This window comes from Anomaloglossus baeobatrachus, chromosome 3 (assembly GCF_048569485.1).
Source record: "Anomaloglossus baeobatrachus isolate aAnoBae1 chromosome 3, aAnoBae1.hap1, whole genome shotgun sequence".
Classification (NCBI taxonomy): domain Eukaryota; kingdom Metazoa; phylum Chordata; class Amphibia; order Anura; family Aromobatidae; genus Anomaloglossus; species Anomaloglossus baeobatrachus.
In genome coordinates, this window is record NC_134355.1 from 19,539,096 (window position 1) to 19,683,274 (window position 144,179).

At 52.0% G+C, this 144,179-nt stretch overlaps 2 protein-coding genes across 4 annotated transcripts in view; one reads left to right on the forward strand and one right to left on the reverse strand.

The window, feature by feature from the left end:
- The first annotated feature begins 13,415 nt into the window (after positions 1–13,415).
- On the forward strand, positions 13,416–85,282 carry CLIP4 (CAP-Gly domain containing linker protein family member 4). Of its 2 annotated transcripts, XM_075339041.1 has the most exons (16): positions 13,416–13,518; positions 22,615–22,768; positions 23,434–23,573; positions 33,625–33,718; positions 40,324–40,485; positions 41,596–41,714; positions 41,970–42,206; positions 55,651–55,786; positions 55,880–56,020; positions 57,005–57,082; positions 62,166–62,315; positions 62,642–62,779; positions 66,121–66,244; positions 66,334–66,398; positions 66,951–67,026; positions 83,726–85,282. In XM_075339041.1, the coding sequence occupies exons 2-16, from the start codon at positions 22,630–22,632 to the stop codon at positions 84,048–84,050; spliced, it is 2,124 nt and encodes a 707-aa protein (XP_075195156.1). In that variant the 5' UTR covers positions 13,416–13,518; positions 22,615–22,629; the 3' UTR covers positions 84,051–85,282. The 2 variants fall into 2 exon arrangements, with proteins under 2 accessions (XP_075195156.1, XP_075195155.1); XM_075339040.1 differs by lacking the exon at positions 62,166–62,315.
- Positions 85,283–109,685: 24,403 nt separating this feature from the next.
- Positions 109,686–144,179, reverse strand: part of ALK (ALK receptor tyrosine kinase) — a 946,570-nt gene continuing 912,076 nt past the window's right edge. For both annotated transcript variants that reach the window (XM_075339043.1, XM_075339042.1), the window contains 5 exons: positions 139,674–139,766; positions 131,594–131,695; positions 131,283–131,417; positions 126,285–126,375; positions 109,686–115,686 (listed from right to left, as the gene is read on the reverse strand). In XM_075339043.1, coding sequence (XP_075195158.1) covers positions 114,994–115,686; positions 126,285–126,375; positions 131,283–131,417; positions 131,594–131,695; positions 139,674–139,766 — 1,114 coding nt within the window. In that variant the 3' untranslated portion in view covers positions 109,686–114,993. The remainder of the gene's footprint in view (positions 115,687–126,284; positions 126,376–131,282; positions 131,418–131,593; positions 131,696–139,673; positions 139,767–144,179) is intronic.

Below are 144,179 nucleotides of genomic sequence, written 5' to 3' on the forward strand. Positions count from 1 at the left end.
GTGTACTTACAAGACCTCATGTTGTGACACGGCTTTCTGACGATTCTACTGCCATCTGGTGGGCTTGACTAGTATTACCTCTGCTAGGGAATTCCCTGCTCATACGTTTCCTCCACTTTTACGCCCCCTAGTGGTTTACCAGCTAACTACCTTCTCAGAGAGTTTCAGGAATCCTCTCAGTCCCACATTACTGCGCTGTACTGCTATTGTACATCTTAGAGTACAGCGTGACAGACCCGCCGCCAAGACACCCCATTCTGTGACCTCTTCGTTGTTGCGTCACTGCAGTGTCACCCCTGCAGCCCGTTGGCAGATCAATGACACCCGCCGCTGCAACACTCCACAACCCACCAGCAGATCAATGGCGCCCGCTGCTGCAACACCCCGACGGCAGATCAATGGCGTCCGCCGCCACTGCGATACCACGAGTCCGCAGTATCGCCAGCCCCCCTGAGCTGCAACACCCCCTCCTCTGAGTCTGCAGCATCGCCCTGTCTTCTGTGACCTTCCAGAATCAGTCCACCACCGCTCCCCCCTGGTGAGTTATTATAAGACACAGGATTATAAGAAGTACCCTCATTACATAAACAAACATAAAGCAAAATCTACAATGGAATGGTTCACAAATAACCGTATCCAGGTGTTAGAATGGCCAAGTCACAGTCCAGACCTGAACCCAATCGAGAATCTGTGGAAAGAGCTGAAAACTGCTGGTCACAAACGCCTCCATCCAACCTCACTCAGCTCCGGCTGTTAACAAAGGAAGAATGGGCGAGAATTTCAGGCTCTCCATGTGCAAAACTGATAGACACATACCCCAAGCAACTGCAGCTGTTATCGCAGCAAAAGGGGGCGCTACAAAGGATTAACTTAAAGGGGCTGAATAATATTGCATGCCCCAATTTTCGGTTTATTATTTTTTACAAAAATTTAAAATAAGCAATAAATTTTGTTCAACTTCACAATTGTGTCCACTTGATGTTGATTCTTCACCATAAAATTTTAAATTTTTATCTTTATGTCTGAAGCCTGAAATGTGGGAAAAGGTTTAAAAATCCAAGGGGCTGAATACTTTCGCAAGGCACTGTACAGGTCGGCATTGTGCTTAGTGATGTACGGCTGCAGCTGTTCTGCCATAAAGCTTCTGGTGGGCGCAGTGTTTGTGCTGATGTTACCAGAGGAGGTCTGGACTTTGCAGTTATGGGGTCAGCAGAGCGGTGGGGACTATACACGGGGGGGGCGAGGGACCGGAGGTTACACATGGGGGGGGTCATAGGCCTGGAGGTTATACACTGGGGGCAGTGAAGCCGAAGGTTATACACTGGGGGTGAGGGGCCGAAGGTTACACATGGGGGGGTGAGGGGCCGGAGGTTATACACTGGGGGCAGTGAAGCCGGATGTTATACACTGGGGGGGTGAGGGGCTGGATGTTATACACTGGGGGTGATGGGCCAGAGGTTATACACTGGGGGTGAGGGGCCAGAGGTTATACACTGAGGGGTGAGGGGCTGGATGTTATACACTGGGGGGTGAGCGGCCGGATGTTATATACTGGGGGGTGAGGGGCCGGAGGTTATACACTGGTGGGTGAGGGGCTGGATGTTATACACTGGGGGTGATGGGCCAGAGGTTATACACTGGGGGTGAGGGGCCGGAGGTTATACACTGAGGGGTGAGGGGCCGGATGTTATACACTGGGGGGTGAGGGGCCGGAGGTTATACACTGGTGGGTGAGGGGCTGGATGTTATACACTGAGGGGTGAGGGGCTGGATGTTATACACTGGGGGGTGATGGGCCCGAGGTTATACACTGGGGGTGAGGGGCCAGAGGTTATACACTGGGGGTGAGGGGCCAGAGGTTATACACTGAGGGGTGAGGGGCCGGATGTTATACACTGGGGGGTGAGCGGCCGGATGTTATATACTGGGGGGTGAGGGGCCGGAGGTTATACACTGGGGGGTGAGGGGCCGGAGGTTATACACTGGGGGTGAGGGGCCGGATGTTATACACCGGGGGGTGAGCGGCCGGATGTTATATACTGGGGGGTGAGGGGCCGGATGTTATATACTGGGGGGTGAGGGGCCGGATGTTATACACGGGGGGGTGAGCGGCCGGATGTTATATACTGGGGGGTGAGGGGCCGGATGTTATATACTGGGGGGTGAGGGGCCGGATGTTATACACCGGGGGGTGAGCGGCCGGATGTTATATACTGGGGGGTGAGGGACTGGATGTTATACACTGGGGGTAAGGGGCTGGATGTTATACACCGGGGGGGGGGCAAGGGGCCGTAGGTTATACACTGGGGGACAGGGGGACGGAGGCTATACACTGGGGGGAGCTGGGTCGGAGGTTATACACGGGGGGGGGGCGAGGGACCGGAGGTTACACATGGGGGGGGTCATAGGCCTGGAGGTTATACACTGGGAGCAGTGAAGCCGGAGGTTATACACTGGGGGTGAGGGGCCGAAGGTTACACATGGGGGGGTGAGGGGCTGGAGGTTATACACTGGGGGCAGTGAAGCCGGATGTTATACACTGGGGGGGGTGAGGGGCTGGATGTTATACACTGGGGGTGATGGGCCAGAAGTTATACACTGGGGGTGAGGGGCCGGAGGTTATACACTGAGGGGTGAGGGGCCGGATGTTATACACTGGGGGGTGAGCGGCCGGATGTTATATACTGGGGGGTGAGGGGCCGGAGGTTATACACTGGTGGGTGAGGGGCTGGATGTTATATATTGGGGGTGATGGGCCAGAGGTTATACACTGGGGGTGAGGGGCCGGAGGTTATACACTGAGGGGTGAGGGGCCGGATGTTATACACTGGGGGGTGAGCGGCTGGATGTTATATACTGGGGGGTGAGGGGCCGGAGGTTATACACTGGGGGGTGAGGGGCCGGAGGTTATACACTGGGGGTGAGGGGCCGGATGTTATACACCGGGGGGTGAGCGGCCGGATGTTATATACTGGGGGGTGAGGGGCCGGATGTTATATACTGGGGGGTGAGGGGCCGGATGTTATACACGGGGGGTGAGCGGCCGGATGTTATATACTGGGGGGTGAGGGGCCGGATGTTATACACCGGGGGGTGAGCGGCCGGATGTTATATACTGGGGGATGAGGGGCCGGATGTTATATACTGGGGGGTGAGCGGCCGGATGTTATATACTGGGGGGTGAGGGGCCGGATGTTATACACCGGGGGGTGAGCGGCCGGATGTTATATACTGGGGGATGAGGGGCCGGATGTTATATACTGGGGGGTGAGGGGCTGGATGTTATACACTGGAGGTAAGGGGCTGGATGTTATACACTGGGGGGTGAGGGGCCGGATGTTATACACTGGGGGTAAGGGGCTGGATGTTATACACTGGGGGTAAGGGGCTGGATGTTATACACTGGGGCGTGAAGGGCCGGATGTTATACACTGGGGGTGAGGGGACGGATGTGTGTCGCCCTGGGCAAGCCAGGGGTCACAGGTCACAACACCACCACACCCCACATCCCAGGTAGGCACATCACAGCTAACCAGAAATCCTTGTTGCCTTCCTCCAGGAGTCTGATGATGCACACCAGGGGGTGGGCCAGGCGGTTGGCTCCGCCCACCAAGGAGCTCACAGCTCTGGAGGCAGGAAGTGTCAGGCAGATTAGCCCAGGGAGGGCAAGTGTAAACAACCAAGTGAGAGTAAAGAGAGAGAAGTGGTAAAGGAGGAAAGCAAGTGAGGTGACAAGAGGGAAGGAAAGCCTGAAGGGTCCAGCTTTGTGTAGGGCCAGAACAGCAAGGTCAGCGACGGCGGTGACTGTCCGGAGGGGGACCGTTTGGAAGTTCCTGGAAGGACCCCGTTGGCTGTGTGCCCGGTGGTCTGGAGCAGTGTTCCGAAGGACAGTCAGCACCAGGGCAGGGGCCTCTCGGACCCCGGCAAGGCTAGGAGTCGCCAAATTTGCCGAATCCGTCAGTGAAGGGGACGTAGATTCCCCCAACAACCAAGTCCCGATTGAAGGCAACAGTCCAACCTGTACAACAGAGGCACCGCCACCGCCAGGGCACCAGTCTCTGAGGGCCAGCGCCTGCGGGCAAAGTGTAGTGCTCCTCCGGCCCAGCTTGAAGCCGGGGAGCGGGTTACCGGTGGGGACCCATCGCAACCATCCGTACATACAGGTGCAAGGAAGAGGGACATCACCGTCACCTGCCGGGAAAGCAAAGCAGCCGTCTGTGGGACCGTCCTACCAGCCGTTGGTTCACCGTACAAACTGTGTCCGTGTCTCAGGCTGAGTGAGTACCACAGTGCCGCAAGGCACAGCGCTGCCCCCCGCGTCCCTGCGCCCACCAGGCCCTGCACCTCACAAGCCATCACCGGGTCCCGGGATCACCAACCCCTACCCACGGAGGGGCAACACAACACCTGGCTGCTCCCCATCACCATCCCCGGGATCCCCGCATAGAGCAGCGGTGGTGCTACACATCACCACAACCGTGGGTGGCGTCACGGACATTATCCCAACATCCCAAAACCCCCCTTTCACTCACGGGCGAGGAGTGTCGCTCGAGAAACCCCGGGATCCGGCCCACCGCTCGAGCCACCACTGAGCAGCTGCCGGACCCGAGCAGAAGGGGTGAGCGCGGTGTGCTGACACCCTCCTCCCCGCCCGCTACAACTTGGCGTCACGAACAGGATCTTACCGCTCTGCCGTCTGGTAGAGGTGCGCCTTGTTACCGCCGGAGGTATCCGGCAGAAAAATTGCAGAAGCCGCCATCTTTGGCGCGAAAAGTTCCCGCTCGAGCGTCTTCTCGAGCAGTAGAGGCGCGAAGGCCAGAATCCCGCCCCGAGAGAGGAGGGGCCGGAAAGAGCTAAGGGGGACGCGATGGCGGCTGGCCGCATGTAGCTGCGGCTGTAAAAGCAGGGACGCCAGGACTCTGCAGCGATATTGGGTTCCTGGAAAAACCTCGTTACCAAGATGCAAGATCCAACTCGCAACGAGGAAGCCCCCCGCGCCCGGCACGGCGACGTGGTTGAGGGACCGGACCGTCCCGCTGAGTAACCGTCTGCAGGCTCAGATGAAACTCCTCCTGGAGGAGTGGGAGACCGACATGGCGGACGTCGTGGCTGCTATGTGGAGACGCAAGGCAGAAGAGGATTTGGAGGAGCGGGTAAGCGACCCACGCCCCTGTATTCCTGAGGGATCGGCCGTTGGAGCTGAGGGGCCCGGCCGGCTTCCGCTCACCCTGCCTCTCTCCCCGCTACCCGCGATAGTTGCTGCCGCCCCGCCATTAGGCCCGCTACCAGCCCAACCGGTAGCGATACCCTGCCCAGCCGCTCCGGCGGACCAGCCGGCAGCACACGTCCAAGACGGTCCTGAAGTACACCGGGGGGAACCGCTGGAACCGCGGCCCCTTAACAGCATGGTGGCAGAAGTCCCAGCAGTGACTGTGCCAGACCCGGAGCCTGGAACCGTAGCCTGGATGAAGGCCCGGGTGATGCAATTCCACCAACGACAGCAGGATCAGATCTTCCGGATGATGGAGCAGTGGACCAACGAGATGGAGGAGCTGATTACAACTGCCCCGATGTGCGAAAGGGGAATAGATGTAGCAGAACCGACTGGTGACCCACGTCCCTATGTCCTACCTGGACCGGCCGCTGCGGCTGAGGGGCCCGGCCTAGTTTCGGCCTATGCATCGCCCTTGCCGTCACTGATGGGGCGCCTCCACCTAAGCTCGCCTACTCTGCTGCTCCATGTTACCGCAGATGGGGATGAAGTGTCGGATGCTGGAGACCAGGAGGCTGCGGCAGCTGGCGGCAACCCGCCTGACGCAGGAACAAGAAATGACGACTCCTGCCCCAGCTCCGGGCCCGTTGTTACGGCTGAAGGAGCAATTGAGCGTTCCCGCTATGTGGGGGGCCCTGTGGTTTATCATACTCCGCGTACCGGTGGAAATGGGTACCGGGTACCTCTGTCGCAGCAGGCATGTCAGTGCATGTTTGATGTGTTGGTGGCAGAGGATGGGTCCGCCTTAGTAGAGGAACTGGAGTAGGGCAATGGAGGCCCGCAGCACCGTCCCCGTTGGGACCACCTGTTTGTTTGCAAAGTTTTGAAAGTTTACAGAAAATGATAAGTGAAAATGATTACCGAGTGTTCACCTGATTCACCGTGTGATTTGCAACCGGCTGGAGCCGGCACCGTTGTCCCCGTGGGGACCGTTTAAAAATGCATGGGAACTATCCATGGACAAGCCCGTGAACTTTGCAGGGCAACCACAAACGTTAGTGGCTTGTAAATATGTTGGGTACCGTTACCGTTTCCGCAGGCCGCCTCCTGAGAGGCAGGTTGGAGGGAGGGCCCTCAGCAGAGCAGGCTGGGGCCCAGCCACCAAAGGAACCGGTGGCTACCCTCTGGAGGGAAGGACAGATCCCGCTCGGGTACCGTGTGCTGGACTGTGGGTCAAGGGGTGCTGCCTGGGTTTTAGGGGCAGCATCAGGGCCAGGTTACTTGGGTGGGAGAGAGCGGAAACCGTGACCGTATACCGTTGAAACGTTAAAAGTAAAATGTGCCTCCCGTCTTGGGAAGAATTTATTAAAAATGTTATGCATGTTGTTTAACCCTGTTATCCCCTTTTTACAGAAAAATAAAACCGGTGTAGGACGGCAGCCCGCGGACGGTCTGCGTTTTGCTAAGGGGGAATGTGTCGCCCTGGGCAAGCCAGGGGTCACAGGTCACAACACCACCACACCCCACATCCCAGGTAGGCACACCTAAGCTGAACCAAAAATCCTTGTTGCCTTCCTCCAGGAGTCTGATGATGCACACCAGGGGGTGGGCCAGGCGGTTGGCTCCGCCCACCAAGGAGCTCACAGCTCTGGAGGCAGGAAGTGTCAGGCAGATTGGCCCAGGGAGGGCAAGTGTAAACAACCAAGTGAGAGTAAAGAGAGAGAAGTGGTAAAGGAGGAAAGCAAGTGAGGTGACAAGAGGGAAGGAAAGCCTGAAGGGTCCAGCTTTGTGTAGGGCCAGAACAGCAAGGTCAGCGACGGCGGTGACTGTCCGGAGGGGGACCGTTTGGAAGTTCCTGGAAGGACCCCGTTGGCTGTGTGCCCGGTGGTCTGGAGCAGTGTTCCGAAGGACAGTCAGCACCAGGGCAGGGGCCTCTCGGACCCCGGCAAGGCTAGGAGTCGCCAAATTTGCCGAATCCGTCAGTGAAGGGGACGTAGATTCCCCCAACAACCAAGTCCCGATTGAAGGCAACAGTCCAACCTGTACAACAGAGGCACCGCCACCGCCAGGGCACCAGTCTCTGAGGGCCAGCGCCTGCGGGCAAAGTGTAGTGCTCCTCCGGCCCAGCTTGAAGCCGGGGAGCGGGTTACCGGTGGGGACCCATCGCAACCATCCGTACATACAGGTGCAAGGAAGAGGGACATCACCGTCACCTGCCGGGAAAGCAAAGCAGCCGTCTGTGGGACCGTCCTACCAGCCGTTGGTTTACCGTACAAACTGTGTCCGTGTCTCAGGCTGAGTGAGTACCACAGTGCCGCAAGGCACAGCGCTGCCCCCCGCGTCCCTGCGCCCACCAGGCCCTGCACCTCACAAGCCATCACCGGGTCCCGGGATCACCAACCCCTACCCACGGAGGGGCAACACAACACCTGGCTGCTCCCCATCACCATCCCCGGGATCCCCGCATAGAGCAGCGGTGGTGCTACACATCACCACAACCGTGGGTGGCGTCACGGACATTATCCCAACATCCCAAAACCCCCCTTTCACTCACGGGCGAGGAGTGTCGCTCGAGAAACCCCGGGATCCGGCCCACCGCTCGAGCCACCACTGAGCAGCTGCCGGACCCGAGCAGAAGGGGTGAGCGCGGTGTGCTGACACCCTCCTCCCCGCCCGCGACAACTTGGGCTGGATGTTATACACTGGGGGTGAGGGGCTGGATGTTATACACTGGGGAGTGAGGGGCTGGATGTTATACACTGGGGGTGAGGGGCTGGATGTTATACACTGGGGATGAGGGGCCGGATGTTATACACTGGGGGGTGAGGGGCCCGATGTTATACACTGGGGGTAAGGGGCTAGATGTTATACACTGGAGGTAATGGGGCCAGATGTTATACACTGGGGGTAAGGGGGCCCGATGTTATATACTGGGGGTAAGGGGCTAGATGTTATACACTGGGGCGTGAGGAGCTGGATGTTATACACTGGGGGGTGAGTGGCCGGAGGTTATACACTGGGGGGGCTGAGGAATCGGAGGTTATACACTGGGGGTGAGGGGCCGGAGGTTATACACTGGGGGGGCTGAGGAATCGGAGGTTATACACTGGGGGTGAGGGGCCGGAGGTTATACACTGGGGGGGCTGAGGGGCCAGAGGTTATACACTGGGGGGTGAGGGGCCGGATGTTATACACTGGGGGTGAAGGGACGGATGTTATACACTAGGGGGTGAGGGGCAGGATGTTATACACTGGGGGGTGAGGGGCCGGAGTTTACACATGGGGGGGGTGAGGGGCCGGATGTTATACACTCGGGGGTGGGACCCATCCATCCAGCCGAGTGTTTTACCGAGAACTGTGTCCTCATCATTGGCTGAGTGAGTACCACCGTGCCGTGCGGCGCAGCGCTGCCCCCGCGACCCTGCACCTCGCCAGGCCCCGTAACCCGCCTGCCATCCATGCCTACCCCATCACCGGACCCCGGGACAACCAACCCCCTACCCACGGAGGAGAGAACTAACATCCAGGCTGCTCCCTGTCATCGCTCCCGGGATCCCCGTCCAGAGCAGCGGTGGTGTCACCAATATCACCACAACCGTGGGTGGCGTCACGGACAATATCCAATCCCCACCCTTTTCACTTACGGGCGAGGAGCGCCGCTCGAGTCCCCGGGATCCGGCCCACCGCTCGAGCCACCACCGAGCAGCAGCAGCCGCAGCAGCAGCGGCCGGACCCTAGCAGTGGGAGAGCGCAGCCTCCCCTCCTCCGCCCGCGACATTTGTATATCTGCAGATACCAGTGTCACAGATTACACCGGACTCCCAGGAGCCGCACTGGTCCGTATTTCATCAGAACTGTGTGCGGTTTTCCAGCAAAACTTCTCTGAATATTTTGTTTTTTTGAAGCTGAAATCGTTGGAGAAAAACACAATTCAGCCCTGCTGCTCGTGCCCGTGTCTCTGCTGCTCGTGCCCGTGTCTCTGCTGCTCGTGCCCGTGTCTCTGCTGCTCGTGCCCGTGTCTCTCCTGCTCGTGCCCGTGTCTCTGCTGCTCTTGCCCGTGTCTCTGCTGCTCGTGCCCGTGTCTCTGCTGCTCGTGCCCGTGTCTCTGCTGCTCGTGCCCGTGTCTCTGCTGCTCGTGCCCGTGTCTCTGCTGCCCGTGCCCGTGTCTCTGCTGCTCGTGCCCGTGTCTCTGCTGCCCGTGACCGTGTATCTGCTGCTCGTGTCCGTGTCTCTGCTGCTCGTGTCCGTGTCTCTGCTGCCAGTGCTAGTGTCTCTGCTGCTCGTGCCCGTGTCTCTGCTGCTCGTGTCCGTGTCTCTGCTGCTCGTGCCCGTGTCTCTGCTGCTCGTGCCCGTGTCTCTGCTGCTCGTGTCTCTGCTGCTCGTGCCCGTGTCTCTGCTGCCCGTGTCTCTGCTGCCCGTGCCCGTGTCTCTGCTGCCCATGTCTCTGCTGCTCGTGTCCGTGTCTCTGCTGCCAGTGCCCGTATCTCTGCTGCCCATGCCCGTGTCTCTGCTGCTCGTGCCCGTGTCTCTGCTGCTTGTGCCCGTGCCTCTGCTGCTCGTGCCCGTGTCTCTGCTGCCCGTGCCTCTGTTGCCCGTGTCTCTGCTGCTCGTGTCCGTGTCTCTGCTGCCAGTGCCCGTATCTCTGCTGCCCGTGCCCGTGTCTCTGCTGCTCGTGCCTGTTGCTCGTGTCTCTGCTGCTCGTGCCCGTGTCTCTGCTGCCAAGTCTCTGTTGCTCTTGCCCGTGTCTCTGCTGCTCGCGCCCATGTCTCTGCTTCCCGTGCCCGTGTCTCTGCTGCTCGCGCCCATGTCTCTGCTGCCCGTGCCCGTGTCTCTGCTGCTCGTGCCCGTGTCTCTGCTGCTCGTGCCCGTGTCTCTGCTGCTCGTGCCCCTGCTGCCAGTGCCCGTGTCTCTGCTGCTCGTGCCCGTGTCTTTGCTGCTCGTGCCCGTGTCTCTGCTGCTCTTGCCCGTGTCTCTGCTGCTCTTGCCCGTGTCTCTGCTGCTCTTGCCCGTGTCTCTGCTGCTCGTGCCCGTGTCTCTGCTGCTCGTGCCCGTGTCTCTGCTGCTCGTGTCCGTGTCTCTGCTGCTCGTGCCCGTGTCTCTGCTGCCCGTGCCCGTGTCTCTGCTGCTCGTGCCCGTGTCTCTGCTGCCCGTGCCCGTGTCTCTGCTGCTCGTGCCCGTGTCTCTGCTGCCCGTGACCGTGTCTCTGCTGCTCGTGCCCGTGTCTCTGCTGCTCGTGCCCGTGTCTCTGCTGCTCGTGCCCGTGTCTCTGCTGCTCGTGTCCGTGTCTCTGCTGCTCGTGTCCGTGTCTCTGCTGCTCGTGCCCGTGTCTCTGCTGCCCGTGCCCGTGTCTCTGCTGCTCGTGCCCGTGTCTCTGCTGCCCGTGACCGTGTATCTGCTGCTCGTGCCCGTGTCTCTGCTGCTCGTGACCGTGTCTCTGCTGCTCGTGACCGTGTCTCTGCTGCTCGTGCCCGTGTCTCTGCTGCTCGTGCCCGTGTCTCTGCTGCCCGTGCCCGTGTCTCTGCTGCCCATGTCTCTGCTGCTCGTGTCCGTGTCTCTGCTGCCAGTGCCCGTATCTCTGCTGCCCGTGCCCGTGTCTCTGCTGCTCGTGCCCGTGTCTCTGCTGCTTGTGCCCGTGCCTCTGCTGCTCGTGCCCGTGTCTCTGCTGCCCGTGCACGTGTCTCTGCTGCCCGTGTCTCTGTTGCCCGTGTCTCTGCTGCTCGTGTCCGTGTCTCTGCTGCCAGTGCCCGTATCTCTGCTGCCCGTGCCCGTGTCTCTGCTGCTCGTGCCTGTTGCTCGTGTCTCTGCTGCTCGTGCCCGTGTCTCTGCTGCCAAGTCTCTGTTGCTCTTGCCCGTGTCTCTGCTGCTCGCGCCCATGTCTCTGCTGCCCGTGCCCGTGTCTCTGCTGCCCGTGTCTCTGCTGCTCGCGCCCATGTCTCTGCTGCCCGTGCCCGTGTCTCTGCTGCTCGTGCCCGTGTCTCTGCTGCTCGTGCCCGTGTCCCTGCTGCCAGTGCCCGTGTCTCTGCTGCTCGTGCCCGTGTCTGCGGCTCGTGCCCGTGTCTCTGCTGCTCTTGCCCGTGTCTCTGCTGCTCTTGCCCGTGTCTCTGCTGCTCGTGCCCGTATCTCTGCTGCTCGTGCCCGTGTCTCTGCTGCTCGTGTCCGTGTCTCTGCTGCTTGTGCCCGTGTCTCTGCTGCCCTTGCCCGTGTCTCTGCTGCTCGTGTCTCTGCTGCCCGTGACCGTGTATCTGCTGCTCGTGACCGTGTCTCTGCTGCTCGTGTCCGTGTCTCTGCTGCCAGTGCTCGTGTCTCTGCTGCTCGTGCCCGTGTCTCTGCTGCTCGTGACCGTGTCTCTGCTGCTCGTGCCCGTGTCTCTGCTGCTCGTGTCTCTGCTGCTCGTGCCCGTGTCTCTGCTGCCCGTGCCCGTGTCTCTGCTGCCCGTGCCTCTACTGCCCGTGCCTCTGCTGCTCGTGCCCGTGTCTCTGCTGCCCGTGCCCATGTCTCTGCTGCCCGTGCCCGTGTCTCTGCTGCCCGTGTCTCTGCTGCTCGTGTCCGTGTCTCTGCTGCCAGTGCCCGTGTCTCTGCTGCTCGTGCCCGTGTCTCTGCTGCTTGTGCCCGTGCCTCTGCTGCTCGTGCCCGTGTCTCTGCTGCCCGTGCCCGTGTCTCTGCTGCTCGTGTCTCTGTTGCCCGTGTCTCTGCTGCTCGTGTCCGTGTCTCTGCTGCCAGTGCCCGTATCTCTGCTGCCCGTGTCTCTGCTGCTCGTGCCTGTTGCTCGTGTCTGCTGCTCGTGCCCGTGTCTCTGCTGCCAAGTCTCTGTTGCTCTTGCCCGTGTCTCTGCTGCTCGCGCCCATGTCTCTGCTGCCCGTGCCTGTGTCTCTGCTGCTCGCGCCCATGTCTCTGCTGCTCGTGCCCATGTCTCTGCTGCTCGTGCCCGTGTCTGCTGCTCGTGCCCGTGTCCCTGCTGCCAGTGCCCGTGTCTCTGCTGCCCGTGTCTCTGCTGCTCGTGCCCGTGTCTGCGGCTCGTGCCCGTGTCTCTGCTGCCCGTGTCTCTGCTGCCCGTGCCCGTGTCTGCGGCTCGTGCCCGTGTCTCTGCTGCTCATGCCCGTGTCTCTGCTGCCCGTGCCCGTGTCTCTGCTGCCCGTGTCTCTGCTGCTCGTGCCCGTGTCTCTGCTGCTCGTGTCTCTGCTGCTCGTGCCCGTGTCTCTGCTGCCAAGTCTCTGTTGCTCTTGCCCGTGTCTCTGCTGCTCACGCCCATGTCTCTGCTGCTCGTGCCCGTGTCTCTGCTGCTCGCGCCCATGTCTCTGCTGCTCTTGCCCGTGTCTCTGCTGCCCGTGCCCGTGTCTCTGCTGCTCGTGCCCGTGTCTCTGCTGCCCGTGTCTCTGCTGCCCGTGCCCGTGTCTCTGCTGCTCGTGCCCGTGTCTCTGCTGCTCGTGCCCGTGTCTCTGCTGCCCGTGCCCGTGTCTCTGCTGCCCGTGCCTCTGCTGCTCTTGCCCGTGTCTCTGCTGCCCGTGCCCGTGTCTCTGCTGCCAGTGCTCGTGTCTCTGCTGCTCGTGCCTCTGCTGCCAGTGCCAGTGTCTCTGCTGCTCGCGCCCATGCCTCTGCTGCCAGTGCCCGTGTCTCTGCTGCTCGCGCCCATGCCTCTGCTGCTCGTGCCCGTGTCTCTGCTGCCCGTGCCCGTGTCTCTGCTGCTCGTGCCCGTGTCTCTGCTGCTCGTGCCCGTGTCTCTGCTGCTCGCGCCCATGCCTCTGCTGCTCGTGCCCGTGTCTCTGCTGCCCGTGCCCGTGTCTCTGCTGCTCGCGCCCATGTCTCTGCTGCCCGTGCCCGTGTCTCTGCTGCTCGTGCCCGTGTCCCTGCTGCCAGTGCCCGTGTCTCTGCTGCTCGTGTCTGCGGCTCGTGCCCGTGTCTCTGCTGCCCGTGTCCCTGCTGCTCGTGCCTGTCTCTCTGCTGCTCGTGCCCGTGTCTGCGGCTCGTGCCCGTGTCTCTGCTGCCCGTGTCTCTGCTGCTCGTGCCCGTGTCTCTGCTGCTCGTGCCCATGCCTCTGCTGCTCGTGCCCGTGTCCCTGCTGCTCGTGCCTGTCTCTCTGCTGCTCGTGCTCGTGTCTCTCTGCTGCTCGTGCCCGTGTCTCTGCCTCCGCCTCACATAACTTTCCCGCCCATTCTTCTCACTGACACTGACAGTCTGACAGAAAGGCCGTCTGCTGACGTCACGACGTTCGCGCCTCCCGAGTGACGTAATACAGGGGGCGGGGTCGCAGATCGCAGCGCTGATCGCTGGATGGATGGAAAGAAGCTGATGAGGGTCATCGTATGACGGTAACGAGGGGAGAGGGAGCGACACCGGGGGATACACCGGGTAACGAGGGGAGAGGGGGCGACACCGGGGGATACACCGGGTAATGAGGGGAGAGGGGGCGACACCGGGGGATACACCGGGTAATGAGGGGAGAGGGGGCGACACCGGGGGATACACCGGGTAATGAGGGGAGAGGGGGCGACACCGGGGGATACACCGGGTAATGAGGGGAGAGGGGGCGACACCGGGGGATACACCGGGTAATGAGGGGAGAGGGGGCGACACCGGGGGATACACCGGGTAATGAGGGGAGAGGGGGCGACACCGGGGGATACACCGGGTAATGAGGGGAGAGGGGGCGACACCGGGGGATACACCGGGTAAGGAGGGGAGAGGGGGCGACACCGGGGGATACACCGGGTAAGGAGGGGAGAGGGGGCGACACCGGGGGATACACCGGGTAACGAGGGGAGAGGGGGCGACACCGGGGGATACACCGGGTAACGAGGGGAGAGGGGGCGACACCGGGGGATACACCGGGTAACGAGGGGAGAGGGGGCGACACCGGGGGATACACCGGGTAACGAGGGGAGAGGGGGCGACACCGGGGGATACACCGGGTAACGAGGGGAGAGGGGGCGACACCGGGGGATACACCGGGTAACGAGGGGAGAGGGGGCGACACCGGGGGATACACCGGGTAACGAGGGGAGAGGGGGCGACACCGGGGGATACACCGGGTAACGAGGGGAGAGGGGGCGACACCGGGGGATACAACGAGTAATGAAGAGAGAGAGGGGGCGACACCGGGGGATACACCGGGTAATGAGGAGAGAGGGGGCGCCACCGGGGATATACACCGGGTAACGAGGGGAGAGGAGGCGACACTGGGGGATACACCGGGTAAGGAGGAGAGAGGGGGTGACACCGGGGGATACACCGGGTAACGAGGAGGGAGAGAGGGCAACACCGGTGAGGGGGAAGAGAAGGGAAGACACCAGGGAAAGCTAGGCAGCGACACTGAGGAAGGAGAGGTAGGGCGAGAGGGGGAGACACCGAGGGAAGAGAGAAGAGGGGGGGATACACCGGGTAAAGAGGAGAGAGAGGGGGCGACATCGGGGGGATACACCGGGTAAGGAGGAGAGAGAGGGGGCGACATCGGGGGGATACACCGGGTAAGGAGGAGAGAGAGGGGGCGACATCGGGGGGATACACCGGGTAAGGAGGAGAGAGAGGGGGCGACATCGGGGGGATACACTGGGTAAGGAGGAGAGAGAGGGGGCGACTCCGGGGAATATACCGGGTAAGGAGGAGAGAGAGGGGGAGACACCAGGGAATACACCGGGGGATACACCGGGTAACGAGGAGAGAGAGGGAGACACCGGGGAAATACACCGGGTAAGGAGGAGAGAGAGAGGGGGCAACACCGGTGAGGGGAAAGAGAAGGGGAGACACCAGGGGAAGCTAGGCAGCGACATTGAGGAAGGAGAGGTAGGGAGAGAGGGGGAGACACCAAGGGAAGATAGAGGAGGGGGGGTGACATCAGAGCAGGACACCGGGGAGAGAGGGGGTGACGCTGAGGAGAGGGGTAGGGAGAAGGGGGGACATGGGGGAGAGAGTTAGGTATGACAAGGGGGGACACGGGGGGGAGAGGTAGAAATTACAGGGGGGGGGCACGGGGGAGAGAGGTAGGTATGACAGGGGGGCCACGGGGGAGAGAGGTAGGTATGACGGGCGGCCACGGGGGAGAGAGTTGGGTATGACGGGGTGCACGGGGAGAGAGGTAGGTATGACAGGGGAGGACACTGGGAGAAAGATAGGTATGACGGGGGACACGGGGTGAGAGGTAGGTATGACAGGGGGTACATGGGGGAGAGAGGTAGGTATGACGGGGTACAATGGGGAGAGAAGTAGGTATGACAAGGGGGGTGAAAAGGGGTAGAGAGGTAGGTATGACAAGGGGGGGATATGGGGGAGAGAGGTAGGTATGACAAGGGGGAGAGAGGTAGGTATGACAAGGGGGGACATGGGGGAGAGAGCTAGGTATGAAGGAGGGTACACGAGGGAAAGAAGTAGGTATGACAGGGGGGGCATGGGGAGAGAGGTAGGTATGACAGGGGGGACACGGGGGAGAGAGGTAGGTATGACGGGGGATACGGGGGAGAGAGGTAGGTATGATAGGGGGGACACGGGGGAGAGAGGTAATTATGATAGGGGGACACGGGGGAGATAGGTAGGTATGACGGGGGGACACGGGGGAGAGAGGTAGGTATGACAGGGGGGACACGGGGGAGAGAGGTAGGTATGACAGGGGGGACACTGGAGAGGTAGGTAGGTATGACAGGGGGGACACTGGGGAGAGAGGTAGGTATGACAGGTGGGAGAGAGGTAGGTATGACAGGGGGGACACGGGGGAGATAGGTAGGTATGACAGGGGGGACACGGGGGAGAGAGGTAGGTATGACAGGGGGGACACGGGGGAGAGTGGTAGGTATGACAGGGGGGCACTGGGGAGAGAGGTAGGTATGATGGGGGGACACTGGGGAGAGAGGTAGGTATGACAGGGGGGACACGGGGGAGAGGTAGGTATGACAGGGGGGGACACGGGGGAGAGGTAGGTATGACAGGGGGGGACACGGTGGAGAGGTAGGTATGACAGGGGGGACACGGGAGAGGTAGGTAGGTATGACAGGGGGGACACGGGGGAGAGAGGTAGGTATGACTGGGAGAGACAGGAAAGAGAGGAGGGAATAAGTAGGTGACAAGGCGGGAAGAGGGCGTGACACTGGGGAGAGAAAGGGCAACACGGGGGAGACATTAGGGAATAAGAGGAGGGAGGGAGGGGGTGGAGAGAGGAGGAGGAGAGATGGGGAAAGACAGGGTGATATTGGGGGGGAGACACTGGGGAATGAGTGGGGGGGGAGACGGGGCGACACTTGGGAGTGAGGGGGGGGACAAAGCGACACTTGGGAGTGAGGGGGGGGACAAAGAGACACTGGGGAGAGAGGGGGGAAGACGGGGGTGACACTGGGGAGAGGGGGGAAGACGGGGCGACACTGGGGAGAGGGTGGAAGATGGGGCGACACTGGGGAGAGGGGGGAAGACGGGGCGACACTGGGGAGAGGGGGGAAGGCGGGGCGACACTGGGGAGAGGGGGAAGACGGGGCAACATCAGGAGTGAGGGTGGAGCTGTCACATTGAAGGGGAAGCTGTCGCTGACAGTTGGGGTGTAACAGATGAGGTGGTGCTGACTCTGACCCCCGATTGATTGATATGACCCCCTGGTGACTCTGATCTGTGTATTTTGTTTGCCCCGGGGAGATCTGATGGTCCGGACTGTGCGGCGCCTCCTCGGTGGTTCCGGATTATCAGCCTGTCCTTTCTCTGTATTATTTGTGGTCCGTCTGAGGTCTCCACTTGGGAAATGCACTTTGGATGTAATGCTGATCTGGGACCTTATCCCAAGAGCGCCTCTTACTGACACAGCGGGGAATTGCATTCCAGGAGCGGCCATTATCGGGGGGCTTGTATTCTTGCTCGGACCTGGCCCCCATTCACTTGACCATCTTCTATTAATATCGGTCACAGGGAATTTGATTTTCTCATTTAACTAAATCCTGCAGTGCACGGGTAAATAAAAAAAAAAAAAAGAATTCTCTTTATTTCTGCAGCAAAAATCAGAGCCTGATTCTTGGATTGCTGCCGCTGTTTTGTAGCTGATCTGTACCAGGATTGGCCCCTCAATTAATAGGGAGACCCCTGACTTTATTGTCACACCGACCCATTTCAGTAACTGTCTGCTTGTTCTCGCGGTAGGGAAAGCTCGGTGTGGAAGCGTTGAGTGCGGATTATCAGCGGAGGGACTTGCATTTCAGCGGGAAATCTGCTCCAAAATTTGTATCTAATCCACATGGTAGAGAAATGCTGCAGATTTTCCCGAGAAAATTCCACGACGGATTATTGAAGTCCGCTGAGAGGATTAAAGTCGTAACATCCGTCATCTGCCACTTGCAGATTCTCTTTCACCCTTTCTATGTATTGGCTGCCCCAGGTGTTAAAGATTTTGCTGTGAATTTGCGCCAAAATCTGAATGAGGATTTATCCCCATCTCGACAGAAAAAATCAAATGTAGAAATTTTTGCAAATTTATTAAACAAGAAAAACTGATCTTTCCCATGGTCATAAGTATTCAGCCCCTTTGCTCAGTATTGAGTAGACGCCCCCTCCCTTTTGAGCTAGTACAGCCATGAGTCTTCTTGGGATCCTGGATTTGGGGATCCTCGGCCATTCTTCCTTGCAGATCCCCTCCAGTTCCGTCAGGTTGGATGGTGAACGTTGGTGGACGCCATTTTCAGGTCTCTCCGGAGATGCTCAATTGGGTTTAGGTCAGGGCTCTGGTTGGGTCGGTCAAGAATGGTCACAGAGTTGTTCTGAAGCTGCTCCTTTGTTATTTTAGCTGTGTGCTTAGGGTCATTGTCTTGTTGGAAGGTGAACCTTCGGCCAAGTCTGAGTTCCAGAGCATCTGGAGGAGGTTTTTTTCCAGGATATCTCTGTACTTGGCCGCATTCATCTTTCCTTCAATTGCAACCAGTCGTCCTGTTCCTGCCCCCATAGCATGATGCTGCCTCCACCATGTCTCACTGTGGGGATTGTATTGGGCAGGTGATGAGCAGTGTCTGGCTTTCTCCACACATACCACTTAGAATTATCACCAAAAAGTTCTATCTTCATCTCCTCAGACCAGAGAATCTTATTTCTCATAGTCTGGAGTCCTTCATGTGTTTTTTGCAAACTCTATGCGGCTTTCATATGTCTTGCACTGAGGAGAGGCTTCCGTCGGGTCACTGCCATAAAGGCCTGACTGGTGGAGGCTGCAGTGATAGGAGACTTTGTGGAACTTTCTCCCATCCCCCTACTGCATCTCTGGAGCTAAGCTACAGTGATCTTGGGGTTCTTCTTTACCTCTCACCAAGGCTCTTCTCCCACAATTGCTCAGTCTGTATGAGTGACATGTGCCTTGTTCTCTGCCTCTTGTTCTGGCTGCAGAGCGTTGCGCCCGCAGTCCTGACACTTGTTCTGGCTGCAGAGCGTTGCGCCCGCAGTCCTGACACTTGTTCTGGCTGCAGAGCGTTGCGCCCGCAGTCCTGACACTTGTTCTGGCTGCAGAGCGTTGCGCCCGCAGTCCTGACACTTGTTCTGGCTGCAGAGCGTTGCGCCCGCAGTCCTGACACTTGTTCTGGCTGCAGAGCGTTGCGCCCGCCGTCCTGACACTTGTTCTGGCTGCAGAGCGTCGCGCCCCCAGTCCTCTGCCTCTTGTTCTGGCTGCAGAGCGTCGCGCCCCCAGTCCTCTGCCTCTTGTTCTGGCTGCAGAGCGTCGCGCCCCCAGTCCTCTGCCTCTTGTTCTGGCTGCAGAGCGTCGCGCCCCCAGTCCTCTGCCTCTTGTTCTGGCTGCAGAGCGTCGCGCCCCCAGTCCTCTGCCTCTTGTTCTGGCTGCAGAGCGTCGCGCCCCCAGTCCTCTGCCTCTTGTTCTGGCTGCAGAGCATCGCGCCCCCAGTCCTCTGCCTCTTGTTCTAGCAGCAGAGCGTCGCGCCCTCAGTCTTCCGCCTCTTGTTCTGGAAGCAGAGCGTCGCGCCCGCAGTCCTCTGCCGCTTGTTGTGGCTGCAGAGCGTCGCGCCCCCAGTCCTCTGCCTCTTGTTGTGGCTGCAGAGCATCGTGCCCTCAGTCTTCCGCCTCTTGTTGTGGCTGCATAGCGTCGCGCCCGCAGTCCTCCGCCGGCTGATGCTGTAATATGCTATATCAGGCCGGTGATTAATCTTCCCGCCCTCCACTAAGATGATCTCACTGCAGAATCCCATTATCACCCATCTGTTGTGCACTTGCTGCGCGGAGTCCTTATGAAATTTTAATTAAGGGGCGACCCTCCGTTCATGCAATGTCGGGGGTCACGGGGGGCTGCGCTGCAGGAAACTTGTTAGGTTCATTTCTGGTTCTCGGTCCCTCCGGACACATCTGTGGGGGTCCCAGAGTCCAGACCCCCACCAATCATGAAGTGGTTACATGCCCTTACGTTATGTAGGGAATGCCCCTTTTGCAGCCATATTGCTCAAAAATACCTGCGGATCGGAGCTTTTACGTTGCAGTGGACCATAGATTCCTGCACTGGTTCCACATAGGAGGCTTTGCCTCTGCCTGCACCGATACATTGTAACAAACAGGTGACAGATCTGTGATGCCCATGTGTCCAAGAATGGATGCAACAGATTGGGGTCATTGATTGCCAAGGTCCACCTCAGTATTATCCTCTCTCATACTTCGCCCCAGTTCAGGACGCTCTAGTCTGCAGAGCTGACACTTGTTTACAATAAACTATGGATGGACGTCTGCTCCCTCTGGTGGTCAGACTGTGTAATTGCACTTAATATTGTGAACACATGGGTTTGTTGGGGGGGGGGGAGCAGGGGGATCGCAGTAGATTTGCTCCATCCAAAATGGCCCAAACCTGCGTAGGGCAGCACATATACAAGGACAGGAGAGAGAGGGATATGTGCGGGGAGCAATGAGCATAGCCATATTGCTCTCCTATCACTGGGATTGGTGGAGGTCCCATTAACATTGAGGGGGGGAAAAAGGGCCGTAGAGTTGATTTAGTGCTTTACTGCACAGCATTAATTCTGCTCAGCAGCCCCTTATTTTTAGGGTCAATGGCGATCCAAGAGGTTCGCCCCCCCCCCCCCCATTCCCAATCCATTCTTACTATTGGAATAAACTAGGGACATGTCTTAAGACGGGAGTTGCCTAGAAGGAAGTTACCAGGAGGAGAGCTGAAAAGCTGTGACATAGCCCAGCTAAGCCCTACAGACATGTTGTACCACGCTGCGGATGGTTCTAGGAATTCATGGTGGATCCCGGCCAGGTACATCGGGCGGAGACTCGTGAAATGTTCAGTTCACACGCCATCAGATTAATAGTGCCGGAGTCACACCACGTCAGGACCCAGCAGACCCCCATTATGAGTCCACGCCAGGACCCAGGAGACCCCCATTATGAGTCCACGTCAGGACCCAGGAGACCCCCATTATTAGTCCACGTCACAGGCTGTCGGTGCTGTCGGCCGCCGGTGTCCCTCTCTGTAAATAGTGATACAATAGTGGTATATTGCAGTAAGCGTGCAGCACATGATAGCAGCGTCAGACTACACAGGGTGTGTTTGTAGTCTGTTACCATGGAGACACATAGCTTTGCATAACCACTGTACGCACAAAATGAAAACCGAGACCTGCAGAATCCCCCTCCCGACCTGTGAGTGGGGGGGTCATAGAGCTTTGTTTTTCTGGTCCCCGGCCTCCCTCTTTGTAGGGAGCTGCATCTCGTCCTATCGCAGTGAATGAAGAATGAACATATATGTCAGTTTGGTCTACTTTGTCACGATTGCTGCAGGTCGCAAAGGTCGCATCACTCCAAGTTTATTGCATGTTGAGCTACAGTGCTTCTCTATCGATGTCACCCTGGCGGGCCTCTGATAACACTGCAGGGCTTGTCTGTCCCTGGCGGGCCTCTGATAACACTGCAGGGCTGGTCGGTCCCTGGCGTGCCTCTGATAACACTGCAGGGCTTGTCTGTCCCTGGCGTGCCTCTGATAACACTGCAGGGCTTGTCTGTCCCTGGCGTGCCTCTGATAACACTGCAGGGCTTGTCTGTCCCTGGCTTGCCTCTGATAACACTGCAGGGCTTGTCTGTCCCTGGCGTGCCTCTGATAACACTGCAGGGCTTGTCTGTCCCTGGCGTGCCTCTGATAACACTGCAGGGCTTGTCTGTCCCTGGCGTGCCTCTGATAACACTGCAGGGCTTGTCTGTCCCTGGCGTGCCTCTGATAACACTGCAGGGCTTGTCTGTCCCTGGCGTGCCTCTGATAACACTGCAGGGCTTGTCTGTCCCTGGCGTGCCTCTGATAACACTGCAGGGCTTGTCTGTCCCTGGCGTGCCTCTGATAACACTGCAGGGCTTGTCTGTCCCTGGCGTGCCTCTGATAACACTGCAGGGCTTGTCTGTCCCTGGCGTGCCTCTGATAACACTGCAGGGCTTGTCTGTCCCTGGCGTGTCTCTGATAACACTGCAGGGCTTGTCTGTCCCTGGCGTGCCTGTGATAACACTGCAGGGCTGGTTGGTCCCTGGCGTGCCTGTGATAACACTGCAGGGCTGGTTGGTCCCTGGCGTGCCTGTGATAACACTGCAGGGCTGGTTGGTCCCTGGCGTGCCTGTGATAACACTGCAGGGCTGGTTGGTCCCTGGCGTGCCTGTGATAACACTGCAGGGCTGGTTGGTCCCTGGCGTGCCTGTGATAACACTGCAGGGCTGGTTGGTCCCTGGCGTGCCTGTGATAACACTGCAGGGCTGGTTGGTCCCTGGCGTGCCTGTGATAACACTGCAGGGCTGGTTGGTCCCTGGCGTGCCTGTGATAACACTGCAGAGCTGGTTGGTCCCTGGCGTGTCTGTGATAACACTGCAGAGCTGGTTGGTCCCTGGCGTGTCTGTGATAACACTGCAGGGCTGGTCGGTCCCTGGCGGGCCTGTGATAACACTGCAGGGCTGGTCGGTCCCTGGCGGGCCTGTGATAACACTGCAGGGCTGGTCGGCCCCTGGCGTGCCTGTGATAGCACTGCATGGCTGGTCGACCCCTGGCGTGCCCCTGACAGCACTGCATGGCTGGTTGGCCACTGGCGTGCCTCTGATAACACTGCATGGCTGGTTGGCCCCTGGCATGCCTGTGATAACACTGCATGGCTGGTCGGCCCCCTGGCGTGCCTCTGATAACACTGCAGGGCTGGTCGGCCCCTGGCGTGCCTCTGATAACACTGCAGGGCTTTGCTTGGAATGTTCCATCCTGGACTTAGGATAATGGAGTGAAGAATGTACTGAGGCTGGTGAAAAGGAAGGACGGGGTCAGGCAGCCTCTGAAATATAATGCATCTGATGACAAGCGGGCGGCACAGCTGCGGCCGGGGTCCGGGGGGGCTCTGTTGTGAGAGGTTTATTCCTGGCACTTGTTATTGGATTGTCCGCTCATTTGTGGCTTTTCTCTAATGTCCTCCCTCCTTTTTATTTTCCTAATCCCTTAGGTGGTTCTCTAGAAAATGACCATTGAGGACCTGACTGTCGGGTACCTCGAAGGACACGCTCTGTCCGATTTCCTCCGCTTCCAGCCGTGCTATCCCGACTCCTGCCAACCGGTCACCTTCTCCATTGCTGCAGCTCCGATGCCGTCTGACTGTGGTGAGTACGAGCCGTACCATCCTATGCAGGGATCAGGTACGCCGAGTGTCCCAAGGTGCGCCCCATATCCGGCAGGATGCAGGCAGTGACCCCCTGTGTCCTGGTGTGGTGCCACCGATGGCAATGGTGTCCTGTGCTCTGAAACTGAGTGTTTGCTTCAGTAGGGATACATTAGAGGATTGATCTCCTGATTATATAAGTACTTTGCCGTCTGGTATCCTCTGGCACACAAGCTCTGAGGTTTGCGCCGGCGTCTTCCGGCACACAAGCTCTGAGGTTTGCGCCGGCGTCTTCCGGCACACAAGCTCTGAGGTTTGCGCCGGCGTCTTCCGGCACACAACCTCTGAGGTTTGCGCCGGCGTCTTCCGGCACACAAGCTCTGAGGTTTGCGCCGGCGTCTTCCCACACACGAGCTCTGAGGTTTGCGCTGGGGTCTTCCGGCACACGAGCTCTGAGGTTTGCGCCGGGGTCTTCCGGCACACGAGCTCTGAGGTTTGCGCCGGGGTCTTCCGGCACACGAGCTCTGAGGTTTGCGCCGGGGTCTTCCGGCACACGAGCTCTGAGGTTTGCGCCGGGGTCTTCCGGCACACGAGCTCTGAGGTTTGCGCCGGGATCCTTCAGATTTAGGCTTCTCCCTGTATAATTACAATTTACTTTTATTGCAGAATTCTCCTTTTTTGACCCCAACGACGCCTCCTGTCAAGATATTCTCTTTGATCCGGACACCTCGGTTTCTGAGCTATTTGCTATCCTAAGACAATGGGTCCCACAAGTCCAGCAGAACATAGACGTCATCGGGAACGAGGTGGGTTCATGTATGGACTGAACAAAGAGGGGGGACGATGGCTTGTCCTGGCTAATGCACGTAATGGGGCGGCCACATTCATTATGTCCTTCATATAAGCCCCTGCTCAACTAAAACTGAATATACAGGGGTGTGAAAAAGTATTCGCCCCCTTCCCACTTCTTATTCTTTTTCACACTTGTCACACTTACTGTATTTTTCGCTTTATAAGACGCACTTTTCCTCCCAAAAATTTGGGAGGAAAATGGGGAGTGCGTCTTATAATCAGAATATAGCGGTACCTGGGTGTCCTGTCTGTGCGGCGATCGGGCGGCCGTGTGCCTGTGTCTGCGTGTAAGCGGCCGGGTACCTGTGCTTGCGTGCGGTGGCAGCCGGGTACCCGTGGCTGTGTGCGGGCGGCAGCCGGGTGCTGTGTGCGGGCGGCAGCCGGGTGCTGTGTGCGGGCGGCAGCCGGGTGCCGTGTGCGGGCGGCAGCCGGGTGCTGTGTGCGGGCGGCAGCCGGGTGCTGTGTGCGGGCATCAGCCGGCTGCCACCCTCACACGGGCACCCGCACGCAAGCACAGGTACCCGGCCGCTTGCACGCAGGGTGGGCGGGCAGCCAGCTGGCTGCCACTCTGTGCGTACGGGGCGGGTGGTCGTGCACTGCAGCAAGTTACCCAATTTGTTCGCAGTCCCAGTTTCAAATGATGGTGCCGGGAGAGAGCGCGTGCGCAGATGGAGCTCTTGGATGAGCGCTCCATCGGCGCATGTGCCGCTCCAGGCGCCATCATTTGACACTGGGGCCTGCTGCACGTCTCACCCGCCACCGCTGCTGCCGCCGCCACCACCACGGACCCCACGGCTCCTGCCACCACTGTGTCTCGCGGCTCCTGCCACCCCGGATGCCACCGCGCCTACCACCACCGCACCTGCAACCACGGACGCCACCGCACCTTCCACCACGGACCCCGCTGCCACTGATCCGCCGCGCCTGCCAGCACAACCTCTGCCTCCTGTGACCCCGCTTCACCACCGCTGCCCCCCTCCGGTAAGAGAACACCGGAGTATAAGACGGACCCCATTTTTCTTTTTTTTACCTTTTTTATGTCTAAATTTGGGGTGCGTCTTATAATCCGGTGCGTCTTATAAAGCGAAAAATACGGGAAATGTTTCAGATCACCAAACAAATGTAAATATTAGACAAAGATAACACAAGTAACACAAAATGCAGTTTATAAATGAAGGTCTTTATTATTAAGGGAAAAAGAAATCCAAAGCTACAGGACCCTGTGTGAAAAAGTGATTTCTTTTTCGCTCCTAAATGGGAGACCCAGACAATTGGGTGTATAGCTATTGCCTCCGGAGGCCACACAAAGTATTACACTTAAAAGTGTAAGGCCCCTCCCCTTCTGGCTATACACCCCCAGTGGGATCACTGGCTCACCAGTTTTGTGCTTTGTGCGAAGGAGGCAACACATCCACGCATAGCTCCACTGTTTAGTCAGCAGCAGCTGCTGACTATGTCGGATGGAAGAAAAGAGGGCCCATACGAGGGCCCCCAGCATGCTCCCTTCTCACCCCACTTCATGTCGGAGGTGTTTGTTAAGGTTGAGGTACCCATTGCGGGTACGGAGGCTGGAGCCCACATGCTGCTTCCTTCCCCATCCCTTTTTACAGGGCTCTGGGTGAAGTGGGATTCTATCGGTCTCCAGGCACTGAGGCCGTGCTCCATCCACAGCCCCTGGTATCTGCTGGACATGGAGCGGAGTATCTTCAGGGACATGGCCCTGCTACATGGAGGTACTCTGTGTCCCTGTGGGGACCGCGCAGACACACGGCAGCACTGCTGGGTGTGTTAGTGCGCCAGGGACAGCGGCGCTGTCCGCACTAGTGCCATCGCACACCACAGCGTTGCTGGGTGTGTTAGTGTATTGGGTGACTACCGCGCTAACCGCCGCTGCCATTTTTATTTAAGGCGCCGCTGGGATTTGTGGTGCGCCGGGGACTTCCGCGCCGGCCAGCACTGATATGCCGGCCGCGCTTATTAACTCGAGTCCCCGGCTTCTGGGCCTAGTCTCCCTTCGTTACCGCCCACAGGCCTGACAGTCAGGGTAGGGGCGTGACGCTGCATAGCACAGCAGCGCTGAGAGCTGGAGTATGTTTTGCATACTCCACCCCTCTCACTGTGTGCACTGTGAAACCGGATTCCCGCACTTTCTCAGGCACGCCCACGGCTTCCTTCTCTATACAGGACGCCGGCAGCCATTAGTGTCAGTTTCTGTACGAACAGAGACAAGTGTGGAAGACCCTGGCATTCTGATAGTCACACAATCGCTGCAACAGGCGTTAAGCAGCACCTGTGGTGCTAACCCCACTAGTGCAGAAGTGCACTTATAGATATGCTTCTACTATATACATTGCACTGTTTGGTCGCACGTTGTATATACCCTCCTGGATTGTGCGGAGGAGTTATCAGCATATTCTCTGTGTAAAACAAAGGTGCAGAACCACATGTTTTTCTGTGCAGCCGGTACAGCATGTACGGCTATACGGCCGGCAGGTTACATAGACCCCCATTGTATCCAACTCAGCCGGAGTCTCTGCTAATGGCCAGAGGATGAGGACGGTGTCTGCAGTATTTACTGACAGATTTTCTGAGACTATGGCTATGATACTAGAAGCCTAGCAGTCCGGACATGTCTCTCACAACATGGGCACTGTTGAATCATTGATCCATGGCCCCCCTCAGTGTGAACAACTAACAGCTCCGGGAATGTCACACGCATCCCAGAGTCACGGCTCTGCACAGACGTCAGTCCCAGACAGCCTAAGCGGGCTCACTATGAGCGGCCCTCGGTTTCATCAGGGTCCTAGCAGAAGGACTCTCTGTGTAATGAGGCGGAAGTAGCGGCTCAGGATTCTGATCCTGAGACCGCTCTCAATCTGGATACACCTAATGGTGACGCCATAGTGAATAATCTTATAGCGTCCATCTATAGAATGTTGGTTATTTCTCACCCAGCTCCTCCAGTGGAGGAGTCAGCTTCACGTATTTTTCTGGACCACTCTGCCTTCAGAGAGGCAGTCCAGGAACACCACACTTATCCAGATATGCGCTTCTCCAAACGGCTTAGGATACACGTTATCCCTGCCCCCTGACTTGGTCAAGGACTGGACCCAGTGTCCCAAGCGGCATCCTCCAATCTCCGGGCTTGTAGCTAGATCCATAGTTGCAGTGGGAGATGGAGCTGCACTTAAAGATGCCACTGACAGACAGATTGATCTCTGGTCTAAATCCATCTATGAGACTGTCGGCGCACCGTTGGCTCCAGCATTCTCACCCTTGGGGCACTCCAAGCTATTTCAGCTTGTCTTACACAGATTGACACGGTTACACGTACATCTGTGCCGCAGGTGGCATCCTTAACCTCTCAAATGTCTGCATTTGTTTCTTACGCGATTCAGGTTGCCCTAGACTCTGCGAACCGTGCGGCAGTAGCCTCCGCTACTCCGTGTTTTTAAGCAGAGCCTGGTCTGCTCGTTAAGTGAATGGAAGGCAGATTCTGCTTCCAAAAAAGGGTGCTTAACCAGTTGCTTTTTTCTGCTGACCGACTGTTTGATGAGCGTTTGGAGGTAACCATTAAACAGTCCAGGGGTAAGGATTCATCCTTTCCTCAGCCCGGACACATCAAACCCCAACAGAGCAAGAGGCAGTCGGGGTTTCGGTCTTTTCGAGGCTCGGGCAGGTCCCATTTTTCCTCGTCCAATGTGGACTCAAAAGGATCAGAGGAGCTCAGATTCTTGGCGGGCTCAGTCACGCCCAAAAAAGAGACAGTCTGAAAACCCGCTTCCAAGGCGGCTTCCTCATGACTTGCGGCCTCCTCTCTCCGCATCCTCGGTCGGTAGCAGGCTCTCCCGCCTTGGCGATATTTAGCTGCCATAGGTCAATGACCGTTGGGTGTGAGACATTCTGTCTCACGGGTTCAGGATAGAGCTCACTTCTCGTCCTCCAACTCGATTCTTCAGAACGTCTCCACCTCCCGGCCGAGCCGCTGCTCTTCTGCAAACAGGGTGCACTCTATAGGCAGAAAGAGTGATGACCCCCGTTCCTCTTCAGGAACAAGGTCACGGTTTTTACCCCAAATTATTTGCGGTGCCTATAAGAACGGGCCGTTCCGTCCCGTTCTGGGTCTAAAACTGCTCAGCAAGCTCGTGGACACCAGGCGGTTCCGGATGGAATCCCTCCGCCATGTCATCGCCTCAATGTCCCAAGGAGATTTCCTAGCATCATTACGCATCAAGGATGCTTATCCACACGTGCCGATTGATCCAGAGCACTAGCGTTTCTACGCTTCGTTATAGGAGTCGAACACCTTCTGTTCGTAGCTCTACCTTCCGGCTAGCGACAGTCCCACTGGTCTTCGCCAAGGTCAGGGCAGCAGTAGTCACAGTCCTGCACTCTCAGGGTCACTCTGTGATCCCATATTTAGACGATCTACTTGTCAAGGCACTCTCTTAGGAAACATGCCGACACTGCCCGAACGTTGCGCTGGAGACTCTCTAGAGTTTTGGGTGGATCATCAACTTTTTAAAGTCAGATCCGACCCCGACCCTATCGCTAACATATCTAGGCATGGAGTTTCATACTCTCTCAGCAATAGTGAAGCTTCCGCTAGACAAACAGCAGTCACTACGGGCTGCAATCTCTTCTTTAAGAACCAGTCACACACATTGAGACGCCTCATGCACTTCCTACGTAAGATGGTAGCAATGGAGGCAGTTCTTTTCGCGCAGTTTTCATCTGCGTCCACTACAATGTGACATTCTCCGCCAATGGGACGGGGAGTCGACCTCCCTCAACAGAGTCGTCTTTCTTTCTCAGGCGGCCAAGGAATCTCTACGGTGGTGGCTTCTTCCCACCTCATGGTCAAAAAGAAGGTCCTTCCTATCCCCATCCTGGGCGATAGTTACGACAGACGCGAGTCTATCAGGGTGGGGAGCAGTTTTTCTCCACCACAGCGCTCAGGGTACGTGGACTCAGCAAGAGTCCACCCTTCAGATCAATGTTCTTGAACACAGAGCAGTGTATCTTGCCCTACAAACCTTCCAACAGCAGCTGGAAAGCAAGCAAATCCGACTTCAGTCGGACAACTCCACAGCGGTGCCATACATCAACCACCAAGGAAGAACGCGCAACCGGCAAGCCTTCCAGGAAGTCCGGCAGGTTCTGATGTGGGTGGAAGACACGGCATCCACCATATCCACAGTTCACATCCCAGGCGTGGAAAACTAGGAAGCTGACTTCCTAAGTCGCCGGGGTGTGGCCGACAGGGTATGGTCTCTTCACCCGGACGGGTTTCAGGAGATCTGGCGCCGCTGACAGAGGCCGGACGTCGATCTAATGGCGTCACGGCACAACAACAATGTGCCAGCTTCATGGCACGGTTTCACAATCATCGAGCTCTGGCGGCAGACGCCTTAGTTCAGCATTGGTCGCAGTTCCAGCTACCTTATGTGCCACCTCTGGCATTGTTGCCCAGAGTGCTGCGTTAGATCAGGACCGACTGCGGCCGCGCCATCCTCGTCGCTACAGATTGGCCGAGAATGTTGTGGTTCCCGGTTCTGTGGTGCCTCACCGTAGGCTAACCGGGGGCACTACCAGACCAATCAGACTGGCTGTCTCAAGGGCCATTCTTCCATTTGAATTCTACGGCCCTCAACCTGATGGTGTGGCATTGAGTCCTGGAACCTAGTGTCGTCAGGACTACCTCAGGACGTGGTTGCCACCATGAGACAGGCTACCATACCAACGTCCGCCAAGATTGACCACAGGACGTGGAAGATATTCTTATCTCGGTGCTCGGCGCAGGGTGTTTCTCCCTGGCCGGTTGCATCGTCTATGTTTCCTTCCTTCCTGCAATCTAGGTTGGAAAAAGGGTTGTCGCTCAGTTCCCTTTAGGGACAAGTCTCAGCGCTATCTGTATTTTTTCAGAAACGACTTCCTCAGGTACGCACGTTCCTACGGGGAGTTTGTCTTCTCAGCACTCCGTACAGGCGGCCGTTAGAGCCCTGGGATCTGAACAAGGTTCTAATTGCTCTCCAGATGCCGCCTTTCGAGCCTTTGAAAGAGGTCTCCCTTCCCGCTTTTCTCGGGAAGTGGCCTTCTAGTAACGGTCTCGTCTCTTAGGAGAGTTTCCGAGCTAGCAACGCTCTCATACAAATCTCCCTTCCTGGTCCTTCACCAGGACAGGGTAGTTCTGCGTCCGATTCCGGAATTTCTCCCTAAGGTGGTATCCCACTTTCATATCAATCAGGATATCACCTCACCTTCTTTGTGTCCTCGTCCAGTCCATCAATTTCAGAAGGATTTGCATCTGTTGGTTCTGGTGAGAGCACTCAGGTTCTACTTCCCGCATGGCGCTCCTGCGCCACCCGGATGCACTCTTTGTCTTTGTAGCTGGTCGGCGTAAACAGTCGCAAGCTTCTGAATCCACCCTGGCTCGGGGGATCGAGGAACCAATTCTTGAAACCTACAGTTCTACTGGGCTTCTGGTTCTCTCAAGGCTGAAGGCCCATTCTACCAGAGCCGTGGGTGCATCCTGGGCATTACGGCACCAGGCTACGGCTCAGCAGGTGTGTCAGGCACCTACCTGATTGAGTCTGCATACTTGTACCAAGCATTTTCAGGTGCATACCTACGCTTCGGCAGACGCCAGCCTAGGTAGATAAGTCCTTCAGGCGGCGATTGCCCACCTGTAGGAAAGGGCTGTTTGACGGCCCTATCACGAGGTATTCTTTTACCCACCCAGGGACTGCTTTTGGACGTCCCAATTGTCTGGGTCTCCCAATTAGGAGCGAAAAAGAAGAAGGGAATTTTGTTTACTTACCGTAAATTCCTTTTCTTCTAGCTCCAATTGGGAGACCCAGCACCCGCCCTGTTTTCTCGGGGTTTTTCTGTTTTTTCGGGTACACATGTTGTTCATGTGGTATGGTTCAGTTCTCCGATGTTTCCTCGGATTGAATTGGTCTTTAAACCAGTTATTGGCTTTCCTCCTTCTTGCTTTGGCACTAAAACTGGTGAGCCAGTGATCCCACTGGGGGTGTATAGCCAGAAGGGGAGGGGCCTTACACTTTTAAGTGTAATACTTTGTGTGGCCTCCGGAGGCAATAGCTATACACCCAATTGTCTGGGTCTCCCAATTGGAGCTAGAAGAAAAGGAATTTACGGTAAGTAAACAAAATTCCCTTCTTCCCCTTCCCTTAAAATAGAAATAACTGTGGTCTATCACCTCTTTGGGAGCGGAGTTCTATTTCCCAGACCTGATTACTGCCACACCTATTTTCAGTCAAGAAATCACTTAAATAGGACCTGCCTGACAAAGTGAAGTAGACCAAAAAATCCTCAAAAGCTGAAGAAATTCAGGAAGAAATGAGAAACAAAGCAATTGAGATCTATCGGTCTGGAAAAGGATATAAAGCCATGTCTAAAGCTTTGGGACTCCAGCGAACCAGTGAGAGTCATTATCCACAAATGGTGACAATATGGAATAGTGGTGACCCTTCTCAGGAGGGGCCGGCCGACCAACATTACCCCAAGAGAGAGGCAACGACTCATCAAAGAGGTCATAAAAGACCCCACAACAGCCTCCAAAGAACTGCAGGCCTCACTTGCCTCAGAAAGAAAGAGAGCGGGCAAAAATACCAGGCATGGCAGAGATGAAAGATGAACACCACTGCTGAGCAAAAAGAACATAAAGGCTCCTCTCAGTTTTGCCAGAAAAGGTCTTGATGATCCCCAAAACTTTTTGGCTCATACTCTGTGGACTGACGAGACATAAGTCTGGTTTGGCTTTTATCCTAAGTCATATGACCAGGCTTGTTTAAAAGATTTGATATTGACTTTTAGGATTGTTGCTTCCAAAGTTCTTTGTCTTCTTTTCTGAAGAGGCAAATGCGTATTCAATTTTCCAGAGGAGCAGTGCATGGCCTATAAGTCTCCTTACACTGACCATACCAGGCATTTCACTCTCCTTACACCTTAGATCCCAGTCTTAGCGTCTCACCAAACCAAATCAGGTCTCATACTTTGCATTGACAATAGGCATTCTATAAGGGTGCACGTTACCCCCTGACACCCCCCACGCCCCCTGCAACACCCTCAAAAATACCTTTTCTAAAATCTCCCGCCCTGTATGTAAATTGTCCGGTCCGATGGGCGTCCTAATCTGCGCCTCCTGTCCCCCCTTTCACCCGCCTCCGGTGCTGATTGACTTGGATGACTCCTCAGATGCCATCCCTGTAGGCAGGCAAAGTCTCCATATTCCCGGCTCGCACAGTCGCTCTACACTCTTCCTTGTTGCGGGCATAACAGAAAACATAGTTACGCCTATGAGAACCGGGTAATTCTCGCGCCTGTGCAGGGAACTCGCTGTTTTGCGCAGGCGCACCTATGTTTTTGTGTAGGCCCACACCAAATCTCGATTATTTTAACAACCAATGCAGTCTTATAGGAGACTGAACCCCTATAACATTCATCCTTATAGTGCACGTTCATTCATTTTCTTCCTTTTGCAAATGAAGGTGCTCCGCAGCAGTCTTGGCCTGGTGACGGGCTCAGCGCACCGCTCCTAATGTTGGTTGACTGTATGATCACTGCACAGGTTGCATGCTGACACCGCACGATCCCAGCGAGCCCCTGCATACATTGTCATACTCCCATCCATATGTTTGCAGTAGATGCTTGCTACACTGGTATATCAGTGCTCGCTCCATACTGGACAGGATCTGGCTGTAGTACACAGCTGGCATCTGCCCGTATGAGCTGTGATTGCTGCTGATATCAGCATTTAAATAGCACAATCACCTGATGCCCCCTCAGCCCGGATCGATGGGTTACAGCAAGGAGCCAGCTCAAGACCCCCGGTTGCTGCCATCATGGTACTTCTCTGAAACTCAGCTACAGCCTTAACTGCAAAAGACATTGCAATTTATACAATACTAGCTGTACTACCCGGGTTAATAACTGTTGTTAACAAAATAGAATGTATTAATATTCCCGGGATAGAATGTATAAATAGAATGTATTAACGCACGGGATAGTAACTGTCTCTCTGTTTCTCTCCCATTCGCTGTGTGTCTCCCCCTCTGTATATATCTCTGTCTATCTCTTTGTCTGTCTCTTTCCCTGTCTGTCTCTGACTGTCTGTCTCTTTCTCCATCTGTCTCAATCTCTTTCCCTGTCTGTCTATCTCTGTCTCTTTCCCTGTGTCTGTCTCTTTCCCTGTGTCTGTCTCTTTCCCTGTGTCTGTCTCTTTCCCTGTGTCTGTCTCTTTCCCTGTGTCTGTCTCTTTCCCTGTGTCTGTCTCTTTCCCTGTCTGTGTCTGTCTCTTTCCCTGTCTGTGTCTGTCTCTTTCCCTGTCTGTGTCTGTCTCTTTCCCTGTCTGTGTCTGTCTCTTTCCCTGTCTGTGTCTGTCTCTTTCCCTGTCTGTGTCTGTCTCTTTCCCTGTCTGTGTCTGCCTCTTTCCCTGTCTGTGTCTGTCTCTTTCCCTGGCTGCATTGTGACACGCCAACATTCCATATAAGGGCGTGGCTGCGCATTCTTCTGAAGTTCTGGCTGCATTGTGGCTACCAGCTCCATTCGCTTTAATGGAGGCAGGTTTTTTGGTGAATAACTGCAAAGCGCGGGGTTAAAATTTCCCCTCAAAACATAGCCTATGACGCTCTCTGGGTCCAGAAGTGTGAGTGTGCAAAAGTTTGTGGCTGTAGCTGTGACGGTGCGGATGCCAATCCCGGACACACACACACACACACACACACACACACACACACACACACACACACACACACACACACACACACTATTGTGATACTGCAGTATAAGTGATCTCAGGTAAAATCCCGGGACCTCCCCAGATGGGCGCATGAGACCCCTTGACTTCCGTCAACAAACCTCCATGGCAGACCCTATAGGTTACCGCCTCACGTGTTGTCCGTGTTGGACCCCTGTGTGGATGAAGCTATCGCCGGCCTCCGAACGCAGGTTTTAATTTCCAGATCGCTTTTGTTTTTGCAGATTTTGAAGCGAGGATGTAACGTCAATGACCGGGACGGACTGACGGACATGACGCTGCTGCATTACACCTGTAAATCCGGAGCGCAGGGCATCGGTGAGTCCAGATGTCTGTGACACCGCTGACTTTCGTGTTGGAGGTGAGCGGTGACGTCACGACCCCTCATCCGTGGTGGCGAGATGCGTTCCTGATCCGCAGGTATCGTGCTTGTCCTATTCATTAGATTTGGACACGTGCACAGTAGCCGCCATTGTGGGGGACGTAACATTCGCACCGCCTGCCTCCGATGTGGAAATACTGATATGATTTTTCTTCAGCGCTCTATTGGGAGACCCAGACGATTGGGGTATAGCTACTGCCCTCTGGAGGCCACACAAAGCACTACATTAAAAGTGCAAGGCCCCTCCCCCTCTGGCTATACCCCCCCGTGGTATCACGGGTTCTCCAGTTTTAGCTTTGTGTGCGAAGGAGGTCAGACATTCCATGCATAGCTCCACAGATTTTAGTCAGCAGTAGCTGCTGACTATTTCGGATGGAAGAAAAGAGGACACATATAGTGTCCCCAGCATGCTCCCTTCTCACCCCTGGATGGTGTTGTAAGGTTGAGGTACCTATTGCTGGTACAGGGCTGGAGCCTGACATGCTGTTTTCCTTCCACATCCCCTGGTAGGGCTCTGTAGAAGTGGGATCCTGCCGGCCTCTCAGCTCTGACGCCGGGCTCCATCCACAGACCCATTAGAACCTGATGGAGACGGAGCAGGAGTACGATCAGGGACAGGCCCTGCATCATACAGGTACTCTGTGTCCCCGGCAGGCACAGACACACTCCGGGCTGGCTGGGTGTTGTAGTGCGCCGGGGACCGCAACGTGGAGTTGGTGTCCCTACAGATTACTGGGGGACTTTTTGTGTATGGGAACGCAGCGCCGACCCCCTCTGGACCGGGCGGCGCTGCTGTGACTTGTGGTGCGCCGGGGATCCGCCGTCCGCGCTTTTACGGCGGCGGCGGTTATAAATTTAGTCCCCGGCTTTTTGGGCCTAGGACGCCGGCAGCTCCGATTCGTTCCCGCCCCCACCCTGTCAATCAGGGTAGGGGAGAGACGCTGTTCGCTAGCAGCGACGAGGGCTGGAGCCTGATTTACACGCTCCAGCCCTCATACTAAGCACAGAGGGAAGCAGGCTTCCCGCTCTTGGCCAGGAACGCCCAGGGCCCGCCCCCCTTCCTCTCTCGGGATGCCGGCAGCCATTACATGCATGCCTGGCTGGAGGAAGGACGCAAGGCTCTGGGAGACCTGGACTAGGGGCTATCTGGCGACCACACACCCGCTTTTTTAAGCGGGCGGTAAGCGATTTTTCTGTGCTGGTCCCTCTAGTGCCTCACTGTGTATCGGTGTACTGTGTACAGATATATAGATATTGTATTTCTTGCACTGTGAGGTCGCTTCTGGCTGCATATCCCAGATCCCTCTGTGGAAGCAGCAACATGTCATCCTCAAAACGCAAGGCGGCCAAGGCAAAAAGGGCTGTGTATACTGCGTGTGCTGCATGTGGGGCTAATCTACCAGCAGGCTCCGATGACCCCCATTGTGTGCAATGCTCCGACCTGGTGCTGCTTCGCCAGCCGGAGTCCGGAGAGGTAGCGACCCAGGCTGAGACGCTTGTAGGTTCTGCCCCGGTGACAGGGACAGACTTTGCAGTGTTTGCAGATAATATGTCTGTGTCTATGGCAAAAATCCTTGAAACCTTGCAATCTATGCATGGGGCTCAGTCTTTGGGCACGGCGAGGCCTCTGTCCTCAGGTCCCCCTTACTTGGAATGTATCCAGCCCACAGGGGGGTCCCCGGCTTCACAGGCCGAGGTTTATGACTCAGATGATAGCCCCAGCCACCCTAAGCGAGCTCGCTGGGAAAGACCCTCGACGTCTTCACACTGCTCAGGGTCTCAGCGCAATCAGTCTCCCTGTGATGTGTCTGATGAGAGTGATCAGGAATCCACTCCTGGAACTCCTCTCAACCTGGATACCCCTGATGGGGATGCCATGGTAGACGACCTTATCTCAGCCATCAATAGGCTGTTGGATATTTCTCCCCCAGCCCCTTCAGCAGAAGAGGCGGCTGCGGAGCAGGAGAAGTTTCGTTTCCTTTATCCCAAGCGTAAATTGAGTGCTTTCTTGGATCACTCTGACTTCAGAGAATCAATCCAGAAGCACGACGCTCACCCAGAAAGGCGTTTCTCTAAACGATCTAAAGATACGCGTTTTCCTTTCCCCCCTGAGGTGGTCAAGCGCTGGACACAGTGTCCAAAGGTAGACCCCCCGATTTCCAAACTTGCAGCTAGATCCATAGTTGCAGTGGAGGATGGCGCTTCACTTAAAGATGCCAATGACAGACAGATGGACCTTTGGTTAAAATCTGTCTATGAAGCCATCGGCGCGTCGTTTGCTCCGGCATTCGCAGCCGTATGGGCACTCCAGGCTATTTCAGCTGGCTTAGCAAAAGTGGATGCTATCATGCATCCAGCAGTGCCGCAAGTGGCGCACCTTACCACGCAGATGTCGGCGTTTGCGTCTTACGCTATCAATGCGGTCCTAGAATCTACCAGTCGCACCTCAATGGCGTCCGCCAATTCGGTAGTTTTGCGCAGAGCCTTGTGGTTAAAGGACTGGAAAGCAGATGCTGGTTCCAAAAAATGTTTAACCAGTTTGCCTTTATCTAGAGATAGACTGTTTGGCGAGCCATTGGCTGACATCATTAAACAGTCCAAGGGTAAAGACTCCTCTTTACCACAACCCAGAACAACCAAACCTCAGCAGAAAAAGTGGCAGCAGAGGTTTCAGTCCTTTCGAGGTTCGGGCAAGACACCATTTACCTCGTCCAAAGGGACTCAGAGGACGCAAAGAAACTCAGATTCGTGGCGGACTCACACACGCCCCAAGAAAGCAAATGGAGGTACCGCTTCCAAAGCGGCTACCTCATGACTTCCAGCCCCCTCCCTCCGCATCGCCGGTCGGGGGCAGGCTCTCCCGCTTTTCCGGCATTTGGATGTCACAGGTCAAAGACCGGTGGGTGACGGACATTTTGTCTCGCGGGTACAGAATCGAGTTCAATTCTCGTCCTCCAGCTCGGTTCTTCAGAACCTCCCCACATCCAGACCGAGCAGATGCTCTGCTGCAGGCGGTGGCTTCCCTAAAAGCGGAAGGAGTGGTGATCCCAGTCCCTCCTCAGGAACAAGGGCAAGGGTTTTACTCCAACCTCTTTGTGGTTCCAAAAAAGGACGGCTCGTTCCGTCCTGTTCTGGACCTAAAACGGCTCAACAAACATGTGCACGCCAGGAGGTTCCGGATGGAAACCCTCCGCTCTGTCATTGCCTCAATGTCCAGAGGAGACTTCCTTGCCTCAATAGACATCAAAGATGCTTATCTCCACGTGCCAATTGCTACAGAACATCAACGTTTTCTACGTTTTGTGATAGGAGACGACCATTTTCAGTTCGTAGCTCTTCCATTTGGTCTGGCGACAGCCCCACGGGTCTTCACCAAGGTCATGGCGGCGGTGGTAGCAGTCTTGCACTCTCAGGGACACTCGGTGATCCCTTACCTAGACGATTTATTGGTCAAAGCTCCCTCTCAGGAGGCATGTCAGCACAGCCTGAATGCTACGCTGGAGACCCTACAGTCTTTCGGATGGATCATCAACTTTCCAAAGTCGATCCTATCACCGACTCAGTCACTAACGTATCTTGGCATGGAGTTTCATACTCTAGCAGCGATAGTGAAGCTGCCGCTGAACAAGCAGCGGTCTCTACAGACAGGGGTGCAATCTCTCCTGCAGGGCCAGTTGCATCCCTTGCGGCGCCTCATGCATTTCCTAGGGAAGATGGTGGCAGCCATGGAAGCAGTTCCCTTTGCGCAGTTTCATCTGCGCCCACTTCAATGGGACATTCTCCGCCAATGGGACGGGAAGTCAACGTCCCTGGACAGGAAAGTCTCGCTTTCCCAGACGGCCAAGGACTCTCTACAATGGTGGCTCCTTCCCACATCATTATCTCAGGGAAGATCCTTCCTGCCCCCATCCTGGGCAGTAGTCACGACAGATGCGAGTCTGTCAGGGTGGGGAGCAGTGTTTCGCCACCACAGGGCTCAGGGGACGTGGACTCCGCAGGAGTCCACCCTTCAGATCAATGTTCTGGAGATCAGAGCAGTGTATCTTGCCCTACTAGCCTTCCAGCAGTGGCTGGAAGGAAAGCAGATCCGAATCCAATCGGACAACTCCACAGCGGTGGCATACATCAACCACCAAGGAGGGACGCGCAGTCGGCAAGCCTTCCAAGAAGTCCGGCGCATTCTAATGTGGGTGGAGGACAGAGCATCCACCATATCCGCGGTTCACATCCCAGGCGTAGAAAACTGGGAAGCAGACTTCCTCAGTCGCCAGGGCATGGACGCAGGGGAATGGTCCCTTCACCCGGACGTGTTTCAGGAAATCTGTCGCCGCTGGGGAGTGCCGGACGTCGACCTAATGGCGTCCCGGCACAACAACAAGGTCCCGGCATTCATGGCGAGGTCGCGCGATCAAAGAGCTCTGGCGGCAGACGCCTTGGTTCAAGATTGGTCGCAGTTTCAGCTCCCTTACGTGTTTCCGCCTCTGGCGCTCTTGCCCAGAGTGCTACGCAAGATCAGATCCGAGTGCAGCCGCATCATACTCGTCGCTCCAGACTGGCCGAGGAGGTCGTGGTACCCGGATCTGTGGCACCTCACGATCGGTCGACCGTGGTCACTGCCAGACCGACCAGACTTACTGTCCCAAGGGCCGTTTTTCCATCAGAATTCTGCGGCCCTGAACCTGACTGTGTGGCCATTGAGTCCTGGATCCTAGCATCTGCAGGATTATCTCAAGGAGTCGTTGCCACAATGAGACAAGCTAGAAAGTCGAATTCTGCTAAGATCTACCACAGAACGTGGAAGATTTTCTTGTCCTGGTGCTCTGCTCAGGGAGTGTCTCCCTGGCCATTTGCATTACCCAAGTTTCTTTCCTTCCTGCAATCGGGGTTAGAAAAGGGCTTGTCGCTCAGCTCCCTTAAAGGGCAAGTGTCGGCACTATCCGTGTTTTTTCAGAAGCGTCTAGCACGTCTGTCTAAGGTGCGCACGTTCCTGCAGGGGGTCTGTCATATTGTGCCCCCGTACAAGCGACCGTTAGATCCATGGGATCTGAACAGGGTACTAGTTGCTCTCCAGAAGCCGCCCTTCGAGCCTCTGAAGGAAGTTTCCTTTTCTCGGCTGTCGCAGAAAGTGGCGTTTCTTGTTGCGATCACATCGCTTCGGCGAGTGTCTGAGCTGGCAGCTCTGTCATCCAAGGCTCCCTTCCTGGTGTTCCACCAGGACAAGGTTGTGCTGCGCCCCATTCCGGAGTTTCTCCCTAAGGTCGTATCCTCTTTTCATCTTAATCAGGATATTTCCTTGCCTTCTTTTTGTCCTCATCCGGTTCACCGGTATGAAAAGGACTTACGTTTGCTAGATCTGGTGAGAGCACTCAGAATCTACATTTCCCGCACGGCGCCCATACGCCGTGCCGATGCACTCTTTGTCCTTGTCGCTGGTCCGCGCAAGGGGTTGCAGGCTTCTAAAGCCACCCTGGCTCGATGGATCAAAGAACCAATTCTAGAGGCCTACCGTTCTGCGGGGCTTCCGGTTCCCTCAGGGCTAAAAGCCCACTCAACCAGAGCCGTGGGTGCGTCCTGGGCATTACGTCACCAGGCTTCGGCTCAACAGGTGTGCCAGGCAGCTACCTGGTCCAGTCTGCACACTTTCACCAAGCATTATCAGGTGCATACCTATGCTTCGGCGGATGCCAGCTTAGGTAGAAGAGTCCTGCAGGCGGCAGTGACACCCCCGTAGGGGAGGGCTGTTTTGCAGCTCTAACATGAGGTATTTCTTTACCCACCCAGGGACAGCTTTTGGACGTCCCAATCGTCTGGGTCTCCCAATAGAGCGCTGAAGAAGAAGGGAATTTTGTTACTTACCGTAAATTCCTTTTCTTCTAGCTCTTATTGGGAGACCCAGCACCCGCCCTGTTGTCCTTCGGGATGTTTTTTTGTTGTTTGCGGGTACACATGTTGTTCATGTTGAACGGTTTTTCAGTTCTCCGATGTTATTCGGAGTTAATTTGTTTAAACCAGTTATTGGCTTCCTCCTTCTTGCTTTGGCACTAAAACTGGAGAACCCGTGATACCACGGGGGGGTATAGCCAGAGGGGGAGGGGCCTTGCACTTTTAATGTAGTGCTTTGTGTGGCCTCCAGAGGGCAGTAGCTATACCCCAATCGTCTGGGTCTCCCAATAAGAGCTAGAAGAAAAGGAATTTACGGTAAGTAACAAAATTCCCTTCTTTTTTTTCATACACCTTACTTTTTGCAGTTGATCAGTTTCCAACTATTTGGAAATGGAATGTATTGTTAAATGTCCCTCTCCCCGTGTTATACGCATGCACATCCTGACTCATAAACTAATGAGCGGATGGGCAGCCGTAAATCCCGCTCTTTATCGGCCCCTCGCTTCTGTCAGTCGTAGCACAAAAAATAATTTGGAAGCAAAACAATGAGGGGCACTGCGCCGTCTGACATTTAGTTGCTGCACACGAGCGCTTTGTCTTTGTCGCTGAGTGCGAGGTTTGCTTCTTAATGGCACTTGTGACTTCTTCTCTTGCGCAGGAGACGCGGAGACCGCGGCAAAATTCGCCTCTTACCTTATTGACGTTGGCGCAGACGTGAGCCTACGGAGCCGCTGGACGAACATGAACGCTCTGCATTACGCCGCCTATTTCGATGTTCCCGAGTTGATCCATCTTATCCTGAAGGTCTCAAAGCCGAGAGGTAGGAAGTCTGAAAAATGCGTGCTGAAATTCAAGGAGCCCCCTACATGTTGGACGTTTCCCTGCAACCTCAGCAGCTTACACCATATGTACCACTAGGGTTAATGATGATACCTAGCCACGTCTGTGTGAATATCAGCGTGAGAATGGCTTCGTGTGGTCAGCCGAGGTGCAGCATTTCTGCCGCCCGCTCTGATTTAATGGGAGATATGTGACGTTTCCTCCAGTCCCGTGGCTCTCCACATCACGCCTTCCCATCCACTATGACCAGTGACTTTTCCTCCAGTCCCGTGGCTCTCCACTCCAATCCCTGCCGCCCGCTGTGACCAGTGACGTTTCCTCCAGCCCCGTGGCTCTCCACTCCATGCCCTGCCGCCCACTGTGACCAGTGACGTTTCCTCCAGCCCCGTGGCTCTCCACTTCATTCCCTGCCGCCCGCTGTGACCAGTGATGCTTCCTCCAGTCCCGTGGCTCTCCACTCCACGCCCTGCCTCCCGCTGTGACCAGTGACACTTCCTCCAGCCCCGTGTCTCTCCAATCCACGCCCTGCCACCCGCTGTGACCAGTGACGCTTCCTCCAGCCCCGTGGCTCTCCACTCCACGCCCTGCCGCCCGCTGTGACCAGTCATGCTTCCTCCAGCCCCGTGGCTCTCCACTCCACGCCCTGCCGCCCGCTGTGACCAGTCATGCTTCCTCCAGTCCCGTGGCTCTCCACTCCACGCCCTGCCTCCCGCTGTGACCAGTGACACTTCCTCCAGCCCCGTGGCTCTCCACTCCACGCCTTGCCGCCCGCTGTGACCAGTGACACTTCCTCCAGCCCCGTGGCTCCCCACTCCACGCCCTGCCTCCCGCTGTGACCAGTGACACTTCCTCCAGCCCCGTGGCTCTCCACTCCACGTCCTGCCGCCCGCTGTGACCAGTCATGCTTCCTCCAGTCCCGTGGCTCTCCACTCCACGCCCTGCCGCCCGCTGTGACCAGTGACACTTCCTCCAGCCCCGTGGCTCCCCACTCCACGCCCTGCCTCCCGCTGTGACCAGTGACACTTCCTCCAGCCCCGTGGCTACCCACTCCACACCTTGCCACCCGCTGTGACCGCTTTATTTTTTTCAGATGTCGATGCCACGTGCAGTGACTTTGATTTCGGGACCGCGCTGCACATCGCTGCTTCAAACCTGTGCTTAGGAGCTGTGAAAGCCCTGCTGGAGTACAGCGCCAATCCGGTCTTCCGGGTAAGAGAAGGGAGCACGGAGCGGGCCACGCCGGCACAATACACAGGTCTATCACGTCACTATGTACTGTATCCTCTGTGCGGAAGGGATCTGTCAATCATCAGCAGGGGGCGGGGTTTGCTGACAGCTCATGAATACTGAGGACTCTTCATTGGGAGGACTCCTATCTTCTCCGTGGTCTCCTGCACGCTTTACCCGTGGTTCTTCCAGGTCCTCCTGGTTTCCAGCAAGTCACTGCGCTCTGTCTCTCTACAGGATGACCGAGGCCGTGTCCCAGCAGACGTGGTTCCCGACCCCGTGGACATGCCCCTGGAGATGGCGGATGCCGCTGCCGTAGCAAAAGAGATCAAACAGATCCTGCTGGACGACATGCCCTTGTTGTGTGATCTCTCACAGATCTCCCTCCCCAACTACGACAACGTGCCGGGAAACGTGTCACTGCAGACGTCCGGTCTGAAGCTGGGAGACCGGGTGCTGATAGCCGGACAGAAGGTAACGGTGTGAGTGACGGCCACGACTGTCAGCAGGCATGTACGGTCACACTGCTGTCAGTCCCTGCTCGGAAACATTAACCCCTTCATAGCTGGAGTGATGGAGACTTTACAGCTTTACCCGTATACAGAGAAAAATCAATCTAGAATGAAAAGTGCAACTTTCTAGTTTGCATATCAGTTCCTTATCCTTTTTAGGAGTTTTCGCAAGAAAATCGGATGCTTGATTGGCTGCAGTAGTGATTTGGTAGTGTCACAGCTGCAGCCAATCACTGCATTTAACAGCATATGTGATCTACATCATTTACTGTGATCGCCTGCAGCGGTGATATGAGCTGTTGATGTGATGTCACAGTTGTAACCAATCACTGCGCTCCACGGTATGTGCCGTCTACATCATTTACAGTGATCGTCTGCAGCGGTGATATAAGCTGTTGATGTCACAGCTGCAGCCAATCACTGGGCTTCACGGTATGTACCGTCTACATCGTTTAGTGATCGTCTGCAGCGGTGATATGAGCTGTTGATTTCGTGTCAACTGCAGCCAATCACTGGGCTCCACGGTATTTGCCTTCTACATCGTTTGCAGCGATCGTCTGCAGTGGTGATATGAGCTGTTGATTTAATGTCACAGCTGCAACCAATCACTGCATTTAACAGCATATGCCTTCTACATCGCCTACAGTGATCGTCTGCAGTGGTGATATGAGCTATTGACGTAATGTCAGCACTGCAGCAAAAACACAGAGGGGATACTGCACTGGACCTGGGGAGGGGGTGAATACCTGCACTTTGTTACTTATATAAAGGCTTCTTTGGTCCAGTTTTCTTAAAGTGGAAAACTGTATACAGACCTCTGCTTACTGACAGTGAATGAGAACATTCATGTTTATCCCTAGAGACTGAAAACCTGCAAAAACCTCAATCTGCAAATGTATTCAGAATGCAATTGTCCCGACCCCTCAGCAGTGCGATGTATTAGAGATGGACGTACTTAAAGGTGTAAACAAGATGCCGCCATTCACTGATTGCAATCGGAGATCTTGAGTAGCTGCAGAAGTTTCTACAGTGATTGCAAGTTTATATATATATATGTATATATATATATATATATATATATATATATATATATATATATATATATATATATATATATATATATATATATATATTATACATGTGTATATATATATATATATTATACATGTATATATTATACATGTATGTGTGTGTGTTTATATAACGGTGAGGGACCTGACAGTGACGCAGATCTCTGTGGGAGAGCCCATCCACCATCAGCACTTGCCAGCTGTAGTTGTTCGGGGGTCTGATAAGTGCAATTTTTTGGGGGTGGCTGCTTTCCTTTCGGGGTGTCTTATCTCTTTTGGGCATGTCTGCTTTCTTTAATGAAGTAACCTGCTCCATTAATTAACTTTTTTGAATGCCTGATCCATATTGAACCACAACTAGGGCTTATTTTTGGAGTTGGGCTTTTATTTTAAACATGCTCCAAAAAGGCTTATTTTCAGGGTAGGTCTTATTTTTTGGGGGGGAAATTCGGCTCCCAGTTTTTTCCCCCTCCTGTAAGCGTCTCGCATACATGAGCCCATTTAATTTCATATAATAACTTAAACTGGGCGGCACGGTGGCTCAGTGGTTAGCACTGCAGTCTTGTGGCTCAGTGGTTAGCACTGCAGTCTTGTGGTGGCTCAGTGGTTAGGACTGCAGTCTTGTGGTGGCTCAGTGGTTAGCACTGCAGTCTTGTGGCTCAGTGGTTAGCACTGCAGTCTTGTGGTGGCTCAGTGGTTAGGACTGCAGTCTTGTGGTGGCTCAGTGGTTAGTACTTCAGTCTTGTGGTGGCTCAGTGGTTAGCACTGCAGTCTTGTGGCTCAGTGGTTAGCACTGCAGTCTTGTGGTGGCTCAGTGGTTAGCACTGCAGTCTTGTGGTGGCTCAGTGGTTAGTACTTCAGTCTTGTGGGGGCTCAGTGGTTAGCACTGCAGTCTTGTGGGGGCTCAGTGGTTAGCACTGCAGCTTTGCAGCGCTGAGGTCCTGGGGTTCAAATCCCACCAAGGACAACATCTGCAAGGACTTTGTATGTTCTCCCCGTGTTTGTGTGAGTTTCCTCCGGGTTCTCCGGTTTCCTCCCACACTCCAAAGACATACAGATAGGGACTCTAGATTGTGAGCCCCAATGGGGACAGTGTTCCTGATGTATGTAAAGGGCTGTGGAATTAATAGCGCTATATAAATGAATAAAATTATTATTATTATTAATTATTAAACTGATAAATATCTAATTATTCTCTGTCAAAGGAGATCACCATCTTCTCTCCTCATCCTCCTCCTCTGACACAACTGGCTGCAGCAGGAGCCTCTCCCCTCAGCCATGTCTCCAGCAAGGAACAGATCAGCAGGAGGGTTAACCCCTGGTGATCTCTGGGGACATTCTTTTGCACAGTTTGTGGCAGGATCATCCCGGCTATGCCTCCTGTCTCCGATACATGCGAGCGCTCGATTCAGACGAGCGTCCATGTGTTTTCAATTGGGAGAGAAGAATGCCGCTGCCCGATAACGAACGGATCGGGTGTTGAAATTCCAGCTGTCTCATCCCCCCCCCCCCCCTCCCTTCCCTCAGAATCTTTTGCGGGGACCCCTCAATCACATCTGTCTGATGGTCGTCAAATGCGTATTGGAGGCCGAACTCCTGATTCCATTAATTTCTAGGATTTGTGTTCTTCTTTAATCCCCTCCCTCCAGCCATTTTTTTTTTTATTTTTGTTTTTTGCTCCCCTTCTTCCAAGAGCCGTAACTTTTTTTATTTTTCCATCAATCTTGCCATATGAGGGCTTGGTTTTTTGCGGATCGAGCTGTACTTTTATATGAAACCATACGTTTTACTATATAGTGTACTGGAAAGCTGCAAAAAAAGTGTGATTTCATGATTTTGGGATATTTTATTCAGTGTTCACTATATGGTAAAACTGATGTGTGGCTGTGAATCCTCAGGTCGGTGCGAGTTCGCAGACACCAAACATGAATAAGTTTACTTTTATCTAAGGGGTTAAAAAAAATCAGTTTGTCCAAAAAAAAAAAAAGAAGAAAGAAAAAGTGGCACACTTTTTTTGCGCCATTTTCCACAACTCGTAGTGTTCTTCTTTTTCGGGATCTGGGGCTCAGTGATGGCTTAGTTTTTGCGTCTCGAGTTGACTTTTTTTTAATGGCACCATTTTTGCACAGATGCTGCGTTTTGATCGCCTGTTATTGCATTTTGCGCAAAATTTGCTACGACCAAAAAGTGTAATTTTGGCGTTTGGAATTTTTTTGTCGCTACGCCGTTTACCAATCAGATTAATTGATTTTATATTTTAATTTGGTATCGCCGCTTTCAGAAATGCCCAATGTGTGTGTATTTTTAATTTATTTTTTTTTTAACCCTTTAATTTTCAATAGGGCAATTGGGGAGTGATTTGAACTTTTTTTTTTAGTTTTTTTTTTTTTCTATCTTTTAAAACTTTTTTTTAAATTTTTTTCTTACTAGTTCCCAAGGATCAGCAGTCTGATTGGAAGAAATGAATTGAGCAATCAGAGCTGCACAGCTCTGATCAGCAGAAATGCTGCGTTCCTGTGAGAGACGCTGCTCTGCCGGCTGTAACCGGAACTATGTCATGATAGCCAGAGGAGCCGTCACATGACCTGTCGCTACCATGGCAACCATCGGCTCTGATGGTGGTGGATAAGTGCGTGTTACCCGCTGCAGGCATTTAAATCGCGCTGTCACATTTTGACAATGCAATTTAAGGGGTTAACAGGCGTGGGTGGATTGCAGATCCACCAGAGCCTGCAAAGCACACGTCTGCTGTTCAAATCAGCAAACATGTGTGGGGATCTCCGCCAGCTCACCGCAGCAGACGGCGGGGATTACCCCTTTATGATTTAGGACATACCAGTACGTTCTTGGTCGTTAAGGGGTTCCATAAGGAGGAGGGGAAGGAGGGTCATCCCTCTCTCATAAGGGGGGGGGAGGGGTCGCGCCTTTGTCCCATAAAAGATATCTTTAGGCAAGTTCAAAGTTGCCGTGTTGTGCAGATGTCGGCTCCACGTCTGGCATGTGCTCATATTAGGAGAATGCTTCCGGTGCTGTCGTTGCGGTGAGTGAAGGGGGCTGCCTCAGGTCATATTGCAATAACTCAGCCAGCCCCCTCCTCTTTTTATGCATTGGCCATAACTAAATGGGGGGCTGGCTTATCTACTGAATGGAGTCAGGCCCTTCCGTCCGGCTGTGATGAGGTATCTGGAGCCCCTGACAGGACCCCGGGATACAGCTGATATCAGGAGATCGAGGCACAGTCATGAATACACACATATATTAGTGAGTTGTTAGTATTTTAGAAACACGTGGTCAACCCCGTGAGGGAAGCCCCTGCTGATCGTTTCCACTTTTTGCTATGAAAAGACTTGAACGGGGCTTGGGCAAAGGAGCAGAGAGGGGAGAGGCTCCTGCTGCAGCCAGTTGTGAGGAGGAGGAGGAGGAGGACAAAGCTCCTTACGGCAGGTTTCTTTTTCAGATTTCCCTGTTGTAATTGTAATATGGAGCTAAACGGGATGAGATAAAGAAGGCATTGCTGGGTGTTATGACCTCATCTGCTGCGCTCTGCACCCTGACCTCCAGCGCGTTATGTCTTCTGCACCTCGCTGATTATCTCGGGTGGTGTAGATGCCGGAGCCCCCTCTCTGTGGTTTTTGCACCGTGGTGGGGGCCGGGGACGGCGTATTTATGGCCCTATATATTGCTGTTGCATCCGTGCCTCTTTACGACCCTCTTCTCGGTGAGTGATGTGTTTTCCCAATCTTGGAGCAATGAACATGTCAGACCGTGAGGCGCAGATCACAGCCGGGTATTACGGGGCTTTATGATATGTGGTTGCGCAGCATTCGTGGAGGCAATTACAGCGGATGATGATTGAAGCCGGATTAATTGCTCCAGCACGCGCAGCACGCAGACATTGTCTTGTGTTGCAGGGTGACAGCCGGCCACCAGGGGGCGCCCTCATCATGGTTATTTTTTGTTTTGCAGCAATTGTTTTTTTAGGTTTTATTTTTTGGCTCCCCTGACACGTCCGCTCTACTAAATACTGGCATTTCACATTAAATATACATTTTATTTATTTAATTTATTTTTTAGAATATTTCATTGTGCTGTTCCTCTGTTACTCCTGCTGGAAATAGAAATATGGTAAGAAAATGACCTCCGTGGGTCACAATTCCCCATTATCAAGGTGACCCTACCCACACTGATATTTTTTGTATCCACTTGATTCATATACTTCCAGGAGGAATAACAGGAGGGACAGCACAGTTCTCACACAGGGCTACAGAAGTCCAGTTTAAAGGGGTATCCCGTCTACGACGCCAAATAGAATAAATCCCAGCTGTGGGACCCCGACTACCTCACACGGAGTCTTTGTGCAGTGCCAGGCATGGAGACGTGGGGGGGAGGGGAGCGTGTCCTGTAGGGCAAAAATACCGGCCAATCGGGCAAGCATATGCAGCGCTCTCCTCCCGAATCCAGACAACCCTTTAAATTATTGTATAATGACAGCATCTGTGTCTGGTTTGTTACAATGTATCAGTCTATCGGGGGCCAAGAAGATTGGATACAATTGTAGCAAACCCTCAGCTGTGAGAGGTTTGGGGTCTATAGAAGCCTCTATATAATAATTAGATCATTGCATTCACTGTCAGCAAGCAGAGATATAAGAGAATAGTCTTTATTGTGCTGCATGACCTGGTCAGGTGCTGTGTACACAAAGTGAGGCCACATGTATGGAGCGCGATTGATAGTATTTCAGCTTTAATAACCCTGAACCCCATAATATGACCAGTTGGCCGCTCTGCTCCCTCCAGATGTATAATGGCGGCTCGGCCCGCTTTTTCCATATGTGCGATGGCGGCTCGGCCCGCTTTTTCCATATGTGCGATGGCGGCTCGGCCCGCTTTTTCCATATGTGCGATGGCGGCTCGGCCCGCTTTTTCCATATGTGCGATGGCGCCTCGGCCCGCTTTTTCCATATGTGCGATGGCGGCTCGGCCCGCTCTTTCCATATGTGCGATGGCGGCTCTGCCCGCTCTTTCCATATGTGCGATGGCGGCTCGGCCCGCTCTTTCCATATGTGCGATGGCGGCTCTGCCCGCTCTTTCCATATGTGCGATGGCGGCTCTGCCCGCTCTTTCCATATGTGCGATGGCGGCTCGGCCCGCTCTTTCCATATGTGCGATGGCGGCTCGGCCCGCTCTTTCCATATGTGCGTTGGCGGCTCGGCCCGCTCTTTCCATATGTGCGTTGGCGGCTCGGCCCGCTCTTTCCATATGTGCGATGGCGGTTCGGACCGCTCTTTCCATATGTGCGATGGCGGCTCGGCCCGCTCTTTCCATATGTGCGATGGCGGCTCGGCTCGCTCTTTCCATATGGCTCAGATTGCTCCTCCACCGCTCTGCTCCCTCCATATGTGCGATGCCGGCTCGGTCCGATATTTCCATATGGTTGATTGCTCCCTCCATATGTGTGATGGCAGATCGGCTCACTCTTTCCATATGTGCGATGGCGGCTCGGCCCGCTCTTTCCATATGTGCGATGGCGGCTTGGCCCGATCTTTCCATATGTGCGATGGCGGCTCTGCCCGCTCTTTCCATATGTGCGATGGCGGCTCGGCCCGCTCTTTCCATATGGCTCAGATTGCTCCTCCACCGCTTTGCTCCCTCCATATGTGCGATGCCGGCTCGGTCCGATATTTCCATATGGTTGATTGCTCCCTCCATATGTGTGATGGCAGATCGGCTCACTCTTTCCATATGTGCGATGGCGGCTCGGCCCGCTCTTTCCATATGTGCGATGGCGGCTTGGCCCGATCTTTCCATATGTGCGATGGCGGCTCGGCTCGCTCTTTCCATATGTGCGATGGTGGCTCGGCCCGCTCTTTCCATATGTGCGATGGCGGCTTGGCCCGCTCTTTCCATATGTGCGATGGCGGCTCTGCCCGCTCTTTCCATATGTGCGTTGGCGGCTCGGCCCGCTCTTTCCATATGTGCGATGGCGGTTCAGACCGCTCTTTCCATATGTGCGATGGCGGCTCGGCCCGCTCTTTCCATATGTGCGATGGCGGCTCGGCCCGCTCTTTCCATATGTGCGATGGCGGCTCGGCTCGCTCTTTCCATATGGCTCAGATTGCTCCTCCACCGCTCTGCTCCCTCCATATGTGCGATGCCGGCTCGGTCCGATATTTCCATATGGTTGATTGCTCCCTCCATATGTGTGATGGCAGATCGGCTCACTCTTTCCATATGTGCGATGGCGGCTCTGCCCGCTCTTTCCATATGTGCGATGGCGGCTCTGCCCGCTCTTTCCATATGTGCGATGGCGGCTCTGCCCGCTCTTTCCATATGTGCGATGGCGGCTCGGCCCGCTCTTTTCATATGTGCGATGGCGGCTCTGCCCGCTCTTTCCATATGTGCGATGGCGGCTCTGCCCGCTCTTTCCATATGTGCGATGGCGGCTCTGCCCGCTCTTTCCATATGTGCGATGGCGGCTCTGCCCGCTCTTTCCATATGTGCGATTGCGGCTCTGCCCGCTCTTTCCATATGTGCGATGGCGGCTCGGCCCGCTCTTTCCATATGTGCGATGGCGGCTCGGCCCGCTCTTTCCATATGTGCGATGGCGGCTCGGCCCGCTCTTTCCATATGTGCGATGGCGGCTCGGCCTGCTCTTTCCATATGTGCGATGGCGGCTCGGCCCGCTCTTTCCATATGTGCGATGGCGGCTCGGCTCGCTCTTTCCATATGTGCGATGGCGGCTCGGCCCGCTCTTTCCATATGTGCTATGGCGGTTCGGCCCGCTCTTTCCATATGTGCGATGGCGGCTCGGCCCGCTCTTTCCATATGTGCGATGGCGGCTCGGCCCGCTCTTTCCATATGTGCGATGGCGGCTCGGCCCGCTCTTTTCATATGTGCGATGGCGGCTCGGCCCGCTCTTTCCATATGTGCGATGGCGGCTCGGCCCGCTCTCTCCATATGTGCGATGGCGGCTCGGCCCGCTCTCTCCATATGTGCGATGGCGGCTCGGCTCGCTCTTTCCATATGTGCGATGGCGGCTCGGCCCGCTCTTTCCATATGTGCGATGGCGGCTCGGCCCGCTCCCTCCATATGTGTGATGGCGGCTCGGCCCGCTCTTTCCATATGTGCGATGGCAGATCGGTCCGATTCTTCCCTATGGCTGATCGCTCCTTCCTCCGCTCTGCTCCCTCTATACGTGCGATGGCGGCTTTGCCCGTTCTTCCCTATGGCTGATCGCTCCTTGCTCCGCTCTGCTCCCTCTGTGTCATGGCGGCTTTGCCCGTTCTTCCCTATGACTGATCGCTCCTTGCTCCGCTCTGCTCCCTCTATACGTGCGATGGCGGCTTTGCCCGTTCTTCCCTATGGCTGATCGCTCCTTGCTCCGCTCTGCTCCCTCTATGTGCGATGGCGGCTTTGCCCATTCTTCCCTATGGCTGGTTGCTCCTTGCTCCGCTCTGCTCCCGCTATACGTGCGATGGCGGCTTTGCCCGTTCTTCCCTATGGCTGGTTGCTCCTTGCTCCGCTCTGCTCCCTCTATACGTGCGATGGCGGCTTTGCCCGTTCTTCCCTATGGCTGATCGCTCCTTGCTCCGCTCTGCTCCCTCTATGCGTGCGATGGCGGCTTTGCCCATTCTTCCCTATGGCTGATCGCTCCTTCCTCCGCTCTGCTCCCTCTATGTGCGATGGCGGCTTTGCCCATTCTTCCCTATGGCTGATCGCTCCTTCCTCCGCTCTGCTCCCTCTATACGTGTGATGGCGGCTTTGCCCGTTCTTCCCTATGGCTGATCGCTCCTTGCTCCGCTCTGCTCCCTCTATGTGCGATGGCGGCTTTGCCCGTTCTTCCCTATGGCTGATCGCTCCTTGCTCCGCTCTGCTCCCTCTATATGTGCGATGGCGGCTTTGTCCGTTCTTCCCTATGGCTGATCGCTCCTTGCTCCGCTCTACTCCCTCTATACGTGCGATGGCGGCTTTGTCCGTTCTTCCCTATGGCTGATCGCTCCTTGCTCCGCTCTGCTCCCTCTATACGTGCGATGGCGGCTTTGCCCGTTCTTCCCTATGGCTGATCGCTCCTTGCTCCGCTCTGCTCCCTCTATATGTGCGATGGCGGCTTTGTCCGTTCTTCCCTATGGCTGATCGCTCCTTGCTCCGCTCTACTCCCTCTATACGTGCGATGGCGGCTTTGCCCGTTCTTCCCTATGGCTGATCGCTCCTTCCTCCGCTCTGCTCCCTCTATACGTGCGATGGTGGCTTTGTCCGTTCTTCCCTATGGCTGATCGCTCCTTCCTCCGCTCTGCTCCCTCTATACGTGCGATGGCGGCTTTGCCCGTTCTTCCCTATGGCTGATCGCTCCTTGCTCCGCTCTGCTCCCTCTATACGTGCGATGGCGGCTTTGTCCGTTCTTCCCTATGGCTGATCGCTCCTTGCTCCGCTCTGCTCCCTCTATACGTGCGATGGCGGCTTTGCCCGTTCTTCCCTATGGCTGATCGCTCCTTCCTCCGCTCTGCTCCCTCTATGTGCGATGGCGGCTTTGCCCGTTCTTCCCTATGGCTGATCGCTCCTTCCTCCGCTCTGCTCCCTCTATGTGCGATGGCGGCTTTGCTCGTTCTTCCCTATGGCTGATCGCTCCTTCCTCCGCTCTGCTCCCTCTATGTGCGATGGCGGCTTTGCCCGTTCTTCCCTATGGCTGATCGCTCCTTGCTCCGCTCTGCTCCCTCTATGTGCGATGGTGGCTTTGCCCGTTCTTCCCTATGGCTGATCGCTCCTTCCTCCGCTCTGCTCCCTCTATGTGCGATGGCGGCTTTGCTCGTTCTTCCCTATGGCTGATCGCTCCTTGCTCCGCTCTGCTCCCTCTATACGTGCGATGGCGGCTTTGCCCGTTCTTCCCTATGGCTGATCGCTCCTTCCTCCGCTCTGCTCCCTCTATACGTGCGATGGCGGCTTTGCCCGTTCTTCCCTATGGCTGATCGCTCCTTCCTCCGCTCTGCTCCCTCTATACGTGCGATGGCGGCTTTGCCCGTTCTTCCCTATGGCTGGTTGCTCCTTCCTCCGCTCTGCTCCCTCTATACGTGCGATGGCGGCTTTGCTCGTTCTTCCCTATGGCTGATCGCTCCTTCCTCCGCTCTGCTCCCTCTATACGTGCGATGGCGGCTTTGCCCGTTCTTCCCTATGGCTGGTTGCTCCTTCCTCCGCTCTGCTCCCTCTATACGTGCGATGGCGGCTTTGCCCGTTCTTCCCTATGGCTGTTCGCTCCTTCCTCCGCTCTGCTCCCTCTATGTGCGATGGCGGCTTTGCCCGTTCTTCCCTATGGCTGATCGCTCCTTCCTCCGCTCTGCTCCCTCTATACGTGCGATGGCGGCTTTGCCCGTTCTTCCCTATGGCTGATCGCTCCTTGCTCCGCTCTACTCCCTCTATATGTGCAATGGCGGCTTTGCCCGTTCTTCCCTATGGCTGATCGCTCCTTGCTCCGCTCTACTCCCTCTATATGTGCGATGGCGGCTTTGCCCGTTCTTCCCTATGGCTGGTTGCTCCTTGCTCCGCTCTGCTCCCTCTATACGTGCGATGGCGGCTTTGCCCGTTCTTCCCTATGGCTGATCGCTCCTTCCTCCGCTCTGCTCCCTCTATACGTGCGATGGTGGCTTTGTCCGTTCTTCCCTATGGCTGATCGCTCCTTCCTCCGCTCTGCTCCCTCTATACGTGCGATGGCGGCTTTGCCCGTTCTTCCCTATGGCTGATCGCTCCTTGCTCCGCTCTGCTCCCTCTATACGTGCGATGGCGGCTTTGCCCGTTCTTCCCTATGGCTGATCGCTCCTTGCTCCGCTCTGCTCCCTCTATATGTGCGATGGCGGCTTTGTCCGTTCTTCCCTATGGCTGATCGCTCCTTGCTCCGCTCTACTCCCTCTATACGTGCGATGGCGGCTTTGTCCGTTCTTCCCTATGGCTGATCGCTCCTTGCTCCTCTCTGCTCCCTCTATACGTGCGATGGCGGCTTTGCCCGTTCTTCCCTATGGCTGATCGCTCCTTGCTCCGCTCTGCTCCCTCTATATGTGCGATGGCGGCTTTGTCCGTTCTTCCCTATGGCTGATCGCTCCTTGCTCCGCTCTACTCCCTCTATACGTGCGATGGCGGCTTTGTCCGTTCTTCCCTATGGCAGATCGCTTTTTGCTCCGCTCTGCTCCCTCTATACGTGCGATGGCGGCTTTGCCCGTTCTTCCCTATGGCTGATCGCTCCTTGCTCCGCTCTACTCCCTCTATACGTGCGATGGCGGCTTTGCCCGTTCTTCCCTATGGCTGATCGCTCCTTGCTCCGCTCTGCTCCCTCTATACGTGCGATGGCGGCTTTGCCCGTTCTTCCCTATGGCTGATCGCTCCTTGCTCCGCTCTGCTCCCTCTATACGTGCGATGGCGGCTTTGCCCGTTCTTCCCTATGGCTGATCGCTCCTTCCTCCGCTCTGCTCCCTCTATGTGCGATGGCGGCTTTGCCCGTTCTTTCCTTTTGGCTGATCGCTCCTTGCTCCGCTCTGCTCCCTCTATGTGCGATGGCGGCTTTGCCCGTTCTTCCCTATGGCTGATCGCTCCTTCCTCCGCTCTGCTCCCTCTATGTGCGATGGCGGCTTTGCCCGTTCTTTCCTTTTGGCTGATCGCTCCTTGCTCCGCTCTGCTCCCTCTATACGTGCGATGGCGGCTTTGCCCGTTCTTTCCCTATGGCTGATCGCTCCTTGCTCCGCTCTGCTCCCTCTATACGTGCGATGGCGGCTTTGCCCGTTCTTCCCTATGGCTGATCGCTCCTTGCTCCGCTCTGCTCCCTCTATACGTGCGATGGCGGCTTTGCCCGTTCTTCCCTATGGCTGGTTGCTCCTTCCTCCGCTCTGCTCCCTCTATGTGCGATGGCGGCTTTGCCCGTTCTTCCCTATGGCTGGTTGCTCCTTGCTCCGCTCTGCTTCCTCTATGTGCGATGGCGGCTTTGCCTGTTCTTTCCCTATGGCTGGTTGCTCCTTGCTCCGCTCTGCTCCCTCTATACGTGCAATGGCGGCTTTGCTCGTTCTTCCCTATGGCTGATCGCTCCTTGCTCCGCTCTGCTCCCTCTATGTGCGATGGTGGCTTTGCCCGTTCTTCCCTATGGCTGATCGCTCCTTGCTCCGCTCTGCTCCCTCTATGTGCGATGGCGGCTTTGCCCGTTCTTCCCTATGGCTGGTTGCTCCTTGCTCCGCTCTGCTTCCTCTATGTGCGATGGCGGCTTTGCCTGTTCTTTCCCTATGGCTGGTTGCTCCTTCCTCCGCTCTGCTTCCTCTATGTGCGATGGCGGCTTTGCCTGTTCTTTCCCTATGGCTGGTTGCTCCTTGCTCCGCTCTGCTCCCTCTATACGTGCGATGGCGGCTTTGCTCGTTCTTCCCTTTGGCTGATCGCTCCTTGCTCCGCTCTGCTCCCTCTATGTGCGATGGCGGCTTTGCCCGTTCTTCCCTATGGCTGGTTGCTCCTTGCTCCGCTCTGCTCCCTCTATACGTGCGATGGCGGCTTTGCTCGTTCTTCCCTATGGCTGATCGCTCCTTGCTCCGCTCTGCTCCCTCTATGTGCGATGGCGGCTTTGCCCGTTCTTCCCTATGGCTGGTTGCTCCTTGCTCCGCTCTGCTCCCTCTATGTGCGATGGCGGCTTTGCCTGTTCTTTCCCTATGGCTGGTTGCTCCTTGCTCCGCTCTGCTCCCTCTATGCGTGCGATGGCGGCTTTGCCCGTTATTCCCTATGGCTGGTTGCTCCTTGCTCCGCTCTGCTCCCTCTATGCGTGCGATGGCGGCTTTGCCTGTTCTTTCCCTATGGCTGGTTGCTCCTTGCTCCGCTCTGCGGCGGGTGCAGCAGTCCTTGTTCTCTTGGACAATGGGTCCCAGTCGGGGGTAATTACCCTCCGGGGCGCTCCTTTCTTATAATGAGGCCATTTTTCCGTCGTTTTGCGCAGTGTTTTCTCTCTATTGGTTACTGGGGCTCGGCTCCTTTCCTTCTCGGTGGTTATATGAGCCGCATTTGTCCGTACAAAAAAGTGCAAAGATTAATGTTTTTTATTAACTGTGTTGTTTATGCCGTTCCCGCTGCAGAGAATTTTTTTTTTTCTTTTATTTTTTTTTTGTATTCTTTCTCCCCTGCTTCCAAAAGCCAGAGGTTTGTTCTTCTTCTCCCGCCTACGTAGCCGTATGAGTGCGGCACATTGCAGGGCGGGTTGTCGTTTGTACGACACTATTCATTTTTTGCAATGAAATGGAAAAGTCTGTGCTGGTCTCCAGATGTGGCAGTGACAGGCGCCGGCGGGGTCCGTCCTGAGTCTTCTCACCATTCACTTCCCTCTTTGTAGGTCGGGACATTGCGGTATTGTGGAGCCACTCAGTTCGCTACGGGCCAGTGGGCTGGAGTAGAGATGGAGGAAGCGGACGGGAAGAACGACGGCGCTGTGGGCGGGGTGCAGTATTTTAAGTGTTCCCCCAAACACGGTACAAATGTTACTTATGATATTATACGGATTTTCATGGGTTTTCACATTCCCTGATCAGAAAAAAACCAATAAAATTATAAATTGTATTCAGGTATTTTTGCACCACTGTCCAAGATAAGACGAGCGAGTGACACGATGAAGACCTTCATCAGGAGCTCCTCCAACAAGACGAGCGCGCCTATCAAATCCACCAAGATCGACCTGAGCCACGTCACATCAAAAATCAACACCGGTAAGAGCGGATATGTGTAAAAGTATCCGGGTCTGCAAGGAATAGATCACCAGCATTTACTGTCTACATAGAGAAATACTATACATAATTACTCCAGAGCTGCACTCACTATTCTGCTGGTGCAGTCACTGTGTACATACATTACTGATCCTGAGTAACCTCCTGTATTATACTCCAGAGCTGCACTCACTATTCTGCTGGTGCAGTCACTGTGTACATACATTACATTACTGATCCTGAGTTACCTCCTGTATTATACTCCAGAGCTGCACTCACTATTCTGCTGGTGCAGTCACTGTGTACATACATTACTGATCCTGAGTTACCTCCTGTATTATACTCCAGAGCTGCACTCACTATTCTGCTGGTGCAGTCACTGTGTACATACATTACTGATCCTGAGTTACCTCCTGTATTATACTCCGGAGCTGCACTCACTATTCTGCTGGTGCAGTCACTGTGTACATACATTACATTACTGATCCTGAGTTACCTCCTGTATTATACTCCGGAGCTGCACTCACTATTCTGCTGGTGCAGTCACTGTGTACATACATTACATTACTGATCCTGAGTTACCTCCTGTATTATACTCCAGAGCTGCACTCACTATTCTGTTGGTGCAGTCACTATGTACATTACATTACTGATCCTGAGTTACCTCCTGTATTATACTCCAGAGCTGCACTCACTATTCTGCAGCCTCAGAGGTGAAATCTCCCCAGCTTCTCTGCAGATTCAGTGTGTGCACAGCGCTTGTTTTGGTGACTTGCATGCTATGTGCTGTGTTTGCGCCAGGCTCTGTACAGGCTGCATGTTTGTGTCTCGGCTGAGGACTGTGTAATCACTGCTTGCTGACTGTTTCCAGCAGCTGTTGTAGTTTTGCATCTTCAGTGACTCTGTAGACTTTTAGTGCAGTAATTGACTGTTCGCAATCTTTCCAGTCTCTCCTGATGTTGCCGTCTTCTTCTTCTTTTCTCACAGGTCGGCCGGCTTTCAAGAAAAACGCAACATTTATCCAGACCAATGACGAGTCTTTGCTTTCTGCGTCCTCTAAGAAAGGTGAGAGGTAATGATGGCCGGCGCCCGGCAGGGAGGACGGGGCAGCTCCACCTCTGACATCGGTCACCTCCGTGCAGCACAGGACGGCCGGTGTCAGCTTCTCTGCTGCCCCAACCTGTGACCAGACGATTCCATCGCTACACACATGCCTCCCCCATCCGTGTTTTATCCTGTCTCCCATTCTAGTCCATGGTCCTGTAATTCGGGATTCATCGTGATGATATTTAGTTATGAATTATCAAACCATTTAAAAAAAAAAAAAAAAATTCTAAAAAACTTTAAGAAGACGCCCAAAATCTGATGTTAGAGGGGCACTCTAGAGTGAGCAAGTTATCACCTGCCAAAAGGAACGGCTGACAGCTTGCCTCCTTAGATGATACCTCCGTCCTCTCCTGTAGCGCCTGTGCTCGTAGGGACATGAGAAGGGGGCTGGCCCTGATCCCTGTATTACTGTACAGTCTCATTCCAGGGGATGTAAGAAGGGGGCTGGCCCTGATCCCTGTATTACTGTACATCCTCATTACAGGGGATGTAAGAAGGGGGCTGGCCCTGATCCCTGTATTACTGTACAGTCTCATTCCAGGGGATGTAAGAAGGGGGCTGGCCCTGATCCCTGTATTACTGTACATCCTCATTACAGGGGATGTAAGAAGGGGGCCGGCCCTGATCCCTGTATTACTGTACATCCTCATTACAGGGGATGTAAGAAGGGGGCTGGCCCTGATCCCTGTATTACTGTACATCCTCATTACAGGGGATGTAAGAAGGGGGCTGGCCCTGATCCCTGTATTACTGTACAGTCTCATTCCAGGGGATGTAAGAAGGGGGCTGGCCCTGATCCCTGTATTACTGTACATCCTCATTACAGGGGATGTAAGAAGGGGGCTGGCCCTGATCCCTGTATTACTGTACAGTCTTATTACAGGAGATGTAAGAAGGGGGCTGGCCCTGATCCCTGTATTACTGTACAGTCTCATTCCAGGGGATGTAAGAAGGGGGCTGGCCCTGATCCCTGTATTACTGTACAGTCTCATTCCAGGGGATGTAAGAAGGGGGCTGGCCCTGATCCCTATATTACTGTACAGTCGTATTACAGGAGATGTAAGAAGGGGGCTGGCCCTGATCCCTGTATTACTGTATAGTCTCATTACAGAGTATGTAAGAAGGGGGCTGGCCCTGATCCCTGTATTACTGTTCAGTTTCATTACAGAGGATGTAAGAAGGGGGCTGGCCCTGATCCCTGTATTACTGTATAGTCTCATTACAGGGGATGTAAGAAGGGGGCTGGCCCTGATCCCTGTATTACTGTACAGTCTCATTACAGGGGATGTAAGAAGGGTGCTGGCCCTGATCCCTGTATTACTGTACATCCTCATTACAGGGGATGTAAGAAGGGGGCTGGCCCTGATTCCTGTATTACTGTTCAGTTTCATTACAGAGGATGTAAGAAGGGGGCTGGCCCTGATCCCTGTATTACTGTACAGTCTTATTACAGGAGATGTAAGAAGGGGCCTGGCCCTGATCCCTGTATTACTGTACAGTCTCATTACAGGAGATGTAAGAAGGGGGCTGGCCCTGATCCCTGTATTACTGTACAGTCTCATTACAGGGGATGTAAGAAGGGGGCTGGCCCTGATTCCTGTGTTACTGTACAGTCTTATTACAGAGGATGTAAGAAGGGGGCTGGCCCTGATCCCTGTATTACTGTATAGTCTCATTACAGGGGATGTAAGAAGGGGGCTGGCCCTGATTCCTGTATTACTGTTCAGTTTCATTACAGAGGATGTAAGAAGGGGGCTGGCCCTGATCCCTGTATTACTGTACAGTCTTTTTACAGGAGATGTAAGAAGGGGCCTGGCCCTGATCCCTGTATTACTGTACAGTCTCATTACAGGGGATGTAAGAAGGGGGCTGGCCCTGATCCCTGTATTACTGTACAGTCTCATTACAGGGGATGTAAGAAGGGGGCTGGCCCTGATCCCTGTATTACTGTACAGTCTCATTACATGGGATGTAAGAAGGGGGCTGGCCCTGATCCCTGTATTACTGTACAGTCTCATTACATGGGATGTAAGAAGGGGGCTGGCCCTGATCCCTGTATTACTGTACAGTCTTATTACAGGGGATGTAAGAAGGGGGCTGGCCCTGATCCCTGTATTACTGTACAGTCTTATTACAGGAGATGTAAGAAGGGGGCTTTCTCTGATCCCTGTATTACTGTACATCCTCATTACAAGGGATGTAAGAAGGGGGCGTTCTCTGATCCCTGTATTACTGTACAGCCTCATTACAGTCAGGGATGTAAGAAGGGGGCTGGCCCTGATCCCTGTATTACTGTACAGTCTCATTACAGGGTATGTAAGAAGGGGGCTGGCCCTGATCCCTGTATTACTGTACAGTCTCATTACAGGGGATGTAAGAAGGGGGCTGGCCCTGATCCCTGTATTACTGTACATCCTCATTACAGGGGATGTAAGAAGGGGGCCGGCCCTGATCCCTGTATTACTGTACAGTCGTATTACAGGGGATGTAAGAAGGGGGCTGGCCCTGATCCCTGTATTACTGTACAGTCTCATTACAGGGGATGTAAGAAGGGGGCCGGCCCTGATCCCTGTATTACTGTACAGTCTCATTACAGGGGATGTAAGAAGGGGGCTGGCCCTGATCCCTGTATTACTGTACAGCCTCATTACAGTCAGGGATGTAAGAAGGGGGCTGGCCCTGATCCCTGTATTACTGTACATCCTCATTACAGGGGATGTAAGAAGGGGGCTGGCCCTGATCCCTGTATTACTGTACAGTCTCATTACAGGGGATGTAAGAAGGGGGCCGGCCCTGATCCCTGTATTACTGTACAGTCTCATTACAGGGGATGTAAGAAGGGGGCTGGCCCTGATCCCTGTATTACTGTACAGTCTCATTACAGGAGATGTAAGAAGGGGGCCGGCCCTGATCCCTGTATTACTCTACAGTCTCATTACAGGGGATGTAAGAAGGGGGCTGGCCCTGATACCTGTATTACTGTACAGTCTCATTACAGGGGATGTAAGAAGGGGGCTGGCCCTGATACCTGTATTACTGTACAGTCTCATTACAGGGTATGTAAGAAGGGGGCTGGCCCTGATCCCTGTATTACTGTACATCCTCATTACAGGGGATGTAAGAAGGGGGCTGGCCCTGATCCCTGTATTACTGTACAGTCTCATTACAGGATATGTAAGAAGGGGGCTGGCCCTGATCCCTGTATTACTGTACAGTCTCATTACAGGGGATGTAAGAAGGGGGCTGGCCCTGATCCCTGTATTACTGTACATCCTCATTACAGGGGATGTAAGAAGGGGGCTGGCCCTGATCCCTGTATTACTGTACATCCTCATTACAGGGGATGTAAGAAGGGGGCTGGCCCTGATCCCTGTATTACTGTACATCCTCATTACAGGGGATGTAAGAAGGGGGCTGGCCCTGATCCCTGTATTACTGTACAGTCTCATTACAGGAGATGTAAGAAGGGGGCTGGCCCTGATCCCTGTATTACTGTACAGTCTCATTACAGGGGATGTAAGAAGGGGGCTGGCCCTGATCCCTGTATTACTGTACAGTCTCATTACAGGGGATGTAAGAAGGGGGCTGGCCCTGATCCCTGTATTACTGTACATCCTCATTACAGGGGATGTAAGAAGGGGGCTGGCCCTGATCCCTGTATTACTGTACATCCTCATTACAGGGGATGTAAGAAGGGGGCTGGCCCTGATCCCTGTATTACTGTACAGTCTCATTACAGGGGATGTAAGAAGGGGGCTGGCCATGATCCCTGTATTACTGTACAGTCTCATTACAGGAGATGTAAGAAGGGGGCTGGCCCTGATCCCTGTATTACTGTACATCCTCATTACAGGGGATGTAAGAAGGGGGCTGGCCCTGATCCCTGTATTACTGTACAGTCTCATTACAGGAGATGTAAGAAGGGGGCTGGCCCTGATCCCTGTATTACTGTACATCCTCATTACAGGGGATGTAAGAAGGGGGCTGGCCCTGATCCCTGTATTACTGTACAGTCTCATTACAGGGGATGTAAGAAGGGGCCTGGTCCTGATCCCTGTATTACTGTACATCCTCATTACAGGGGATGTAAGAAGGGGGCTGGCCCTGATCCCTGTATTACTGTACAGTCTCATTACAGGGGATGTAAGAAGGGGCCTGGTCCTGATCCCTGTATTACTGTACATCCTCATTACAGGGGATGTAAGAAGGGGGCTGGCCCTGATCCCTGTATTACTGTACAGTCTCATTACAGGGGATGTAAGAAGGGGGCTGGCCCTGATCCCTGTATTACTGTACATCCTCATTACAGGGGATGTAAGAAGGGGGCCGGCCCTGATCCCTGTATTACTGTACAGTCTCATTACAGGGGATGTAAGAAGGGGGCTGGCCCTGATCCCTGTATTACTGTACAGTATCTTTAGTTTGGATATGAGAATGGGGCTGTCCATATCCTCTATACTGTCAGTGTTTCATCATTAGAGGGGGAGTAAGAAGGGGGCTGGCCCTATCACTTATATCACTAGTGTCTCATTAAAGCTTGTGTAAGAAGGGGGCTGGCCCTATCTTCTATACAGTCATACAGTGTCTCATCATTAGAGGGGATGTAAGAAGGGGGCTGGCCATAACCCCAAATCTATTATATTTTTTCGTAGTCCTCACCTGTTGCTGTCATCTATCCCCCAAATTTTTACAGGTGACATAAGGGGTTGACCCTATTCCGAATAGAACAGAACAGTGTCTGTCCTCACCTGTCACTATCTTTATTAGAGGATGTGAGAAGGGGGCTGGCCTTATCCCCCATAGTATTATCCACTGTCCTTTTATCAGCTCATATGAAGGAGAGTGACTAGCGAGGACTGAGACGGTGGATAATATTAGATATCGGGACAGCCCCCTTCTCGCCCCCATAGTATTATCCACTGTCTCCGTCCTCGCTTGTCCCTCTCGTTGTTAGTGGTGGTTGCGGGGGTCTGGCCCTTCTCACCCATCGCACTGTACATGGTCAGTTCTCACCTGTTGCTGTTTTTATTCCACATTTCAGCGTCCTGCGTCGGATTCAGCAACTTTTCTTCATCTTCATTATCTTCCTCATCGTCATCTTCCTTTGTTGTGTCCAAGCCGCCCCTCCCCGGCCATCACTGGCTACCTCCGAGCTGTGCAGCCGGGCTCCGGTCTTTGGCATGTAGGACTGGTAATGCTATGAGTCCAGTCTCTCACTGTGATCACGGCTCCTGCGCAGACCTCTTAATGCACCTTCCCCCCCGCCCCTGCCCCCCCTGCCCCCGAGCCGCACCGCCATGGGCTCTGCTTTAGATATTATTGTCCTGCAGAATTGCATTTTATGCAATTTTCAATTCACTCTATGCCCTTGCACTATAGTGAGAGAATCTAGCCATCACGGTGACATGTTCCAGGGTCCCGTCCTGCACTCCACTCTTTCTTCTCCTTTCTTCTCCTTTGCCTGCCCCCCCTTTTTTTTTTTTTTTTTTTTTTTTTTTAACATTGACTCTTTTGCAGGTCACCCGACCACTGTATCGTCCTCTGGGGGGAGCCCTACCTCCGATCAGTCAGAGTTCCAGCCTGGTGTCCGGGTCCTCGTGGTCGGGCAGAGACTCGGCACAGTCAGATTTTACGGCAAAACAAACTTTGCACCAGGTAAGTGTCGCGGATACAATCCTGCACCAACCATAGACCGTGTCCGCATTTTACAAATTGTCATTGTAGAGCAAGTGGCTGCAAAAGATTGTGCAGGAGCGTGTGCCACTGTCAGACCCGGTGGGCAGAGAGGGTTTATTACTGTCTCTGTCTTCCTAGTCACTGTATACTCAGCCCTGAATGAGTGCTCTGTATACAGGTTGTGATGGCTCTTCTTCCTCCCGACCCGGCGATCATTAAGTGTCAAGATGGAGCAGGAGCTGCCGGATCTTCAGAGACCAAGATGCCCTCTGCAGTTTGGCCTCAAGGCTGGATTTTCCCTGTAACTTAGGCTAATATGCCAACCTCAGTTACAGGGGAAATAAGCTGTAAATGTTGAAATGCTGCCTAAGGCTATGTGCGCACGTTGCGTACTAGCCCTGCAGATATTTCTGCAGCGATCTGAAGAGCACATGTGCGCTTTAGATCGCTGCAGAAATGTCCGTAGTGAGCGCCGATTCCATGCGCTCTGCCTGCAGCTCCTCCCATAGACAGAGCAGGAGCTGCCGGCAAAGCGCAGGAAAGAAGTGACATGTCACTTCTTTTTGCGCAGCGCTTCGGCAGTAGCCGAAGCGCTGCGCTCTTAAACGCCACGTGCGCACGGCCCCTGCACAGTCTCCATAGACTGTGCAGGGGACGCAGGACGCATGCAGTTACGCTGCGCTACAAAGCGCAGCGTAACTGCATGTTTTTACGCGACGTGCGCACATAGCCTAAAAGGTCTTTTATGGGGGGGAAAAAGCCACTGCCAGTCCAAATTGCCATTTCCACCCCTACCCCTGGCAAAAAAAAGAATAAAAAAATCTATGTATCCATTGTATAACTAATTGTTTTTGCTGCCCCCATAGCGCGGAGGTAAGTCGCCTTTATCGTTCTTTTGCCCCGCTTCGTGCCGCACAGTTGTTTTTAGGCCTCCAAAAATGATTTGAAAACACCTGGATGTGACGTAATCCCGCGGGGCACTCGACATTTTAATATTTGCTAAATATTAGGCAGGTGGTATCACAGCGTTTTATCCATCCTGAAGAAGGCGACCTCTTGTCACATGGTCACGATTCAGAGCCCCGTCTGTCTGCCGCATCGGAGACGCAGTGACCCGCTCAGCCCGACCTATTCTATTCCTGGCCGGCGTGTGACTCCGCTGCCCAAAGTGTGCGGAGGTGAGCTGGTCACCGAGGGGTTAACCGCCTGCGAGCAAAGACTCATTAAACGCTTTACCATCACAAAGAAAACTGCCGGTGTCAGTCATTTCACGGAGCCGGAGTAAGTGAATTAGATATTGATTTTCTCGCCCGCCCGGGTGACAGGCCGCATCGCCGCCGCCGAGGGGGATGATATCACACCTGACCGGTATCTGTCGCGTGCTGCGCACCCCCGGGGTAATGCTGCGTTATGTGCGGTCACGATAAATGTCCGTGTTTCCCATCATCCGTGTCACCGGTAGAATGAAGCACGGATGTGCAAAGCATACAATAACACGGCGCTCGTAGCGAGATGAATGTTTAGCGCCGTTACCCCACCCATCCCCGCGGTACTGACACTTCCGGAATAGTCGCAGCTCTCACGTCTTCAGCTATCGTGTCACTGGAGAGTATTGCCTCTCGCAGAAGCCATCGTTACGGGACGGCAGGAATAGAAACCTCATCTGCTGAAAAAGCGGAAAAATCCACGCGGAGAGGAGGCGAAAACCGTTCAGAATTTTCAGAGACCTATTCAGCGGCTTTGAAAGTTCACAGGAATTAATGCAAAGTGGAAGGAATAGATTGAAAAATAATTGTATATTTTTGTATTTTTCCATTAAAATATTGCGGTGACATCCTAACAGGCCACCACAGCGAGACAGTTACCTGCTATAGCAAACATTGGGAACACACGGTTGCAATATTGGGTGCCGATAGGGTTAAAAAGGAGCATCCTCCCGCTGTTAACCATTTAGATGATGCTGTCACTCTTGATAGCAGCATTTAAGGTGAACCAATCGATTGTGGTTGATGCAGCCCATTTGAAGCAGAGATTAAGACCGTGCACGTCTTCTATTCATAGTTTATGGGATCAGCAGAGACAGCCCCGCTGTTAACCATCTAGATGACACTCTTAACAGCAGCATCATTCTAAGGAGGGGCACCAATTGTGGCTCGTGTAGCCCAACTGAAGCAGAGATTGAAACTGTGTACCTCCTTTTTTCTTTCATAGTTTTTGGGATCGGTGGAAGCAGCCCTGCTGTTAACCATCTAGATGACGCTGTTGTTCTAGACAGCAGCATCTAAGGTGAACCAATCGATTCTGGCTGATATAGCCCATTTGAAGCAGAGATTGAAACCATGCACCTCTTCTCCATTTATAGTTTATGGGATCAGCAGAGGCAGCCCTGCTGTTAACCATTTAGACGACGCTGACGCTCTTGACAGCAGCATCTAAGGGGCATCGACCATAGCAGATGAAGCCCGTCTGAAGCAGAGATTGAGACTGTGCACTTCACTTCTTTTCCATTCATAGTTTGAGACCGGTGGAAGCAGTCCCGCTGTTAACCATCTAGATGACGCTGTCGTTCTTGACAGCAGCATCTAAGGGGCATCGATCGTGGCTGATGCAGCCCATGTGAAGCAGAGATTGAGACTGGACCTCTTCTCCATTCATAGTTTACGGGATCAGCAGAGGCAGCCCTGCTGTTAACCATCTAGATGACACTCCTGACAGCAGCATCTAAGGTGAACTAATCACGGCTGATGTAACCCATTTGTAGCAGAGATTGTGATCGTGCACCTCTTCTCCATTCATAGTTTATGGGACTGTCAGAGGCAGCCCTGCTGTTAACCATCTAGATGACACTCCTGACAGCAGCATCTAAGGAGACCTGGTGGAGGCAGCCCATTACATCTCCCCACTATTTCTGGCAGCCCCCTATCTCAGTGACCTTGTTGCTTCAGACGAAAACAGGCCTGAGTTTCATTATTGGGTCACGCTGCGCTAGGAGCCGCTGCGATCTTGTTGGTGAAAGCAGATGTGATGCTGTTTCTACAAGACTTAATGTTCTAAGCTTTGATTCAGTCAATAGTGATTTTTATTTATTTTTAATCCACTTTTCTGCCATCTCCACATGTCGTCCGGGACGGTTCTGCGAGGACGGACCCGCACTCCGCATTTCTGGGCTGCGTTCACATGGCGGAATCTTTACACAGTTTTGAACTTGAATTCCGCTCTGAAATCTTCTCATCCAATCAGATGTTGAGTAAAGGATCCATTTGGAGAATCATTAAAGCCGCCTCCTTTCGGGTTAACCCCTCGTCTTCTCTCTTTTTCAGGGTGCTGGTGCGGCATCGAGCTGGATAAACCTCATGGAAAGAATGACGGCTCCATCTCTGGGGTTCAGTATTTCACCTGCCCCCCAAAACACGGAGTGTTTGCGCCTCCATCCAGAGTTCAGAGGTGAGGAGCAGACGGGACGGGGTCACCTACCGCTGACGTAAGGAGATATATTATATTATATATATTTATAGTTTTGTTTTTTTTTGCAGGGTCTCTGGGTCTTTGGATTCGTTATCGGAGATTCCAGCAAGTAAACTGAACCATTCGTTCCCAGGTGCGCTCCCGTTCCAAAATCTGCGGTCTCATGAAGAATATTAATATTTCTTCCTCCTCTGTCAATGGTGCAGCCAATGGGCATCAGACGGAATTGCAACACTTAAATGCCCCGGTCAGAGATTGACAGCAGCGCTTAAACGGTGAATCGGCAGCAATCGGTTGTTGGTGCCGGTTATAGAGACCCCTTTCCGAACATTCGCCGGGAAGGGTCTTTTGATAACACACACTCGCTGCTGGGATCCCGAGGGATCCACTGAAATATTTGGAGAAATCTGGCAGTGTTTGTTTCTCTGCAGCTCCCCCAGAGGGCAAATGAAGTATTGCATTGTAGGAAGTTGATTCATATTAATGGACAGCCTGGGTTATGCAGGACTGGAGGGGGTCCTACAACGAGGTGACGAGATGGGGACACCCCTCTACTAACCCACAGTTTCCTAATGGGGGGCAATGATGGGGTTTCGATACCATCACGCTTTACATCCACCATTGTCGTCCATACTAAGCCTGACTCTTGGGGTCCACATCCACCTTCTCTCTGTTTTATATCCAGGGTTTAAAAGAAGCCTCAGCTCTACGTCCACGGCGGCCTCACAGAAAGGAGTCATCAGAAGACATTCATACTGCCGGTAAGACCCAACAGGAAACGGCGACGGCAGCGGGGGTAATCTGAGAGCTCAAAGCACAAATTAGACAGTTTTCGAGGGATTGAACAGAAAATCGAGCAGCAGAATGAAAGGAAAATACTTGTGCAGGGGAGGGAGACATAGAGAAGATGATGAAGCCGAATAGTAGTGTACCGTCCTCCTGTGCGAGTGCAGCTCCGGAGACTCTGCAGCAGGGTAAAGAAAAGCTTCAGCACCGCAGTGCAAAGCGTTCACCCCACAGAGCAATATTATAGAATTCCTGCTGCTGTAACGAGGAGGAACCGATAAACTGTCAGCTCCTTCTGAGGGGTAACTACAGATCAGCGAAGTGTCTACACAGTGACTGCACCAGCAGAATAGTGAGTGCAGCTCTGGAGTATAATACAGGAGGTAACTCAGGATCAGTAATGTAATGTATGTACACAGTGACTGCACCAGCAGAATAGTGAGTGCAGCTCTGGAGTATAATACAGGAGGTAACTCAGGATAAGTAATGTAATGTATGTACACAGTGACTGCACCAGCAGAATAGTGAGTGCAGCTCTGGAGTATAATGCAGGAGGTCACTCAGGATCAGTAATGTAATGTATGTACACAGTGACTGCACCAGCAGAATAGTGAGTGCAGCTCTGGGGTATAATACAGGAGGTAACTCAGGATCAGTAATGTATGTACACGGTGACTGCACCAGCAGAATAGTGAGTGCAGCTCTGGAGTATAATACAGGATGTAACTCAGGATCAGTAATGTAATGTATGTACACAGTGACTGCACCAGCAGAATAGTGAGTGCAGCTCTGGAGTATAATGCAGGAGGTCACTCAGGATCAGTAATGTAATGTATGTACACAGTGACTGCACCAGCAGAATAGTGAGTGCAGCTCTGGGGTATAATACAGGAGGTAACTCAGGATCAGTAATGTAATGTATGTACACAATGACTGCACCAGCAGAATAGTTAGTGCAGCTCTGGAGGATAATACAGGGGGTAACTCAGGATCAGTAATGTAATGTATGTACACAGTGACTGCAGCAGCAGAATAGTGAGTGCAGCTCTGGAGTATAATACAGGAGGTAACTCAGGATCAGTAATGTAATGTATGTACACAGTGACTGCACCAGCAGAATAGTGAGTGCAGCTCTGGAGTATAATGCAGGAGGTCACTCAGGATCAGTAATGTAATGTATGTACACAGTGACTGCAGCAGCAGAATAGTGAGTGCAGCTCTGGAGTATAATAGAGGAGGTAACTCAGGATCAGTAATGTAATGTATGTACACAGTGACTGCAGCAGCAGAATAGTGAGTGCAGCTCTGGAGTATAATACAGGAGGTAACTCAGGATCAGTAATGTATGTACACAGTGACTGCACCAGCAGAATAGTGAGTGCAGCTCTGGAGTATAATACAGGAGGTAACTCAGGATCAGTAATGTAATGTATGTACACAGTGACTGCACCAGCAGAATAGTGAGTGCAGCTCTGGAGGATAATACAGGATCAGTAATGTATGTACACAGTGACTGCACCAGCAGAATAGTGAGTGCAGCTCTGGGGTCTAATACAGGAGGTACCTCAGGATCCGTAATGTAATGTATGTACACAGTGACTGCACCAGTAGAATAGTGAGTGCAGCTCTGGAGTATAATACAGGAGGTAACTCAGGATCAGTAATGTAATGTATATACACAGTGACTGCACCAGCAGAATAGTGAGTGCAGCTCTGGGGTATAATACAGGAGGTACCTCAGGATCCGTAATGTAATGTATGTACACAGTGACTGCACCAGCAGAATAGTGAGTGCAGCTCTGTAGTATAATACAGGAGGTAACTCAGGATCAGTAATGTAATGTATGTACACAGTGACTGCACCAGCAGAATAGTGAGTGCAGCTCTGGAGTATAATACAGGAGGTAACTCAGGATCAGTAATGTAATGTATGTACACAGTGACTGCACCAGCAGAATAGGGAGTGCAGCTCTGGAGTATAATACAGGAGGTACCTCAGGATCAGTAATGTATGTACACAGTGACTGCACCAGCAGAATAGGGAGTGCAGCTCTGGAGTATAATACAGGAGGTACCTCAGGATCAGTAATGTAATGTATATACACAGTGACTGCACCAGCAGAATAATGAGTGCAGCTCCAATCACTAATGATCCCAGATGTACAGATACAGCTCAGTGGTGATGGTTTGGGGGCTCTTGGCCATCGCTGCTCGCATCGCCCTCTACAGTACATTTGCAGCTTTGCCTCACTCCCCGGTTACTTCCTATGGGGGGGCCGTGTTTTCCAGCGTACTACCCCTTTAAATGTTGCGCTGATTCACAGAACAGTGGATATATTGCGGTGGCGCCTTTGTTTCCGTTCTGATACATAATGGAGCGATTCCCGCCGCTGCTTTCTTCCACACAGCGGCCCCTGCTCGCTCCCGGTAATGGGGTCGCCTGGTTAAATGGATAACCGAGCCTGTCACAAGCCGCAACTTAAAAGCGGCTCTGCCTCGTCATCCCGGGGCGGCGCGGAGCAATAAACGCTCACAGCGGGAGCCACATTTAATGATTCCCGGCTCCAGCCTTTCACGGCTTTTAGCAGCTCACTAATGAATATGAAAACGTGACCGTTCCCGAAAACAAATACAGCGCGGACCCCGATACCAGCCCGAAATGTCAGAATGATCACGTCCTCGCTGCGGCTCCAAGGAGCAGAGCCTGTGTCCTTATAAAAGTTTCTACAAACAAGTAAAAATATAAGAAATATAAAGTCACCGCGATCCCCCGACTGTAACGATGGACGTCACCGGCAGATCTGCAAATGTGTGTCCATAGGAAGCTGGTGTCTGCCCCCCCCAGAAAGCGACATATCCACCGCCACTGCCCGGGAGGGATATAACCGCATAATCTCCCTATACTGCAAATGAACGGCTGTGATTATACATAGGAGCAGTATTATAGTAGTTATATTCTTGTATATAGGAGGCAGTATTATAGTAGTTATATTCTTGTACATAGGGGCAGTATTATAGTAGTTATATTCCTGTACATAGGGGCAGTATTATAGTAGTTATATTCTTGTACATAGGAGCAGTATTATAGTAGTTATATTCTTGTACATAGGAGCAGTATTATAGTAGTTATATTCTTGTATATAGGAGGCAGTATTATAGTAGTTATATTCTTGTACATAGGGGCAGTATTATAGTAGTTATATTTCTTCGGCGCTCCATTGGGAGACCCAGACGATTGGGTGTATAGCTACTGCCTCCGGAGGCCACACAAAGTATTACACTAAAAAGTGTAAGGCCCCTCCCCTTCTGCATATACACCCCCCGTGGGATCACGGGCTGCTTCAGTTTTATGCTTTGTGCGAAGGAGGTCAGACATCCACGCATAGCTCCACTGTTTAGTCAGCAGCAGCTGCTGACTATGTCGGATGGAAGAAAAGAGGGCCCATACTAGGGCCCCCAGCATGCTCCCTTCTCACCCCACTTTTGTCGGGTGTTTGTTAAGGTTGAGGTACCCATTGCGGGTACGGAGGCTGGAGCCCACATGCTGCTTTCCTTCCCCATCCCCCCGAGGGCTCTGGTGAAGTGGGATCTTACCGGCCTCCAGACTCTGAGGCCGGGCTCCATCCACAGACCCGGAGATCCTGCTGGAATGGAGCGGAGTATCGTCAAGGACAGGCCCTGCAACGTTAAGGTACTCTGTGTCCCCGTACAGTCTATGCACAGACACACTCCAGCGTTGCTGGGTGTGTTAGTGCGCCGGGGACAGTAGCGCTGCGCGCTTGGGCTTTACTCACTGCGGCTTAGCTGAGTGAGTTTATGTGTCGGGAACTACCGCGCCAGCCGCTGCTGGAGCTGCGGCGCGGCTGAGACTTGTGGTGCGCCGGGGACTTTCGTGCTGCCGCGCTTTTATGACGGCAGCGCTTATAAATCTAGTCCCCGGCTTTTGCGGCCTAGTTACGTTCGTTCCCGCCCCCAACCCTGCCAGTCAGGGAAGGGGCGAGACGCTGTACAATGATCAGCGCCGAGGGCTGGAGTCTTATTTACATACTCCAGCCCTCTCACTGGGCACAGGGGGACGCCAGTTTCCCGCTCTTGTCTGGGGCACGCCCACGGCCCGCCCCTCTTCACAGGACGCCGGCAGCCATTCCTGCAGGCAATCTAAGCTGGAGAACGGAGAGAGAGGGATTCTGGCGACCACTTACCCGCTTATGCGGGCGGTAAGCAGCACCTTCGTGCTGACCCCACTATTGCCACAGTGTTTTTTTGTGTACTTTATCCTTGTACTTATATATTGCAAGACCATACACAGACACACGCCAGCATTGCTGGGCTTGTTAGTGCGCCGAGGACAACAGCGCTGCGCGCTTGGACTATACTCACTGCAGCTTAGCTGAGTGAGTTTATCTGTGGGAAACTGCCGCGCTGGAGGCTGCGGCGCGGCTGAGACTTGTGGCTGTACGGTCGCTTCTTGGCGATATACCCCTAGATAGCTCTGAGGAGACAACAGCATGTCGTCAGCATAGAGCAAGGGGGCCAAGGCACAGGCTTTCTATGCTGTCTGTACCGCACGTGAGGCTGTTTTACCGGCAGGTTCCCTAACCCCTAATGGGTAGAGTCTCTGCTAGTGGTGGCCCAGAGAGGGCCACCTGTGAAACTGTCCAGAGGACAGAGTTGCAGTTTTTTTGCTGATAAAATGTCTTGGACTATGAGCAAAATTCTAGCAACTTTGCAGTCCAGGGCGGTGACTCAGACCATGGGCATTGTTGAATCAAGGCTCCCCGGTCTCCCTCAGTTGGAACTAATCCGTGCTCCAAAGGGGTCCCATACATCCCAGACTGAAGGCTCTGACACGGACGACAGTCCCAGACAGCCTAAGCGAGCTCGCTGGGAGAGACCCTCGACTTCACACACTGGTCAGGGTCTCAGCGAGAGGATTCTCTGTATGATGAGGTAGCTGATCAGGTTTCTGATCCTGAGACCGCTTTCATTCTGGATGCTCCTAATGGGACGCCATAGTGAATGATCTCATAGCACCCATCAATACACTGGTGGCTATTTCTCCCTCAGCCCCTCCAGTGGAGGAGGCAGCTTCAGCAGGAGAAATTCCATTTCAGGTATCCCAAGCGTAAATTCAGTACTTTTTGGGCCTCTCTGACTCAGAGGAGCAGTCCAGAAACACTACGCTTATCCAGACAAGCTTTTCTCCGCCGCGCCATCCTCCATAGTTGCAGTGGAAGATGGGACTTCACTTAAAGATGCCATTGACAGACAGATGGACCTCTGGTTGAAATCTGTCTGTGAAGCTATCGGCGTGTCGTTTGCTCCGGCATTCGCAGCCGTATGGGCACTCCAAGCTATTTCAGCTGGTCTTGCGCAGATAGACACTGTCACACGTACATCTGTGCCGCAGGTGGCGTCCTTAACCTCGCATGCATTGCGACTTACGCTATTCATGCTGTCCTGGACTCTACGAGCCGTACGCCGGTGGCGTACGCCAACTCCGTGGTTTTGCGCAGACCCTTGGGGTTAAGGGAATGGAAGGCAGCTCCTGCTTCCAAAAAGGGCTTAACCAGTTTGCCATTATCTGGTGACAGACTGTTGGCTGAGCGATTGGATGAAATCATTAAACAGGCCAAGAGTAAGGATTCTTCCTTACACCAGCCCAGATCAAACAAAGCCCAAGGAAGGACAGTCGACGTTTCGGTCCTTTCCAGGCTCAGGCTGGTCCCAATTTTCCTAGTCCAAAAGGACTCAAAAGGCTCAGAGGGGCTCAGACTCCTGGCGGGCTCAATCACGCCCAAAGAAGGCAGCCGGAGGAACCGCTACCAAGGCGGTTTCCTCATGACTTTCAGCCCTCTCTCTCCGCATCCGCGGTCGGTGGCAGACTCTCCCGCTTTGGCGGCATTTAGCTGCCACAGGTCAAAGACCGGTGGGTGAGAGACATTTTGTCTCACGTGTACAGGATAGAGTTTTGTTCTCGTCCTCCGGCTCGATTCTTCAGAACTTCCCCACCTCTCGACCGAGCCGATGCTCTTCCGCAGGCAGAAGGAGTGATAATCCCTGTTCCTCTTCAGGAACAAGGTCACGGTTTTTACTCCAATCTGGTTGTGGTGCCAAAAAAGATCGGATCTTCCGTTCCGTCCTAGACCTAAAACTGCTCAAAAAGCAGTGTAAACCAGGCGGTTCCGGATGGAATCCCTCCGCTCCGTCATTGCCTCACGGTCTCAAGGAGATTTCCTAGCATCAAGAGACATCAGGATGCTTATCTCCACGTGCCGATTGCTCCAGAGTACCAGCGTTTGCTGCGATTCGTTATAGAAGACGAGCATCTTCAGTTCGTAGACCTGCCCTTAGGTCTGGCGACAGCCCCACGGGTTTTCACCAAGGTCATGGCAGCAGTGGTAGCAGTCCTGCACTCTCAGGGTCACTCTGTGATCCCTTACTTGGACGATCTACTTGTCAACGCACCCTCTCAAGAGGCATGCCAACGCAGCCTGAACGTTGCGCTGGAGACTCTCCAGAGTTTCGGGTGGATCATCAACTTTTCAAAGTTAAATCTGACACCGACCCAATCACTGACATATCTTGGCATAGAGTTTTATACTCTCTCAGCGATAGTGAAGCTTCCGCTGGACAAACAGCGTTCACTACAGACGGGGGTGCAGTCTCTCCTTCAAGGCCAGGCACACCCCTTAAAGACGCCTCATGCACTTCCTAGCGAAGATGGTAGCAGCAATGGAGGCAGTCCCCTTCGCGCAGTTTCATCTGCGTCCACTTCAATGGGACATTCTCCGCCAAAGCGATGGGAAGTCGACGTCCCTAGGCAGGAACGTCTCCCTTTCTCAGACGGTCAAGGACTCTCTTCAGTGGTGACTTCTTCCCACCTCATTGTCAAAAGGAAGGTCCTTCCTACCCCCATCCTGGACGGTGGTCACGACAGACGTGAGTCTGTCAGGGTGGAGAATAGTCTTTCTCCACCACAGGGCTCAGGGTACGTGGACTCAGCAGGAGTCCACCCTTCAGATCAATGTTCTGGAAATCTAAGCAGTGTATCTTGCCCTGCAAGCCTTCCAGCAGTGGCTGGAATGCAAACAGATCCGAGTTCAGTCGGACAATTCCACAGCGGTAGCATACATCACAATACGCAGTCGGCAAGCCTCCCAAGAAGTCCGGCGGACTCTGATGTGGGTGGAAGACAGAGCATCCACCATATCCGCAGTTCACATCCCGGGCGTAGAAAACTGGGAAGCAGACTTCCTCAGTCGCCAGGGTATGGACGCAGGGGAATGGTCTCTGCACCCTGACGGGTTTCAGGAAATCTGGGGCCTTCGGGGGAGGCCGGACGTCGACCTAATGGCGTCTAGGCACAACACCAAGGTCACGAGTTTCATGGTGTGGTCTTACGATCAACGAGCTCTGGCGGCAGGCGCCTTAGTTCAGGATGGGTCGCAGTTCCAGCTACCCTATATGTTTCCCCCTCTGGCACTGTTGCCCAGAGTGCTACGCAAGATCAGCTCCGATTGCCGCCGCGCCATCCTCGTCGCCCCAGACTGGCAGAGGAGGTCGTGGTACCTGGATCTGTGGCATCTCACAGTCGGCCAGCCGTGGGCACTACCAGACCGGCCAAACTTACTGTCCCAAGGGCCGTTTTCCATCTGAATCCTACGGCCCTAAACCTGACTGGGTGGCCATTGAGTCCTGGATCCTAGCGTCTTCAGGATTATCTCATGACGTCATTGCCACCATGTGACGGGCTAGGAAGCCGACGTCTGCCAAGATCTACCACTGGACGTGGAAGATATTCTTACCTTAGGGCTCTGCTCAGGGAGTGTCTCCCTGGCCATTTGCATTGCCTACTTTTCTTTCCTTCCTGCAATCGGGTTGGGAAACAGGTTTGTTGCTCGGCTCCCTTAAAGGACAAGTTCCAGCGCTGTCTGTATTCCTTCAGAAGCGCCTAGCACGACTTCCTCAGGTACGCACGTTCCTGCAGGGGGTTTGTCACATTGTCCCTCCGTACTGAGGCCGTTAGACCCATGGGATCTGAACAGGGTACTAATTGCTCTCCAGAGCCGCCATTCGAGCCTCTGAGGGATGTTTCACTTTCTCGACTTTCACAGAAAGTGGCCTTTCTGGTAGCGGTCAGTCCCTTCGGAGAGTGTCCGAGCTAGCAGCGCGGTCATCCAAAGCTCCCTTCCTGGTGTTTCACCAAGACAAGGTAGTGCTGCACCCGATTCCGGAGTTTTCTCCCTAAGGTGGTATTCCCTTTTCATCACAATCAGGATATCTCCTTACCTTCCTTTTGTTCTTATCCATTTCATCGATATGAAATGGATTTGCATTGTTGGATCTGGTGAAGAGCACTCAGAATCTACATTTCCCGCACGGCGCCCCTGCGCCGATCGGATGCACTCTTTGTCCTTGTCACTGGTCAGCGCAAGGGGTCGCAGGCTGCCAAATCCACCCTGGCTCGATGGATCAAGGAACCAATCCTTAAAGCCTACCGTTCTGCTGGGCTTCCGGTTCCATCAGGGCTGAAGGCCCATTCTACCAGAGCCGTGGGTGCGTCCTGGGCATTACGGCACCAGGCTACGGCTCAGCAGGTGTGCCAGGCGGCTACCTGGGCGAGTCTGCACACCTTCACCAAGCGTTATCAGGTGCATGCCTACGCTTAGGCGGATGCCAGCCTAGGTAGAAGAGTCCTGCAGGCGGCGGTTGCCTCCATGTAGGGAAGGGCTGTTTTTACAGTCCAAACTTGAGGTATTAATTTACCCACCCAGGGACTGCTTTTGGACGTCCCAATCGTCTGGGTCTCCCAATGGAGCGCCGAAGAAGAAGGGAATTTTGTTACTTACCGTAAATTCCTTTTCTTCTAGCTCCAATTGGGAGACCCAGCACCCGCCCCTGTTCCTTCGGGATTTTTGGTTGTTCGGGTACACATGTTGTTCATGTTGAATGGTTTCAGTTCTCCGATGTTCCTTCGGATTGAATTTGTTTAACCAGTTATTGGCTTTCCTCCTTCTTGCTTTGGCACTAAAACTGAAGCAGCCCGTGATCCCACGGGAGGTGTATAGGCAGAAGGGGAGGGGCCTTACACTTTTTAGTGTAATACTTTGTGTGGCCTCCGGAGGCAGTAGCTATACACCCAATCGTCTGGGTCTCCCAATTGGAGCTAGAAGAAAAGGAATTTACGGTAAGTAACAAAATTCCCTTCTTTTGTACATAGGGGCAGTATTATTGTAGTTATATTCTTGTACATAGGGGGCAGTATTATTGTAGTTATATTCTTGTATATAGGAGGCAGTATTATAGTAGTTATATTCTTGTACATAGGAGGCAGTATTATAGTAGTTATATTCTTGTACATAGGGGCAGTATTATAGTAGTTATATTCTTGTACATAGGGGCAGTATTATAGTAGTTATATTCATGTACATAGGGGCAGTATTATAGTAGTTATATTCTTGTACATAGGGGCAGTATTATAGTAGTTATATTCTTGTACATAGGGGCAGTATTATAGTAGTTATATTCTTGTACATAGGGGGCAGTATTATAGTAGTTATATTCTTGTACATAGGAGGCAGTATTATAGTAGTTATATTCTTGTACATAGGGGGCAGTATTATAGTAGTTATATTCTTGTATATATGGGCAGTATTATAGTAGTTATATTCTTGTACATAGGGGGCAGTATTATAGTAGTTATATTCCTGTATATAGGGGCAGTATTATAGTAGTTATATTCTTGTACATAGGGGCAGTATTATAGTAGTTATATTCTTGTACATAGGGAGCAGTATTATAGTAGTTATATTCTTGTACATAGGGGCAGTATTATAGTAGTTATATTCTTGTACATAGGGGCAGTATTATAGTAGTTATATTCTTGTACATAGGGAGCAGTATTATAGTAGTTATATTCTTGTACATAGGGGCAGTATTATAGCAGTTCTATTCTTGTACATAGGGGCAGTATTATAGTAGTTATATTCTTGTACATAGGAGGCAGTATTATAGTAGTTATATTCTTGTACATAGGGGGCAGTATTATAGTAGTTATATTCTTGTATATATGGGCAGTATTATAGTAGTTATATTCTTGTACATAGGGGGCAGTATTATAGTAGTTATATTCCTGTATATAGGGGCAGTATTATAGTAGTTATATTCTTCTACATAGGGCAGTATTATAGTAGTTATATTCTTGTACATAGGGGCAGTATTATAGTAGTTATATTCTTGTACATAGGGAGCAGTATTATAGTAGTTATATTCTTGTACATAGGGGCAGTATTATAGTAGTTATATTCTTGTACATAGGGGCAGTATTATAGTAGTTATTTCTTCAGCGCTCTATTGGGAGACCCAGACGATTGGGTGTATAGCACTGCCTCCGGAGGCCACACAAAGCAATTACACTAAAAAGTGTAAGGCCCCTCCCCTTCTGGCTATACACCCCCAGTGGGATCACTGGCTCACCAGTTTTCTGCTTTGTGCGAAGGAGGTCAGACATCCACGCATAGCTCCACTGTTTGTAGTCAGCAGTAGCTGCTGGCTATATCGGATGGAAGAAAAGAGGGCCCATATGGGGCCCCCAGCATGCTCCCTTCTCACCCGCGGTGGTGCTTGTAAGGTTGAGGTACCTATTGCTGGTACAGAGGCTGGAGCCCACATGCTGTTTTCCTTCCACATCCCCTGGAGGGCTCTGTGGAAGTGGGATCTTGCCGGCCCCCAAGCCCTGAGGCCGGGCTCCATCCACAGACCCAGAGAACCTGCTGGATTTGGAGCGGGAGTGCCGTTCAGGGACAAGGCCCTGCAACTTTCAGGTACTCTGTGTCCCCGGCAGGCACGGACACTCTCAAGGCTTGCTGAGCGTTATAGTGCGCCGGGGACAGTAGCGCTGTGCGCTGGGGTTAGGTCACTGCAGCTTTGCTGAGTGACGTTACATGTTGGGAACTACTGCGCCGACCGCTACTGGAGCGGCGGCGCAGCTGCGACTTGTGGTGCGCCGGGGACTTTGCGCCGACCGCGCTTTTACGGCGGCGGCGCTTCTAACTTTAGCCCCCGGCTTCTGCGGCCTAGCGCCGCTTCGTTCCCGCCCCCACCCTGTCAATCAGGGTAGGGGAGAGACGCTGCTCAATGGGCAGCGCCGAGGGCTGGAGCTTTATTTACATGCTCCAGCCCTCTCACTAGGCACAGTGGGAAGCAGGCTTCCCGCTCTTCGTCTGTATACGCCCAGGGCCCGCCCCCCCTCTCCACAAGGACGCCGGCAGCCATTACACATGCGGTCTGGCTGGGGAAAGGCAGCAGGCTCTGGGAGACCCAGACTAAAGGGATTTCGGCGACCACACACCCGCTCCTAAGCGGGCGGTAAGCTGCACTTTAGTGCTGGCCCCACTAGTGCCTCAGTGTTATATTAGTGTACTTTTTTCTTGGTACCATATATATATATATAGTTGCACTGTAAGGTCGCTTCTTGGCTGGACACCCTGTACTGCTCTGAGGAGGCAGCAACATGTCATCCGCAAAACGCAAGGGTGCCAAGGCACAGGCTGTGTACACTGTTTGTACTGCATGTGGGGCTGATCTACCGGCAGGCTCCAATGACTCTCATTGTGTGCAATGTTCAGTCCCAGTGGCACTTCGTCAGCCAGAGCCTATGGTGGTAGTGGCCCAGGCAGAGACGCCTGTGAACCCTGCCCCGGTGACGGGGACAGACTTTGCAGTTTTTGCTGATAAAATGTCTGTGACTATGACTAAAATCCTGGAGACCTTGCAGTCCAGGCCAGTTACTCAGACCATGGACACTGCTGTGTCTATGCTCTCCGGTCCCCCTCAGTTGGAACTAATCCGTACTTCAAGGGGGTCTCAAGCATCACAGGCTGAAGACTCTGACTCAGATGACAGTCCCAGGCAGCCTAAGCGAGCTCGCTGGGAAAGACCCTCCACGTCATCACACTGCTCAGGGTCTCAGCGAGAAGAGTCTCTCTGTGATGAGACTGAGGACGGTGATCAGGATTCTAATCCTGGGGCCCCTCTCAATCTGGATGCCCCTGATGGTTACGCCATGGTTAATGACCTTATATCGGCAATTAATAGACTGTTGGATATTTCTCCCCCAGCCCCTTCAGCAGAGGAGGCAGCTGCACAGCAGGAGAAGTTCCATTTCCTGTATCCCAAGCGTAAATTAAGTGCTTTTTTGGACCACTCTGACTTCAGAGAATCGATCCAGAAACACGACGCTCATCCAGACAAGCGTTTCTCTAAACGTTCTAAGGATACCCGTTATCCTTTTCCCTCTGAGGTGGCCAAACGCTGGACCCAGTGTCCAAAGGTGGATCCCCCCAATTTCCAAGCTGGCGGCTAGATCCATAGTCGCAGTAGAGGATGGCGCTTCTCTTAAAGATGCCAACGACAGACAGATGGACCTTTGGTTGAAATCTGTCTATGAAGCTATCGGCGCGTCGTTTGCTCCAGCATTCGCGGCCGTGTGGGCACTCCAAGCTATTTCAGCTGGTTTAGCACAGGTGGATGCTATCATGCATCCAGCAGTGCCGCAAGTGGCGTCCCTAACTTCGCAAATGTCTGCGTTTGCGACCTATGCTATCAATGCTGTCCTAGAATCTACGAGCCGTACCGCTATGGCGTCCGCCAATTCTGTGGTTTTGCGCAGAGCCTTGTGGTTAAAGGACTGGAAAGCAGATGCTGGTTCCAAAAAATGCTTAACCAGCTTGCCATTATCTAGAGACAGACTGTTTGGTGAGCCATTGGCTGAAATCATAAAACAGTCCAAGGGTAAGGACTCTTCCTTACCACAGCCCAGAGCAAGTAAACCTCAACAGAAAAAGTGGCAGTCGAGGTTTCGGTCCTTTCGAGGCTCGGGCAAGGCCCAATTCTCCTCGTCCAAAAGGACTCAGAAAGAACAAGGGAGCTCAGATTCCTGGCGGGCTCACTCACGCCCCAGGAAAGCAAATGGAGGAACCGCTTCCAAAGCGGCTACCTCATGACTTTCGGCCTCCTCCCTCCGCATCCTCGGTCGGTGGCAGGCTCTCCCGCTTTTGCGACATTTGGCTGTCACAGGTCAAAGACCGGTGGGTAACAGACATTTTGTCTCGCGGGTACAGAATCGAGTTCAGTTCTCGGCCTCCACTTCGGTTCTTCAGAACCTCCCCACACCCCAACCGAGCAGATGCCCTGCTGCAGGCGGTGGACTCTCTAAGAGCAGAAGGAGTCGTGATCCCTGTCCCCCCTCAGGAACGGGGGCGAGGATTTTACTCCAATCTCTTTGTGGTTCCAAAAAAGGACGGCTCCTTCCGTCCTGTTCTGGACCTAAAACTGCTCAACAAGCATGTGAACGCCAGGCGGTTCCGGATGGAATCCCTCCGCTCAGTCATTGCCTCAATGTCTCAAGGAGATTTCCTAGCATCAATAGACATCGAAGATGCTTATCTCCACGTGCCGATTGCTACAGAGCACCAACGCTTTCTACGCTTCGTGATAGGAGACGACCATCTTCAGTTCGTAGCTCTGCCATTTGGTCTGGCGACAGCCCCACGGGTGTTCACCAAGATCATGGCGGCAGTGGTAGCAGTCTTGCACTCTCACGGACACTCTGTGATCCCTTACTTGGACGATCTACTGGTCAAGGCACCCTCTCAAGAGGCATGCCAACTCAGCCTGAATGTTGCACTGGAGACTCTCCAGGCGTTCGGGTGGATCATCAACTTCCCAAAGTCAAATCTGTCACCGACCCAATCACTAACGTATCTTGGCATGGAGTTTCATACTCTCTCAGCGATAGTGAAGCTTCCGCTGGACAAGCAGCGGTCTCTACAGACTGGAGTGCAGGCTCTCCTTCAAAGTCAGTCGCACTCCTTAAGACGCCTCATGCACTTCCTCGGGAAGATGGTGGCGGCAATAGAAGCGGTTCCGTTTGCGCAGTTTCATCTGCGTCCACTTCAATGGGACATTCTCCGCCAATGGGACGGGAAGTCAACATCCCTGGACAGGAAAGTCTCCCTTTCTCAGACGGCCAAAGACTCTCTGCAGTGGTGGCTTCTTCCCACCTCATTATCACAGGGAAGATCCTTCCTACCCCCATCCTGGGCAGTAGTCACGACGGACGCGAGCCTCTCAGGGTGGGGAGCAGTTTTTCTCCACCACAGGGCTCAGGGTACGTGGACTCAGCAGGAGTCCACCCTTCCGATCAATGTTCTGGAAATCAGAGCAGTGTATCTTGCCCTACTAGCCTTCCAGCAGTGGCTGGAAGGAAGGCAGATCCGAATTCAGTCGGACAACTCCACAGCGGTGGCATACATCAACCACCAAGGGGGGACACGCAGTCGGCAAGCCTTCCAGGAAGTCCGGCGAATTCTGATGTGGGTGGAAGCCACAGCCTCCACCATATCCGCAGTTCACATCCCCGGCGTAGAAAACTGGGAAGCAGACTTCCTCAGTCGCCAGGGCATGGACGCAGGGGAATGGTCCCTTCACCCAGACGTGTTTCAGGAAATCTGTCGCCGCTGGGGGGTGCCGGACGTCGACCTAATGGCGTCCCGGCACAACAACAAGGTACCGATGTTCATGGCACGGTCTCGCGATCAAAGAGCGCTGGCGGCAGACGCCCTAGTGCAAGATTGGTCGCAGTTCCGGCTCCCTTATGTGTTTCCACCTCTGGCACTCTTGCCCAGAGTGCTACGCAAGATCAGATCCGATTGCAGCCGCGTCATACTTGTCGCCCCAGACTGGCCGAGGAGGGCGTGGTATCCGGATCTGTGGCAGCTCACGGTTGGCCAACCGTGGGCACTCCCAGACCGACCAGACTTACTGTCCCAAGGGCCGTTTTTCCATCGGAATTCTGCGGCCCTGAACCTGACTGTGTGGCCATTGAGTCCTGGATCCTAGCGTCTTCAGGATTGTCCCAAGGGGTCGTTGCCACCATGAGACAGGCTAGGAAGCCCACGTCCGCTAAGATCTACCACAGAACGTGGAGGATATTCTTATCCTGGTCCTCTGCTCAGGGAGTGTCTCCCTGGCCATTTGCATTGCCTACCTTTCTTTCTTTCCTGCAATCTGGGTTAGAAAAAGGTTTGTCGCTCGGCTCCCTTAAAGGTCAGGTCTCGGCGCTATCCGTCTTTTTTCAGAGGCGTTTGGCACGCCTTCCTAAGGTGCGCACGTTCCTACAGGGGGTTTGCCATATCGTACCCCCGTACAAGCGGCCGTTAGATCCATGGGATCTGAACAGGGTACTAGTTGCCCTCCAGAAGCCGCCCTTCGAGCCTCTGAGGGAGGTTTCACTTTCTAGACTATCACAGAAAGTGGCTTTTCTGGTAGCGATCACATCTCTTCGGAGAGTGTCTGAGCTAGCAGCGCTGTCATCCAAGGCTCCCTTCCTGGTCTTCCACCAGGACAAGGTTGTGCTGCGCCCCATTCAGGAGTTTCTCCCGAAGGTGGTATCCTCTTTTCATCTTAATCAGGATATCTCTTTGCCTTCGTTTTGTCCTCATGCAGTTCATCGGTATGAAAAGGATTTACATTTGTTAGATCTGGTGAGAGCACTCAGAATCTACATTTCCCGCACGGCGCCCTTGCGCCGTTCGGATGCACTCTTTGTCCTTGTCGCTGGTAAGCGCAAAGGGTCGCAGGCTTCTAAGGCCACCCTGGCTCGATGGATCAAAGAACCAATTCTTGAAGCCTACCGTTCTGCTGGGCTTCCGGTTCCATCAGGGCTGAAGGCCCATTCTGCCAGAGCCGTGGGTGCGTCCTGGGCATTACGACACCAGGCTACGGCTCAACAGGTGTGCCAGGCAGCTACCTGGTCGAGTCTGCACACTTTCACCAAACATTATCAGGTGCATACCTATGCTTCGGCGGACGCCAGCCTAGGTAGAAGAGTCCTGCAGGCGGCAGTTGCCTCCCCGTAGGGGAGGGCTGTCTTTGCAGCTCTAACATGAGGTATTTCTTTACCCACCCAGGGACAGCTTTTGGACGTCCCAATCGTCTGGGTCTCCCAATAGAGCGCTGAAGAAGAAGGGAATTTTGTTACTTACCGTAAATTCCTTTTCTTCTAGCTCTTATTGGGAGACCCAGCACCCGCCCTGTTGTCCTTCGGGATTTTTGGTTTGTTTGCGGGTACACATGTTGTTCATGTTGAACGGTTTTCAGTTCTCCGATGTTACTCGGAGAGAATTTGTTTAAACCAGTTATTGGCTTTCCTCCTTCTTGCTTTTGCACTAAAACTGGTGAGCCAGTGATCCCACTGGGGGTGTATAGCCAGAAGGGGAGGGGCCTTACACTTTTTAGTGTAATTGCTTTGTGTGGCCTCCGGAGGCAGTGCTATACACCCAATCGTCTGGGTCTCCCAATAAGAGCTAGAAGAAAAAGAATTTACGGTAAGTAACAAAATTCCCTTCATTCTTGTACATAGGGAGCAGTATTATAGTAGTTATATTCTTGTACATAGGGGCAGTATTATAGCAGTTCTATTCTTGTACATAGGGGCAGTATTATAGTAGTTATATTCTTGTACATAGAGAGCAGTATTATAGTAATATTCTTGTATATAGAGGGCAGTATTATAGTAGTTATCTAGCAGGCGGCGGTGTATGATTTTGGTATAGGGGTATGTTATCTGTGCTTCTCCTGTTTTGTAATGGTTTTCTTCCTTGTGGACAGGCCCCGGAAGCCGACCCTCCGCCGCAGTTGGAGCAGCGCCAGTTCCACCAGTGCCAGTGACGGAGGTGTAAAGTTACACAAGGGGTCCCAGGTTTTGCTGACCAGCTCCAATGAAATCGCGGTCGTCCGGTACATCGGAGCCACAGACTTCGCTCCCGGGGTGTGGCTGGGGCTGGAGCTCCGCTCCCCCAAGGGAAAGAACGACGGATCTGTCGGGGAGAAGCGATACTTTCACTGCAAAGCAAACCACGGCATCATCGTCCGTCCCGGCAGAGTCACCTACAGGGGGATCAACGGCTCCAAACTGGTGGATGAGCTCTGCTGACGCCCGATCCGGACTTTATATGTGAGGAACCTGGAGCCGAATCTGAATGTTTTTGTAACATCATTTTCTGGTTTTATCATTTTTTTTCCCTTTTTTAGTTGATAACTGGAATGTATCTGTAAGTAACGTGTGCGACCTTCCCGAATTCAGGGTCCTCCAAAGCAGAGGCGAGTGCAACGAGCTCTTCTCTCTGGATGACTCGCCCTCTATCACGCACTCCCCATTGGTGTAAATGGAAGCGTTGTAATACTTCACTTCCCCTGCGGGGGGCGCTGCAGGGAGATTGAGCACACATTACCATGTTTACTTACAGATCACATGTGATCGCGGAGGATCTGAACACGTGACACGTAAACGAGGACGGATTCCTTCTCCGATTGGAAAGTTCTGGGACAATATGGTTGTCTTTAACGCATTTTATGCCCGGTGTGTTTTTGTTTTTGTGGTTTGGTTGCAGCAATAGTTTTGCACTTTTCTGCCGTATCGCAAAAATGATTGTCTGGATCCCATCAGAGCTCCAAATCCCCTCCATATTCACAGTGATCGATTATTAAGCTCAGGGTTTTTTTGCAGCCACCACTAGAGGGAGCCCTTTCTACATTGACGTCAGTGTACAGTACGCAATCAGCTCCTGAGCTCCCCCTGGTGGTGGCTGCGGGCAGAGAACATTTTATCGTTTAGCCTCGGACTCTTCTTGGGATTTGGAGACCTTTCCACTGCACAAATATCAGGAGGTGCCGGATCTAAAAACGAGATGAAGTGTAAAGTCTCACTTTACGGCATGTTGCACTTCTTTACCAGAACATGAACTATCCTTTACAAGGAAAATATTTCTCTTTTTACTGCTTCTTTAACTATAGAGGCAGAAATCTCATGTGTTTATATGTATTTGTGGTGTGGTTGTGGGCAGCGGCGGTATGCGGAAGCGGGCAGTACGCAGAAGCGGAAGCGGGCAGTACGCGGAAGCGGGCACCTGGGCAGATGCGGGCACTTAGCTGAACAGAAGCACTTTTAAAGCGATTGCACTTTTCCTTATTAATGAATGATTTTTTTTTACTGTATATTCAGGGGCTTTTCTCCTTTTGCAGCAGCTTTTGGGGTGCATTGTGTAGAGTCAGGTCCTCGGTTTTGGACTCATATTGCAGATACTTTTATTATATTCTGTTTATTGGTAATTTTTTCTCTTTTGTAATATTTTTCAGTATTAAAATCTGAATCCGATGTTTGGAAATTGTGCAGTTTTCTTTAGCAACATCCTTTCCTAGGGCCGGCTCCAGGTTTTTGTTGGCCTCGGGCAAGCGTCTCAGTGGGCCCCATCCACACATAGACATGCACAGATACATATTTGAAGACAAATTCACAAAAACACATATATATAGACCAATCTTTACACAGTCATATACACTGATATACATCATACATACACACAGATGCATTAGAAATGTGTTTTAATATGAGGAAGCCGGCAACTGCTGTACATACATCACAGGGGAGGCTGGGGACATACACATTACTGGGTAGAGGGTCATACAGCTCTAGAGGGGGACATTCAGCCCTGAGGTCAGGGAACATACATATCTGGGGGACATACAGCACTGCGGTGGGTGACATACAGCTCTGGGGGGTATACAGCACTGCGGTGGGTGACATACAGCTCTGGGGGGTATACAGCACTGCGGTGGGGGACATACAGCTCTGGGGGGTATACAGCACTGCGGTGGGTGACATACAGCTCTGGGGGGTATACAGCACTGCGGTGGGGGACATACAGCTCTGGGGGGTATACAGCACTGGGGTGGGTGACCTACAGCTCTGGGGGGTATACAGCACTGCGGTGGGGGACATACAGCTCTGGGGGGGTATACAGCACTGCGGTGGGTGACATACAGCTCTGGGGGGTATACAGCACTGGGGTGGGGGACATACAGCTCTGGGGGGTATACAGCACTGTGGTGGGGGACATACAGCTCTGGGGGGTATACAGCACTGGGGTGGGGGACATACAGCTCTGGGGGGTATACAGCACTGGGGTGGGGGACATACAGCTCTGGGGTGGTATACAGCACTGGGGTGGGGGACATGTAGCTCTGGGGGGTATACAGCACTGGGGTGGGGGACATACAGCTCTGGGGGGTATACAGCACTGGGGTGGGGGACATACAGCTCTGGGGTGGTATACAGCACTCTGGGTGACACAGCTCTGGGGGGTATACAGCACTGTGATGGGGGACATACAGCTCTGGGGTGGTATACAGCACTGGGGTGGGGGACATATAGCTCTGGGGGTATACAGCACTCTGGGTGACACAGCTCTGGGGGGTATACAGCAATACAGCACTGTGGTGGGGGACATACAGCTCTGGGGGGGTATACAGCACCGGGGTGAAGGACATACAGCTCTGGGTGGTATACAGCACTGTGATGGGGGACATACAGCTCTGGGGGGTATACAGCACTGTGGTGGGGGACATACAGCTCTGGGGGGTATACAGCACTGTGGTGGGGGACATACAGCTCTGGGGGGTATACAGCACTGTGGTGGGGGACATACAGCTCTGGGGGTATACAGATGGGACGCTGGTACCGCTGCGGCTCTTCATCTGGGGGACGGGAGCGCAGCACACGGTGCACTGACTCCGCCCACAGATGAATTTTAATGCCCCTGCATGCAGCAACCAGCAGTGAACGCTGCGTACGAGTGCAGGTTTAAAGGGCCGGTAGCCAGCAAAGTACGGCTGCCAACCCAAGCACTGTGGTCCCTGGAAATTGGGCCGGGGGGTGCAGGATACATCATCGCCTCTGCCTCGCTGCTGACATCGGCCCCGTCCTGTCCTATAAACCGTTCATAGCCAAAACTTCATTCTCACTTTTTAGTTCCTCATCTCCAGCAAATGCACATGGAACCGGCAGCAATGACGCGACCGCTGCGACCGGTCACCGCTCCCATACTGCAATCTATAGGAAACCTGAGCTGGGGTGCAGCTTTGGATGTGACTGGAGTATAATGTGTGGTTACAATCTGCTCCCGTGTGTCCAGTCTTCCTTTGCATTAGATCCTGAGTGCGGCTCTTCACTCGAGGAGACTCCGGCGTTCCGCTCAGCAAGTGATCCCCTCTTCTGCTCTGATTGTGAGACGCCGTTTCTTAAAGGGCCGGTGATTGCGGAAGCCGAGATCTCCTCCAATCCTCCACGAGGAGCCAATAATCAATCCCACATTTGTAATAACCAATATGGCTGCCATTATCCTAATTTATGTTGGTGTCTTGAAAAAGTATTCATACCCCGGCAACTCTTCCACATTTCTTCGGCGCTCCATTGGGAGACCCAGACGATTGACGATTGGGTGTATAGCTACTGCCTCCGGAGGCCACACAAAGCATTACACTAAAAAGTGTAAGGCCCCTCCCCTTCTGGCTATACACCCCCCGTGGGATCACGGCTGCTCAGTTTTCAAGCTTTGTGCGAAGGAGGTCAGACATCCACGCATAGCTCCACTGTTTAGTCAGCAGCAGCTGCTGACTATATCGGATGGAAGAAAAGAGGGCCCATACTGAAAGGGCCCCCAGCATGCTCCCTTCTCACCCCACTCTTATTGGCGGTGTTTGTTAAGGTTGAGGTACCCATTGCGGGTACGGAGGCTGGAGCCCACATGCTGTTTTCCTTCTCCATCCCCCTGAGGGCTCTGGTGAAGTGGGATCTTACCGGCCTCCAGACTCTGAGGCCGGGCTCCATCCACAGACCCGGAGATCCTGCTGGATACGGAGCTGGGTACCATCAGGGACAAGGCCCTGCAACATTCAGGTACTCTGTGTCCCCGTGCAGACAGGCACAGACACACTCCAGCGTTGCTGGGTGTTCTAGTGCGCCGGGGACAGTAGCGCTGCGCGCCTGGGGTTTTACTCACTGCAGCTTAGCTGAGTGAGTTTATGTGGGGAACTACCGCGCCGGCCGCCATGGAGGCAGCGGCGCGGCTGAGACTTGTGGTGCGCCGGGGACTTCGCGCCGACCGTGCTTTTACGACGGCAGCGCTGATAAATCTAGTCCCCGGCTTCTGCGGCCTAGTTACGATTCGTTCCCGCCCCCAGCCCTGTCAGTCAGGGCAGGGGAGAGACGCTGTACAATAGTCAGCGCCGAGGGCTGGAGTCTTATTTACATACTCCAGCCCTCTCACTGGGCACAGTGGGACGCCAGTTTCCCGCTCTTTGTCTGCAGCACGCCCACGGCCCGCCCCTCTTCACAGGACGCCGGCAGCCATTCCTGCACGCAGTCTGAGCTGGAGAACGGACATAGCCCTGGGAGACCCAGACAGGGGATTCTGGCGACCACACACCCGCTATTAAGCGGGCGGTAAGCAGCACCTAAGTGCTGACCCCACTAGTGCCACAGTGTTGTTTTGTGTACTTTTGTTTGTACATATATATATATATATATATATATATATTGCACTGTACGGTCGCTTCTTGGCTTATACCCCTATTGCTCTGAGGAGACAACAGCATGTCATCCGCAAAAAGCAAGGGTGCCAAGGCACGGGCTTCATATGCTGCCTGTACCGCATGTGGGGCTGATCTACCGGCAGGTTCCACTGACCCCCATTGTGTGCAATGTTCGGTCCCTGTGCCACTTCGTCAGCCGGAGTCTATGCTAGTAGTGGCCCAGGCAGAGACGCCTGTGAACCCTGCCCCGGTGACGGGGACAGAGTTTGCAGTTTTTGCTGATAAGATGTCTGTGACTATGACAAAAATTCTAGAAACCTTGCAGTCCAGGCCGGTCACTCAGACCATGGGCACTGCTGATTCAATGTTTCCCGGTCCCCCTCAGTTGGACCTAATCCGTGCTCCAAGGGGGTCCCAGGCATCACAGGCTGAAGGCTCTGACTCGGACGACAGTCCCAGGCAGCCTAAGCGAGCTCGCTGGGAGAGACCCTCGGCGTCATCACGCTGGTCAGGGTCTCAGCGAGAGGATTCTCTGTATGATGAGACAGAACTAGGTGATCAGGAGTCTAATCCTGAGACGGCTCTCAACCTGGATACCCCTGATGGTAACGCCATGGTGAATGATCTTATAGCGGCCATCAATAGACTGCTGGATATTTCGCCTCCAGCGGAGGAGGCAGCAGCACAGCAGGAGAAATTCCATTTTAGGTATCCCAAACGTAAATTGAGCTCTTTTCTGGACCACGCGGACTTCAGAGAAGCAGTCCAGAAACACCATGCTTCTCCAGATAAGCGTTTCTCCAAACGTCTTAAGGATACACGTTATCCCTTTCCCCCTGACGTGGTCAAACGCTGGACCCAGTGTCCAAAGGTGGACCCCCCAATCTCCAGGCTTGCGGCTAGATCCATAGTTGCAGTGGAAGATGGGGCTTCACTTAAAGATGCCAATGACAGACAAATGGACCTTTGGTTGAAATCTGTCTATGAAGCTATCGGTGCGTCGTTTGCTCCAGCATTCGCAGCCGTGTGGGCACTCCAAGCTATTTCAGCTGGTCTGGCGCAGGTGGACTCGATCATACGTCCATCAGTGCCGCAAGTAGCGTCCTTGACCTCGCAAATGTCTGCGTTTGCGACTTACGCTATCAATGCGGTCTTGGACTCTACCAGCCGTACGTCAATGGCGTCCGCCAACTCGGTGGTTTTACGCAGAGCCTTATGGTTAAAGGAATGGAAAGCAGATTCTGCTTCCAAGAAATGCTTAACCAGTTTGCCATTATCTCAAGACAGGCTGTTTGGTGAGCAATTGGCGGAAATCATTAAACAGTCCAAGGGTAAGGACTCTTCCTTACCCCAGCCCAGATCAAGCAAACCTCAGCAGTGGAAGGGACAGTCGAGGTTTCGGTCCTTTCGAGGTTCGGGCAGAACCCAATTCTCCTCGTCCAAAAGGACTCAGAAGGAGCAGAGGAGCTCAGATTCCTGGCGGACTCACTCTCGTCCAAAGAAAGCAGCCGGAGGAACCGCTTCCAAGCCGGCTGCCTCATGACTTTCGGCCTCCTCTCTCCGCATCCTCGGTCGGTGGCAGGCTCTCCCGCTTTTGCGGCATTTGGCTGCCACAGGTCAAAGACCGGTGGGTAACAGACATTTTGTCTCACGGGTACCGGATAGAGTTCAGTTCTCGTCCTCCGCCTCGGTTCTTCAGAACTTCCCCACATCCCGACCGAGCCGATGCTCTTCTGCAAGCGGTGTGCTCTCTAAGGGCAGAGGGAGTAGTGATCCCTGTTCCTCTTCAGGAAAGAGGTCAGGGTTTTTACTCCAATCTATTTGTGGTGCCAAAAAAGGACGAGTCTTTCCGTCCTGTTCTGGACCTAAAACTGCTCAACAAGCACGTGAAAACCAGGCGGTTCCGGATGGAATCCCTCCGCTCCGTCATTGCCTCGATGTCTCAAGGAGATTTCCTAGCATCAATAGACATCAAAGATGCTTATCTCCACGTGCCGATTGCTCCAGAGCACCAGCGTTTTCTACGCTTCGTTATAGGAGACGAACACTTTCAGTTCGTAGCCCTGCCGTTTGGTCTGGCGACAGCCCCACGGGTTTTCACCAAGGTCATGGCAGCAGTGGTAGCAGTCTTGCACTCTCAGGGACACTCGGTGATCCCTTACTTGGACGATCTACTTGTCAAGGCACCCTCTCAAGAGGCATGCCAACACAGCCTGAACGTTGCGCTGGAGACTCTCCAGACTTTCGGGTGGATCATCAACTTTTCAAAGTCAAATCTGTCACCGACCCAATCACTAACATATCTTGGCATGGAGTTTCATACTCTCTCAGCGACAGTGAAGCTTCCGATGGACAAGCAGCGTTCGCTACAGACAGGGGTGCACTCTCTCCTTCAAGGCCAGTCGCACCCCTTAAGACGCCTCATGCACTTCCTGGGGAAGATGGTGGCAGCAATGGAGGCAGTCCCGTTTGCGCAGTTTCATCTGCGCCCACTTCAATGGGACATTCTCCGCCAATGGGACGGGAAGTCGACGTCCTTGGACAGGAAAGTCTCCCTTTCCCAGACGGCCAAGGACTCTCTTCAATGGTGGCTTCTTCCCACCTCATTATCACAAGGAAGGTCCTTCCTACCCCCATCCTGGGCGGTGGTCACGACAGACGCGAGTCTGTCAGGGTGGGGAGCAGTTTTTCTCCACCACAGGGCTCAGGGTACGTGGACTCAGCAGGAGTCCACCCTTCAGATCAATGTTCTGGAAATCAGGGCAGTGTATCTTGCCCTACAAGCCTTTCAGCAGTGGCTGGAAGGAAAGCAGATCCGAATTCAGTCGGACAACTCCACAGCGGTGGCATACAGCAACCACCAAGGCGGGACACGCAGTCGGCAAGCCTTCCAGGAAGTCCGGCGGATTCTGATGTGGGTGGAAGCCACGGCCTCCACCATATCCGCAGTTCACATCCCCGGCGTAGAAAACTGGGAAGCAGACTTCCTCAGTCGCCAGGGTATGGACGCAGGGGAATGGTCCCTTCACCCGGACGTGTTTCAGGAAATCTGTCGCCGCTGGGGAAGGCCGGACGTCGATCTAATGGCGTCCCGGCACAACAACAAGGTCCCAACTTTCATGGCACGGTCTCGTGATCACAAAGCTCTGGCGGCAGACGCCTTAGTGCAAGATTGGTCGCAGTTCCAACTGCCCTATGTGTTTCCCCCTCTGGCACTCTTGCCCAGAGTGCTACGCAAGATCAGGTCCGATTGCCGCCGCGCCCTGCTCGTCGCCCCAGACTGGCCGAGAAGGTCGTGGTATCCGGATCTGTGGCATCTCACGGTCGGCCAACCGTGGGCGCTACCAGACCGGCCAGACTTACTGTCACAAGGGCCGTTTTTCCATCTGAATTCTGCGGCCCTGAACCTGACTGTGTGGCCATTGAGTCCTGGATACTAGCATCTTCAGGATTATCTCAAGGGGTCGTGGCCACCATGAGACAGGCTAGGAAGCCCACGTCTGCTAAGATCTACCACAGAACGTGGAAGATTTTCTTATCATGGTGCTCGGCACAGGGAGTGTCCCCCTGGCCATTTGCATTGCCTACTTTTCTTTCCTTCCTGCAATCTGGTTTGGAGAAAGGCTTATCGCTCGGCTCCCTTAAAGGGCAAGTCTCAGCGCTATCGGTATTTTTTCAAAAGCGTCTAGCACGACTTCCTCAGGTACGCACGTTCCTGCAGGGGGTTTGTCACATCGTCCCTCCGTACAAACGGCCGTTAGATCCATGGGATCTGAACAGGGTACTAGTTACTCTCCAGAAGCCGCCCTTCGAGCCTCTGAAAGATGTTTCACTTTCTCGGCTCTCACAGAAAGTGGCCTTTCTGGTAGCGGTCACGTCTCTTCGGAGGGTATCCGAGCTGGCAGCACTGTCATCCAAAGCTCCCTTCCTGGTTTTTCACCAGGACAAGGTAGTGCTGCGCCCGATTCAGGAGTTTCTCCCTAAGGTGGTATCCTCTTTTCATCTCAATCAGGATATCTCCTTGCCTTCCTTTTGTCCTCATCCAGTTCATAGGTATGAAAAGGATTTGCATTTGTTGGATCTCGTGAGAGCACTCAGAATCTACATTTCCCGCACGGCGCCTCCTGCGCCGCTCGGATGCACTCTTTGTCCTTGTCGCTGGTAAGCGCAAAGGATCGCAGGCTTCCAAATCCACCCTGGCTCGATGGATCAAGGAACCAATTCTTGAAGCCTACCGTTCTGCTGGGCTTCCGGTTCCATCAGGGCTGAAGGCCCATTCTACCAGAGCCGTGGGTGCGTCCTGGGCATTACGACACCAGGCTACGGCTCAGCAGGTGTGCCAGGCAGCCACCTGGTCGAGTCTGCACACTTTCACCAAACATTATCAGGTGCATACCTACGCTTCGGCGGACGCCAGCCTAGGTAGAAGAGTCCTGCAGGCGGCGGTTGCCTCCTCGTAGGAGAGGGCTGTTTTGCAGCTCTAACTTGAGGTATTACTTTACCCACCCAGGGACTGCTTTTGGACGTCCCAATCGTCTGGGTCTCCCAATGGAGCGCCGAAGAAGAAGGGAATTTTGTTACTTACCGTAAATTCCTTTTCTTCTAGCTCCAATTGGGAGACCCAGCACCCGCCCTGTTTCCTTCGGGATTTTTGGTTTTTTCGGGTACACATGTTGTTCATGTTGAACGGTTTCAGTTCTCCGATGTTACTTCGGATTGAATTTGTTTAAACCAGTTATTGGCTTTCCTCCTTCTTGCTTTAGCACTAAAACTGAGCAGCCCGTGATCCCACGGGGGGTGTATAGCCAGAAGGGGAGGGGCCTTACACTTTTTAGTGTAATGCTTTGTGTGGCCTCCGGAGGCAGTAGCTATACACCCAATCGTCAATCGTCTGGGTCTCCCAATTGGAGCTAGAAGAAAAGGAATTTACGGTAAGTAACAAAATTCCCTTCTTCTTTCACATCATATCCACAAACATAAATGTATTTTATGTGATATCAACACGAAGTACAAATGATTCTGAAGTGTAAGATACATTGTGTTCTAAATGGGTTCAGAATCTGAGAATTGTGATGTGCATTTGTATTCAGCCCCCAGAGTCAGCACTTTGTAGGACCACCTTTCTCTGTCTTGCATTAGTATTCAGCCCCAGGAGTCAGTAATTTTATAGGACCACATTTCTCTGTCTTGCATTAGTATTCAGTCCCTGGAGTCAGTACTTTGTAGGACCACCTTTCTCTGTCTTGCATTAGTATTCAGTCCCTGGAGTCAGTACTTTGTAGGACCACATTTCTCTGTATTGCATTTGTATTCAGCCCTGGAGTCAGTACTTTGTAGGACTACCTTTCTCTGTCTTGCATTAGTATTCAGCCCTCGGAGTCAGTACTTTGTAGGACCACCTTTCTCTGTCTTGCATTAGTATTCAGTCCCTGGAGTCAGTACTTTGTAGGACCACCTTTCTCTGTCTTGCATTAGTAGTCAGCCCCGGAGTCAGTACTTTGTAGGACCACCTTTCTCTGTCTTGCATTTGTATTCAGCCCTGGAGTCAGTACTTTGTAGGACTACCTTTCTCTGTCTTGCATTAGTATTCAGCCCTCGGAGTCAGTACTTTGTAGGACCACCTTTCTCTGTATTGCATTTGTATTCATCCCTGGAGTCAGTAATTTTATAGGACCACATTTCTCTGCCTTGCATTTGTATTCAGCCCCTGAAGTCACTACAAAATAGGACCACCTTTCTGTCTTGCATTAGTATTCAGCCTTTGGAGTCAGTAATTTTGTAGGACCACATTTCTTTGTCGCTCCTAATTGGGAGACCCAGACAATTGGGTGTATAGCTACTGCCTCCGGAGGCCGCACAAAGTACTACACTTAAAAGTGTAAGGCCCCTCCCCTTCTGGCTATACACCCCCCCGTGGGATCACGGGTTCCTCAGTTTTTGCTTTGTGCGAAGGAGGTCAGACACGCACGCATAGCTCCACTGTTTAGTCAGCAGCAGCTGCTGACTATGTCGGATGGAAGAAAAGAGGGCCCATACTAGGGCCCCCAGCATGCTCCCTTCTCACCCCACTTTCTGTCGGCGGTGTTTGTTAAGGTTGAGGTACCCATTGCGGGTACGGAGGCTGGAGCCCACATGCTGCATCCTTCCCCATCCCCATTAGGGTTCCGGGTGAAGTGGGACTTTACCGGTCTCCAGGCACTGAGACCGTGCTCCATCCGCAGCCCCTGGAGAAGCCGCTGGATATGGAGCTGAGTATCGTCAGGGACAGACCCTGCTCCGTCAAGGTACTCTGTGTCCCCGTGCATACCGCGCGCACACCGCAGCATGGCTGGGTGTGTTAGTGCGCCGGGGACATCAGCGCTGCTGTGCTTGTGCCATTTCCTCACTACAGCTTGGCTGAGTGGGTAGACTTAGGGCGAACGGTCGCGCCGGCCGCTGGGGTCAGTCACACTGCGACGCGGCTGGGACTTGTGGTGCGCCGGGGACTTCCGCGCTGGCCGTGCATATATCACGGCCGCGCTTATTACTACAGTCCCCGGCTTTTGCGGCCTAGTTCGTCTCGTTCCCGCCTCCGCACCTGCCAGTCAGGAGGAGGGCAGGACGCCGTACAGAGCATCAGCGCTGAGGGCTGGAGTCTGTTTTACATACTCCAGCCCTCACACCAGGCACAGTAGGACGCAGTTTCCCGCACTTTGTTTGTGGCACGCCCACGGTCCGCCCCTCTTCACAGGACGCCAGCAGCCATTCCTGCCTGCACGCTGAGCTGGAGAGGGGAGCCTGGGAGACCCAGACACGGGATTCTACGACCTCATACCCGCTTTTCAGCGGGCGGTAAGCAGCCCTCAAGGGCTCACCCCCACTTGTGCCGTTGTGTACTTGGTATTTTGTGTTTGCAAATACTTTTCACTGTACGGTCGCTGGTGATTCTCGGCTATATACCCTCCTAGATTGCAAGGAGGCAACAGCATGTCCGTTAAACGCAAGGGTGCCAAGGCACAGACTTTATATGCTGCCTGTACCGCATGTGGGGCTACTCTACCGGCAGGTTCCACTGACCCCCATTGTGTGCAGTGCTCGGCCCCTGCAGCACTTGCTCAGCCGGGGCCTCTGCTAGACGTGACCCAGGGTGTACCACCTGTGAATGCTGTCCAGGTGACAGGAACGGAGTTTGCAGCTTTTGCTGATAGATGGTCTATGACAATGTCTAAGATTCTTGAAACATTGCAGTCTAGACCAGTAACTCAGACCACGGACACTGTGGCATCATTGCTCCCTGGTCCCCCTCAGCTGGAACACTTCCAAGCTCCGGGGGTGTCACACGCACCCCAGGGTGACGATTCTGACTCGGACGACAGTCCCAGACAACCTAAGCGGGCTCGTTATGAGGGGCCCTCAACTTCGTCTCACTGGTCAGGATCCCAGCGGGATGAATCTATGGGTGATGAGGCGGATGTAACTGATCAGGATTCTGATCCTGGGACCGCTCTCAATCTGGATACTCCTGATGGTGACGCCATAGTGAATGATCTTATAGCGTCCATCAATAAGATGTTAGATATTTCTCCGCCAGCTCCTCCTGAGGAGGAGTCAGCTTCACAGCATGAGAAATTCCATTTCAGATATCCCAAGCGTAAATTAAGCACTTTTCTGGACCACTCTGACTTTAGAGACGCAATCCAGAAACACCACGCTTATCCCGATAAGCGGTTTTCCAAACGGCTTAAAGATACACGCTATCCTTTTCCCCCTGACGTGGTCAAGGGTTGGACCCAGTGTCCCTAGGTGGACCCTCCAATCTCCAGGCTTGCAGCTAGATCCTTAGTTGCAGTGGAAGATGGAGCGGCACTTAAAGATGCCACTGACAGACAGATGGAGCTCTGGTTGAAATCCATCTATGAAGCTATTGGAGCGTCGTTGGCGCCAGCATTCGCAGCCGTATGGGCACTCCAAGCTATTTCAGCTGGGCTTACACAAGTCGACACTGTCACACGTACATCTGCTCCGCAGGTGGCACCATTGACCTCTCAGATGTCTGCATTCGCGTCTTACGCGATTAATGCTGTCCTAGACTCTACGAGCCGTACGGCGGTGGCGTCAGCCAACTCCGTAGTTTTACGCAGAGCCTTGTGGTTGAGGGAATGGAAGGCAGATTCTGCTTCCAAGAAGTGCTTAACCAGTTTGCCTTTTTCTCGTGACCGATTGTTTGGTGAGCGTTTGGATGAAATCATTAAACACTCCAAGGGTAAGGATTCATCCTTACCTCAACACAGACAAAACAAACCCCAACAAAGGAGGGGTCAGTCTGGTTTTCGGTCCTTTCGAGGCTCAGGCAGGTCCCAATTCTCCTCGTCTAAGAGGACTCAAAAGGATCAGAGAGGCTCAGATTCTTGGCGGACTCAATCACGCCCAAAAAAGACAGCAGGAAGAACCGTCACCAAGACGGCTTCCTCATGACTCTGTCTCCTCTTTCCGCATCCTCGGTCGGTGGCAGGCTCTCCCGCTTTGGCGACATTTGGCTGTCACAGGTCAAAGACCGTTGGGTGAGAGACATTCTGTCTCACGGGTACAGGATAGAGTTCAGCTCTCGTCCTCCAACTCGTTTCTTCAGAACTTCTCCACCGCCCGACCGGGCCGATGCTCTGCTGCAGGCGGTGGCCGCTCTAAAGGCGGAAGGAGTGGTGACTTCCGTTCCTCTTCAGGAACAAGGTCACGGTTTTTACTCCAATTTGTTTGTGGTGCCAAAGAAGGACGGGTCGTTTCGTCCCGTCCTGGATCTAAAGTTGCTCAACAAACACGTAAAAACCAGGAGGTTCCGGATGGAATCTCTCTGCTCCGTCATCGCCTCAATGTCTCAAGGAGATTTCCTAGCATCAATAGACATCAAGGATGCTTATCTCCACGTGCCGATTGCGCCAGAGCATCAGCGTTTTCTACGCTTCGTTATAGGAAGCGAACACCTGCAGTTCGTAGCGCTACCTTTCGGGCTGGCGACAGCCCCTCGGGTCTTCACCAAGGTCATGGCAGCAGTAGTAGCAGTCCTGCACTCGCAGGGTCACTCTGTGATTCCGTATTTGGACGATCTACTTATCAAGGCACCCTCTCAAGAGGCATGCCAACACAGTTTGAACGTGGCACTGAAGACTCTCCAGAGTTTCGGGTGGATTGTCAACTTTTCAAAGTCAAATCTAACCCCGACCCAATCACTAACATATCTTGGCATGGAGTTTCATACTCTCTCAGCGATAGTGAAACTTCCACTGGACAAGCAGTGCTCGCTGCAGACAGGGGTGCAATCTCTCCTTCAGGGCCAGTCGCACACCTTGAGGCGCCTCATGCATTTCCTAGGGAAAATGGTGGCAGCAATGGAAGCAGTCCCTTTCGCGCAGTTTCATCTGCGCCCTCTACAATGGGACATTCTCCGCCAATGGGACGGGAAGTCGACGTCCCTCGACAGGGATGTTTCCCTCTCTCAGACAGCCAAGGATTCTCTCCGGTGGTGGCTTCTTCCCACCTCTTTGTCAAAAGGAAGGTCGTTCCTACCCCCATCCTGGGCGGTAGTCACGACAGATGCGAGCCTATCAGGGTGGGGAGCAGTATTTCTTCACCACAGGGCTCAGGGTACGTGGACTCGGAAAGAGTCCACCCTTCAGATCAATGTTCTGGAAATCAGAGCAGTCTATCTTGCCCTGCAAGCCTTCCAACAGTGGCTGGAAGGCAAGCAGATCCGAATTCAGTCGGACAATTCCACGGCGGTGGCGTACATCAACCACCAAGGGGGAACACGCAGTCGGCAAGCCTTCCAGGAAGTAAGGCGGATTCTGTCGTGGGTGGAAGACACAGCATCCACCATATCCGCAGTTCACATCCCAGGCGTGGAAAACTGGGAAGCAGATTTTCTCAGTCGCCAGGGTATGGACGCAGGGGAATGGTCCCTTCACCCGGACGTGTTTCAGGAGATCTGTCGCCGCTGGGGGATGCCGGACGTCGACCTGATGGCGTCACGACACAACAACAAGGTCCCGGTTTTCATGGCACGATCTCACGATCACCGAGCTTGGGCGGCAGACGCCTTAGTTCAAGATTGGTCACAGTTCCGGCTACCTTATGTGTTCCCACCTCTGGCACTGTTGCCCAGAGTGCTCCGAAAGATCAGGTCCGACTGCCGCCGCGCCATTCTCGTCGCTCCAGACTGGCCAAGGAGGTCGTGGTACCCGGATCTGTGGCACCTCACGGTAGGCCAACCGTGGGCGCTACCAGACCGTCCAGACTTGCTGTCTCAAGGGCCGTTTTTCCATCTGAATTCTGCGGCCCTGAACCTGACTGTGTGGCCATTGAGTCCTGGATCCTAGGGGCCTCAGGTTTATCTCATGAGGTGGTTGCCACCATGAGACAGGCTAGGAAACCATCCTCCGCCAAGATCTACCACAGGACGTGGAAGATATTCCTATCTTGGTGCTCTGCCCAGGGAGTTTCTCCCTGGCCATTTGCATTGCCTATTTTTCTTTCCTTCCTGCAGTCTGGGTTGGAAAAAGGTTTGTCGCTTAGCTCCCTTAAAGGTCAAGTCTCCGCGCTATCCGTATTTTTTCAGAAACGCCTAGCGCGACTTCCTAAGGTACGCACGTTCCTGCAAGGGGTTTGTCATATCGTTCCCCCTTACAAGCGGCCGTTGGAGCCCTGGGATCTGAACAAGGTTCTAATTGCTCTCCAGAAGCCGCCTTTCGAGCCTATGAAGGAGATTTCCTTTTCTCGGCTTTCACAGAAAGTGGCTTTTCTAGTGGCGGTCACGTCTCTTCGGAGAGTGTCCGAGCTGGCGGCGTTATCTTGCAAATCTCCCTTCCTGGTGTTTCACCAGGACAAGGTAGTTCTGCGTCCAATTCCAGAGTTTCTTCCCAAGGTGGTATCTTCCTTTCATCTCAATCAGGATATCACTTTACCGTCTTTGTGTCCGCATCCAGTTCACCAATTCGAAAAGGGTTTGCATTTGTTGGACCTGGTGAGAGCACTCAGGATCTACATTTCCCGCACGGCGTCTCTGCGCCGCTCGGATGCACTCTTTATCCTGGTCGCTGGTCAGCGTAAAGGGTCGCAAGCTTCCAAATCCACCCTTGCGCGGTGGATCAAGGAACCAATTCTTCACACCTACCGTTCTGCTGGGCTTCCGATTCCATCTGGACTGAAGGCCCATTCTACCAGAGCCGTGGGTGCGTCCTGGGCATTACGGCATCAGGCTACGGCTCAGCAGGTGTGCCAGGCGGCTACCTGGTCGAGTCTGCACACTTTTACCAAACATTATCAGGTGCATACCTTCGCTTCGGCGGATGCCGGCCTAGGTAGACAAGTCCTTCAGGCGGCGGTGGCCCACCTGTAGGAAAGGTCTGCTTGACGGCCCTATCACGAGGTATTCTTTTACCCACCCAGGGACTGCTTTTGGACGTCCCAATTGTCTGGGTCTCCCAATTAGGAGCGACAAAGAAGAAGGGAATTTTGTTTACTTACCGTAAATTCCTTTTCTTCTAGCTCCAATTGGGAGACCCAGCACCCGCCCTGTTTTTTCTTAGGGATTTTGTTTTTCGGGTGCACATGTTGTTCATGTTAATAAGTTCAGTTCTCCGATATTGTTTATCGGATTGAATTTGTTTTTGAAACAGTTATTGGCTTTCCTCCTTCTTGCTTTTGCACTAAAACTGAGGAACCCGTGATCCCACGGGAGGGTGTATAGCCAGAAGGGGAGGGGCCTTACACTTTTAAGTGTAGTACTTTGTGCGGCCTCCGGAGGCAGTAGCTATACACCCAATTGTCTGGGTCTCCCAATTGGAGCTAGAAGAAAAGGAATTTACGGTAAGTAAACAAAATTCCCTTCTTCTCTGCCTTGCATTTGTATTCAGTCCCTGGAGTCAGCACTTTGTAGGACCACCTTTCTCTGTATTGCATTTGTATTCAGCCCCCACAGTCAGTAATTTTGTAGGACCACCTTTCTCTGTCTTGCATTACTATTCAGCCCCCAGAGTCAGTACGTTGTAGGACCCCTTTCTCTGTCTTGCATTAGTATTCAGCCCTTGGAGTCAGTACTTTGTAGGACCCCTTTCTCTGTCTTGCATTAGTATTCAGCCTTTGGAGTCAGTAATTTTGTAGGACCACATTTCTCTGCCTTGCATTTGTATTCAGCCCCCAGAGTCAGTACTTTGTAGGACCACCTTTCTCTGCCTTGCATTTTTATTCAGCCCCCGGAGTCAGCACTTTGTAGGACCCCTTTCTCTGTCTTGCATTAGTATTCAGCCCTTGGAGTCAGTACTTTGTAGGACCACCTTTCTCTGTATTGCATTTGTATTCAGCCCCCAGAGTCAGTACTTTGTAGGACCATCTTTGTCTGTCTTGCATTAGTATTCAGCCCCTAGAGTCAAGACCACCTTCCTCTGTCTTTTGGGGTCTGTCTCCAGCTTTGCTCATCTTTAGATGCTATTTTTCTCCTCTTCTTTGCACACTCGCTCTCGCTCAGTGAGATTGGATGGAGACGTCTGTGATCTGCAGATTCTCGGTGGATTTGGGTCTGGACTGTGACTCGGCCGCTCACACTCAGGAATATGCTCTGATCTGAACCCTCCTTTGTAGCTCTGCTGGAAGGTGAATAACTGCCCCAGTCTTAAGACTTCTGCAGCCTCTAACAGGTTTTCCCTGTACTTAGCTCCATCCATCTTCCCATCGCCTCTGATCAGCTTCCCTGCCTCTGCTGAAGGAAAGCCTCCCCACAGCAGGATGCTGCCTCCACCATGTGTGACTGTGGGGATGGTGTTTCCAGGGTGTTGTGCAGTTTTACTTTTCCACATGTCATTTAGCACTTAGTCCAAAAAGTTCTTTGGTCTCATCTGACCAGAGCCCCTTTTTCCACTTCTCGCTGTGTCCCCTACATGGAATTCTTATGTCTTATTAATTTCAAAAATGTCTCATCTTCTTGCCACTGAAGTATAAAGACCAGATTTGTGGAATATTCGACTAATAGTCGTCCTGTGGACAGATTCTCCCCCCTGAGCTGTGATCTCTGGCTTCTCCAGTGATCATGTGCCTCTTGGCTGCTCATTTAAATAGTGCTCTCCTTCTCGGATGTCAGTTTTAGTAGATAGCCATATTTTGGTCTTGGTAGGTTTGCAGTTGTGCTGTACTCCTATCTTTTGATGTTCGTCGATTGTTCAGGGCTTCATGAGGTGTTCACAGCTTTGGCTACTTTTTTTTTTTTTTATAACCTAACCCTGCTTTACTTTTCTCTTTATCCCTGACCTGTCTGGTGGGTTCCTTGGTTTTTCCATGATGTCCTTTGATGCCTGCTATTCTCACAGAAACAAGACAAAAGAAATTACACCCAGGTGGACTCTATTAATTATGACTGCTGGAGGCGATTGGTTTGTCAGGATGTTATTTAGAAGTATAAGACTACAGGGGGCTGAATACAAATGCACCTCAATTTTCAGATTTTTTATTTTTAGAATCTTTAGAAAACAAAGGTATCATTTCCTTTATACTTCACAAATACTTGTACTTGGTGTTGGTATCACATACAATCCTAATAAAATACATTTAAGTTTGGAGTGTAATGTGGAAAAGGTCTCTGGGTATGAATACTTTTTAAAGCACTGTAGATATACACTACTCACAAAAGGTTCGGGATATTTGTCTTTCAGGTGAAATTTCAGGATGACCCTACAATGCTCTCTGACCTTTTCCGGTGACCGTAATGTGACCTCCTCTGACCTTTTTCAGTGACCTTAATGTGACCTTCTCTGACCTTTAGGTTGCCCTTTTCCAACTGTTCCATGTTTCAGGACTTTTTGCAGAACTTGCTGTTCTCTAACAAGGAGCTTAATGACAAAATTCACACCAGGTGCTTGATCCATGAATTGGCCAATAAATTTTGGGGGTCAATCAGCATTGGTATTAAACAGTCCTCCTCATCATCATGCTGCTCACATTTTGATATCACGAGGCCAAGACGACACCTAAGAATTGATCTGCAGCACCGCGCCGTTGCAAGGCTTCAAGCAGAATGTTCTCAGACGGAAGTGTCCACTGAGCTTAGAGTGTCACCAGCAGGTTGTACAGAGACACAGAGAGACTGGAAAAGTCACAGAAAGGCAGAAAAGTGACCACTGAGCATAGTGTCACCAGCAGGTTGTACAGAGATACAGAGAGACTGGAAACTTGCAAATGCATGACAAGCAAAACCTAGCAGAACAGTCTGTGCAGCTTTAGCTGTGACTGGAGCCAAAGCTGAACAGACAGTTCTGCTGGGTTCTGTCTGACCTGTGTTTCCAGTCTCTGTATCTCTGCGCTGGTGCGTAGCAGACATTCCCCATATAAACCAGCCTAATATATTCCCGTCCTCACTCTCGTCATCCTCTGCTGTCTCTCCGCAGTGTGAAGCGGCCGAGAAGTGAGAAGGTCAAACCACGCGTCTGGATTTTAATATCGCAGCCGCGTGTTTACTAATGCAGCACATTTATTTACGTGAATTTTGAAATCCTGTCCTTTTTTTTTTTTTTAAATTTTTGTTTCTACTTTTTTGTTTTGTCTTTACATTTTCATCCAGTGTACAAAATTGCCATGAACAGTGGCTGACGTAAAGGGTATGAATTCTTTTGCAAGCAAATTATCTATTTCTCCAATGCATCTAAAATGAATCACATGCACTAAAAGCCACTCCATCAGCACAAAATGACTGTTCAAACCAAGCACAAGCGCTTGGTGCACCTTGGACACGGCCACTCCCTGCACCTTCCCACGTACTGGTTTTTCATATACCTCCGCCCTCCTCTTCTTTGATTGACAGCTTAAGCTTTACAGGCTACTGTGCACTGAACAATTTGACCATGCCAAGAGTGCACAAGAGCGCTGGTGCTTGGTTTGAACAGTCATCCTAATTAATTATCTACAGCCAATGGGGTAATTGGAGTCCAATGGACACCTGTGAAATCTGGACCTGGGCTCCTCCGCCTGCATGTTGGCCAGATGTATGGGCCGTGTAGCATTCTATATCTTATAAAGACATATGTGTTCGCCCTCATGTAGTTATGTCCACCTTCCTGGTACAGTGTCCTGGGCGCCTTTTGGATACAATGTCCCCAGTCCTGTGCATCTTCTTGGTACATTGTCCCCCTGTCCTTGGTCCCTTCCGGCTACAGTGTCCCCCCGTTTTGGGCCCCTTCCGGGCACAGTGTCCCCATCCCGGGTCCCTTACGGGCACAGTGTCCCCCGTCTTGTGCACCTTCTTGGTACAGTGTCTCCCTGTCCTGGGTCCCTTCCGGCTACAGTGTCCCCCCTTCCCCCGGTCCTGGGCGCCTTCCTGGCACAGTGTGTCCCACCCCCCCCCCCCCCCCCGCGGTTCTGGGCGCCTTCCTGGCACAGTGTCCCCCCGTCCTAGGCGCCTTCCTGGCACCGTTTCCCCCCGTCCTGGGCGCCTTCCTGGCACCGTTTCCCCCCGTCCTGGGCGCCTTCCTGGCACAGTGTCTCCCCCGTCCTGGGCGCCTTCCTGGCACAGTTTTCCCCCGTCCTGGGCGCCTTCCTGGCACAGTGTCCCCCCCCATCCTGGGCGCCTTCCTAGCACCGTTTTCCCCCGTCCTGGGCGCCTTCCTGGCACCGTTTTCCCCCGTCCTGGGCGCCTTCCTGGCACCGTTTTCCCCCGTCCTGGGCGCCTTCCTAGCACCGTTTTCCCCCATCCTGGGCGCCTTCCAGGTACAGTGTCCCCCGTCCTGGGCGCCTTCTTGGCACAGTGTCCCCCGTCCTGGTTTCCTTCCTGGCACAGTGTCCTCCGTCCTGAGCCCCTTTCTGTCACAGTGTCCCCCGTCCTGAGCCCCTTTGTGGCACAGTGTCCCCCGTCCTGAGCCCCTTTGTGTCACAGTGTCCCCCGTCCTGAGCCCCTTTGTGGCACAGTGTCCCCTGTCCTGAGCCCCTTTCTGGCACAGTGTCCCCCCGTCTTGGGCGCCTTCCTGGCACAGTTTTCCCCCGTCCTGGGCGCCTTCCTAGCACCGTCTTCCCCCGTCCTGGGCGCCTTCCAGGTACAGTGTCCCCCGTCCTGGGCGCCTTCCTGGCACAGTGTCCCCCGTCCTGGTTTCCTTTCTGGCACAGTGTCCCCCGTCCTGGGCCCCTTCCTGGCACAGTGTCCCCCGTCCTGGTTTCTTTTCTGGCACAGTGTCCCCCGTCCTGAGCTCCTTTCTGGCACAGTGTCCCCCGTCCTGAGCCCCTTTCTGGCACAGTGTCCCTTGTCCTGAGCCCCTTTCTGGCACAGTGTCCCTTGTCCTGAGCCCCTTTCTGGCACAGTGTCCCCCGTCCTGAGCCCCTTTCTGGCACAGTGTCCCCCGTCCTGAGCCCCTTTCTGGCACAGTGACCCCCGTCCTGAGCCCCTTTCTGGCACAGTGTCCCCCGTCCTGAGCCCCTTTCTGGCACAGTGTCCCCCGTCCTGAGCCCCTTTCTGGCACAGTGTCCCCCGTCCTGAGCCCCTTTCTGGCACAGTGTCCCCCGTCCTGAGCCCCTTTCTGGCACAGTGTCCCCCGTCCTGAGCCCCTTTCTGGCACAGTGTCCCCCGTCCTGAGCCCCTTTCTGGCACAGTGTCCCCCGTCCTGAGCCCCTTTCTGGCACAGTGTCCCCCGTCCTGAGCCCCTTTCTGGCACAGTGTCCCCCGTCCTGAGCCCCTTTCTGGCACAGTGTCCCCCGTCCTGAGCCCCTTTCTGGCACAGTGTCCCCCGTCCTGAGCCCCTTTCTGGCACAGTGTCTCCCGTCCTGAGCCCCTTTCTGGCACAGTGTCTCCCGTCCTGAGCCCCTTTCTGGCACAGTGTCCCCCGTCCTGAGCCCCTTTCTGGCACAGTGTCCCCCGTCCTGAGCCCCTTTCTGGCACAGTGTCCCTTGTCCTGAGCCCCTTTCTGGCACAGCGTCACCCGTCCTGAGCCCCTTTCTGGCACAGTGTCCCCCGTCCTGAGCCCTTTTCTGGCACAGTGTCCCCCGTCCTGAGCCCCTTTCTGGCACAGTGTCCCCCGTCCTGGGCACCTTCCTCGCAGTGTTAGATTTCTCTGTAATTTCGATTTAGGTGGCGCTGTAGAGTAAGTACAATGTGGGTTTTGACACTTGATTAGCTGAAATGGATCACATGATCGTTGCCTCCAGTCTCTTCTGCTGTAGGCGCTGCACTTCGTGACACCCGCGGGTGCTGCAAATATGCAATGTAAGACAATGACAAAGCGCAAGGTGTGAACGGTGTAGAGCTTTTATTAATCTCCATGCGCAGACATGTAACACGCACATACAATACAAATACAGGAATGGATACAAAATACCTATAGAATGCGACAGTCCTATATATAATATTGTACATATATTCCAGGTCGTTATATATTATCCCTGATCGGGGCGGCCCCATAGAAATCATGTTGCATAAACTGCTTTATATTAAGCAGATGTCCTCAAAGCGTCTGTACACGATGAGATGACGAGCGGAGATTCAGTGTTATAGTAGTCACAAAGCCAAAGGGGCGAGAGGTGATATATGCAAAAAGCTGAAGGTAAGAAAGATACTGAAAGGGTTTGTCCACCTGCGAAGAACGTTTATTTATAGAATGAATCTACAGAAATTGTCACCTTGTAACCTTATTACATTACATCCTGTATTATACTCCAGAGCTGCACTCACTATTCTGCTGCTGCAGTCACTGTGTACATAATTACTGATCCTGAGTTACCTCCTGTATTATACTCCAGAGCAGCACTCACTATTCTGCTGGTGCAGTCACTGTGTACATAATTACTGATCCTGAGTTACCTCCTGTATTATACTCCAGAGCAGCACTCACTATTCTGCTGGTGGAATAGCTGTGTACGTACATTACATTCTTTAATAAGTGAAGCTCTGGAGTATAATACAGGAGGTAACTCAGGATCAGTAATGTAATGTATTTACACAGTGACCACTAGCAGAATAGTGAGTACAGCTCTGGAGTATAATGCTGGATGTAACTCGGGATCAGTAATGTAATGTATATACAGAGTGACTGCACCAGAAGAATAGTGAGTGCAGCTCTGGAGTATAATACAGGAGGTAATTCAGGATCAGTAATGTAATGTATGTACACAGTGACTGCACCAGCAGAATAGAGAGTGCAGCTCTGGAGGATAATACAAGAGGTAATTCAGGATCAGTAATGTAATGTATGTACACAGTGACTGCACCAGCAGAACAGTGAGTGCAGCTCTGGAGTATAATACGGGAGGTAACTCAGGGTCAGTAATGTAATGTATGTACACAGTGACTGCAGCAGCAGAATAGTGAGTGCAGCTCTGGAGTATAATACAGGAGGTAACTCAGGATCAGTAATGTAATGTATGTACACAGTGACTGCACCAGCAGAATAGTGAGTGCAGCTCTGGAGTATAATACAGTAGGTAACTCAGGATCAGTAATGTATGTACACAGTGACTGCACCAGCAGAACAGTGAGTGCAGCTCTGGAGTATAATACGGGAGGTAACTCAGGGTCAGTAATGTAATGTATGTACACAGCGACTACACCAGCAGAATAGTGAGTGCAGCTCTGGAGTATAATACTGGATGTATGTACACAGTGACTCATCTTAGATACATTCTATATGTAAACTGGTTACATTCCTGAATTTTTCATTTGTTACAATTAACAGAATTTTACCCTTAATAGAAATCCAAGTGTTCCCTGTGACTCTTCTGCTGCAGGGGCTTCTGTGGAATAACAGAATATTTCCGGGCATAGCTGATATAATGGGGGGCTGGAGGGGCGCACATTTGGTTACCTCTCTATTCCCTCGCTCTCCGCCCCTGTACAGTGACATCGGCTGCACCTTCAATGGGGTTTTGTAAAGAATTCTGTGGACTCTATTGGCTTCATCCCTGATTGCTTTATACTCTGGAGTTACTTTGTCATTCACTCCACTCACATCCAGAGCTGCACTGACATTTTTGCTGGTTACTTGGAATCTGTCATAAAGATCCAATAACACTTGAAATGTGGATCTGGATCTTTCTTTGACTGTTAACAAATCCTTTAAGTAAATCAGCAGCGTGAGGAGCGTCCGAGGGATGTGCGGTCCTGAGAGCGAACTGGAAAGCAGAAGTCTGAACGCAGCTCTCAGAGTGACTAGAGACTTCACAGGTGATGTAACTCTCGAGCGGCACATAACTACGGAAAGCGGCTCATGACCTAACTACAGACAGCGGCCTGTATTGTCACTGTTACATTGTATCATTTGCACTAAACTCCGTCCGTTTTAGCCTTCGTCACAATCCGCCAAATACTGACTGCAGCTCCGGATGTGACTGGAGTATGTGCACAGTGGGAATGACAATGAATGCATGAAAATGGGTAACAGATATTATTTTACCGGCTGTTCGGCATCAATGTCATAGAAATTGGTGATTATGGTGCATGAAACAATGTGTCCAATTTTCTCTTTTGTGGTCACGACCCGTATTTCCAGGCTGCGCCCCTTACAGACTGACCCCTTAATGTGCATTTGGATGTTCAAGACCCTTCTTATGGTCGCTCATCCCTTGAAGTGCTGCCCTCTATGGCACGGGGTGGGTAGTGCCTAGGTTTGCCAATTCTCCACTTTTCCCTGTAGTCCCCTGAAATCACGATTTTAGTTGATGCTCCAGATGTCGATGAAATGGTAAGTTCGGGATAAAGAAAAATGATTGGCATTTTTTCATCTCCAAACAGCGCCCCCCTGATATTTAAGCCGTGTACGGTATTACAGCCCAACCACGTTGGCGTCAATAAAAAGCATCTGTAATACTAGACACAGCTCAATGCTAGTTTTTTGGGGGAAGCAGAACCTTTAATTAGGAAAATTATATTTATATTACATACAGTCAGGGCCAGAAATATTTGGACAGTGACACAAGTTTTGTTATTTTAGCTGTTTACAAAAACATGTTCAGAAATACAATTCTATATATAATATGGGCTGAAAGTGCACACTCCCAGCTGCAATATGAGAGTTTTCACATCCAAATCGGAGAAAGGGTTTAGGAATCATAGCTCTGTGATGCATAGCCTCCTCTTTTTCAAGGGACCAAAAGTAATTGGACAAGGGACTCTAAGGGCTGCAATTAACTCTGAAGGCATCTCCCTCGTTAACCTGTAATCAATTAAGTAGTTAAGAGGTCTGGGGTTGATTACAGGTGTGTGGTTTTGCATTTGGAAGCTGTTGCTGTGACCAGACACCATGCGGTCTAAGGAACTCTCAATTGAGGTGAAGCAGAACATCCTGAGGCTGAAAAAAAAGAAAAAATCCATCAGAGAGATAGCAGACATGCTTGGAGTAGCAAAATCAACAGTCGGGCACATTCTGAGAAAAAAGGAATTGACTGGTGAGCTTGGGAACTCAAAAAGGCCTGGGCGTCCACGGATGACAACAGTGGTGGATGATCGCCGCATACTTTCTTTGGTGAAGAAGAACCCGTTCACAACATCAACTGAAGTCCAGAACACTCTCAGTGAAGTAGGTGCATCTGTCTCTAAGTCACCAGTAAAGAGAAGACTCCATGAAAGTAAATACAAAGGGTTCACATCTAGATGCAAACCATTCATCAATTCCAAAAATAGACAGGCCAGAGTTACATTTGCTGAAAAACACCTCATGAAGCCAGCTCAGTTCTGGAAAAGTATTCTATGGACAGATGAGACAAAGATCAACCTGTACCAGAATGATGGGAAGAAAAAAGTTTGGAGAAGAAAGGGAACGGCACATGATCCAAGGCACACCACATCCTCTGTAAAACATGGTGGAGGCAACGTGATGGCATGGGCATGCATGGCTTTCAATGGCACTGGGTCACTTGTGTTTATTGATGACATAACAGCAGACAAGAGTAGCCGGATGAATTCTGAAGTGTACCGGGATATACTTTCAGCCCAGATTCAACCAAATGCCGCAAAGTTGATCGGACGGCGCTTCATAGTACAGATGGACAATGACCCCAAGCATACAGCCAAAGCTACCCAGGAGTTCATGAGTGCAAAAAAGTGGAACATTCTGCAATGGCCAAGTCAATCACCAGATCTTAACCCAAGTGAGCATGCATTTCACTTGCTCAAATCCAGACTTAAGACGGAAAGACCCACAAACAAGCAAGACCTGAAGGCTGCGGCTGTAAAGGCCTGGCAAAGCATTAAGAAGGAGGAAACCCAGCGTTTGGTGATGTCCATGGGTTCCAGACTTAAGGCAGTGATTGCCTCCAAAGGATTCGCAACAAAATATTGAAAATAAAAATATTTTTTTTTGGGTTTGGTTTATTTGTCCAATTACTTTTGACCTCATAAAATGTGGAATGTTTGTAAAGAAATGTGACAATTCCTACAATTTCTATCAGATATTTTTGTTCAAACGTTCAAATTAAACGTTACAATCTGCACTTGAATTCTGTTGTAGAGGTTTCATTTCAAATCCAATGTGGTGGCATGCAGAGCCCAACTCGCCAAAATTGTGTCACTGGCCAAAGATTTCTGGACCTAACTGTAGACCTCTCCTCCACGTTGTTTCTGACATTTCACACCTCGGCCCTTTCTGGCTTGTTCCAATATTGTCTACTACACTTGGTTACATTTATTAATATTGTCTCCGTAGACCTCCAAATCTGCCTTATGGCTTGTAGTATTGTCTGCCTAGACCCGTGCTGGCTCGTGGATTGAGGAATCTCCTTCCGTGCTGGCTCTTGCTGTACAATATTGTCTCTATAGACCTCCCTCGATACTTATTATTATACTGAATACATAAGTGAATATATACAATTCTAATACAATATCTGGCGGTTCATATGTTCAGTCTTCTGGCGGCTTACACTACTTAAAAAGTAATAAAAAAATGTAGCCGGTGAAAACAACGCCAAAAACACCGACCAAAAGAAGATGCTCCTAGTGAAACAATGCGGCCGTGTCCTGAGGCGTCTTCCCCTTTATAAAACTTAGTGTGTATGTTGATGGCTTAAAGACATCCTGTGCCTACAGCTGAGTAGTCGGCGCGCTTCTCCATCGAGGAGCCGGCGCGTTTCTCCAGGGAGGAGCCGGCGCCCTTCTCCAGGGAGGAGCCGGCGCGTTTCTCCAGGGAGGAGCCGGCGCCCTTCTCCAGGGAGGAGCCGGCGCCCTTCTCCAGGGAGGAGCCGGCGCCCTTCTCCAGGGAAGAGCCGGCGCCCTTCTCCAGGGAAGAGCCGGCGCCCTTCTCCAGGGAAGAGCCGGCGCCCTTCTCCAGGGAAGAGTCGGCGCCCTTCTCCAGCGAGGAGCCGGCGCGCTTCTCCAGGGAGGAGCGGGCGCCCTTCCCCAGCGAGGAGCGGGCGCCCTTCCCCAGCGAGGAGTCGGCGCCCCTCCCCAGCGAGGAGTCAGTGCACTTGTCATATGAGTAGTTGGATTACCATCATCAGAAATTAAGATGGCCCGTGAGAAGAGATTCTCCAGTCAATTTTAGAGGAAGAAGTGGCCGAGTGAGGAGAAAACTGGGATCCTACTTTATGAAGAGCACCTTTTTGATATTCGGAAGGAATGGACATTCCCCTCTTCACTTGCTGATATTGACCTGCACAGAGGACCATTATTAATAAAGTGATACTTGCCATACCAACCCCCTCCCCCACCAACTCTCCAACTGAACTCAACCATTCAGTGGAGGGTCACTGATTCCTGGAAGGAATTGGCAGAAAGACTGGACAGAACTGTGGTTAACATTGGGGAAAAAAGTGGAAAAGTGAGTGTATATTTGGACCAACAAGGGTCAACAAGTCAACGAGTCCATGAACGGTCAACGAGTCCATGAAGTCTGATCTGGTACCTACAAAGGCAACTTCTCTGTAGAAGATTGGTAGAGGCCAGAAAATAGTAGAAGACAGAAGAAAACTCTCCGACAAGAATCGAGGATTACATGTTGGAAACCCAAGTTCTTGGGACAGAACCCAAAAATCTGGGCAAGAAGATGTAACACAGAGAAAGAGGCACCTGAGAAACCGAGCAGTGCTCTGGGGTCTCGAATAAGCAGAATTAAGTAGTTGGTATGATGGTCATGTGTGGTCAGCTCAGAGGAGCAAAGAGCGAACCAGAGGCTGCAGAAATTCTGGAATCCAAGAAGTGATAGTAATAAAGAGGACCCCTGACCAGAATGGATTCAACGCAAGTTCCCAAGCCAGTAAAGCCAAGAAATTGGTTGAGAAATCGGGCAACATGTCCAGGGCACCCGGTGTGCCAACAACACCAATGAGGTGTCGGAAGGGATAATCGCACTAAAATATCAGCTCGCTTTGCTCAAGCCCTCACGTTCTAGCTCATTAGTAACACAATTGGATGGTGACCAGGATGTCGCGGTCATTGGCTCTCGGAGGATTGTGCGGTAACTTTGTACTTTTCTGTTGAAGTTTTTGCTGAATTTGTCTACAGTGAACTTTAATTTTGCAGCAAAGCTTTACTATTAATTCCACTTCAGGCTCATCACTTAGAAGTTAGGTGTCCCCGAGGAAGTTTAAGGGATTGAAGAGCAGAAAACGCAGCCCGAGGCGAGAAATGTTAATAACAGACTCAAAAGGTGTCACTGGAGGCAAAATATGATTCAGCGAATTCCTCGCCTTTCTCCTCGATGCCACTGGGACTGGGAAAGTAAGCGAGATCTTTGAGAAGAGCATGTTTATCGTATACGAGGTTACCTTCTGTCGGAATATTTCATTGCCTCGTTCACGCCACCTCATTAAGACCATGATCTGCTCGGCGTGACTGACCCCGTACTATAAAGACACAGTATGGCGGTAGGAATTATTGGTGTCTGGAGTTTTTTTTTTTTACTTTTAATTGCCATTTTTGGTCTAGAAAATGCAATCACAACCGTCCAACGAGAAAACTCTTCTATTCTATTAAATTTAAGGAATTTAAAATAAAGAAATAAGTGTCACTTACCACTCAAACCCCCCATGTCTCCATCTGGACCAGACGCGATGATGTCCCAACCATTCAGCTGAGGACACTGGAAAGGAGCAGTGGCGGTGGGCTAGATAACACTTATTTCTTTATTATGGCCGCTTGAAAACTCCTTTGAAGAAAACCTCATGACCTTCTTGTATATAATCAATCATGATCAAAAGATATAAAACATCGCTTTTTGTTTTTTTCCTGAATCTTTCCTATCCAATGTGGCAAAGAGTTTGGATAGATATATGATATGGTGGCTATAAAGGAATCTTGAGGGAAGCTCGGATGACGGAGACACCGCAGGCCGCTATATCCATCAGACAAAAATGATCGGTCGTATTCGCATTTGGTCTTTCTGCTCATTTTTGTAGTATTTGTATTTCCAATACTGTGATTACCGTATTTGTCATTCTATAAAACGCACTCGATTATAAGATGCACCCCAAATTTAGAGAAGGAAAATAGGAAAAAATAATTATTAATCTTAAAATGAGGGTCTGTCTTATAATTCTAGTGCATCTTATAATATCTCACCAGGGGGGAGCGGCGGTGGTGGAGCGACTCAGGAAGGTCACAGAAGGGAGGGTCGGTGATGCTTTGGGCTTGGAGGAGTGGGTGTAGTGGCTCAGGAGAGTCAGCAGACAGAGGGTTGGTGATACATGGCCTCGGGGGTTTCGCGGCTCTGGAAGGTCAGGGAACGGAGTGTTAGCACTACTGCCGACTCGGTGGAGGGAGTGTCGTGGCTCAGGAGGGTCAGCGATACTGCTCGAAGGAGGGGGTGTTGCTACTCAGGAGGGTCAGGGGACAGAGTGTCAGCGATACTGCTGGCTCGGAGCAGGAAGTGTCGCGGCTCAAGAGGTCGGCGATACTGTGGGATCGGAAGAGGGGGTGTCGCTGCTCAGGAGGGTCAGGTGACGGAGTGTCAGCGATACTGCTAGCTTGGAGGAGGGAGTGTCGCGGATCAGGAGGGTTGGCGAGACTGCGGGCTCAGAGGAGGGGCTGTCGCGGCTCAGGAGTGTCAGATGACAGAGAGTCGGTGATACTGCCGGATCAGAGGAGAGGGTGGAGTGTCGGTGATACTGCCGGCTCAGAGGAGAGGGTGGAGTGTCGGTGATACTGCCGACTCAGAGGAGAGGGTGGAGTGTCGGTGATACTGCCGGCTCAGAGGAGAGGGTGGAGTGTCGGTGATACTGCCGGCTCAGAGGAGAGGGTGGAGTGTCGGTGATACTGCCAGCTCAGAGGAGAGGGTGGAGTGTCGGTGATACTGCCGGCTCAGAGGAGAGGGTGGAGTGTCGGTGATACTGCCGGCTCAGAGGAGAGGGTGGAGTGTCGGTGATACTGCCGGCTCAGAGGAGAGGGTGGAGTGTCGGTGATACTACCAGCTCAGAGGAGAGGGTGGAGTGTCGGTGATACTGCCAGCTCAGAGGAGAGGGTGGAGTGTCGGTGATACTGCCGGCTCAGAGGAGAGGGTGTTGAAGCTCAGGAGGGTCGGTGATACTGCAGGCTCGGGGGTGTCGTGGCGGTGGGCGCTCTTGATCTGCCAGTGGGGGTCTGGAGCCTTTGAATTGCCGACAATTAACGTGATGGACTTCAAGAATATAGCTGCGGAGGCGACGTGTGCGCAGATGGGCCTCCACGGCTATTTTATCTATTTTACTGGGGGGGGACCAATTCCTGACATTGCATTGCCCTCGTAATGCCCGGAGTCCCCCAGGATATTGGATCAGAGGCGAGTAAAGACAAGCTTGAGGTAGCAGTATGGCTTTGCATGGCAGCGAGGACATAACAATTTTGTTTAGTCCCAACTGGTGAAAAATGAAGAATGATTGAAAGAAAGAAGAAAAATAACACGTGCGATAGCGGTTGAGGTCGGCGTCCGGCCATCAGTAAGTGCTACAGTTACAGGCTTTTTCCTAATGTCGTCATTCTTACAACTTCACAGAAGAAAAGTTGTCGGCCTCAAAAGAACCCGTAAAACTCGTGACAAACCATATATGACTTTTGCCTTAATTTTACAGCCCAGGTTGAGGTTCAGACCCCCTTCCCCCTCCAGATGTCTTAGATCAGGCCCACCAACCAACGGTTTTGAATTCTACGCCATGTTTTAATCAATTCCCAAAATATTGAACTTAACTAAAAGTTGGGTAAATTTCCCCCGTTTCTTTTGTAAACCTTGAGGCTCACACCACATCGGCAAGAACAGAGACTATCTACATGGGACCTCAGTGGATATTCGGGACCCATCAGGGCTCAATTCATGACTTTGGTTTGGAGAAGGCTTCTTTGAGGAACGGTGGTGACTGGTTCCGATTGTGCTCAGTACTATAGGTATTGTAATCCAATATGGTTTGGGTGGTAGTATCTGGTCTTGATGGAAAGCGTTGTCTTGTGTTGACATCTGGAAGGCAACCATCATATCCATGATTGGAGGTGGCGTGTAGTCATCTGGAATGACGATGAAATGTTTGGCACATATTAGAAAACTCTATTATTGGCATTTCTTCTGATAAATGTGGCCATGACCCAAGTTGTCCCCATTAAGTGATGGCAGGAGGAGGTATTAGACGTTCTCCTGACTTGGATTACTCTTGCTCCTGGGGATGAAGTCTTTGTGTTTGGTGGGACACGGGGGCACTGGGGTTTCTACAGGAAGGCCCTGCTGCTGGTAGCCATAATTCACTTTGCCACATGGAAACTGACGCAGCCGAAACAGAGGCACTTCCTGAACATTAGAAGTCAGCGTAGATGGCTCCAGAAGGACGGAGGAGCCGGGGAGTCTACCAGCACTAATCCTGGGGGCAGATGGACAACCTCCCTCAGTAGCATTATTCTCTCTGTCGGGAACTGGCTTTTCTGGAGGAGCAATGTTTTTATCCACCGTTTTTCCAGTAAACCATGAGCCATAGGTAGGATTCCAGAGATTGGTAGGTTTGTTCCTGGATCCCCTCGTGCTCTGTAGTTCTGCGGTTGGGTTGGCTTGGGTGAAGGCCATTTTCTCATGCCCTCCGTCTGGAGGCTGTCTGGGGTCTGGACGACCCTGGGCTTCAGCATGGACTTTATTAGGGACCTTCCGAACTGTCGGCACAGGCGGCGGAGACTGTACACTGCGTCTGTCTTCCCGTCCGGTCTTCTCAGGTGTCACCAGAAGTGGTGGGATCACATCTGGATCTTCTGGGCGAGTAGGGACCTTCTCCTCCTCCTCGATGAGCGGCCCGTATTCTACAGGCAGTGATGTGTTAATGACGTCTGGATCCTGCAATAAAAGAAAAAAAGACCATGTTACAATCTGACGCTTCATCTCACCGTCTGCAGATCTGGGGATCGGAGGAATCGTGGGGAGAAGAGGCCGGAGATGGCGGACGGTGCGACCACAAGACGAAACGCTCAGAACCAGGACGGGAGGGAAGAAAGCTGAATGGTACATTAGGAGCTGCGCTCTGCGGTACAATAGGAGCCGCGCCTGGCGGTACAATAGGAGCTGCGCCTGGCGGTACAATAGGAGCTGCGCTCTGCAGTACAATAGGAGCCGCGCCTGGCGGTACAATAGGAGCCGCGCCTGGCGGTACAATAGGAGCCGCGCCCTGCGATACAATAGAAGCTGCGCCCGGCGGTACAATAGGAGCTGCGCCTGGCGGTACAATAGGAGCCGCGCCCTGCGGTACAATAGGAGCCGCGCCCTGCGGTACAATAGGAGCCGCGCCCGGCGGTACAATAGGAGCCGCGCCCGGCGGTACAATAGGAGCCGTGTCTGGCGGTACAATAGGAGCTGCGCCTGGCGGTACAATAGGAGCCGCGCCCTGCGGTACAATAGGAGCCGCGCCCTGCGGTACAATAGGAGCCGGGCTCTGCGGTACAATAGAAGCTGCGCCTGGCGGTACAATAGGAGCTGTGCCTGGCGGTACAATAGGAGCTGCGCCTGGCGGTACAATAGGAGCCGCGCCCTGCGGTACAATAGAAGCTGCGCTCTGCAGTATAATAGGAGCTGCACCCTGCGGTACAATCGAAGCTGCGCCTGGCGGTACAATAGGAGCCGCGCCCTGCGGTACAATAGGAGCTGCGCCTGGCGGTACAATAGGAGCTGCACCCTGTGGTACAATCGAAGCTGCGCCTGGCGGTACAATCGAAGCTGCGCCCTGCCGTACAATAGGAGCTGCACCCTGCGGTACAATCGAAGCTGCGCCTGGCGGTACAATAGGAGCTGCGCTCTGTGGTACAATAGGAGCTGCGCCCTGCAGTACAACAGGAGCTACGCCTGGCGGTACAATAGGAGCTGCACTCTGCGGTACAATAGGAGCTATGCCTGGTGGTACAATAGGAGCTGCACTCTGCGGTACAATAGGAGCTGCGCTCTGCGGTACAATAGGAGCCGTGTCTGGCGGTACAATAGGAGCCGTGTCTGGCGGTACAATAGGAGCTGCGCCCTGCCGTACAATAGGAGCTGCGCCCTGCCGTACAATAGGAGCTGCGCCCTGCAGTACAATAGGAGCTACGCCTGGCGGTACAATAGGAGCTGCACTCTGCGGTACAATAGGAGCTATGCCTGGTGGTACAATAGGAGCTGCACTCTGCGGTACAATAGGAGCTGCGCTCTGCGGTACAATAGGAGCCGTGTCTGGCGGTACAATAGGAGCCGTGTCTGGCGGTACAATAGGAGCCGTACTCTGCGGTACAATATGAGCCGTGTTCGGCGGTACAATAGGAACTTTGTCTGGCGGTACAATAGGAGCCGTGTCCGGTGGTATAATAGGAGCCGTGTCTGGCGGTACAATAGGAGCTGTACTCTGCGGTACAATAGGAACCGTGTCCGGCGGTACAATAGGAGCCTTGTCCGGTGGTACAATAGGAGCCGTGTCTGGCGGTAAAATAGGAGCCTTGTCCGGCGGTACAATAGGAGCCTTGTCTGGTGGTACAATAGGAGCCGTGTCCGGCGGTACAATAGGAGCTGTACTCTGCGGTACAATAGGAGCCGTGTCCGGCGGTACAATAGGAGCCGTGTCTGGCGGTACAATAGGAGCCTTGTCTGGTGGTACAATAGGAGCCTTGTCCGGCGGTACAATAGGAGCCTAGTCCGGCGGTACAATAGGAGCCGCACCCTGCGGTACAATAGGATCCGTGTCCGGCGGTACAATAGGAGCCGTGTCCGGCGGTACAATAGGAGCCGTGTCTGGCGGTACAATAGGAGCCGTGTCTGGCGGTACATTAGGAGCCGTGTCCGGCGGTACAATAGGAGCCGTGTCCGGCGGTACAATAGCGGCTGCGCTCCGTGGCACATTGCCTCTGTTTACCTTCACCACTAGAGATAGATACCGCTTGCTCCTTAGACTGATGGTCGCGGCGGCTCCGGCTCATCCATCACATCCTCCGTGCATTGCAAATCGTGGCATTATTGCACCTGACACATGGCTTCCAGTAATTAGACTCTGCCGTTATTCTGCTGCTTCATTTTCTGATAAGCGCATTCAATTTTAAGGTGGACGACGTTGCTTTATATCAGTGACCGGCCGGTGACTGCGCAGAATGGGAACACAAGTGCGGTAATAATCACTGCGCGGCGGCTCCCAGCGCCCACACATCGGATTACATTAGAAAAACTAATTCCAGATTCAGCTTTGTTATATTTGCACGGAAACGATGCAGAGAAAGCGACTATTTAATTTACAACTGTGTGATGATTAGTGTCGTTAATGGGGTCATAGCCTATGGCCGCGGTGATAATCCTAACACCTGCAAAATATTAAGGAAAATACTGAAAACATGATGGGTTGGTGGCTTTTGAGGACTGGAGTGGGGAAATCTGCTCAATGGTAATGTGACGGGAAATTGTGATACAATTCTGCCTGCAGCCACCACTAGAGGGAGCTCATGAGCTCATGGCATACACTGCTCTCACGCTCCCTCTAGTGGTGGCTGCAGGATGTCTGCTGTAAAGAAACACCCACATACTGGCATCTGTGTGATTCAGTACAGAGCGGAATCATATTTGCACCAAAGTGCAACCCAATCTCTATGTGACACCCTGACCTGAGGCGAGGTCCGTTCATGGAAGCAAGTATCTCCTTGCTATTGGCCCCGGGGCTGTATTGCACCCCGGCATTACAGGTTTGCAGACCTGTGTGTGGACATATTATCCCATGAACGGGATCCCTGTGTCCCTGCTGGAAACTGGAGAGTCCATTGTCTACAGCGATGATGTCATCAATAAACCGAGGGAAAAAAGTCTATTTTCAAGATCGATCAGGATAGAGTTAAATCGACAGTATAGGTGATAGGGTGAATCATTTTTGAGGTTCATGACGTCATAGCTACCAACTAGAGAGAAATGGCTGGGATTGATGATGTCATAGCTACCAACTAGAGAGAAATGGCTGGGATTGATGATGTCATAGCTACCAACTAGAGGGAGATCATTGGGACTGATGATGTCATAGCTACCAAATAAAGGGAGATTGTTGGGATTGATGATATCATAGCTACCAACTAAGGGTAGATTGTTACGACTAATTATGTCATATCTACCAACTAGAGGGACAACGTTGGGATGGATGATATAGCTACCAAATAAAGGGGGATTGTTGGGATTGATGATGTCATAGCTACCAAATAAAGGAAAATTGTTGTGATTGATGATGTCATAGCTACCAAGTAAGGGTAGATTTTTGGAAATCAATGATGTCATAGCTACCAACTAGAGGGAGATTGTTGGGATTGATGATGTCATAGCTACCAACTAGAGGGAGATTTTTGGGATTGATGATGTCATAGCTACCAACTAGAGGGAGATTTTTGGGATTGATGATGTCATAGCTACCAACTCAAGGGAGATTGTTGGGATCGGTGATGTCATAGCTACCAACTCAAGGGAGATTGTTGGGATCGATGATGTCATAGCTACCAACTAAGGGTAGATTGTTGGGATCGATGATGTCATAGCTACCAACTAGAGGGAGATCATTGGGATTGATGATGTCATAGCTACCAAATAAAGGGAGATTGTTGGGATTGATGATGTCATAGCTACCAACTAGAGGGAGATCATTGGGATCGATGATGTCATAGCTACCAAATAAAGGAAAATTGTTGGGATTGATGATTTCATAGCTACCAACTAGAGGGAGATTGTTGGGATCGATGATGTCATAGCTACCATCTAGAGGGAGATTGTTGGGATCGATGATGTCATAGCTACCAACTAGAAGGAGATTGTTGGGATCGATGATGTCATAGCTACCATCTAGAGGGAGATTGTTGGGATCGATGATGTCATAGCTACCAAATAAAGGGAGATTGTTGGGATTGATGATGTCATAGCTACCAACTAGAGGGAGATTTTTGGGATTGATGATGTCATAGCTACCAACTAAGGGTAGATTGTTGGGATAGATGATGTCATAGCTACCAACTAGAGGGAGATCGTTGGGATTGATGATGTCATAGCTACCAAATAAAGAGAGATTGTTGGGATTGATGATGTCATAGCTACCAACTAAAGGGAGATTGTTGGGATCGATGATGTCATAGCTACCAAGTAAGGGTAGATTTTTGGAAATCAATGATGTCATAGCTACCAACTAGAGGGAGATTGTTGGGATTGATGATGTCATAGCTACCAACTAGAGGGAGATTTTTGGGATTGATGATGTCATAGCTACCAACTAGAGGGAGATTTTTGGGATTGATGATGTCATAGCTACCAACTCAAGGGAGATTGTTGGGATCGGTGATGTCATAGCTACCAACTCAAGGGAGATTGTTGGGATCGATGATGTCATAGCTACCAACTAAGGGTAGATTGTTGGGATCAATGATGTCATAGCTACCAACTAGAGGGAGATCATTGGGATTGATGATGTCATAGCTACCAAATAAAGGGAGATTGTTGGGATTGATGATGTCATAGCTACCAAATAAAGGAAAATTGTTGGGATTGATGATTTCATAGCTACCAACTAGAGGGAGATTGTTGGGATCGATGATGTCATAGCTACCATCTAGAGGGAGATTGTTGGGATCGATGATGTCATAGCTACCAACTAGAAGGAGATTGTTGGGATCGATGATGTCATAGCTACCATCTAGAGGGAGATTGTTGGGATCGATGATGTCATAGCTACCAAATAAAGGGAGATTGTTGGGATCGATGATGTCATAGCTACCAACTAGAGGGAGATTTTTGGGATTGATGATGTCATAGCTACCAACTAAGGGTAGATTGTTGGGATCGATGATGTCATAGCTACCAACTAGAGGAAGATTGTTGGGATTGATGATGTCATAGCTACCAAATAAAGAGAGATTGTTGGGATTGATGATGTCATAGCTACCAACTAAAGGGAGATTGTTGGCGTCGATGATGTCATAGCTACCAACTAAGGGTAGATTGTTACGACTAATTATGTCATATCTACCAACTAGAGGGACAACGGTGGGATGGATGATATAGCTACCAACTAAAGGGAGATTATTGGGATTGATGATGTCATAGCTACCAAATAAAGGGGGATTGTTGGGATCGGTGATGTCATAGCTCTCAAATAAAGGGGGATTGTTGGGATTGATGATGTCATAGCTACCAACTAAAGGGAGATTGTTGGGATTGATGATGTCATAGCTACCAACTAAAGGGAGATTGTTGGGATTGATGATGTCATAGCTACCAAATAAAGGAAAATTGTTGGGATTGATGATGTCATAGCTACCAAGTAAGGGTAGATTTTTGGAAATCAATGATGTCATAGCTACCAACTAGAGGGAGATTTTTGGGATTGATGATGTCATAGCTACCAACTCAAGGGAGATTGTTGGGATCGGTGATGTCATAGCTACCAACTAAGGGTAGATTGTTGGGATCGATGATGTCATAGCTACCAACTAAGGGTAGATTGTTGGGATCGATGATGTCATAGCTACCAACTAGAGGGAGATCGTTGGGATTGATGATGTCATAGCTACCAAATAAAGGGAGATTGTTGGGATTGATGATGTCATAGCTACCAAATAAAGGAAAATTGTTGGGATTGATGATTTCATAGCTACCAAGTAAGGGTAGATTGTTGGAAATCAATGATGTCATAGCTACCATCTAGAGGGAGATTGTTGGGATCGATGATGTCATAGCTACCAAATAAAGGGAGATTGTTGGGATTGATGATGTCATAGCTACCAACTAGAGGGAGATTTTTGGGATCGATGATGTCATAGCTACCAACTAGAGGGAGATTTTTGGGATTGATGATGTCATAGCTACCAACTAAGGGTAGATTGTTGGGATTGATGATGTCATAGCTACCAACTAGAGGGAGATCGTTGGGATTGATGATGTCATAGCTACCAAATAAAGAGAGATTGTTGGGATTGATGATGTCATAGCTACCAACTAAAGGGAGATTGTTGGCGTCGATGATGTCATAGCTACCAACTAAGGGTAGATTGTTACGACTAATTATGTCATATCTACCAACTAGAGGGACAACGTTGGGATGGATGATATAGCTACCAACTAAAGGGAGATTATTGGGATTGATGATGTCATAGCTACCAAATAAAGGGGGATTGTTGGGATCGGTGATGTCATAGCTCTCAAATAAAGGGGGATTGTTGGGATTGATGATGTCATAGCTACCAACTAAAGGGAGATTGTTGGGATTGATGATGTCATAGCTACCAAATAAAGGAAAATTGTTGGGATTGATGATGTCATAGCTACCAAGTAAGGGTAGATTTTTGGAAATCAATGATGTCATAGCTACCAACTAGAGGGAGATTTTTGGGATTGATGATGTCATAGCTACCAACTCAAGGGAGATTGTTGGGATCGGTGATGTCATAGCTACCAACTAAGGGTAGATTGTTGGGATCGATGATGTCATAGCTACCAACTAAGGGTAGATTGTTGGGATCGATGATGTCATAGCTACCAACTAGAGGGAGATCGTTGGGATTGATGATGTCATAGCTACCAAATAAAGGGAGATTGTTGGGATTGATGATGTCATAGCTACCAAATAAAGGAAAATTGTTGGGATTGATGATTTCATAGCTACCAAGTAAGGGTAGATTGTTGGAAATCAATGATGTCATAGCTACCATCTAGAGGGAGATTGTTGGGATCGATGATGTCATAGCTACCAAATAAAGGGAGATTGTTGGGATTGATGATGTCATAGCTAGCAACTAGAGGGAGATTGTTGGGACCGATGATGTCATAGCTACCATCTAGAGGGAGATTGTTGGGATCGATGATGTCATAGCTACCAAATAAAGGGAGATTGTTGGGATTGATGATGTCATAGCTACCAACTAGAAGGAGATTGTTGGGATCGATGATGTCATAGCTACCAAATAAAGGGAGATTGTTGGGATTGATGATGTCATAGCTAGCAACTAGAGGGAGATTGTTGGGATCGATGATGTCATAGCTACCAACTAAGGGTAGATTGTTGGGATCGATGTCATAGCTACCAATTAGAGGGAGATCGTTGGGATTGATGATGTCATAGCTACTAAATAAAGGGAGATTGTTGGGATTGATGATGTCATAGCTACTAAATAAAGGGAGATTGTTGGGATTGATGATGTCATAGCTACCAACTAGAGGGAGATTGTTGGGATCGATGATGTCCTAGCTACCAACTAGAGGGAGATTGTTGGGATCGATGATGTCATAGCTACCAAATAAAGGGACATTGTTGGGATCGATGATGTCATAGCTACCAACTAAGGGTAGATTGTTGAGATTGATGATGTCATAGCTACTAACTAAAGGGAAATTGTTGGGATTGATGATGTCATAGCTACCAAATAAAGGGAGATTGTTGGGATTGATGATGTCATAGCTACCAACTAGAGGGAGATTGTTGGGATCGATGATGTCATAGCTCTCAAATAAAGGGGGATTGTTGGGATTGATGATGTCATAGCTACCAAATAAAGGAAAATTGTTGGGATTGATGATGTCATAGCTACCAAGTAAGGGTAGATTTTTGGAAATCAATGATGTCATAGCTACCAACTAGAGGGAGATTTTTGGGATTGATGATGTCATAGCTACCAACTAGAGGGAGATTTTTGGGATTGATGATGTCATAGCTACCAACTCAAGGGAGATTGTTGGGATCGGTGATGTCATAGCTACCAACTCAAGGGAGATTGTTGGGATCGATGATGTCATAGCTACCAACTAAGGGTAGATTGTTGGGATCGATGATGTCATAGCTACCAACTAGAGGGAGATCGTTGGGATTGATGATGTCATAGCTACCAAATAAAGAGAGATTGTTGGGATTGATGATGTCATAGCTACCAAATAAAGGAAAATTGTTGGGATTGATGATTTCATAGCTACCAAGTAAGGGTAGATTGTTGGGATCGATGATGTCATAGCTGCCAACTAGGAGATTGTTGGGATTGATGATGTCATAGCTACCAAATAAAGGGAGATTGTTGGGATTGATGATGTCAAAGCTACCAACTAGAGGGAGATTGTTGGGATCGATGATGTCATAGCTACCAAATAAAGGGAGATTGTTGGGATCGATGATGTCATAGCTACCAACTAAGGGTAGATTGTTGGGATTGATGATGTCATAGCTACTAACTAAAGGGAGATTGTTGGGATTGATGATGTCATAGCTACCAACTAAGGGTAGATTGTTGAGATTGATGATGTCATTGCTACCAACTAAGGGTAGATTGTTGGGATTGATGATGTCATAGCTACTAAAGGGAGATTGTTGGGATCGATGATGTCATAGCTACCAACTATAGAGGAATCGTTGGGATTGATGATGTCATAGCTACCAACTTAAGAGAGATCGTTGGGATTGATGATGTCATAGCTACCAACTTAAGGGAGATCGTTGGGATTGATGATGTCATAGCTACCAACTTAAGGGAGATTGTTGGGATTGATGATGTCATAGCTACCAACTAAAGGGAGATTGTTGGGATCGATGATGTCATAGCTACCAACTAGAGGGACATTGTTGGGATTGATGATGTCATAGCTAACATCTAGAGGGAGATTGTTGGGATCGATGATGTCATAGCTACCAACTAAAGGGAGATTGTTGGGATCGATGATGTCATAGCTAACATCTAGAGGGAGATTGTTGGGATCGATGATGTCATAGCTACCAACTAGAGATAGATGTATTGTTCAGATCAATGATGTCATAACATTCAACTATCGAGTCATCCATGGCTAGAATCGATAATGTCATTGCAACTTGCTAAAGGGGAGGGTGTCACTTATTGGAACCAATTATATCAGCCCATGGAGGCAGGGTCGCTGTGTAGCTGTCGAGCACGAGTGAAGCATGACCTCACAGCTGAGGCTTCGTTACAGTGTCTCTTCTCCGGGGTCCGTCCTGCGGAGGCCATGACTTAGCGGCTGCTCCTGCCCTGGGCTTGCAGCTCATGCGCACACTGCGGCCCCGCGCTCGGGCTCGGCTCCATCTCTTGCTCGTCAGGACTCTCCCTTTCTTCTCATCTCGCGGCATCGTCCATCCGCAGAACAGCGGTTAATTAAACAACACATTATGCCGCCAGAGGTTAATGAAAAGCCGCCATTAATTGATTTATAATCGTCTATTTCATGACACGAGTCGCCTGGCTCCGCTCCCGGGGTGGAATTTTTTTCTTTTTAGAGTTTCGCCAAAAAAAAAGGATCCAATAATGCGACAATGTACGACTGCAGAATAAGGAGAAGAATCAGAGGAGCCGAACACTGAGCGACGAGGAGCACAAAAGAGGGTTTCTACAAATCCAGGAGGAAAATCAATATGATGGAAAGAGTGATGAGGCCGAGCGTCTCCAGCCGCATCCGTACAAGAATGTCAACTATGGAGCACTGTATAGCAGTGTATATGACAGTGTACACATATATTACATTACTTATCCTGTATTATACTCCAGAGCTGCACTCACTATTCTGCTGGTGCAGTCACTGTGTACATACATTACTGATCCGGAGTTACCTCCTGTATTATACTCCAGAGCTGCACTCACTATTCTGCTGGTGCAGTCACTGTGTACATACATTACTGATCCTGAGTTACCTCCTGTATTATACTCCAGAGCTGCACTCACTATTCTGCTGGTGCAGTCACTGTGTACATACATTACATTACTGATCCGGAGTTACATCCTATATTATACTCCAGAGCTGCACTCACTATTCTGCTTTTTCAGAAGAGGAGACCATTCTCTTGGGTGCTCTGCACGCTATAGTCATCCTTACCTCTCTTCATTCTTAGGTCTGGTTTCGGGTTTGTATATTTTAGAGAGTATTGGGGTGCTCTGAGTGCGGACATTTAGGGGTCTGTATTTACTTAGGTGGTCTAGCATCTTTATAAATGTAGAGGGGTTGGTCTGTTTAATTATTACTAGGGCGTTTGGTCTGGGGTCTGTATTTATTTAGGGGGGCTGGTCTGGAGTCAGTAAGTAAATACAGACCTCTGACCAGAACTGCAAATAGAGGGTCTGGACTCATATTTGGATTTATTATTGGGTCTTGGGGTCTGCTCTTGGGTCTGTATTTGGGGGGTCACCATTTTTTAAGCATTCTCGTTAAGGCTCTTGGTCATATTTCAGTTTGTTTTCACAGAATAATATCTGTTCCCAAAAGGAAACCATCAACAAGTTGCTGTTGATGGATCTTGGTTATGCAATTATTTTCAGCGTGCGCCAACAGTTGTGCCCATGACCCTCTGAGCGTGCCTGGATTGCAGAGGCCTGGTGATTAGAGATTCCCGCTGGCACACGCCGGGTCCTGGTTTTTGGGGGCCTCTGCCTTATTATTCCGCTGTTTTAGGGCAAATGACACTGGAACAATCAACAGGATGTGGCTGCTACCTGCGTGCAGTAATCGATCCGCTCCAGTATCATGGAAAAGTGCGGCCGGTCCTCGGGCTGATGCTGCCAACACTGCGTCATTATTCTGTACCTATAAAGCAAAGGCAGAAAAATTATCCAGGTATAATATATACATCACTTTACTCTCCGCACCCCTGTATAATATACATCACTTTACTCTCCGCACCCCTGTATAATATACATCACTTTACTCTCCGCACCCCTGTATAATATACATCACTTTACTCCCCGCATCCCTGTATAATATACATCACTTTACTCCCCGCATCCCTGTATAATATACATCACTTTACTCTCCGCACCCCTGTATAATATACATCACTTTACTCCCCGCATCCCTGTATAATATACATCACTTTACTCTCCGCACCCCTGTATAATATACATCACTTTACTCTCCGCACCCCTGTATAATATACATCACTTTACTCTCCGCACCCCTGTATAATATACATCACTTTACTCTCCGCACTCCTGTATAATATACATCACTTTACTCTCCGCACTTCTGTATAATATACATCACTTTACTCTCCGCACCCCTGTATAGTATACATCACTTTACTCTCCGCACCCCTGTATAATATACATCACTTTACTCTCCGCACCTCTGTATAATATACATCACTTTACTCTCCGCACCTCTGTATAATATACATCACTTTACTCTCCACACCCCTGTATAATATACATCACTTTACTCTCCGCACCCCTGTATAATATACATCACTTTACTCTCCGCACCCCTGTATAATATACATCACTTTACTCTCCGCACCCCTGTATAATATACATCACTTTACTCTCCACACCCCTGTATAATATACATCACTTTACTCTCCGCACCCCTGTATAATATACATCACTTTACTCTCCGCACCCCTGTATAATATACATCACTTTACTCTCCGCACCCCTGTATAATATACATCACTTTACTCTCCGCACCCCTGTATAATATACATCACTTTACTCTCCGCACCCCTGTATAATATACATCACTTTACTCTCCACACCCCTGTATAATATACATCACTTTACTCTCCGCACCCCTGTATAATATACATCACTTTACTCTCCGCACCCCTGTATAATATACATCACTTTACTCTCCGCACCCCTGTATAATATACATCACTTTACTCTCCGCACCCCTGTATAATATACATCACTTTACTCTCCGCACCCCTGTATAATATACATCACTTTACTCTCCGCACCCCTGTATAATATACATCACTTTACTCTCCGCACTCCTGTATAATATACATCACTTTACTCTCCGCACTTCTGTATAATATACATCACTTTACTCTCCGCACCCCTGTATAGTATACATCACTTTACTCTCCGCACCCCTGTATAATATACATCACTTTACTCTCCGCACCTCTGTATAATATACATCACTTTACTCTCCGCACCTCTGTATAATATACATCACTTTACTCTCCGCACCCCTGTATAATATACATCACTTTACTCTCCGCACCCCTGTATAATATACATCACTTTACTCTCCGCACCCCTGTATAATATACATCACTTTACTCCCCGCATCCCTGTATAATATACATCACTTTACTCTCCGCACCCCTGTATAATATACATCACTTTACTCTCCGCACCCCTGTATAATATACATCACTTTACTCTCCGCACCCCTGTATAATATACATCACTTTACTCTCCGCACCCCTGTATAATATACATCACTTTACTCTCCGCACCCCTGTATAATATACATCACTTTACTCTCCGCACCCCTGTATAATATACATCACTTTACTCTCCGCACTTCTGTATAATATACATCACTTTACTCTCCGCACCCCTGTATAATATACATCACTTTACTCTCTGCACCTCTTTATAATATACATCACTTTACTCTCAGCAACTCTGTATAATATACATCACTTTACTCTCAGCAACTCTGTATAATATACATCACTTTACTCTCCGCACCCCTGTATAATATACATCACTTTACTCTCCGCACCTCTGTATAATATACATCACTTTACTCTCCGCATCCCTGTATAATATACATCACTTTACTCCCCGCATCTCTGTATAATATACATCACTTTACTCTCCGCACCCCTGTATAATATACATCACTTTACTCTCCGCACCCCTGTATAATATACATCACTTTACTCTCCGCACCCCTGTATAATATACATCACTTTACTCTCCGCACCCCTGTATAATATACATCACTTTACTCTCCGCACCCCTGTATAATATACATCACTTTACTCTCCGCACCCCTGTATAATATACATCACTTTACTCTCCGCACCCCTGTATAATATACATCACTTTACTCTCCGCACCCCTGTATAATATACATCACTTTACTCTCCGCACCCCTGTATAATATACATCACTTTACTCTCCGCACCCCTGTATAATATACATCACTTTACTCTCCGCACCCCTGTATAATATACATCACTTTACTCTCCGCATCCCTGTATAATATACATCACTTTACTCTCCGCACCCCTGTATAATATACATCACTTTACTCTCCGCACCCCTGTATAATATAAATCACTTTACTCTCCGCACCCCTGTATAATATATCACTTTACTCTCCGCACCCCTGCATAATATACATCACTTTACTCTCCGCACCCCTGTATAATATATCACTTTACTCTCCGCACCCCTGCATAATATACATCACTTTACTCTCCGCACCCCTGTATAATATACATCACTTTACTCTCCGCACCCCTGTATAATATACATCACTTTACTCTCCGCACCATTGTATAATATACATCACTTTACTCTCCGCACGCCTGTATAATATACATCACTTTACTCTCCGCACCCCTGTATAATATACATCACTTTACTCTCCGCACCCCTGTATAATATACATCACTTTACTCTCCGCACCCCTGTATAATATACATCACTTTACTCTCCACACCCCTGTATAATATACATCACTTTACTCTCCGCACCCCTGTATAATATACATCACTTTACTCTCTGCACCTCTTTATAATATACATCACTTTACTCTCAGCAACTCTGTATAATATACATCACTTTACTCTCCGCACCCCTGTATAATATACATCACTTTACTCTCCGCACCCCTGTATAATATATATCACTTTACTCTCCGCACCCCTGTATAATATACATCACTTTACTCTCCGCACCCCTGTATAATATACATCACTTTACTCTCCGCACCCCTGTATAATATACATCACTTTACTCTCCGCACCCCTGTATAATATACATCACTTTACTCTCCGCACCCCTGTATAATATACATCACTTTACTCTCCGCACCTCTGTATAATATACATCACTTTACTCTCCGCACCCCTGTATAATATACATCACTTTACTCTCCGCACCCCTGTATAATATACATCACTTTACTCTCCACACCCCTGTATAATATACATCACTTTACTCTCCGCACCCCTGTATAATATACATCACTTTACTCTCCGCACCCCTGTATAATATACATCACTTTACTCTCCGCACCCCTGTATAATATACATCACTTTACTCTCCGCACCCCTGTATAATATACATCACTTTACTCTCTGCACCCCTGTATAATATACATCACTTTACTCTCCGCACCTCTGTATAATATACATCACTTTACTCTCCACACCCCTGTATAATATACATCACTTTACTCTCCACACCCCTGTATAATATACATCACTTTACTCTCCACACCCCTGTATAATATACATCACTTTACTCTCCGCACCCCTGTATAATATACATCACTTTACTCTCCGCACCCCTGTATAATATACATCACTTTACTCCCCGCATCCCTGTATAATATACATCACTTTACTCTCCGCATCCCTGTATAATATACATCACTTTACTCTCCGCACCCCTGTATAATATACATCACTTTACTCTCCGCACCCCTGTATAATATAAATCACTTTACTCTCCGCACCCCTGTATAATATATCACTTTACTCTCTGCACCCCTGTATAATATACATCACTTTACTCTCCGCACCCCTGTATAATATACATCACTTTACTCTCCGCACCTCTGTATAATATACATCACTTTACTCTCCGCACCCCTGTATAATATACATCACTTTACTCTCCGCACCCCTGTATAATATACATCACTTTACTCTCCGCACCCCTGTATAATATAAATCACTTTACTCTCCGCACCCCTGTATAATATACATCACTTTACTCTCCGCACCCCTGTATAATATACATCACTTTACTCTCCGCACCCCTGTATAATATACATCACTTTACTCTCCGCACCCCTGTATAATATACATCACTTTACTCTCCGCACCCCTGTATAATATACATCACTTTACTCTCCGCACCCCTGTATAATATACATCACTTTACTCTCCACACCCCTGTATAATATACATCACTTTACTCTCCGCACCCCTGTATAATATACATCACTTTACTCTCTGCACCCCTGTATAATATACATCACTTTACTCTCCGCACCCCTGTATAATATACATCACTTTACTCTCCGCACCTCTGTATAATATACATCACTTTACTCTCCGCATCCCTGTATAATATACATCACTTTACTCTCCGCATCCCTGTATAATATACATCACTTTACTCTCCGCACCTCTGTATAATATACATCAGAACAATTCCAGCTCTGGTATATACATACTGAAGACACAGCACGCAGGCACAGAACATGACTGCACGCTGTGAGCTTCAGGCAGTGACTGAGCCAAAGCAATGACGTCACTTACTCTATTTGCGGTCACAGCTGGAGGTTCCCACGGTACCCTAGCTTTGATCGCAAGTAAACTGACTTCAGTTGACCTCATTAAACTCAGTGACCTCACCTCAGGTGAGATCACTGAACTCCGAGATCTGCCAGAAATGGATTTGCACCATTTTATGCAAAACAGAACAGTTGCAGAGTTTCTATCTGCATCTACATACACGGGTCCTGGGCAGTTTTTGGGGGGATCCATCCTTCCTCCGCTGGTGACAAACTCCAGAACTTCCTGATTACTTTTACTGGGGTACGGCATGTAACCCAAAGAGAAGATCTCCCACAGCAAGACCCCAAAAGACCTGAAAATAGAAAACTGCAGTGAAACAGTCTGCAAAACACAAGATCACTATGTCAAGATAATATGGCGCTGTACAACACAATACCAAAACATACATCTCCATATAGCAAGGATCTGAAAAGTTTTTTTAAAAAAATTTGCAACACTTTGTTAACTCTCTTTACTGTAGAGACTTACCATGTGTCTGTCTTAGATGTAAATATCCCTTCCATGAAGGCCTCGGGTGGCATCCATTTTACCGGCAGCATGGCGCAGCCTCCTTTTCTGTAATAACTGGCCCTGAGGAGTAAGCATTATTCTACTGGTTACTAAAAGCCACTTTATAGCGTTACCCTCCCAACATAGGGTTAAATAATAGTAAGCATATTAAACATCGTAAGTTATAGATCTCAAAAATAATGTGTATCCAATCGTTGGGGGACAAAACATCCCTATGTTATTGCATTTCAAAGATCAGAACTTTATACATCAGAAATGGGGGCGCTGTTGCATTGCAATCTATGGAAAAAAAGGTCTGTTGATGGTAGTGGTAGGAAAGGGTACTGCATGTAAATAAAATAATTGCCAAATAGCAAATGCAATAACTAAAGATAAAAGCATCGCATGGACTTGGAAGAATCCTCGATTTAATCACAAAGACTTATTCTAAGGAGCAAAGTCATGAATTATAACCATTAAGTATTCCCTTGAAGCAATGTACCCATTGTTGGCTTCTTATACTTGCATTGATGTAAAACCATGAATGTGTAAGTGGCCATTGTGGGATTCCTTTTATATCAGTTATAATAACCGTCCCTTAAAAAAAGGAAAATATTACACTGGTAAAAGTCTAAAAGATGTTCCTGTGCAGCCTCCGCTTAGAAGAATTGCAGCGACTAAATGTGCTATAATTTCTGGTAATTATTTCAAGGAAAACAACGCTCTTCGGCTCTTACGTGTAATTATAAGCGGCATCCAGAGCTTTTATGATCTGCAAAATATCGGATGTGACCTTTCAGGGATGTAATTGTCGTTCCGGTCAAACTACACTGTGTATTAAATATTAGTTGTGTTTGTTCTGCATTGAACCCGCCGGTTCCCGGGGTCCTGGAGCCACAATTTGCCGGAAAGTCAATATTTCATTGCTACCTCGACCCTCTTTATGCATTCTGTTGTAGCGCTGATCCTTTGCAGGATGTTCTGATCGCACGCTGCTTTTTTTTATTTTCCATAACCTTGGGGCTAACAATAAAGCGGCTATTTCTGCCAGTAGAAAAAAATGATTGCCAACTTGTTCCTAATTAGTCAATGTCTTTTCTTTACCACTAGGGGGCGATCTGGCCTCAATGCAGGAGGCATTGTGCATTATGATGAGCTATGGGACGGCAAAGGGCCCTTATATTGTTCTTGAACAGGTACAATTGTGTCAAAGAAAACAATAAGTAATGTACCCCCACCCTCAATGGCCTATATGCACGCTCCTGTATGCACGCTGCTGTATGCACGCTCCTATATGCACACTCCTATATGCACACTCCTATATGCACACTCATGTATGCACGCTCCTGTATACACATTGCTGTATGCACGCCGCTGTATGCACGCTCCTGTATACAGATTGCTGTATGCACGCTCCTGTATGTACGCCGCTGTATGCACGCTCCTGTATACAGATTGCTGTATGCACGCTCCTGTATGTACGCTCCTGTATGCACGCCCCTGTATGCACGCTCCTGTATGCACACTCCTGTATGCACATTGCTGTATGCACGCTCCTGTATGAACGCTCCTATATGCACGCTCCTATATGCACGCTCCTGTATGCACGCTCCTGTATGCACGCTCCTGTATGCACGCTCCTGTATGCACGCCGCTGTATGCACGCCCCAGTATGCACGCTCCTGTATGCACGCTCCTGTATGCACGCTCCTGTATGCACGCTCCTGTATGCACGCTCCTGTATGCACGCCGCTGTATGCACGCCCCAGTATGCACGCTCCTGTATGCACGCTCCTATATGCACGCTCCTGTATGCACGCTCCTGTATGCACGCTCCTGCATGCACACTCCTATGTGCACACTCCTATATTATATACACGCTCCTATATGCACGCTCCTATATGCACGCTCCTATATGCACGCTCCTGTATGCACGCTCCTGTATGCACGCTCCTGTATGCACGCTCCTGTATGCACGCTCCTGTATGCACGCCCCTGTATGCACGCTCCTGTATGCACGCTCCTGTATGCACGCCCCTGTATGCACGCTAACCACTCAAGATTCCACTGTTGAACAAAAAGCAGGTTCAAGAGCATTTAAACTTCTGTCTGTGTCCATTCCAGGGAGAGATAAAACACTTACTAGAAAGCAATAGCATGGAGGACAATATACTGAAATACTGAGATAAAACTCAATGGATAGAGACAAAAGCTCCTCCTAAGTGAAGGTGATATCTATGCTGTATCCATTGAAGACCACAGTTTATCTGTTCTGTCACCTGTCTGTTGCCCTTTGATGAGTTTTACAGCCTTAATACAATGTTACTCTGCATTAGAGAAAAAGCCCCCAATGCTGGTGTATCTCATCACTACCTATAGGACGACATTGTCTGTGGAGTGTAAAGTATTGCAAGGAAACTAGAGTATGATCTCCAGCACTTCAAAGAAGGTTAAAAATATTTATTGAGGTTCTATTAAAAAAGATCCATCGATCATGGAAACAGTGAGGGGGGACACATTAAGAGAAATCCAACATGTTTCAGCTAGTAGAGCCTTATTCAAGGATTGCACTTACATGTCTAATGTGCACACAGATATACTGAAAAGTCTCACTTGGAATGGAAAGGAACCTGGTTCCATTCCAAGTGAGACTTTTCAGTATATCTGTGTGCACATTAGACATGTAAGTGCAATCCTTGAATAAGGCTCTACTAGCTGAAACATGTTGGATTTCTCTTAATGTGTCCCCCCTCACTGTTTCCATGATCGATGGATCTTTTTTAATAGAACCTCAATAAATATTTTTAACCTTCTTTGAAGTGCTGGAGATCATACTCTAGTTTCCTTGTCTGTGTTCTGCCTGAGGCCAGGGCAGCTCCGTGCACCAACACCGATCCTGACCTGGACTTTAGGAAGGGTGAGCTGAACTACTTTTTGTATTTTCTGTCATTGTAAAGTATTGCAGACCATACCCTTTAGTCCTCTTTCCTGTCCCATGCCCTCTATTCCTCTTCCCTGTCCCTTGCCCTCTATTCCTCTTCCCTGTCCCTTGCCCTCTATTCCTCTTCCCTGTCCCATGCCCTCTATTCCTCTTCCCTGTCCCTTGCCCTCTATTCCTCTTCCCTGTCCCATGCCCTCTATTCCTCTTCCCTGTCCCTTGCCCTCTATTCCTCTTTCCTGTCCCTTGCCCTCTATTCCTCTTCCCTGTCCCTTGCCCTCTATTCCTCTTCCCTGTCCCTTGCCCTCTATTCCTCTTCCCTGTCCCTTGCCCTCTATTCCTCTTCCCTGTCCCTTGCCCTCTATTCCTCTTCCCTGTCCCTTGCCCTCTATTCTTCTTCCCTGTCCCTTGCCCACCTCTTTCATGTCCTCTGACAATGCATTAGAACACTGAACCGTCGTAAAAATGGAGCGTCCTGGCATTACGGTATGCACAAGAAGCTCCCTGGCAGTCCTGCTCTCTTGCACCCCTGAGATTCCCCAACTTTTCTGGGCATCCAGTAGGTCTCCACTTTTACAGCAGACTCTTATATACTATAATAGAGTTTGCAAAAAGACACTAAGTATTGAAGACATTTCACCCATTTTCTAACTAAATATATTTCTAAAGGAACTATTGACATGAATTTCTCACCAGATGTCAGTAACAACCCATCCAATCCACACAGGAAAAGAAATGAAACCATCGCCAGCCTCTCCTCTCTGCCAATCCCTTCACTGGCTTCCCATCGCCCAACGACTCCAGTTCAAAACATTAACCATGACCTACAAAGCCATGCACAACCTGTCTCCTCCTTACATCTGTGACCTAGTCTCCCGGTACCTACCTGCACGCAACCTCAGATCCTCACAAGATCTCCTTCTCTGCTCCTGTCTCATGTCCTCTTCCCACAATCGCGTACAAGATTTCTCCCGTGCATCCCCCATACTCTGGAACGCTCTACCTCAGCACATCAGACTCTCACCTACCGTGGAAAGCTTCAAGAGGAACCTCAAGACCCACCTCTTCCAACAAGCCTATGTGACGCCCTGGACTAGCCAGGTAGTCACAAACATACCAACATACACACCCCCACCCTAGGCAGTTACACCAGCTAAACACAAAACCCTTGTTGCCTCCCTCCAGGGTCTGATGTCCACACCAGTTGGGGAGGAGCCAGGCGGTTGGCCACACCCACCAAGGAGTTCACAGGCCTGGAGGCGGGAAAGGTGTCAGATTAGTCTTGGAGGTGAAAGTGAGAGGAGTGAACACTTGGGTGTCTGGGTAGGAGCCCAGGCACTAACAGCAAGGTTGGCAGACGGTGGTGGCCGTCTGCAGGAGTTAGTGGAACTCCGCAGAGCCGTAAGGACCGGGGTCGGGCGTCAGCCCGCCGGTACCGGACCAGGGAACGGAGTGAAGCTAAGCACACAGGCAGGGCCATCGGACCCCGACCAAGCTTGGAGCCGCCGTCAATAGTCAAATCCGAATGTGACAGGAACCCCAGGGGTTTCCTAACAACCAAGTCCCGATTGAAGGCAACCGTCCACCCAGAGAGGATATACAGCCACCGCCACAGGCTAGAGATCCAAGGGCCAGCGCCTGCGGGCAAAACGGGCTCCTACGGCACCTATACGCCGGGGAGTGGACTACTGGTGGGCAACCACAGGAGTCAAGAACATTCTAAAAGGTGCAGGGAAAGACAGCCGCCATCAGCCGTCCGGGGAGAGCACAACATCAACACTGCAGCCGGCTGCGGGACCCGTCCATCCGGCCGTTTTGGTTTACCTACGACTCTGTCAGTGATTGTCTGAGTGAGTACACCAGTGCCATCCGGCACCGCGCCGTGCTGTCCCTGCAACTCTGCACCCCCAGCCATCCAGCCTCCCAGTTACACCATCGGGCCCCGGGATCACCAACCCCTACCCATGGAGGGGACAACACCCCTACCCACGGAGGGGACAACATCTCAGCTGCACCCTACCATCTCTCCCGGGATCCCCGTTACCAGCAGCGGTGGTGCCATCATCACCACGTCCCGTGGGTGGCGTCATGAACAATCTCCCTAATCAAACCACCCCCTTTTCACTCACGGGTGAGGAGCGCTGCTCGAGTCCCCGGGCCCGGTCCACCGCTCGAGCCACCGAGCAGCAGCAGCAGAAGCCCCGGACCCGAGCGTTGCGAGCGCGTCCCCTCCGCCCGCAACAACTACAACCTAAAATAACCCTCTGTCCTCACCTATTGTACCATCACCCATCCCCTGTAGACTGTGAGCCCTCGCGGGCAGGGTCCTCTCTCCTCCTATACCAGTCTGTCTTGTACTGTTAATGTTTGTTGTACGTATACCCTCTCTCACTTGTAAAGCGCCATGGAATAAATGGCGCTATAATAATAATAAATAATAATAATAATAATAGATGTCCATAAATTTAGTGATGTGTAATAATAAGAAATGAAACAGGGAAAAAGTATTGAACATGTTACCGAAATGTAATTAATACTAAGTACAAATTGGTGATGAAGCTCCAGACCCCTCCTGTATGGAGACACTAGTACCTGCATTGCTCAGGTGGAGTTTGGCCCATTCTTCCGCACACACTCCTCACATCCTGCAGGTCCCGGCTCCTTCTATGATCTCTGAGCTTTAGTTCTTTCCAGACATTTTCTATTGGATTCAGCTCTGGTGATCGGCTCGGCCATTCTAGCAGATTTATTTTCTCTCTCCTTGGCCGTGTGTTTGGGATCATTGTGTTGTGAAATGTCCTCCCTCGTTTCATCTTCATCTTCCTGGTAGATGCAGCAGATTTTTATCAAGAATGTCTCTGTCCATGTGTCCTTCCTTGATATGAAGTTTGTCAGTGCTGTCTGCTGAAAAAACAGCCGCACACCATGATGTTCCCACCTTCACACTTCACGGTTATTGGTGTTTTTGGGGTGATTTGTCTTTTGGCCACCAAACATGGTGTGTATTATGGCCTCCAAAGTGTTCAGTTTTGGTCTCATCTGATCAATCTATATTCTCCAGTATTTCACAGACTTGTCTAAATGTTGTTGAGGAAACTTTAAATGCAATTGAACCTGCCTTTTGTTCAGCCATGGAATTTTGTGTGGTGAGCGTGCATACAGGAGCGTGCGTACGAGAGCGTGCGTACAGGAGCGTGCATACAGGGGCGTGCATACAGGAGTGTCCATACAGGGGCGTGCATACAGGAGCGTCCATACAGGGGCGTGCATACAGGAGCGTGCGTACAGGGGCGTGCATACAGGGGCGTGCATACAGGAGCGTGCATACAGGGGCGTGCATACAGGAGCGTGCGTACAGGAGCGTGCGTACAGGAGCGTCCATACAGGGGCGTGCATACAGGAGCGTGCGTACAGGGGCGTGCATACAGGGGCGTGCATACAGGAGCGTGCGTACAGGAGCGTGCGTACAGGAGCGTGCGTACAGGGGCGTGCATACAGGGGCGTGCGTACAGGAGCGTGCGTACAGGAGCGTACGTACAGGGGCGTGCGTACAGGGGCGTACGTACAGGGGCGTGCGTACAGGGGCGTGCGTACAGGGGCGTGCGTACAGGAGCGTCCATACAGGGGCGTGCATACAGGAGCGTGCGTACAGGGGCGTGCATACAGGGGCGTGCATACAGGAGCGTGCATACAGGGGCGTGCATACAGGGGCGTGCATACAGGAGCGTGCATACAGGAGCGTGCGTACAGGAGCGTGCGTACAGGAGCGTCCATACAGGGGCGTGCATACAGGAGCGTGCGTACAGGGGCGTGCATACAGGGGCGTGCGTACAGGAGCGTGCGTACAGGAGCGTGCGTACAGGGGCGTGCATACAGGGGCGTGCGTACAGGAGCGTGCGTACAGGAGCGTACGTACAGGGGCGTGCGTACAGGGGCGTACGTACAGGGGCGTGCGTACAGGGGCGTGCGTACAGGGGCGTGCGTACAGGGGCGTGCATACAGGAGCATGCATACAGGGGCGTGCATACAGGCCATGGAGGGGGAGTGCATCACTTACTATTTTCTGTGAAACAATTGTCTCTGCTGATTCCAGGTCTTTCTGTAGCCTGCACAGGTGTTCTTTGCTTTGGATAACTCTTCTGATAATTCTTTTCATACCTCTCTGTGAAATCTTGCGGTGAGCACCTGGTTGTGGCCGGTTTATGGTGAAATAATGTTGTTTTCACTTCTGGATTATGGCCCCAACAATGCTCACTGTTCAGTAGTTTAGTTTAATTCTTTGGTAACCAATGCCATCACTATGATTTTTAACAATAAGTTGGTGAAGGTCCTGAGGCAGCTCGCTGGTTTTACCCATCATGAGATGTTTCTTGTGTGGCACCTTGTTATTGAGTCACATTTTTATAGACCATCAGATGAAGCAGTCGATATTATTTTTCACTAAGTGGCAGGATTGCTTTCTAACAGATATTTCATCTGGTGTCAGGACGTACCAGGGCTTTTTGCTTCTCTCTTTCTTCGTGTATTCAATACTTTTTTCCTTGTGTCATTTCTCATTATTACACATCACTAAATTTATGGACATCTATGGTTTGATTTCTTGGCCTGTGTGGATTGGATGGGTTGTTACTGACATCTGGTGATAATTTCATGTCAATAGACCATTAGAAATATGTGACGTCTTCAATACTTATTTCACCTGCTTTGTCTCTTCTGTTTTCAGTAGACAGCATTTCTAGTAACTACATGTTCTCACTCAAGTATCAGATAAGCAGGACGCTGGACAGACGCTGGACAGACGCTGGACAGACGCTGGACAGACGCTGGACAGACGCTGGACAGACGCTGGACAGACGCTGATGAAGGTGTAGGGCCCAGGAGAGGTGACTGTGCTCTGCGCAGCTGCGCGCAGCATGTCGCATGCAATACGTAAACTGCAGCCCAGTGCAAGCAGGATTGAGTACAACAAGCACAGGTCATGCAGGGTTGTGGATAGTATAATCTGCCTGCCTTTGTAAAATTCAGCAGCGGCATCAGACATCTTAACCCCCGGTTATCGGATCCTCAGGGGCAGAGAAGGATGATTTGTATGGTCTTTATTAATCCCTTGTGCTCTATTACCTGTATATATCGCGAGCCATCCCGAAATCCCCAATCTTTGCGACTCTGCCGGGGCCCTGACAGGTGAGCAGGCAGTTCCTCGCGGCGATGTCTCTGGAAAGACATGATCAATTATTGTAATAAAGGTCAGTCAATAAAGCGCGGTGACGAGGAGCACCTCGGGACGGGACGCCGCTCTCCCGGGAGTCCAAAACTTTTCTGCCGAGTTTCCTTGAAGTTTATACCTTCAGTGACTTATCACCCATCAGGGATAGCTTTACCCATCTTGTTACCCCAGCGGAAAAGTGAAATAGCGCCCCCCATTGTCTCATTTTCAGAGGCTGCTTGCTGACATGTGTGACATTTGATAGGCCGGCAGATTTTTAATGTCACTACTATGCGCCATGTACTGACGTCAGACCGCGGCCTCCGATGGGTCAGTGGTCATTTTATTAACTGAGCCGGATAAGAAGCGGCGAGAGGACGCGGGGGGAGCGAAGGGAGGTGAGAAGAATCCCCCCTCTGTGAATGGGCAGGAAGTGGACATAATGGCTCAGGACGCAGGACATAGGGACCTAGGATGGAGCAACCTAAGGGTCCAGGACCGAGGGACAAATGGGACCGGGAAAGAGGCACATAGGGGCCTAGGAAAAAGGAACATAGGGGCCCGGGAGAGAAGAACACAGGGGCCCGGGAGAGAGAAACACAGGGGCCCGGGACAGAGAAACATAGGGGCCCGGGAGAGAAGAACACAGGGGCCCGGGAGAGAAGAACACAGGGGCCCGGGAGAGAAGAACACAGAGGCCCGGGAGAGAAGAACACAGGGGCCCGGGAGACAAGAACACAGGGGCCCGGGAGAGAAGAACACAGGGGCCCGGGAGAGAAGAACACAGGGGCCCGGGAGAGAGAAACACAGGGGCCCGGGAGAGAAGAACACAGAGGCCCGGGAGAGAAGAACACAGGGGCCCGGGAGAGAAGAACACAGGGGCCCTGGAGAGAAGAACACAGGGGCCCGGGAGAGAAGAACACAGGGGCCCGGGAGAGAAGAACACAGGGGCCTGGGAGAGAAAAACACAGGGGCCCGGGAGAGAAGAACACAGGGGCCCGGGAGAGAAGAACACAGGGGCCCGGGAGACAAGAACACAGGGGCCCGGGAGACAAGAACACAGGGGCCCGGGAGAGAAGAACACAGGGGCCCGGGAGAGAAGAACACAGGGGCCCGGGAGACAAGAACACAGGGGCCCGGGAGAGAAGAACACAGGGGCCCGGGAGAGAGAAACACAGGGGCCCGGGAGAGAAGAACATAGGGGCCCGGGAGAGAAGAACACAGAGGCCCGGGAGAGAGAAACATAGGGGCCCGGGAGAGAAGAACACAGGGGCCCGGGAGAGAAGAACACAGAGGCCCGGGAGAGAAGAACACAGGGGCCCGGGAGAGAAGAACACAGAGGCCCGGGAGAGAAGAACACAGAGGCCCGGGAGAGAAGAACACAGGGGCCCGGGAGAGAAGAACACAGGGGCCCGGGAGAGAAGAACACAGAGGCCCGGGAGAGAAGAACACAGGGGCCCGGGAGAGAGAAACACAGGGGCCCGGGAGAGAAGAACACAGGGGCCCGGGAGAGAAGAACACAGGGGCCCGGGAGAGAAGAACACAGGGGCCCGGGAGAGAGAAACACAGGGGCCCGGGAGAGAAGAATACAGGGGCCCGGGAGAGAAGAACACAGGGGCCCGGGAGAGAAGAAAACAGAGGCCCGGGAGAGAAGAACACAGGGGCCCGGGAGAGAAGAACACAGGGGCCCGGGAGAGAAGAACACAGGGGCCCGGGAGAGAAGAACACAGGGGCCCGGGAGAGAGAAACACAGGGGCCCGGGAGAGAAGAATACAGGGGCCCGGGAGAGAAGAACACAGGGGCCCGGGAGAGAAGAACACAGGGGCCCGGGAGAGAAGAACACAGGGGCCCGGGAGAGAAGAACACAGGGGCCCGGGAGAGAAGAACACAGGGGCCCGGGAGAGAAGAACACAGGGGCCCGGGAGAGAAGAACACAGAGGCCCGGGAGAGAAGAACACAGGGGCCCGGGAGAGAAGAACACAGGGGCCCGGGAGAGAAGAACACAGGGGCCCGGGAGAGAGAAACATAGGGGCCCGGGACAGAGAAACATAGGGGCCCGGGAGAGAAGAACACAGGGGCCCGGGAGAGAAGAACACAGGGGCCCGGGACAGAGAAACACAGGGGCCCGGGACAGAGAAACATAGGGGCCCGGGAGAGAAGAACACAGAGGCCCGGGAGAGAGAAACATAGGGGCCCGGGAGAGAAGAACACAGGGGCCCGGGAGAGAAGAACACAGGGGCCCGGGAGAGAAGAACACAGAGGCCCGGGACAGAGAAACACAGGGGCCCGGGAGAGAAGAACACAGAGGCCCGGGAGAGAAGAACACAGGGGCCCAGGAGAGAAGAACACAGAGGCCCGGGAGAGAAGAACACAGGGGCCCGGGAGAGAAGAACACAGGGGCCCGGGAGAGAAGAACACAGGGGCCCAGGAGAGAAGAACACAGAGGCCCGGGAGAGAAGAACACAGGGGCCCGGGAGAGAAGAACACAGGGGCCCGGGAGAGAAGAACACAGGGGCCCGGGAGAGACGAATACAGAGGCCCGGGAGAGAAGAACACAGGGGCCTGGGAGAGAAGAACACAGGGGCCCGGGAGAGAAGAACACAGAGGCCCGGGAGAGAAGAACACAGGGGCCCGGGAGAGAAGAACACAGGGGCCCGGGAGAGAAGAACACAGAGGCCCGGGAGAGAGAAACATAGGGGCCCGGGAGAGAAGAACACAGGGGCCCGGGAGAGAAGAACACAGGGGCCCGGGAGAGAAGAACACAGAGGCCCGGGAGAGAAGAACACAGGGGCCCGGGAGAGAGAAACATGGGGGCCCGGGAGAGAAGAACACAGGGGCCCGGGAGAGAGAAACATAGGGGCCCGGGAGAGAAGAACACAGGGGCCCGGGAGAGAAGAACACAGAGGCCCGGGAGAGAAGAACACAGGGGCCCGGGAGAGAAGAACACAGGGGCCCGGGAGAGAAGAACACAGGGGCCCGGGAGAGAAGAACACAGGGGCCCGGGAGAGAAGAACACAGGGGCCCGGGAGAGAAGAACACAGAGGCCCGGGACAGAGAAACATAGGGGCCCGGGAGAGAAGAACACAGGGGCCCGGGAGAGAAGAACACAGGGGCCCGGGAGAGAAGAACACAGGGGCCCGGGAGAGAAGAACACAGGGGCCCGGGAGAGAAGAACACAGGGGCCCGGGAGAGAAGAACACAGGGGCCCGGGAGAGAAGAACACAGGGGCCCGGGAGAGAAGAACACAGGGGCCCGGGAGAGAAGAACACAGAGGCCCGGGAGAGAAGAACACAGGGGCCCGGGAGAGAAGAACACAGGGGCCCGGGAGAGAAGAACACAGGGGCCCGGGAGAGAGAAACATAGGGGCCCGGGACAGAGAAACATAGGGGCCCGGGAGAGAAGAACACAGGGGCCCGGGAGAGAAGAACACAGGGGCCCGGGACAGAGAAACACAGGGGCCCGGGACAGAGAAACATAGGGGCCCGGGAGAGAAGAACACAGAGGCCCGGGAGAGAGAAACATAGGGGCCCGGGAGAGAAGAACACAGGGGCCCGGGAGAGAAGAACACAGGGGCCCGGGACAGAGAAACACAGGGGCCCGGGAGAGAAGAACACAGAGGCCCGGGAGAGAAGAACACAGGGGCCCGGGAGAGAAGAACACAGAGGCCCGGGAGAGAAGAACACAGGGGCCCGGGAGAGAAGAACACAGGGACCCGGGAGAGAAGAACACAGGGGCCCGGGAGAGACGAATACAGGGGCCCGGGAGAGAAGAACACAGAGGCCCGGGAGAGAAGAACACAGGGGCCTGGGAGAGAAGAACACAGGGGCCCGGGAGAGAAGAACACAGAGGCCCGGGAGAGAAGAACACAGGGGCCCGGGAGAGAAGAACACAGGGGCCCGGGAGAGAAGAACACAGAGGCCCGGGAGAGAGAAACATAGGGGCCCGGGAGAGAAGAACACAGGGGCCCGGGAGAGAAGAACACAGGGGCCCGGGAGAGAAGAACACAGAGGCCCGGGAGAGAAGAACACAGGGGCCCGGGAGAGAGAAACATAGGGGCCCGGGAGAGAAGAACACAGGGGCCCGGGAGAGAGAAACATAGGGGCCCGGGAGAGAAGAACACAGGGGCCCGGGAGAGAAGAACACAGAGGCCCGGGAGAGTGAAACATAGGGGCCCGGGAGAGAAGAACACAGGGGCCCGGGAGAGAAGAACACAGAGGCCCGGGACAGAGAAACATAGGGGCCCGGGAGAGAAGAACACAGGGGCCCGGGAGAGAAGAACACAGGGGCCCGGGAGAGAGAAACATAGGGGCCCGGGAGAGAAGAACACAGAGGCCCGGGAGAGAAGAACACAGGGGCCCGGGAGAGAAAAACATAGGGGCCCGGGAGAGAAGAACACAGGGGCCTGGGAGAGAAGAACACAG

Excerpts from the sequence above, each read along its gene's own strand:
- CLIP4 (XM_075339041.1), top strand. The coding sequence starts at position 22,630 with ATGACCATTGAGGACCTGACTGTCGGGTACCTCGAAGGACACGCTCTG. Across the intron at positions 55,787-55,879 it reads TAAGTGTTCCCCCAAACACG|GTATTTTTGCACCACTGTCC; the intron begins GTACAAATGTTA and ends AATTGTATTCAG. Across the intron at positions 57,083-62,165 it reads TTCTGCGTCCTCTAAGAAAG|CGTCCTGCGTCGGATTCAGC; the intron begins GTGAGAGGTAAT and ends TCCACATTTCAG.